The 144179-nt window shown below is 40.0% G+C and overlaps 1 protein-coding gene, 3 long non-coding RNA genes and 3 pseudogenes across 6 annotated transcripts; 5 read left to right on the top strand and 2 right to left on the bottom strand.

Moving 5' to 3' along the window:
- Positions 1–14260: 14260 nt before the first annotated feature.
- On the bottom strand, positions 14261–17177 carry LOC131534544 (uncharacterized; annotated as a pseudogene).
- A 12987-nt stretch (positions 17178–30164) lies between these two features.
- LOC131534712 (uncharacterized) lies at positions 30165–31605 on the top strand. The gene is made up of 3 exons (XR_009269422.1): positions 30165–31099; positions 31187–31359; positions 31497–31605. It is a non-coding gene; the product is annotated as an uncharacterized LOC131534712 (long non-coding RNA).
- Positions 31606–37754: 6149 nt separating this feature from the next.
- Positions 37755–38530, bottom strand: LOC131534964 (NAD(P)(+)--arginine ADP-ribosyltransferase 2-like; annotated as a pseudogene).
- Positions 38531–51918: 13388 nt separating this feature from the next.
- On the top strand, positions 51919–53138 carry LOC131534025 (uncharacterized; annotated as a pseudogene).
- A 3866-nt stretch (positions 53139–57004) lies between these two features.
- LOC131534631 (uncharacterized) lies at positions 57005–60533 on the top strand. Of its 2 annotated transcripts, XR_009269400.1 has the most exons (5): positions 57005–57071; positions 57700–57831; positions 58062–58370; positions 58466–58612; positions 60334–60533. It is a non-coding gene; the product is annotated as an uncharacterized LOC131534631 (long non-coding RNA). The 2 variants fall into 2 exon arrangements; XR_009269399.1 differs by lacking the exon at positions 57005–57071 and having other exon boundaries at positions 57557–57831.
- An 11095-nt stretch (positions 60534–71628) lies between these two features.
- Positions 71629–124789, top strand: LOC131534173 (von Willebrand factor A domain-containing protein 5A-like). Of its 2 annotated transcripts, none has more exons than XM_058766866.1 (19): positions 71629–71712; positions 73663–73714; positions 75583–75785; positions 75962–76184; positions 86079–86242; positions 86327–86441; positions 91016–91191; positions 91273–91361; positions 91450–91594; positions 98429–98508; positions 98592–98706; positions 98791–98949; positions 99162–99265; positions 100411–100628; positions 100785–100913; positions 117931–117990; positions 118813–118952; positions 124173–124296; positions 124384–124789. In XM_058766866.1, exons 2-19 carry the CDS (start codon positions 73672–73674, stop codon positions 124461–124463), a joined length of 2367 nt encoding a protein of 788 aa, XP_058622849.1. In that variant the 5' UTR covers positions 71629–71712; positions 73663–73671; the 3' UTR covers positions 124464–124789. The 2 variants fall into 2 exon arrangements, with proteins under 2 accessions (XP_058622849.1, XP_058622850.1); XM_058766867.1 differs by having other exon boundaries at positions 71685–71766.
- Positions 124790–127422: 2633 nt separating this feature from the next.
- On the top strand, positions 127423–138463 carry LOC131534175 (uncharacterized). Its single transcript, XR_009269319.1, has 4 exons — positions 127423–127491; positions 134176–134227; positions 134366–134800; positions 134893–138463. It is a non-coding gene; the product is annotated as an uncharacterized LOC131534175 (long non-coding RNA).
- Positions 138464–144179: the final 5716 nt, after the last annotated feature.

The following is a 144179-nucleotide window of genomic DNA, read 5'->3' as shown; positions in this document are numbered from 1 at the left end:
CAGATTACAAGTTACCCAGTTTAAAATGTAATAAGTAGTGTAACTTTTCAATTAATTTATTAAAGTAATGTAACTTATTACATTTGATTACTTTTTGATTACATTTCTAACATTTTCAACTGTTAATCATTTTGAAACATTTAAAGCAGGCAGGGTTAACCTTACAGTCGTGCTCAACACTGATTACTGTCAAAATCCTTCATCACTTGAATTAAGATTTCATTCAATTAACCCTTAATCAGTCCTTGGGGTCTATCTGACACCAATAGAATTTTCCTTTATTTTTTTTAAAGGTGTTCCCTTCATCTCAGGGGCATGAGAATCTGTGACTTTTCCTAAATAATCGATCCATCTAAACTTACTTTACTTTACTTTTTAAAAATTTACTTCGAGATAATTCTGAGGTTAAATACAGATTTAAAATCATAACAAGAAATAGTTTAATAGCTATGGTTTTGAAATCAAATGTTTGCATAGTTATGACAAGAAACAGTGGCATCAAACAATGCCTTGGAAAAAAACAATCTTAAAAATAAAGCATATGCATAAACCCAAATAGGAAATAAAACCGTTATCAAATAAGCATGTGTCCCTTTCTGTCCTAAACTCCTGAAACATTGGTGTCTCATTTTAGAGCAGTCAATGCAATTAATGAAAGAAGTCAATTAAATCTCTATGGGGGTGTGAAAATATTCAGATGTAACCCCCTTTGTAATCATTACAATTTTCAAAAAGTAACTAAATTTAATTACACATTTTTTCTCAGTAACTGTAACTAATTACAATTACATTTATTTTGTAATTAAATTACGTAATTCTGTTACATGTAACTAGTTACTCCCCAACACTGCATACAAATCACAGTCTCTCGTAGCCAGAGCTTCAGATTGACGGCTGAAGGTCTGGAATCCATGGCAGCTTTCACTGGTCAAGGCCCGCCCATGATGCTGTTTGATCGACATGTCAAACAACCAATCACAGTTCGTTTCGTTCAGCGTCACGTTTCAGGGCGTGGAAATGTCGCCACTATAACAGACCGGTGTGTAAAACTCTCGGACGTATTTGAAAGATTCTATGCTATAAATGTTTCACATATTTTGAGAATCCAGCATTTATTTGATCCTGATAAGCGTTTGTTGTCACAGTTGTAAACACGACGGCTTTCTTCTTTCGTGAGGGGGTTTGGCGCCACGGGATCTTTATTTCCAAGCCAGGTAAGTTTATTTAAATAGCACATTTCATACACAATGGTAATTCAAAGTGCTTTACATAAAAGGAAGTAAAATAATCATAAAAAAATAAATCACAACAATAAAAAAGGGAACTTAAAATTTATTTAGAAATTGATTTAAAATTAATTTAAAACAGTTAAAAATATAAAATACAGTGCAATCAGTTCAGACGTATAGTGCTCATTCAATAAACGCACAGCTAAACAGATGAGTTTTGAGTCTGGATTTAAACGTGGCTAATGTTTTAGCACATTTGGAGCCTGTACCATGATGGTAGATGAACAAATTCAGGGTTACAGGATTATTTTTGAGTTGACAAAACCAAACCAGTCCAATCTGGCTTTGTTGGTACCATGAAGCTGATCATCAACTTTCTCTGTCAACTCAGGCTTGATCCTGAGTCAATGGAGCGCGTACACATGAATGTGTGACATCACTTGTGAACAGCCAATCACGAGCCTTGGTTAAAGGATTGAAGAATATGATGAATTTAAATGCACTTACAATGAAAAAATTACTTGTTCATTAAAGAGGACAAACAAAATAAATTATCTTGCTTTATCAGTGTGTCACGATGTGTGTTGTCGAGCAGGGAAACGAGGAATCTAACAATTAATACAATCTTTAATGAAGAGCTTCAGGAAAACCATGAACTACAAACACATTGACAATTTAAGATGGAACACAGAGGTCAGGGAACACAGAACTTATAAACACATGGAAATCAAACAAGGAGAAACGAAACAGGTGGGGAACAATCACACACGGCTGGGGACTAATCAACTAATAACGACACACTAGGACAGGAACTCCAAATACGGTCACAGGAGGAGGGGAGAAACACAGGACGTGGAGACACAGTCTGACATTACCCCCCCCTCCCAATAGGCGCGTCCCGCGCCATACAACATCCAACGGGGAGGGGGGGCGCTCTGGAGGCTTGCTTTATCAGTGCAGTCACAAGTGAAACTTAAGTTAGTTTATTGGAAATACACAGCGATAGAGACTCAAATGTAAGGTCACATAGTCATTTTTAAAGATTGATTCTACCACTTATTTATATTACATACGATCTGTATTAACATTCATTTTAAAACAAATGATTTATAATAACTGTAAAACTAAAATTGCCTGTGTGTAATGGATTAATAATAATATAACTCATATAAAATAACTAAGTAATTATCATTAAAGCCAGACATTTTTTTAAGTACTAGCGACATTTAATTTGGAGCAAGAGAAACTTGGGAAGTTACTTTTTTTTGTGTCAGTTTGCTCACATCTGATTGGTCTAATTTCAGTTTGCAATCTCTAACTCAGAACATAAGCTGCCCGGAGCAGGTTAGCTGTGGAGTGTAAGTTACTATGGCGATGAACGCCACTAAAAGCCACGCCACTTACCTGGCTAGCAGCTAAACCGGCTTCATGGTACAGACCCAGATCTCTTCTGGAAGCTGGTTCCACCTGTGGAACATTAAGGAACGCGACACACACGTGTCCCAGGAATCCTGTATAATTCAACCAATCCGATGACGACTTCGACACTCCTGAAGTGTTTCCACTTTTGTGTGCCATATGCTTCAGACGTTTAGCCAACGGTCCGTGGGCGTGACGTCTGAGGCTGAGACTACGGGTCACAAAAATGCTGTCTCAGTGTGGACAAGGCCTCAGAGTGTGTTTCTCTCACAGGTGAGCGGGAAGCTGGAGCTGTAAGCCCTGGAGTGGAAACATTACAAAAATAAGACTCTGTTCCCAAATGTGTGTTTCTTGGTGATACCCGGAGCTCAATGCTTTGGGTTCATTTGTAACTATTTTTGTTGGTATTGAGACATACACAAACAAACCAGTGGCATCTCTAGCTCTTTATTTCTGGTCTAACCCAACATGAGCGCACACAAACATCTCCAATAATTTAATCTCAACACAAAACAACAATAACATGTGCATGTCATAAAGCTCAGGAGGCTGTGAATATTATCTGACTCAGCTCCAGGAGTATCTTTACCCTTTTGAAGGCTTCTTTAAGCACTCATCAGTAGGGTTGGGTACCGAACTCGGTACTTTTAAGGGTACAGACCGAATTGCGTCTGTACTACCGAGTATCGATTCACATTAAATCATTCGGTACCAAATTTCGGTACCTGAGAACGCATTTGGGCGCATACAAGAGAGAGAGAGAGACCCTGTGACTTGTCACCCGTGCGACTCTTTAAAACACAACACAGGGCAAACCCAAATGTTCTGAAGTGTGCTTACATTTCTAGGGTCATATGGTTTCCACAAACGCGGACAGGATGCGGAGTCCATTCATATAAACTGAATTTACTCTAAAGCGCGGAATGCCACGGAGTTTGTCAAGTTTTGGATGAATAAAAGAATGTCTGTCACTTAATTCGAATCGCGATATGAACTAGTGTATGTGAATATTAAAACGCAAAAAGACGGATTAAATATGAATCCTGCATGCTCCGTGAGCTTCGGTGTGTATGAAGCACACGTGACCTCGCGGTGATTTACAGACTCTGCATCTCACTACATGAACTTACAGGCTGTGAGAGTCACTTCATGAGGATTTTACCGTTTCATTTGAGAAAACCAGCATCATATCATACTGTATACACACAGAAACTTCACGGCAACCTGTCAAAATAAAAGTGCGGTTTAACAGAAATATATTACTCTTATATTACTTTTGTACAGTATAATGAACGTCTTTATATATTCCATTTACTGACAAATTTAAATAAAACAATTAAATGATAAAAATAATTATTACAACCACAACGACTTAATTGTAGAAAAAAAAACAATTATTATTAAAACTTTTTTAAAAAGGTATATTCACACAATTTTTCAACCATGTATTAATTTTAACAGTAAACCTCTGTTTGTTTGCCAAAAAATTAAAAATAAATTGATTTATTCGTTGATTAAAAATAAATAAATGTTTCATGCCTTCATTTGATTATCAGAAAAAAAATAAAACAAGAATTTCTGGAAGAACAAAAAATAATAGTAGGGTCCTATTGTTCAAAATGTTGAAATTGAGAGTTTTGGACTTATTTTTTCACTGAAATAAATGTTTTTGTTATTACACAGAGAGTAAAGTACCGAAAAAAGGTACCGTTGGGTACCGGTACTGAATTTCAGGTACCGATACCTGTACTGCACCGGTTCAAATGTGAACGTTACCCAACCCTACTCATCAGTCATCATTTCTGCTCAGCCTCCTAAAAACGTGATTAGCTCCGTAATCAGCGCACAGATTTAGTGATTGCTTCAGTACCCTTTAAAACTCATTTGAAAACAGCTGCAAGCTTGACCCCATCCCGGGGTCAGCATTATTCAGCGTGTTCTTCAGTCCGCAGCGCAACCATCAGATGCAGAGGACAATGTGTGCGCATTTATTGATAGATTGTTATGATATTTGCCCCTGTGCAGTTCTTTGTCATAAATGTTTTTCCCTTATTGTTTTCCTCCAGCAAAAACAGAATGGGAAGATATACATTATGATAGTTTCCCTGCACTTTTTAAATTAAAAGTTGCATTAAATTAAAAGTCATGCCCAGAAATGATTAAAGACACAATCACATTTTAAAATCGATTGGTTGGTTTAAACTAAATTAAGTATCCTAACCTGGTTTCATTTATGTAGAGTTAATTTAAATTAAAAATATGAGTTGATACAAAGAAAGATAAAATTATTCAACAGAAACTCAAAATATGAAAGCTGATCAACATCTGTGAATCTGAGATGACATGACAAAAGATTTGTGAAATGCTATAGCAAAAATAATAATAATAATAATAATAATAATAATAATAATAAAAATTACAGTGCAGTGACAGACAGCACTCACTTATTGAAACTGCTTAAATCAGAGACAGAGAAACACCGTGTGGAGTTATTGACCCAGCAGCTGATTCTGACATTTATAGTCTTAGAGTAAAGGAATTGTAGTTTTTGTCACTTTGAGTTATTGAAGTATATCTTGCCCACTCCTGAGGCCAATTCTTCTGGTCCAAAAAATACAACATTTGTAACATGTAATATATCTCTAAATCCCCGAACAGCTGTCAATATCAAACAAAAATATTATATTCAATTTGAAGGTTTTTTTTTTTTTAAATCACTGATTGTATACTATATTCAGAGACGGACCAGTCAGAAGTAGTTATACATTAAAAACATTGGCATTTTTATCTCTTTTTTTTTGGCGAAAAGCAAATAGAAATGATTGAACTGTCAAAAGATTTGTGAGTGACTCGGAGCACAGAAGATCTTGGTCAGATAAAGATTTATTAAGGAAAGTTTGTCAAACAAATTTCTATTTGCTTTTTGTGAAATATTGTTTGTTTTGATGCCTTTCGCAAGACATTGCATTGTTTCATACTTTTCATCTTCAGAAAGCTCTTTCTTCCTCACCGTATTTCATGAGAACTGTGACTTGCTTAATAATGTGGAACAACCTCTTTAAGCAGGGTTTCCATTTACCTGAGAAGACCTGGCCAACTACTGAACAAACCTGTCTGAGATTGAGACCAGTTAACTACAAAGATGTGAAAAACAACACAAACAAAAATCTGACTCTTTATCGTACCGAAATCCTACTGATATAATCACTTGCATAATAATTTGGTATGGAGCAGATAAAATACATATAATCAATTATCATTTTGACTTAAAGGGATAGTTCACCCAAAAATGAAAATGTGATGTTTATCTGCTTACCTCCAGGGCATCCAAGATGTTTCTTCAGTAGAACACAAACAAAGAGTTTTAACTCAAACCTTTGCAGTCTGTCAGTCATATAATGCCAGTCAATGGGCTCCACGGCTTTCAGAGAAAAATAAACACAGACAAAACCAAATTAAACCCTGCGGCTCGTGACGATACATTGAGGTCTAAAGACATGAAACGATCGGTCTGTGCAAGAAACTGAACAGTATTTATACCTCTGATCAAACTGTCCTGAGCGCTCAAATTGTAAATTAAAGTCATATTTTCACACATACCATATGATAGATCTTCTCATTCTGAACAACTTTGACAGCAGAGGTCCTAGAGACAATCACATTATTGATTAAATATTGAAGATAATTAAAAAAGGTAATGTATCACGTGTGTCAAATAATATGCACTTGCTGCTAATATTAATCTTAGGCCAGTAGGTTCGACTATGGAGATGTAATTAAAACAACAATTGAGTCAAAATAAATATTTTTATTGAAAATAACTTTTGTACTGGTTACTGTGTTTTTTTTAAAAGGAAAATAAAATGAAATAATCAAACAATTGTCACAATTGCATGAATTTTCAACTCCAATGAAATTAATTGAACAATTTCACCTGACAAGTTCATTGAAATGTTCAGTTCAAAAAGATTCAACTCAAAAGATTCAGTTCGAGGAATCCAAAAACAAAAAAAATAGAATCGTGGAAATGATTCGATTCAATCGTTCCAAATGACAAAAACAGATCCGTCAGAGCAGAACAAAAATACTCTTGAAAAGTCTCTCAAAACACAGCTCAGTTCGGTTTATGAAACCTAGTGTGCAATCAGAACTTTCCTACCCATCTCCTCGAGTGATGGCTGGAACCGTTCTAGCTCCCTAGTTTTTGCTCTATATACATCTGACTTTCAGTACAATTCTGCTAGTTGTCTTTTTCAGAAACACTCTGATGACAAGATCACAGGATGTAATACTGATAATAATGAAGATTAACAAAGAGAGGTGATTAAGAATTTTGTGGATTGGGGTAAGATTTCCTTGAGCTTAATGCATGTTAAACTAAAGAAATTGTAATAGATTTCTGAAAGAAAATGCTTCAGATTGTGTCTGTATATGTTGCTGCTGTAACATATGAAAGCAACAGCTCCTCCCAAACTGCAGTGGGTCAAATGGCTTTCTTCTGTTGCACTTCTCCACCCTGGTGATGATGAACTCTTGAACCACAGAGTGTTTTTGTGGAACTAAGAATCTGTTAAGAAATATTTCTCGAGGAGAATATTTCTCGAGGAGCGAGGAACAATATTTTTTTGTGTTGTTTCACTTCTGCATCAGTTCCAAGTTTGATCCAAAAGGGGAAGAACTATGAGTTTGCAGCATTTTGCAGTTTTGCATTTGTTTTAAAAAAGGATTTGGCTTTTACTTTAGGGTCGGTGTGGACTACATGAATAAATGGAATATTTTGGCTGGGCTGCAGCTCTTGACTGAATCAGTATTACATGTACTGAGATTCAATCACTAGTGATGCCGACACTGCACGACTATCAGTATGGAATGCCAATCCTGCCATAATAAATAAAGCAAGCAAGCAAGTAAGTGAGTGAGTATGTACAAATAAATGTAAAATGACAGAAATGGAGAAAAAAAAACACGCCCTCCTCATTACCCTACAGACAAAGAAATGTAGAATAAAGAAATGTGAAAATAAATAAAGAAATATATAAATAAATACAGAAATGTGAAAAATGTTGAAAAAAATGAAACTATACATAAGGAAATAAAATTCTAAATAATTATTTGTTTTTGCTTTACTTTTCTTTGTATATTTATTTATTTTTGCTTTTGATGGAGTTTTGGTTCCTTGCCGCTGTCGCCTCTGGCTTGCTCAGTTGGCGACACTTGACTGATTGCACAGACACTATTGGAAGAGAGCTGAACTGAATAATCAATGAACTGGCTTCAGCTGGAAAATGACTCTTTGTTATTGTCCTCTTGTATTACTGACAAACTATTTTCCTGTTTAACACTATAAAGCTGCTTTGACACAATCAGTATTGTATAAAGCACTGTATAAATAAAGGTGACTTGATTAGAATAAAGGTGAGCATTCACACAATGAAAGTAATTTGTTCATAATTTATTGATTTGCCCTAATTCTTCAGTTTTCTCGCTCTAAATGTTCCTTTCTAAAAACCCTGCTGTGTGTCACAGCATTCAGCGTGAACTATATTCACAGCTGTCATGTAAATAAATCTGCAAACCAATAATTGAAAGAAATAATTACTCAAGTGACTAAACACTGGTGATGTATCTGTGAAACACCTTCAGTAACGGCTGATTTGGATTTATAACCATGAAAACTATTTTACTCTGTTATTCATTTTCATTCAACTAAATATTTGTAAATGTATCATCTAGAATGAAGACCATACTGTTATAGAGCTAGAAATATAAAGATGATGATGAAAGAGACGAGTGCATGAAGCAGATGTGAGGAATCATCGAGAGCGAGAAACACAGCAGACGAGTTTGTTTGTTTGGTCTCTATAAAGTTTAATTGAAGACTGAGTTGAATGAAGCAGGTAATAACTGACAGGTTAGTCTAGTTAAAGAGTCTGACCTGTTGTTGAACTGAACCAGCGAGTATGACGATCAGTCCATTCAATCCCATCATGCATCTGGCCTCTGAATAACTGCAGGCCGCTAAAGCTCAAGGCATCCATGCATTTGGCAAAACTCTCTCACGCAGACGAACATCAGGAGCAAAAGCACTTAGTGGTGGTTTAAATGAGGAGAAACTTCAGCTCAAACACATCAAATCACATCAATTCACTGCTTCATTACAAACAATCTGATCCTGACGGAGTTTCTCAAAGACGAGTAAAACCTTCAAATCCTGACCAATAAAACAAAATCTACACATCATCAGATGAACGGCAGATCATATTATCTGTTCATAAAGGAGCATGTGACATACAGATGCATGAGTTAACAGCATATAAATCATATATTCCAGCAAACACTCCAGTATCAAACTCACAGAAATGATTTTTGCACCAACAGATGAAACTGTGTGAATATAAACAGACTGAAATGTTCAATCATCATTTAAAGTTAGCAACTGTAACAAACATTATTATGAAAATAAAACAACGTTAAATGACATTCGTCACAAATCACCTGCATTTGACACAGATCTGAATGATACAGTCAAAACAAAAGCGGTTTGTGCTCAAGAATCAGTGCCATCGTGATTCTGCTTTTGTTATGTGGTTATTAATGAACGTATTTAAGGTTTATGAATGTTTCACCATGTAACTGAATCTGATTGTGGCAATGCTGATGGGAAGAAAAATAATGTATCAACGGATCAGAGCACACCTAAACAAAAACCGACTACGCCACCCCGTCAAGAAACAGGGAAAGGACCACAGGTTCGTAGGCCAAGTAAAACCCCAAGAGACGTGTGAACAATGTACAAAACGCTTTATTAGATTGTTACAGTAAATAATTAAAAACACCCAATCAATGCCACGTGTCGGGTAACAATATAAAGCACAAATGGTAGCCATGTGTACTACACCAAATAAAGAAATAATTTAAAAATACTCACACAGGAAAACGCAACATATGAAGAAACAGTCTCACAACGGTATGGTTACATCAAACAAAAAAAGAAAATATATAGCAGCAAAATAACACAATATTGTATTTAAATTAAACAAAAGAAATAAACCAAAACACGCTAAATAGAATAGTCACTCTGAAGGCTCACTGAAGCAGTAGCACCTCAAAGTCAGTTCTCCCAGAGCCGCATGAAAACACTCTTCACAGCACAGGCAGAGTCACAGATGCAAACAGCCAAAAGCCCGACGAATCAGGCCTGTCGCAATAGTGGGACAACTCAGAGCCGCTACTACATTCAGCTTTCATTGAGCATCAGCCAAACCGGTATACGGCCAATATTTAGCCGTACAACAGAGGGACTTATCAAAAAATACGAATGAGGGAAAACAAAACAAAAGAAAAGAATACAAAACAACAGAAAAGAAAACAGCAGCGCCGTCCTCCTTCAACACAGAGTATAAACACTTCCGCCTTCTCCTGCGACCAGCCAAAACCTCAGTGCACTAAAAGAAACACAGACACACTCTGTCAGTTTAAATCTAGATTAAAGACCCATCTCTTTAGCCTGGCTTACACATAACACACTAATACGCTTCTATTATTCAACTCCGTTAAAGGATTGTTAGGCTGCATTAATTAGATCAACCGGAACCGGGAACACTCCCCATAACACACGATGTACTCGTTACATCATAAGTAGAATGGCATCTATGCTAACATTAGTCGGTTTCTTTCTTATTCCGAGATCACCGTAGCCACCCGATCCAGTCTGTATCCAGATCAGATGGTGGATCAGCACCTAGAGACGACCTCTACAGCCCTGAACGTCAGCGGAGATCAGGACACCTAGATGAACCCCAGATACTGATCCCCAGTGAAGACCTCGTCACCTAGACAGCCATCGGGAGAAGACCTCAGGAACCAGATGAGTCCTCTGCACAATCCGACTCTGCTGCAGCATGGAACAACCTGCTGGTTCGTCTGGCCAGAGGAGAATGACACACTATCTATCTCGACACACTATTTCCCTGTTTAATACTGTAAATCTGCTTTGACACAATCTGCATTGTAAAAAGCACTATATAAAATAATGGTCACATGACTTGACTTTGATCTACTGTTTGATCTACAGGAATGCATTATAAGGAATGGATTACAAATTGAATGATTTATGATGGATTATCAACTAATTATGCACCTTCCTTGTAGGTGCGTTCAGAGAGTATATAGTGTTTATATTAATCTCGAAGTGCATACAGCACAAAATCTGGCAGTTAGGGCAAATTCTGTAAACACTTGTTTGAAATATTGTTTTTTCTTGTGCTTGCAGGTTCATTCCGAGAATCAACCCTGGTGGCATAGCATTCAGAGTCACAGATCAGATGGAGTTCTGGGAAGAGGGTGCAAAGACAAAGCATCAGCCTGAATCCCCTCATGGTGTTTCTCATCAGAGAGCTTGTCAACTTTGCCAAAATTACTGAAATTAAACAACACCACAAACACATTTTTACTGTATTTTTATTTCTGTGAAGTCTGTTTTGCCATGCTGCCCCATGGGGACTGTGGTGATGCCCTTTTTTTAGCTACTGCATGCTAGAGATGAAGATTTGTCATTTGTATTTTTAAAAAGAACATGTTCAACAATTAAAAAGAATATTATAAAGACAAATGCTAATGAGTTAGTGATCTTTATGGGGTTGGGGTTGTAAAATAATATGGTATACAGTGTTGTACTGCAATTAGATTGTTTTATACAGGTAAGACATTTAAATAAGCTGAACAGTACTAATATTGACAATACAGGAATAATATTTTAAATGAGAATACAGTAATAATACATCCAGCTACTGTAAAATGTACAGCAGTCTCTTTACAGTGTAGTTTAGGTGCCTATCCGCTGGCACCCCGAAAGAGCAGGGGGTAATAATAAAATAATAAAAGCTGTGAGCATCTTCCGGAGCGGACAGCAGCAAATACCAATAAAGGTACATTTTCTTTCTTTTTCTGAAATCACTCACATTTGTTTATAATTTTTAAAATACATTAAATATATTTAAACGTCTTGTATATGACACTCATAATAATCTATTTAATTAACGGGTTTATCTTTTATGAAGCCTCTTTGTGAGTTGAAGCAGGGATGGGCAAACTTGGTACGTGGGCCACTGTCCTGCAGTGTTTAGCTTAAACCCTAATCAAACACACCCAGTGTTGCCAACTAATTTTCAGGAGAAGCTGCTGAAGGAAGGTCGATTTGTTGCTAAAAGTTGCTAAATGACGTTGTGATGTCATTGTGCGATGACATCATTACGTAATTACGATGCAAAATTGTGTGACTACATCAAATTGCAGCATAAAATATATATTATATATGTTAATTTAGATTTGTTCGTAAAATAATATAATGTAATATAATATTAAAATCGAATTATTTTTAAATACAACATTGGATTATTGAACACCAACACATTTTTGAATAAATTACAAATGTAAGTTTTTTTATTATTATTTTTACCTAGTAAACTAGTAAAACTACGCATTCTGAACAATTATAGTTTTAAGCAGTGTATTATCAGTTAGTCTGCCACACTCTAAGAAAAGTCTGTAAAACAGGGCACAATCTACTATGTTAATGTGAAGGAATTTTCCAAATTGATTTTTCAGAAGGTTTTTTTTTTTTTTTTTACCTGCTTTTTCAATTACACATTGTATTTTGTGTTTTTGGGTCACAGGGTTACAATGGACAGTGAAAGCATTTCCATTTCCTTTTCCTAGATATTTTTCTTACAGTGTACTAACTGATCAACAATCACAGGTACAAGCTACTAACAAGGTGTATCATAAATGGACAATTATTATTATTAATAAATCGAACAATTGCAAATAGCAGCTAACTTAATTCACGTGATGTGTGTACTACTATGCATTTTTGGTTTCCTCTTCAGTAATTTAGATGAAAAATGTGTGCCTTTTTATCGTTTAAATCATTTATCAGAAGTTGCTAAAACTTGCCAAATAAATTTTAAAAATAGCTAAATTTGTTGCTAGGTGCTTTTGGAATTGTAATTTCTCCATTACCCATATACATTTCATTATGTATTTTATCAAAACACATAAGAAACTGTTTAATTTTTCAAAAAGATTTTTAATAATAGTAATATAATGTAGCACATGCTGATCAGAGGGATGTAATGCCAGAGTAAAGTAAAGCCACAACTTACACAACATTGTTCAAATCATCTTTTTTCCTGACAAAATCAATATAATGCAATATTTCTATCTGCTAAATGTAAGCTTTTCCATATTCCGAGCTTGCCTGCTGCACCAGGGACAATCACATTTACAAGTTTGCAACCTTTGTCTGTGACCTCAAATGTACGGATACACATGTGTGACTCTTCTCTACAACTACAAATTCCGCTGTCACGGACGCTCAGTTGTTTTGCACCAAAAATACCTCCATACTCTTGACTCTGCTGCAGCAGCAGAACTGCACTGGGTCCAGCAGCATTCTAGTTTTGAATAGATGAACACGATTCAGACAAGGGAGAACATAAGTAAGCCAATGACTTATAATATCTCATCTAACTATTGCACATGAGTGCCTGTAATAGAAGCCTATGTTCCACCCTACCTAAGGATTAATTGCATACTGTAAAAATGTACTAAATGCATGTATTCATGTTTTATTTTAATATATGACTATCTACATATTCAAAGTAAAGTTCACTACAAATGTCTACAGTAGTACTATGGCTATTGCTATTGGTTTTTGATGTGTTACTGCAAGTAGCCTATATCAGTGGTGTTGGGCAGTAGTGAAGCTACTAGTTTAACTACATTTCTCAGTAGCGTGGCGGTAGCGTCACTGTTTTCTGAATCAAATAGCTTTTCGTAGTTAAGCTCTTTTTTTGATCAAGTAGCGCGGTAGAGTCAACAAAAGCTAACGTTACATTATTCAAAGAAAGCATTCTGAAACTCAAGCTCAAATCAGAAATATAACAGCTATGGATCACTGATCCTGGATCAGCAAGTGACGCCACAGATACTAAAGCTCGTGATGCCATCGGCTCCTCAAACTGTCAGTCAAACCTCATTATTCCTCCCGCCTCTCTCATCAATGATGTTTAGAGTTTAGAGCATCTCAGCTTGTTTGCTGTCTGAAGGTAAATAATGAACTGTTGATAAGTACAGCGGTTTCTTTACTCAAAAAAAAAAAAAAACACTATTTATAAAGGCTAATGTTTTTTGTATTTGAGGAGAGGAGAACAGTTTCTCTAGCATTTGTTGTCGAGTCACAGCCAGATAGCTTGTGCGAAGTGCTGAATCTTTTATAATATACTTTGGCCAAATAACAGAAAAAAAACTGAACGCCCACATAATGACAGAAAACTGAGGAAAACGGGACACGAGTCAGGAAAAATAATAATAATAAAAAAAAACAAACAACATTTGCTGGTCAAAAGCTTCGCATTTGAACTTGATTTTGGTGAAATGTTTATATTAATATTTAATGACACATGCAACGATGCAAATAAACAGAGCCTATCTGTAGGCCTAAACATCTATACGGTAACACTATACTATACGATTTCATTAATGTTAACTAATGTATTATCTAATATGAGCATACAATGTATAAAATACATTCATTACAGTATTACATTAAAATACATTTGTTACAGTATTTATTAATGTTTGTTAATGTTAATGAAAATACAATCGTTCATTGGTAGTTCATGTTAGTTCACAGTGCATTAACAAATGTTAACAAATAACTTTTGATTTTAATAATGCATTAGTAAATGTTGAAATTAACATTAAGATAAATGCTGCAGAAGTATTGTTCATTCTTAACTTTTCATTATTGTTCATGTTAACTACACTAGTTAAACAAAATGGTCCGGCCCCTCTGGTATTTGCCAGAATTGCTAGATGGCCAATCCGCTCCTGGTTATACTGCTATGCAGTATAGAGGGGAGAAAGCCATTGAAACGCGACAATCTCATTTTCCGACCCGACCTGATAATTTGATTTTTTTATTTGTTTGACAGGGAAAGCTGTGCGCAAACAGAAACGCACACATATATTCATTTATTTAAAAAAAAATAAAAAAAACTCCCCAGAAAAAAGGGCACTTTCTCTCGAGGACGAAAAAGGGCAGGTGCTCAAGCCCCCTTTTATGTCTATGCGTGCACGTGCCTGATTGTAATAAGCACTGTAAACCATCTACTGGCTACAGTTTGTGCAACAGTAATCCCAGTTATCTTGATCATCTGTGTAGCACCACAGGTGTGTATAGCCATGGTAGCCACAGGAGTGACCAGACCTGCAGGTTTGGCCATTAACAGCTGAGTAGCAGTCATTAGAAGTACAGCACTGGTCATAATTGCCTTCATCATCTGTGTAGCACCATGTACATTTTGAACCATATTTGGCACAGGCGTGGTTGCTGCGGCAGTTCTTCCCATTTTTAGCTTTACTGCTCCTCAGTGGAGGGCTGCAGAAGTCCCACTCAAAGTCAAAAGAACTGGGATTATAAGCGGTCCAGCACCAGTAGTAGTCCTTACCATATGTGGCGCAGGGATAATTATCCAAGCACTTCTTTCCTTTAACAGAGACGAGTGAGTATGGAGGTGAGCACTCTATCAGCTTCTGGTCTGAGTAACACCTGTAGCCGTTGAGATCGTCCTGGTAAAGGCAGGGAGAGGAGCAGCAGGGCTTGATTTTACCACCTGTGTCGCATTGACAGCTATAATCAGATTCTGAGATGCTTGAGCAGAGTGAGCCATCAGCTGCAGTCTTCTGCTTCTCTGGGACCAGCTGGCATTCAACAGCATCTGACCCGTGGATATCTCTCTTTTTCTGAGCTCATCATGCACAAATTTTCTTCCTAGTGGTTTGGTGTAAGTTATAAGACAAACAATCCTAGCAAAAGCATTCAGCTTCTCTGCCAGACTGTAGTAAGTGATCATGCTGTTAAAGGACATCTTTCCTGTATTCTCATTCACTTTGACTCTTTTTTCAGGTGTGCTGTCACTGCTGAAGGTCCTTTTCACCGCGCCATACGTGTCTTGTAAGCCTGAGCTAATTTGATCTGCTTGGATCACTGGAAGATTAATTAATTTCTGAAACACGCCCTGAACCTCAACTAATTTATTATTATCACTAAAACAATCATCAGCAAAAATCTCAATTGACTGTTGGGTCCCAAAGTGCGATCTCAGCTCATCATTCAGGTCTGAGACACTCATCAGGCGTATATCAGGCTCTTCCTGCTGGTTTCTCCCAATATAGCCGAAGGAAAGGGACTTACTGTCATCAGTGTGGTGTTTATAACAGACGGCCGTCCAGATGTGAGAAGGCACCGTCACCTTTTTACGGTCTTCTGGTATCCGTACATTGGGATCAGGTACTGTACCTGTGACAATGAAAGCTGTTGCCGAACCACCATCCATGACAAGCTTCTGTATTAAATAACTCCTCAGCGTGCTCTCACATCTCTTCCAGTGTCTTTGGTTGAAACGCCGGATCATAGGAGCAGCGTTGGTCAGTGTGAACGTCGCTGTTCTGCCGTCACTGCATTGGAAGCTGTTGGGGTTCAGGTGTCCACGATCATATCCGGTGTGACTGTAGTCGCTGCTGATGGCTTGATTTCCTTTATAAAGGTTTTGATTATCTGAATTGTCAGGAACCATATAATCAATTGGGGATCCAGGTTGGGAAATCTGCAAAAGAAATATTATGTTAGATGGTCATTTGATAGTTTATTGCTTGTAAGAATAGACTTTTGTCGGGTGTTTTTTCTTTCCAAATTTCATAGGGGGAAAGGCTTTTTTCTTACAGTCTACATCAGGGGTTTTCAAGCCTGAATTGGGTGTCTGATAAGAGAGATATACAAAATGTGCAGGGCATGGGTGCCTCCAGGACAGGTTTGAAAACCACTGGTCTGCATTGTCTTTTAGTGGACATTTTAATACAATTATGGTAATAAGAATGTTCAATAAAGTACCATCCAATATAATTTCATTTGTATATTTTTAAAATGTATTTTTCATACTGGTTGCAATGACAAAACAGAATGAAGACTAATAGTTTAATGAACTGATCTGATTCTTATGGAATGCAGAGCTTCAGCTGCTAATGAAAGTATTTTGTCTTTAGCTCATAATCACCTGTGGCTCGAGGTGCCAGTCGTCTGTCCTTCTATTGTCGCTTGAGCATTTAGGGTCCAGTGTGTAGGCGCTGTAGAGAGGGATCTTGTGACGAACCGAGTACAGAGAAGCATAATAAAAGCCTCTATTTTGCAGCTTCTGACAGATTTTCTCGGCATTCTGATCCATTCCGCTTGGTTCTTTGCCTTGGTATAAAAACTCTTTACACTCCTCAAAGCTATGGACCACTTTAGCCTGAGCACTGAGTGCTCTCAGCACGATACAGGAGATCAGACCCAGAACAAGCATGGTGTGAAGCTGCTCGTGTGTTATAGAGCAGAGACAGCAGAAGCTCAGCTGCTTTAAATACAGTCACTGTCAGTGATGCTGCTGTGGGAGTGACTGAATCAACCAATCAGGAGAAATGAGGAGTGTGATGGGACCTTTCTTCATCATGCTTATGGGACTAATGTCAGAGCTGTCACATGTACAGAAACATGGATTAAAAATAAAACGTATAGAGGAATATACTCATGTTTCTCAGTAGTGTAAATGCAGTGTTTGCTGTTTTCACTTCAGTTTTCTAATAGATGTTGGTTCACTTCTGCATTTGGAGCAGGGTTTGTTTTGAAAGCATCTGTTTTTCCTCTCACTCAGGCTACGTCTACATTAATACAGATACATTTGAAAAATGGCATTTATTTTAAAACGCTCTCCATTCACATTTGAATGCATTTCAAGCATTTTCCAAAAGTTTCTCATCTACACTAAATTGTCGTAACTGGACATGTATAAAACCTCATGAAAGCTCACTGAGATGATACAGACGGAAATGTGAACTGCGTGTTCACATTTTCAAAAACCTCTGTTTTCCTTGACAAAAAAGACGTCTTAGTGTGGACAAGGCCTCAGAGTGTGTTTCTCTCACAGGTGAGCGGGGAGGTTGGGGCTGTAAGCCCTGGAGTGGAAACATTAGAGAAATCAGACTCCGTTTTCAAATGTGTGATACCCAGAGCTCAATGCTTTGGGTTCATTTGTGACTAGTTTTGTTGGTATTGAGACCCTATCCTACAGAAAAGCATTAAAAACTGCTAGATCTGATTACTTTTCGTCTCTTCTAGAAGAAAACAAACATAACCCTCGGTATTTATTCAATACAGTAACTAAATTAACGAAAAATCAAGCATCAACAGGTGTTGGCATTTCCCAAGAGCATAGCAGTAATGACTTTATGAACTACTTCACTTCCAAGATCGATACTATCAGAGATAAAATTGTATCCTTGCAGCCGTCAGCTACAGTATCGCATCAGATAGCGCACTATAGATCCCCTGAGGAACAATTTCATTCATTCTCTACTGTGGAGAGGAAGAATTGTATAAACTTGTTAAATCATCTAAACCAACAACATGTATGTTAGACCCGATTCCATCTAAACTACTAAAAGAGCTGCTTCCAGAAGTCATAGATCCTCTTTGGCTATTATTAATTCATCATTGTCATTAGGATATGTCCCCAAAACCTTCAAATTGGCTGTTATTAAGCCTCTCATTAAAAACCACAACTTGACCCCAAAGATCTAGTTAATTACAGACCGATCTCAAATCTCCCTTTTCTGTCAAAGATACTAGAAAAGGTAGTATCCTCACAATTATATTCCTTCCTAGAGAAAATGATATCTGTGAGGAATTCCAGTCAGGATTTAGATCGTATCATAGTACTGAGACTGCTCTCATTAGAGTTACAAATGACCTGCTTCTATCATCTGATTGTGGTTGTATCTCTTTATTAGTTCTACTGGATCTTAGCGTTGCGTTCGACACTATCGACCACAACATTCTTTTGAATAGACTAGAAAACTTTGTTGGCATTAGTGGAAGTGCCTTAGCATGGTTCAAATCGTACTTATCTGACCGCCATCAGTTCGTAGCAGTGAATGAAGAGGTATCATATCGATCACAAGTGCAGTATGGAGTACCTCAAGGCTCAGTACTAGGGCCGTTACTTTTCACGCTTTATATGTTACCCTTGGGAGATATTATCAGGAGACATGGTGTTAGCTTTCACTGTTATGCTGATGATATTCAGCTCTATATTTCTTTATGCCCGGTGAAACACACCAAATTGAGAAACTAACGGAATGCATAGTCGATATAAAAACTGGATGACGAATAATTTTTACTGCTAAATTCTGAAAAACAGAGGTGTTAATTATCGGACCTAAAACCCCACATGTAATAACCTAGAACATTATCTAACACTTGATGGCTGCTCTGTCAATTCTTCTTCATCAGTCAGGAACCTAGGTGTGCTGTTCGATAGCAATCTGTCATTTGAAAGCCATGTTTCTAGCATCTGTAAAACTGCATTTTTCATCTCAAAAGCATATCTAAATTGCGACCAATGCTCTCACGTCAAATGCAGAAATGTTAATTCATGCGTTTATGACCTCAAGGTTAGACTATTGTAATGCTTTATTAGGTGGTTGTTCTGCACGCTTGATCAACAAACTACAGTTAGTCCAAAATGCAGCAGCTAGAGTCCTTACTAGAACCAGGAAATATGACCATATTAGCCGGTTCTGTCAACACTGCACTGGCTCCCTATCAAGCATCGGATAGATTTTAAAATCATGTTTATTACTTATAAAGCCCTGAATGGTTTAGCTCCTCAGTACTTGAGTGAGCTCTTATCGCATTATAGTCCTCCACGTCCGCTGCGTTCTCAAAACTCTGGCCGTTTGATAATACCTAGAATATCAAAATCGACTGCGGGCGGCAGATCCTATTCCTATTTAGCACCCAAACTCTGGAACAGTCTACCTAACACTGTTCGGGAGGCAGACACACTCTGTCAGTTTAAATCTAGATTAAAGACCCATCTCTTTAGCCTGGCTTACACATAACGACACACGCTTCTATTATTCAAATCCGTTAAAGGATTGTTAGGCTGCATTAATTAGATCAACCGGAACCGGGAACACTCCCCATAACACACGATGTACTCGTTACATCGTAAGTTGAATGGCATCTACGCTAATATTTGTCTGTTTCTTTCCTAGTCTGTTTCTCAGTCCGTATCCGATCAGATGGTGGATCAGCACCAAGAGATGATGTCTACAGCCCTGATCGTCAGCGGAGACCAGGACACCCAGATGACCCCCAGAGATATATCCCCAGATATATCAACCAAAATAACAAAATAACTAAAATATAATAAAATACCTAACTACATAATACTACTATTGTTAGAAATTGCAACAAAATTAAAATAGAAATATAAACTTTTGAACTGTGGGTTTCGTCTGGTCAGAGGAGAACTGGCCCCCGACTGAGTCTGGTTTCTCCCAAGGTTTTTTCTCCATTCTGTCTCGGAGGGAGTTTTGGTTCCTTGCCGCTGTCGCCTCTGGCTTGCTCAGTTGGGGACACTTAATTTCTAGCGATTATCGCCGATTTGATTGCACAGATACTATTTAAACTAAACTGAGCTAGACAATGACATCTCTGAATTCAATAATGAAATGCCTTTAACTGAAAATTGAGTGTTTAATCTTATCATTATATATTACTGACACTCTGTCCTCCAATTTGATACTGTTAAGTGCTTTGACACAATCTGTATTGTAAAAGCGCTATATAAATAAAGGTGACTTGACTTGACTTGATACACAAACAAACCAGTGGCATCTCTAGCTAAAGGCGCCCTGGGGTAAAAAGGTATTATTTTCATCTAAACCGCTCGATGGCACAAAAACCTGGCGTAGCACTTTCCAAAACTTTCGCTTTTCAAGATGCAGGTGTATATCTGTTTGATCCTTGACGTGATCGCGTGAAGTTGATTCTGTGCTTACTTGATCTAATATTTTGTGTGGGGTTTTTGTTTTAAAAAAAAAAAAAAAAAAAAAGTTGTAGATTTAAGCAGCAAATGAGAATCGCTAAAATTAATGCATATATTTTGAGACAAAAGGTCTTTATGATTTTCAGATTTGTTTAAGATAATTAAAGCAACAGTTTTTAAATAACGAAAGAATATGTAAAAGTATGGTATTTGGGGTAAAAAGCAGCCCTGCTGTTGGGGCTAAAGGTACAGTAATTAACATGATAATTAATAGATGACTTTCTAGTCAAGTCACCTTAATTTATGTAGCGCTTTTAACAATATAGATTGACTTTTAATCTCATTTTAAACTGACAGAGTGTGTCTGCCTCCCGAACAGTGTTAGGTAGACTGTTCCAGAGTTTGGGAGCTAAATAGGAAAAGGATCTGCCGCCCGCAGTCGATTTGATATTCTAGGTATTATCAAACGGCCAGAGTTTTGAGAACGCAGCGGACGTGGAGGACTATAGTGTGATAAGTGCTCGCTCAAGTACTGAGGAGCTAAACCATTCAGGGCTTTGTAAGTAATAACAAGATTTTAAAATCTATCCGATGTTTGATAGGGAGCCAGTGCAGTGTTGACAGAACCGGGCTAATATGGTCATATTTCCTGGTTCTAGTAAGGACTCTAGCTGCTGCATTTTGGACCAACTGGAGTTTGTTGATCAAGCGTGCAGAACAACCACCCAATAAAGCATTACAATAGTCTAACCTTGAGGTCATAAACGCATGAATTAGCATTTCTGCATTTGACGTTGAGAGCATTGGTCGCAATTTAGATATGAGAGTAAGAGAGCTCTCTAATTCTTGCTAGTGAACATTGCTAGTAACAATGCAATTGCAGAGCTCTCTAGTTCAGTAAGACATCTCAGTTGTTTCTAGTGAGAACTGAATTAGAAAGCTCTGCAATTATAATTGTTATTAGTAAGGATTCAGTTAGAGAGCTCTCTAATAGTAATTGTTAAGAATGGAAATGTAGCGCTTCTAAAAATGCAATTGGGACGAGTAACACTGAGAACAAATTAAGCTAAAACGGCTGGCCATGTGCTGCATACTGTACTGTAGCTATGTGAGCACACCCATACAGAAAAGATGCTTTCATACACAGTGTGATGCACGTTTATTTTCATAAGTATTTCATTTAGGTCACACTGAGCTGTTTTTAACAGTAAAAGACACATTTTCATTCGCATCATCCACTCGCCCAGGCGGTAATCCTGAGACTCGGTCCTGTTACCACACTGATGCTCATTTCGGCTTGTGCTTGTTTCTGTGTTCATTCGTTCCTTTGAGGGGACAAAGTGCTAAATAATTTCAATATCTCTTTTTTCAGTGTGTAGGCAAGGTTTTCCATCGGTTGGTACATTTTTGGCCATTAAAGCATCCTAATGTCCAACAAGTTCATGCACTGTCAAAGAAAAAAACAATAGATGTAATTTATTATAAATTGTAATTTTCTGTTTTATGCACGTGAACTCTCTGAGGTCATGAAAATGGTTGTAGCACACAAGTGCTGTTACACATCTTTCTCATACGCACAAATAATTCATGCAGGATTATCAGTGAATTTACGTTACGAGCCACTCGTTAAAAATAAGTCTGAAGATGTTGAATTGTTGATGGCTGATCCCGATTCCTTCCTCAGTCAAACAAGAGTTTTTACTGACAATAGTGATGTCAGCCGAATGTGGAAAGGGTCAAATATGGTGAAGTGTGTGAAAGCTTGAGCTGTTCCTGTCTGACTCACATCTTTCTCCTCCCTTTTCTTTCTCTCTGTCAGATTCTCTGTATGTGCCAGAGTGGGAGAGGAGGTCTTTCAAGAGGGATCCGGAAAGACCAAAAAGGCCGCCAAAGAGGCAGCGGTCCATGTGGCTCTTCAGGAGCTACGTAGAAGACGAGAGCTTGGAGAACAGGTGAGAGATGCACTGAAAACACAGAGAAACAAGAAGCTCTAGAAAGAGAGAGAAAAAGCACACACTTCCAAAGTTAGCCGTTCTAACAAACACTCAGTTAAACATTATGAACAGCCAGAACAATAACTAGTAATCCTCATAAATCACTGGTTCAGACTGTAGTTATTGTTAAAGTGGTTTAGATTGATTATGTAAGCGTGGAGCTGAAAGGAAAAGCTGTGGCTGCAGGATCTTATTTTTAAAAAGTGTGCAGAAGACTCTCTTTATGAGACTTTGCTCTTTTCTTTCCCCAGGTCTCCCTCCTGAGTGCTTTTAATCAATGGATTTTAACATTTTTACTCGTTTTAACCCCCTTCCCCTCATGTCTTCATTTATTACCCCAGCTTTCCCCAACATTACCTTGATTTTAATTAATTTATTATATGAATGTTTTTATCTCCCTACCCTGTTTATTTATTGATCTTAATAAAATCATATCTATGTATGTGTGTGTTTGAGTGAAATAAGTGTGTGTCCATCATGTCATGAAGAGATGGATCACTACAATCATTCCAGCAGATCTCATAAAGTCCACAATCACAGCACTGCAATAAATCACTCATCCATTCATTCATACAGTAAACACACAGATGAAAGACAATTACAGGCTTAGTTCAGCCAAAAATTAATCAACATTCTCAAAGGATTGTTTTGTCTTGTGTGTGAAAGTGTATCTTCAAATGAATGAAAGCTGTTTTCTGAGTTTAGTGAGAGTTGTTTGTGTTTGTAACAGTAGCCTGGACTCATTCAGACCCATAGAGTCATGATCTTTAAGACACAGAACATCAGAACTATTATCTGTGATCAGAGGACGGGGTTTTACACAGAATCAAGTCAATCTTGAACCTCTAACTGTTGAGCTCTTGCTAGCATTGATCAGTCAGGATTGCTAGCGTTAGTGTGCGGTCTGTAGTGATGTTGATCAATCAATCATGAGTTATATATTCTGAATGCCAAATGATGAAGTTGTCTTGAGTTCTAATGTTTCCAGACGACACAAACTGAGTCTGATATATGATCGAGCATCAGTGTAATATTATCCTTCAGTAAAGTTTCTCTCGTCTCTGGTTTGTAGAGACTGAAACAGCTGATTTTCTCTCTCAGTTGAATTGCTGACATTAACTCACGGTCTCAATGTTCAGGAACATTTCAGCACATGCAGAGAGTCAGTTTAGTGTCTCTTTCATCATGGAACACAAACCCAGTTTATTATCAGTCAGATCTGCTCTTTCTCACGCAATCACAACACATGCTGATCTCTGGAGTGAGGAGTTATTTTGTTCTTTATTTCTGTCATTTGGTGCTTCAAAACTACAACACGGACCAGCTCTCCTTGATATGGTTTCAAGAGCACAGTGAAGCTCCAGTGTTTTAAATAAAGCCTGATTGATCAGTAATGATGCTGAAATGTGAGGAGAGCTGCTCAATGATCCGGATCAGTGTTATCTCAGTAACGCTGGAGTCTCTTCTGCTGGAAAATGAGTCTGATGAAAGTCTGAACTTCATCCAAACATCAAGAGAGACGCATTTCTACTGAATCCACAAAAGAAACACACTAAAGCCTCAAAAGAAGGACATCTTTCTTTCATTCATCTTCTCTTTCTTCAAACACACATTGACTCAATATTCACTCGTTCCTCATCACACTCTCAGACTGCTTTCTCTTCCAGTCAGAAACAAATGGAGCTTTTCTAACGTCTCTCACTGATGTCAAACACCTGCCCGCACTAATTAAACCTCGTTAAGATCAACTCATTAACTAGCACTTCACTTAATGATGAGAAACACAGCTGTTACCCGATCGCTCCGGCGCGTGAATATCCGCAAAGCCACAGGTCCAGACGGCATTCCCGGCCGTGTCCTTAAAACATGCGCTCACCAACTAGCTGGAGTCTTTACAGACATTTTTAACCTCTCCCTCTCTCTATCTGTTGTTCCACAATGTTTCAAAACATCCACCATTGTGCCAATACAAAAGACACCCAAAGCTTCTTGCTTGAATGACTGGCGCCCTGTTGCTCTGACTCCCATCATCAGTAAGTGCTTTGAGAAGCTTATCAGAGATCACATCAGCTCTGTATTGCCAGCATCACTCGACCCACTGCAGTTCGCCTACTGCAATAACCGCTCCACTGATGATGCAATTGCCTTCACCCTGCACACTGCCCTTTCCCATCTTGACAAGAGGAGCACATATGTGAGAATGTTGTTTGTTGACTACAGCTCAGCGTTTAATACCATAGTGCCCTCTAAGCTTGTAGTGAAACTCCGAGATTTAGGTCTGAACAATTCTCTGTGCAGCTGGATCCTGGACTTCCTGACAGACAGACAGCAGGTGGTCAGAGTAGGCAGCAACATCTCCTCCCCGCTGACCCTCAACACTGGAGCCCCTAAGGGCTGTGTTCTCAGCCCTCTCCTGTACTCCCTGTACACGCATGACTGTGTAGCCATGCACAGCTCCAACGTCATCGTCAAATTTGCGGACGACACAACGGTGATAGGTCTGATCACCGACGACGATGAATCAGCCTACAGAGAAGAGGTGCACACCCTAACTAACTGGTGCAACAACAACAACCTCTCTCTGAACATCAGTAAGACCAAGGAGCTGGTGGTGGATTTCAGGAGGCGGACCAGTGAGCACCCCCCCATCACCATCGATGGGACTCCAGTGGAACGGGTCAGCAGCTTCAAGTTCCTCGGCGTAAACATCACCGAGGACCTCACCTGGACTACTCATACACAATCAGTAGTGAAGAAGGCCCACCAGCGTCTCTTCTTCCTCAGGCGACTGAAGAAATTTGGTCTGAGCTCAAAAATCCTCAGACAGTTCTACAGTTGCACCGTGGAGAGCATCCTGACTGGCTGCATCACCGCCTGGTACGGGAACTGCACCGCTCTCAACCGGAAAGCCCTGCAGAGAATAGTTCAGACGGCCCAGCACATCGTCAGAGGTGAGCTTCCCTCCCTCCAGGACATCTACACCCAACGATGTGTGAGGAAAGCACGGAAGATCATCAGAGACTCCTGCCACCCGAGCCATGAACTCTTCTCGCTGCTACCATCAGGCAGACGGTACCGCAGCATCAGGACCCGAACCAGCAGAACGCGAGACAGCTTCTTCCCGCAGGCCATCAGACTGCTGAACTCCAGATAGTAAACGACACTCACCCACCTACCCCTACCCCTCACACTGGATTCCATCTACACACCAGTCACACTGACTCTGACAGCACTGTAGCATATATTGCACTGTACAGCTTGGAACAGATGCAGCTCCATCTTCTCTTCTGCACTAACTACTGCACTGCACTTCATAGTCAAAACACTAACAGTATACATCACTGTAAGTCAAATATAAAGCAATAAGTCAAATAAAAGCTATACATACATCTTTAAGTCTCTTGAGAACACGTGTACTTACTATGTGTATATATAATATACTATGTGTATATTATAGAAATATGTATGTATAATGCATATTGTGTACTATTGTATATTGTTTATTGTATACTGTGCAAATGTGTATATTGTGTAAAGTGTGTATATTGTTGTATATTCTTGTCTATGTATATTGTAAATTTTTTTTTTTTTTTTTATGTCTTGTTGCTTGTACTGCCATGGCACAGAGTCTGTACCTAAGAATTTCACCATTGGTACACTTGTGTACATGATGTGTGACAATAAAGAGATTTGATTGATTTGATTTTCCAAACTCTCCATCAACTGAACCCAAATGATTCAGTGTTTGGAGTCGCTGGCGATGTCTGATGATCAACTGTTTAAATAAATTACACCACAAACAATTGCATTTTCATGAAATCTATCAATGTAATATATTAAAAATATTAAATGTGAAGGTTGTAAAAATGTCTGTTCTGTTCTTATTGTAGTGATTGTAATATGAGTTATTTGGCAAACTAGGTCAACTAGAAACAATAAATTATCATATCCCTTTTTCTATTATACACACAGTGTTAAACTTCAAAGTAATTAAAGCATCAGTTTAAGTCATCAGACACTTGTTCATGTGTCACCAGATCAACATTTCTGATTCTGAAATGTTTGGAAAGTAAAGGTTGGAAACATAACAAAGCCTCGTTTGCTGAAATCGTGGTTTGTTGAGTTCAGATCTGAAGCGCTGATTCCAGACTGAAATCTGGTAAATGTTTGGAGCTTCATGAAGCTTCTGTAAACTGCGATATTGAACACACAGAACAACTGCAGTGAAATCAATATGATTTAGAAACTCCAGCACAATCTGCATATTTCTAAACCAGACAGACGTCTCTACCTGAACCAGTAGGCTTAAATTGCAGATAACGTGCAAACTGATTGACATCACTACAAGCTATGGCTGGAAAACGCAAAGACAGACAAAGTTCCAAAAAAGATTCTCAAGAGGTGTGGATGGATGCTGAACAGGATCCTGTGGAGGTGCACAACTATACACAAATCCATCAACAACGTGAAACCTTGCTCTCTAAAGGTTTGACCGAAATTGAATCTGCTCTGCATACTCCCGATTCAAAGAAACCAAAGAACGAGCCGTTCCCGTCGACCTGCAAAACAACATTGTCAGAATACTGACAGAAAAATATTAACGAAAGAGCTGATGATTTGGAAAAAATCATTAAAAAGAACTCAGACGGAATTGAGGCTCTCCAGAAATCCACCGAATTCTTGTCTCGTGAGATTAACGACATTAAAGCAGACCTGACTGGACTGAAATCATCGAGTGGTAGCCATGACAAGAAAACACTGGATCTGGAAGCTAAAGTGAACGAAATGGAGAGATATAGACGGCGCTGGAACTTGAGGTTTTATGGTCTTGACGAACATGAAGGTGAAGACATTAAACAGAAGGTCGTGGACATCTGTGCGGCTGTGATTCCAGATGAAAAGGGAAAGGTCGCTACCGAAATTGACGTGGTTCATCGCGTAGGAAGGAAGCTCGACTTGATGCAGAAGCCAAGAGCTGTAATTCTTCTGTTCAGATCCAGGCATGTCAGAGATCTACTGTGGAAAAGTGCAAAGAAAAGCAGCTTTTTGAAAGAAAAGAAGTTGAGGTTTGCTGAAGATCTGACGGCAGTTGATGAAGAAATCAGGAGTCAGCTGTGGCCAAGTGGCCAAGAGGACGGAGGGCGTATTTTGTCAGGACTAGAGCGTTTGTGGATGGGAAGGAGATTTTTAAGTAGGCAATGACTTTTACATCTGACATTGTTTTACAGATGCCTACAGCATGTTACAAGGTAAACATTAATGTTACAGAGGGGTTTAGAGATGTAAACTTTTGTTCTGAAGTTCTTCTGTGAGTATGAGCTCACTCGCTGTTTTCTCTCTTAATGTTAGCGGTATGAGAAATTTAGTTAAAAGAAAAGCAATCTTTTTGTTTTGTAGAAAATATTTTTGTGATTTTTATTTCATCCAAGAGACATGCATCTGAATCAGACTTTCAGTTTTGGAAGAGCCAGTGGGGCAACGATATGTGGATGTCATATGGTAGTATTCACATGTCTTGGGCAGATGGATTATTTTAATTGTCGAATTCAACCAGCAATATTTTGTGTTGGGGAATATATATGCAACCAGCAGTGTTGTGAGGAATAAAAGTTTATTACAAGACTTTGAAGAAAAAATAAGAAATATCTTGGACAGTTTTTCTGATGCTAAAATAATTTTTGGTGGAGATTACAATTCAGTTTGGGACAATAACTTAGACTTTATTCCTTCTCGTGGAAATAGTTTAAATAATTTTAATGAATTACATAAAGTTTGTTTAGGATTGGATTTAATTGATATCTGGAGGGTTAAAAACCCAAATAAACAAGAATTTACATGGTGTTCTGGTGACAGGAGTAAACAGTCTAGGATAGACTTTTGACTCGTTTCCAGTGTACTACAAAATCAAGTAAGCCAGGTTACTATAGAAACGTCTGTGCTTAATGACCATAAAGTAACTTATTTAGTTATTGTCTTAAATGGAAATATTGGTAATAATATAAGAACACGAACGCACTGGAAATTAAATAAAGCAATATTGGAAAACAAATTATTTAAAAAAGAAGTTAAAAATATTATTTTGAGTTGCTTGAACAATGCGAGAAGGTCAAATAAGTTTGGGACCAATTGGGAGTACATGAAGCATCTTATAAGAAAACAAGCCATTATTAGCGGAAAACTAATGGCACAGTTTAAAAGGACAAAAGAGGAACAAGTAATAAAAGAGATAGTTGATTTGACAAGTAATAATGTAATGAATCAGCAGGACAAACTCAGATTATTTGATTTACAGTTACAGTAACTGTTTTCCTGTATTTGTGATATCAAAAATTGTAAATCCCACCTAAGGAGGTTCGAATGGTTGGCGGGTGAGGAGATGCTTGGTTGAGCTCTGCACGTTTCAAAATGGAAACCCGGTGCGGGTGTTTTTATAATCACTATATTTCTGAAGGAAACCGACTGTTTTCAGAAAATGATGGATGTCATTTTCATTTCATCTTGTGTGTAATGTTTTATAAAGCAGTGTTTGTGAGCGGAGCTCTGCTTTGTGTGCAGCGTTACCAGGGAAACCTCGCTCTCTCCAACAGCGCCTCCTGCTGGCAGATAATTAATCTGCATATATATGCTGCCACAAATACTGTAACTCTGTGGGATTATGGTATTAATAAATTCAACTGTATAACAGTTTCATTGAATTCATGTTATAATGTTAGAATTAAAGAACAATAAACAATACATACTGTTTCACTTATCTGTACATAGTAAATGCAGTTATTTTCAAGCTGTTGTTGACATCCTATCAAAAACGTGATTTAGCCAAAAACAACAACAACAACAACAACAACAACAACAACAACAACACTTTAATATGTCTTGCAATATCCGTGCGTGCAAAGGTTCTGCGTGATCCTCTTGTTCAATATTCTCGGGGTCTGAATTGATGGCAATATTGATGAACTTGCTGCTTTGGCAAGGGGCGGGGCAGTACTGAACCACCGTCTAAGCTGTTCGCCAATCACAGCGCACTGGGACAGCCAACCAATCACAACACATTTTATTTTTCGGAAGGCGGGCCTTCATCAAACCCGGAACTAATCGAGCTGTTTCTGTCAGGCTGGGGAGAGAGGTGTTGTAATGTAAATGTGAAAAATAATGCGATTTTCAAACCACCAAGCATGAGAGCATGTTCTAGTACACCCCCAAAACTAAATCAAGACTTTGTAAAAGAACATAATAGGACCCCTTTAAAGTAAATGATTACGGCTAAAATGAAAAGAGTTGACTGCAGGATCTTCATTCAGTCCCACTGAATCATCTGCTGCTTTCATTCTTTCTACACAAAGATAGACGTCTAGTAATGTGATCTGAAGCGTGGACAAGTAATTGTTACTCATTTGAAGACCATTGTAGAAATCAATTTTTTTAAAAAAAATTTTATATCAGACAATAATTGTTTTGTCAAATATAGAAATATAGACAGGCAGGATGTATTGTGTGTCATATTTTGATGCTCTGGGCTGTAGTTCGCTCTTATCTAGCATGTTTGTATTCTGTTCATCATTATTCTGAGCAGTCTCAGAGTCAGCATCTCATCAGCGCTGTCAGGATAAAACACCCATCCAGATCCTGCAGGAACATGGCATTAAAATCAGCCGTGCGCCTGTGTTCGAGCTCATATACAGTCTGATGGAGACATGCACCAGCCTTCCTTCACGCTCAGCCTGACTACAGGAGACGCCACACGCAAGGCTCTGATATTTACATTCATACTTATTTAAATAACACCTAGTAAGAGTATAAATAAGAGATGATGTTTTGTTCTTAAAGGTGAAGGATCCACTGAAAAGGCTGCTAATCATGAAGCAGAAGAAGCTGCACTGAAATGATTGAAACGAGACGCCCAGCTAAAGTAAACAGTCTCTGTGTTTTGTCTGTTCTCCAAGAAAGCATGGAGTATAGAGAATCGTGATGTTGGCCGAGTTCTGTGTGAAGGCACGTTGGGCTCATGTATCGGAACAGATGAACGGGGAACTTCGGTCTAATTGGTTGGTGTCACAGTCATCAGCTGTTGTGCTGTAGTTGGTCACCAGAGGACACTCCTGTGCACTTAGTTTGAGCACATGGCTTGTGTGTTGTTTGTGTCATGTGCTCATCTGTGTATTGTTCTTGTTTCCTGATTATTGCTTCAGATGATTCACCTGTCGTTTCCCTCCTTGTTTGCTTCTCTATTTATTCTCTCAGTGTCTTCATCCATCATCATGTTTCCTCGTGTCTCTCTTGATATTAAGTATATTATTTAATAAAACCCATTGCATTACTGTGTTTGAGTCCTCTCTTCATCTCTGACAGGTCGTGGCTCTCCAAGTAATGTTCAGAAATCAAATGCAGTAAGATGGACTTGTGAAGCAGCTGCAGAGAGAGATGCAGATCTCAGGAGAGATGAACATGGCCAGATGCTGAGAAAGTGATGCCTACCCGAGTCGTTAGTTTGAGAAACGAGTCTAATTCTGGCAACATTTGCAGAGTTAAGCGCTGAATAGGGTTGTGTCTCCAGAACTGCTTCAAAGGAACAAATGCACACAAAATTACTGTTTTGCTTCTTTTTCTACAGATCTGGCATTGAAATGGGAATTTGAACGCTGAATTAGGAAAAATGGATGCTGGAGAACTCGGCCAAGAATCCAACAGTCTCGGCCGGCTGAATACAGTCACTCTTGGGCAAAACTTATTTTTATTATTTTTTTCTTTTAAAATTCTATGCATTTCTAAGCATTCTATGCATTTGTAAGTGTGTAATTAAATTTTTATTATTATTATTATTACTACTAAAGACGTGATATTTCTGCTCCTGTTCATGATTTTGTGCTAATTATGCTCTGTTCTTTGGATCCTTGTTTGTTTGTGTATTTTCATATTTTAAGTTCAGAAACCAGAAAAGAGAGGAATCACTCCAGCACAGTAGATGACGCTGTGAGTCCTGAACCTTCCTCAGATTGACACCCGCCAGAAACACATAAAAGAAGAAGAAAGAGCAACATGGCGGACACACAGAATGGATTTCGTTTCTGAGTTGTTTGCTCTCGGGCAAAAAACACTACGGCGGGTTTCGTTTGTAAATGAAGCCAGGGAGGGGCCGGAGCACGATCCAGGTAACACATCTAGTGATGAGCTGAAGTTTCTCTGAACAGCTGCTGTTTCTGTGAACTGTTGATCATCAGTGAACTGAATCTTGAAGCTGTAACTCGTGTTGAGCTCTGGACTGCACTGCTAGTGTGAGCATCACAGCTTTAGTCAGATTCACAATATCACTGAAATCACTTACAGAAGCTTGTTTTTAATGTCTGTAGCACACAAGAGCTGTTCCCCGTCTTTCTCATACGCACAAATAATTCACGCAGGATTATCAGTGAATTTACATTACGAGCCACTCATTAAAAACCAGACTGATGTTGAATTGTTGATGTGTGATCCCTCTTCAGTCCAACACGAGTTTTTACTGACAATAGTGACGCCAGCCGAATGTGGAAAGGGTTAAATATGGAGGAGTGTGTGAAGCACATCTTTCTCTCGGTCAGATTCTCTGTATGTGGCAGATGTGGGGATGAAGTCCTCTGAGGTCAGCAGCCGGGCGTCTCTGGAGAGAAGGGAGACTCTGGAGAACAGGTGAGAGACGCACTGAAAACACAGAGAGAGAAATACCAGAGATGTGAACCGCTGGAGATTATTTATACTTTATTCTACCAGTAAGGTTGCTTTGAATTAAAAATAAATCCGTATTTGTTAAAGGTCAGTTTCTGGTGCTATAAGTGACTGCAGGAACTTCTCATTCAAAAGTGTGCAGAAGACACTCTTTATGAGACTTTGCTCTTTTCTTTCCCCAGGTCTCCCTCCTGAGTGCTTTTAATCAATGGATTTTTACTGTTTTAATGTCACCCCCATATCTTAATTTATTACCCCTGCTTTCCCCCTCCATTACCTTGATTTTAATTCATATAATAAATTGTTTTATCTCCCTACCCTGTTTATTTATTGATCTTAATAAAGTAAATAAATAAAATCATGTGTGTGTTTGAGTGAAATAAGTGTGTGTCCATCATGTCATGAAGAGATGGATCACTACAATCATTCCAGCAGATCTCATAAAGTCCACAATCACAGCACTGCAATAAATCACTCATCCATTCATTCATACAGTAAACACACAGATGAAAGACAGTTACAGGCTTAGTTCAGCCAAAAATGAATCAACATTCTCAAAGGATTGTTTTGTCTTCTGTGTGAAAGTGTATCTTCGCTTGCACAACACACTTCTATTATTCAGGATTGTTAGGCTGCATTAACTGACAGTTCTCACACTCTCACACACACACACACACACACACACACACACTCTGAATCTGCTGTCAGAAATACTTTCTCTATTAACACCTGATCTGTGATGAAGCAGCCGCACAAAGCCACCGCTGCCATGAAATGAGGGAAGATTATGAAGAACATCAGTATCAAGAGTCTGCTGAACGAAGAGCTGATAGAAGAGCTTGTTTGTTGTTTGTGTTGTATTGTGGACATGTCAAATTTTTATGTTGTCCATAGACAATTCAATTCCATTCATTTATTTGTATAGCTTTTCACAAAACAAATTGTTGCAAAGCAGTTTGTACATTATATTTAGAACCTTTAATATTTATATTTACATTGTTAATTAATTTTATACCGTATCATCCCCTAAACCTACCAATTGCAGTAAACTTTTATTTTTATTTTTCATAAACATCATTTAGTATAATTTAATTTAAAAAGCTAATTTATTTAAATTTTTTAATTTAATTAAAAAAAGTTATGCTCGTGGGTACAATCATTTGGAGTATTACTACACTCCATAGACACTCCATGACACTCCATAGACAAAATATATTTAAATATATATATTACTGTACGCCTACCAAAATTCTGCATACAACCATTTTTAATAAAATATTGATTGTAAGCTATCTTAATTATGAAAACTCAAGAAATTTCATCATAAATTTGCAAAACACAAACATGTGCATTCATGATGCTAACATATTATTGTAACTCAATTTGTACTGAATACACTATAATCAGACTTTAACCTACGGCGCTCCAGCGATTATATGTATAGCTTACAGTATAAAAACATTTCAAGCTAAAAAGAGACTCAAGTAACAAACTTGTTTTTTTTTTTTGTAAGTAACAGTCATGTTTCAGCAAAGCAAACCATTTATCACACATTTTAAACAAGTATTTTAATTTTTTCACTAACCACACATAACTGCTGTTTTTCTTAAAAACACAAACATGCACACTCATGCTGCTGACATACTATTGTAGACCAGTTTGTGCTGAATACAGTATAATCAGCCTTTAGCCATTAATATGCTTTTAAGATTCTGAAAATCACCAATGGTAATACACATATATGACAACATGTTACAAAGGCAGTTCATTCATCATACATTTTAAACACATATTCAGCATTTATTTAAGTTTATTGAACTTATAAAACACATCATTCTCATCTTTTAAAGATGTCAATAAATAAAATGTGATTATATGTAACATATTATATAAAAATAAACATTTACAATAGCCAGGCTAGGCGATAATAAAATGTCTTACTTTTTTTTCCCCCCTGTGAACAATGATGTCCATTCTGTGAATTAAAGATTTCCAAAAATAAAATAAATAATAAATAATAATGTTTAAGTTGTAAACGATATCAAATATAAACAAAACTCGCAGCTCCTCTTTGGGGTAATCTCGACACAGACAAGACAAGGGAGGGTGAGGGCCGAGTTACAGACCAGATGATCTGAGATGTTAGTCTGCTAACCTTTTCTCTAAGAGAGAGTATCCCTACTTCAGCTGATGTCCGGTGACTCTTATTTCAACTAAAGAATAGTTTATATTAGATTTATTCCACATTAAACACTTCAGCATCTTTAAAAGGTTCTTATTTTAAGTATCATCTCCAATGTTTTAATCCCCTCACACATGAATGAACGTGTGAAAGTTGTGTCACAAAGACGCGCCTTTTTTAAGTGGGTATACGGAAATCCTTGACCTTTGCTAGTGGGTATACGCCGTATAGACTACACCACTGGACGCAGGGCAAGAGCTTGTTCTTTGTGCATAGCTCACAAAATGATCTTGTTTATGGACTTATAAAGTGGGCCTTATATTTTGGTCATATTTTAAATATTAAGTTTATTATGAAGTTGTTCTTGTTTGTGTTTTTTTTTTTCTAGCAACATGGATGAATAAGTGAGTAAAGACTCACATTCTATTTCTTGTACCAGTGACACGTCTCTAAAACACGGCTCGAATGGGCAAGAGTTGAAAGAGTGAATGTTCTCATCTCCTCTGATAAAGCAGCACTTGTGAAGGTCTGGGCCCATATTTATCAAGCTTCTCAAAGTGCCATTTTAGTCTTAAGTTTGGAAGTAGAAGTAAATTTCATGAATTCTCAGCACTTAAGTATAAAAGCAAGTTATCAAATTTCTTAAAGCTAAGAATCCCTCTTACTCTCCCAGTTATTTAAGACAGCTGGAGAGGTCTCGCAAGTGGTTAGGAGTTGCCAGCAGGGGCTTGTGATGGCGCTGCGGAGACAGAGACGTGCATGAATCTTTCAGGAGGAAGAATGTTCTTGAAATATTTGACGACGAGCAGTTAATCAAACGGTTACATTTCCTCAGTTATTCAAAATGAGCAAAGAACATCATAACTGACTTCAGTCTAGCGCGAGTATTATATGATTTTTAAAAAACACTCCCGTTATAATCAGTGAAGCTACCTACACAGGCCTGTAGCCAGCTATGAGGTCCGGACCTCAGTAAATGTTTCATGTTCAAAAATAACATTTCTCTGAATGACTAATTTGCTGTTAAACTCCTCATATGAATGTCTGCATGGCATATATAATTCAGTTTAGACAGTTTGCAAGTATTTTAGCGTCCGTGTTATGAAAATGATCGTTGTGAGATGCTGACGAAGTAAACGAGTCTCTTTGAGAGAGTTTTGAGTGAGGACGCGGGCGCAGCCTTTTTAGACTGATGTTTTTCACTTAATTTGACACTTTAGAAAGTTAATAAAGTAGGAAGTTGTAGTTTAGGGTCAGCGATATCTTTATCTTATTTGCAAAAGATTTTAAATAATTTTGGTTTATTTTTTATTTATTGTTTTTTTTTAATAGCAATATCTGGCAACACTGCATCGCCCAATCAAAAAAGCCCATGGACAGGTTATTACTGATAGGAAACAACATTCTGTGAGGGAAACGCAAAAATATCATAATATTATCTGTCAGAAACGTTACCAGCGCTGTTAAAAACAGTATTTAACACTAGTACACAGATCTGTAGAACAAGTAGGTTACAGAATTGCAAACACTAGTCATGAAGAAGTCTATGTTATGTCATTCATTCAGTAGTAGTTACATTTTCACAAATTATGTTATAAACATTCATAAGAGCACTAGACAAAGTTATCAGCTATGTAGCAATGGTTATTAATAAAAACTATAACAGTAATATATTGTTGCATATTGTTGTATTAACACATTTTGATGCAACAAATAGGGTATGATTTAAAAATGATCATCCCTCCAAAACAGAATACATCTTTCACAAACATCTACAAGTCTGTCTCTTTTAAAGTGTGTATATAAAGAGTTGTATTTGTATTTGTTTGTTCCCACCGGGCCTGGCTACGGCCATGTGTAACCTACACCGTATGATGAATAAATCTCTTACCCCTTATTTACACTGCACACATCTGCGGTGCGTTACGGCTCCGACACGGCCATCGGAGCTGATTGGCCCCTCACCAGCCATACCGCGGCAAGTTTCTGAATCGACTCTCCGCGCTGCATCACTAGAGATAGGCGCCTATATTTTTGACGGATAATAATAATAATCTTCTTGCTGTCGACAAAGGCATCAGCAACAGGCGATATCTCTGACTATCGTCGATACAAGATACTAGGTTGTGATGACACTTCATTTCCTTGCCATAATGTATTCTCTTAAAAATGATTTATTGTCAAATGTGTGTTGAATGTAAACTCCTATTAGGAATTTAACCATTCAAAGTGAATTTATCTGAGAATATTCTTAATTAAGGAAATCTATTCAGTGATTGGTTCATGTGTATTTCGTCATCCAAATCCCGTTTGTGGCACAGCAAAGTGTCGTGAATCCTCTCTAAGACTGACACTTAAGATTTAGTCCTACACTGAGATGCTTGATAACTAACTTTTATGCTTAGCTTTGAGCCAAGAATTTTTACACTTGAGAGTAATTCTTAGAGGCTTGATAAACACGGGCCCCGGTCTGTGTGGTTTCAAGTAGGAAAAACCCTTGAATTCCTGTCTGTCTAAGATGAGTAAGACCCCTTACATATTTTTCAAATGCATACACTAAGAAGATGTTCAGTGAAGTTAATCAAACTGAGATAAGCTTTTCTAAAGTTCATGTAAGAAGACTTGAAGAATTAAATGTTTTGTTGAACAAACCTAATTAATTAGAATCTCAATTATTTTCTACTTAAATTAATAATTTTCATTTAACTGCTAGCTACTAATACATTTTGACTTAATGTAGTGAGATGAACACTTAAGAAGATTCATTGCTCATTTTGTAAAGCGTCATGGTGTTAGTAGAGCTGCCCACAACAAAACCACAAGCTTCACACTTCTGCACAATGAAGACCACAAAAACTCCAACATCACAGAAACTGTTCTCAGTCTCCTGATTAAGATTAAGCTGAAAAATATTAAGTCAGTTTTTATTTTAAAATATTTAAGTGGATTGAACTTTGTTAAATTTACAGAAACAAGTTAAAACAAGTAAAAAACTTCTCTTTTTTGTATTGACAACATTTTTGCAGTAAGCTGTATTGGTGGCTATGATATTGCTGGCAAGCACTAAAATTGTTCAGCAAAAAATGTGTAAGTATAAACAAAGAAATGTTTTAGAAAAAAAAAACATAAAATCACTTAAAAGCGGCTGAATTGGGTCACATAAAAGTAACTTTATTTCATTATGCTGAAGTTATGTAAACAAATTGTGTTTTCTAACAAAGAATTATTGAACAGAAAAACATTCTATATATAAAAAACACATGATTTTATCATTTGAATTTTAGCATTTTACAACACATTACTTCATTATCGACTTGGTTTTTTTCTTGACTAGAGCACAGTTCAGGTCACTTCTTTTTCCAGAGCTTTCCAACTCATACACAGTGTCACACCAGAGATCTTTCTGAGCTTTTCTTGTCCTGACAGCAGTAACGTTAAACATCTCATATGGGGGAATCAGCACCTCTCTCTCATGAGAAAGCTTAGAATATTTTGTCACCTCAGCACCTTCACAAGTGATGATTTCAAAACAAGATACATTTCCAAAAAACGTTGTTTGGTTCCGATTAAAAGTGGAAGATGCAAATGAGCCAAAACGAACCGTTCTGTTGAGAAGATTATATGTAAGCTTTGTACCACGATAAGTTTTATAGCATGTATTTTGTGATTTCTTCAGAATCTGTATAGCTTCTGTTAACAGAAAGTGAAGTGAATACCATTCATATGTCTTGGTTGTGTAGTTTTGTTTACCGTAACGAGTTTCATTGTTGAAATCACGAAATACTTTATCACCAGTATACACATAAATGGCAATTGAATGATTCGTCGTCAAGTTATTTTCTGGCTCCTTAATTTTTTTTTCTTGGTGCATCCGTCATATTGATCATCAACTGAATTCAGTGCCATATCCAGTGGAAATATCTGTCCTTTAACAGCAGCAGCTCTGTGATCCTGCAGCAACAGCAATCATAATGATCAATCATCAGTATTCACGTCTGTAGTATTCATACTAGAACACAAGCTTACCCGTCCTAGAGCAGCTAAAATGAGAAGAGCTTCAATGATCAGCAGCATCTTGATTCAGTCAAATCTCTCAGATGATCAAGTAGATCTAGTGAAGAACAGATGCTGAAAGACAACAGTTTACAAAATACAAAACCTGTCACTCCAACAGGAATATATGCATTGATTTTCCCAGTAACTTTACCCCCAAATTACCTGAGAGTGTAGTCTTTTCAGCAAAGTCTGTGTTGTTTTCAGGAGCTATGGCGAGAGAAGTTCGGAAGTCAGTTGTTCACAGCCAGACGACAATGACATTTCAGAGATGAGGAGGTTGAAGTTGCTTTTATATAGCTAATGTGTGTGTGTTTGTGTTTTTGAAGTGTGATTTTCAACTGTTGAGCTCATCATAGTGCAATACATGTGAAGTTCTGTGTGTGGTTTCACACTGGACACACTGAGTAAGGCTATTAAGAAAAAAAAAAAAAAAGCCTCTCATTAAAAAGTTTAAGCCTCTCATTAAAAAAAAACACAACTTGACCCCAAATAATAATTTTATTACAGACCTATCGCGAATCTCCTTTTCTGTCAAAGATATTAGAAAAGGTAGTATCCTCACAATTATATTCCTTCCTAGAGAAAATGGTATCTGTGAGGAATTCCAGTCAGGATTTAGATCGTATCATAGTACTGAGACTGCTCTCATTAGAGTTACAAATGACCTGCTTCTATCATCTGATCGTGGTTGCATCAGGAGGCAGTTCGTAGAGTATGGCCTTAAAAAGAAAAATATACCAGTGCTCCAGCCTGCGATTGTGCAAATAGCCAACCAAAACTCTCATACAAGCTACAATGATGAGTATGAAAACTAGAATTAGTTAATGCTAGAATTAATCTTAATGCTACATGATATACTGAATCCAGCATTTTCAACGAAGATTGATTTGCACGCACGTATAAAATATCACTGCAATCCAGCATTGACAGAAATGTTGCTTGTATAAGTGTTTTTCTCGCACTAAAAAAGACTAAACGTTTTTTTTGTTAAACACTCTATATGCTGCTCAAAGGACAAACTTTCTTCTAAAAGGAAACCAAGATATTTATAGACTGATACTCGTTCAATTACTTTCTCATCTAATGTGACAAGCATTGTCTGTTCTCCTTGATTTAGAAAAGCACATAATTTTGGTTTTGTCTGAGTTTAATACAAGTCTCATTTTATGAAGATTCTTCTGAATAAAGTTAAAAGCAGATTGCAGATCTTCTAAGGCACTTGTTAAGGATGAGGCAGAACTATACAAAACTGTGTCATCCACATAAAAATTACACTTTGCTTTTGTTACATTCTGACACAAGTCATTTATATAAATATTAAATAAAATGGGACCCAAAATGGACCCCTGGGGGACATCATTTTGTATAAGTAATGAGTTTGAGGACACACCATCAACCTGAGCACTTTGTGTTCGGCCACTCAAATAGTTGCTAAACCATTTGACAGCTTTAGGAGACATTCTAATATCCACCAATCTCTGAACCAGAACATAGTGGTCAACTGTGTCAAACGCCTTTGAAAGATCTAAAAACAACTCGACACAATATTCCTTAGAATCAATAGCACCTATGAAATCATTTAACACTTTCATGGTGGCAGTGCTATGTTTTTTACGAAAACCCAACTGCAAATCATTTAAAATGTTTTTTTGTTTCTAAATAGAAGGGCTTATAAGTGACCAGTTGAAAGACTAAGACCTTGGCTAAAGCAGATAGCTTAGATATTGGCCTATAATTATTTAGATTTGATCGGTCCCCACCCTTTAATAAAGGAGTGACACATGCTGACTTCAGTACACTAGGTATTAATCCAGTTTCAATAGTCAAATTGAAAATGTGTGTCAATGGTTCTGCAATATGTTCAGCAGCAATATTTAAAAAGTATTGATCCAACCCATCAGGACCAGAGGATTTATTGGTATTTAACCTTCTAAGAGCATCATATACCTCCTGCATTGCAATAGTAACAAAATCGATAGATACATTTTCCCTAAACAAAGAGTAGTCGTCTTGTCTCCTCTGTTGTTGTGTTGTATGCTCAAACAAACAACCCAGAAGATATAAAGTGCTGGTTTAGGGTGTAACAGAGCCAATGAGACGTGAGACATGCGGATCCTTTTATTATGAAAACATGGTCGAAATACAGGCAGGGTCAAACAACTGGCAAGCAGGTATATAGAGGGCTAGACAAGAGAGGTAATCCAAAACGTGAGCAATAATCCAGGCAAGGTGCGAACAGAGTCCGAAACGGCAAGACAAAGGTTAATCCAAACAGACAATAGATCTAGGGCAAGCGGCTGACAGACGAGACGAGATAAACCAGGCAAGGATCAGGACAGAGATGAAACAGACTATAAACAAGGTTAGGCTAGACTTAATTTCAAAAATCACGGAATGGCTCCGTAAGGTTGCTATCACTTGGAGAGAGATAAATGCAGACAATACAGGAACACCGAATGGCACGGTAAGGCAGCTAACGCTTGAAGAGAGCTATACGCAGATCAATACTCGGCAAACTAGAGCAGGATCTGAGTGTGTTTATATGGTGTGTGTGTAATAGCTCTCAGGTGAGCGTGTGATTGGTGACAGTTGTGTGTTCAGTGCAATGGATGATGGGAATTGAAGTCTGGTGAAGTGCAACAGTAGTGTAGTGCAAGAGTCATGTGGTGAGCGAGTGACCTCTGGTGGTGAGTGAATGGAAGTTCATAGACCGGATTCATGACATAGGGAATCTAGCATACTTTTCCTGTCTGTAATAATTTTATCATTCAACTTCATGATATTTGGCATGACAGTATCCCTAGAGTCAGAAGACAGTGATTTTATAACTTTCCAAAATTTAGAGGGATTAACTGAATTATCACATATTTCATTTACATAAAAATCTGATTTTGCTTTGCATATTTGAGAGAGACATTTATTTCTCAGGTACCTAAAACGTTGCCAATCTGAGCTATTTTTGGAAATCTTTGCCTTTGACCAAGCAAGATCACGCTCATGAATTAGATCAGGTCAATTTCTGTGAAAACCACGGATTATCACGCCCTTTAATCTTATATTTTCTAAAAGGAGCATGCTTGTTTATAATGTCCAAGAATAATGATTTAAAATATTGCAACACTGTCTCGGGCTCCGGGATCAAATTTACCCTGGTCCAGTCACAAAGATTAAGATCAATTAAAAAAGCTTGTTCACAAAACAACTTCAAATTTCTCTTAATTATAATACGCGGTTTACATTTAGATATCTTGGTATCTCTCACACCAGCAATAACCCAGTGATCACTCATATCATTTGCAAAAACAGCAGTAGCTTTGTATTTCTGCGACACATTTGTTAAAAACAAATCAAGGAGTGTAGACTTTTCAGGATGTTTAGGATTTGGCCTATTAGGAGAGTCTATAATTTGGGTCAAATTCGCTGAATCACAAAAACTTTGAATTAAATCAGATGCAGGACTTAGCGCACAACGATCAGTACGAAATATATTATACCCTCCATATAATTATAACTACCCAGGTGAAAAGACATAGTATTAACTGTATTAAAAATATACTTGAAATTCAAGTAGTATGTTTATAATACATTTGTATTCCCAACATGCTTATTTGAAGTGCATTAAAATATATTGAATTGCATTTTAATATATTTATAAAAAGTATACTAGAAATACTTTGGTAATAAATATATGCTTAATTACACTTTTAAGGAATATGCTAAACACAAGCACACTATTACTATATTTCTAAAAAGTATAGTAGAAATACTATGTTAATAAATATATTCTTAGTTACACTTTTAAGGAATATACTAAACACAAGCATACTTTTAGTGACGTTTTAGTGTATTTACAAAAACACACTTATGTTACTCTTACTTAAAATATATTTTATGTGTACTTTGTGTAAGCACATAAAATGATTACACTTTTAGTAGGTTTTAATGTACTTTATATTGCAGTAGGCCTACACATGGTTATATTTTAAATATTTATGTATTTATAATTTTAATATTTGGAAAAGTATGATATTTTGAAAAACATTTTTAACATTTACAATGTACAAACCTTTGTCAAATATTATTAACCATTGCAATATTTAATATGTTGTTTAATATGGGTTATGCTACTTTGGTTGATTAGGCTGTTGTTCAGTATGATACATTAATTGTTATAAGCTAGGTGTTTATAAACTTGTTCAAGCTTGATGCCTTTATTTTTTAATATATATTTCTGAAATTCCCACGAGGATTTCAATATCATATCTGAAAAAAAAAAAAAAAAAAAAAAAACGTTATTTGTGTTTAAATTCAAACAACACAGACTAAACCTGATTGGTTCCAGAGCCATTGAACGGCTCTGATTGGTTCGTATGATAATGAGCTCGCAGCAGAGAGCTTCGTAAATCAGATATGATGTGCGTGCAAACGTCTCTTGAATGTGAATATAAGTCTAAATTTAAACAGTATTATATAGAGCGATCGTGTCTCTTTAGAGCGCTTGGAGGAAACCACGCAATTCATATGGATTACTTTGGCGATGTTTTTTTGTGATGAACTTTTTGAAGCGTGAACATCTTTGATGATCTGCACTTCTAAAAGTTTTTAATGATATCCTTTTAGCTACGGATGCTGGTGATTGTGTTATTCTGGTGCTTCTTGATTTAACTGCTGCGTTTGACACTGTGGACCATGACATCTTAATTTCTCGTCTGGAGCAGTGGGTGGGCATCAAGGGCATAGCGCTCCAATGGTTCAGGTCCTATTTAAAAGGCCGGACCTTCTGTGTTAGCTGTGGTGACTTTGTGTCCTCTTCGGCTCCTCTCTCTGTGGGGTACCGCAGGGCTCAGTTTTAGGCCCTCTCCTTTTCTCTCTTTATTTGCTCCCCCTTGGTTCAATAATCAGGAAGCATGGCTTGTCATTCCATTGTTATGCGGATGATAGCCAGATTTATGTGCCACTTAGAAAGAATGATACTGTTGGACCGTTACTTGAGTGTCTTGATGATATAAAGGCATGGATGGCTCTTAATTTTTAAGTTTTAATGAAGACAAGACAGAAGTGATGTTTTTTGGTGGGACCACGGGACCCCTCTGGTTGATTTGGGTGCCTTGGCTCAGTACATCAAGCCAACCATTACTAACTTAGGGGTGAAAATTGACTCAGATTTTAAGTTCGACAGTCAGATCAGGGCAGTAGTTAAATCAAGTTTTTCCAACTGAGGCAGTTGGCCAAAATAAAGCCATATCTTACAAGGCAAAATTTTGAGACAGTAATCCATGCCTTTGTAACCACTCGGCTTGATTACTGTAATGCATTGTATGTGGGGGTTTAGTGGGTCCTCTGTTGCTCGTATGCAATGGTGCAAAACGCTGCAGCGTCTTTTAACAGGAACACGTAAATATGAGCACATTTCCCCCATATTAGCTTCACTTCACTGGCTGCCCGTACATTTTAGGATTCAATTTAAAATTCTTCTGTTTGTTTATAAATCCCTAAATGGGCTTGCTCCACCTTATATTTCTGAGCTGCTACACCCTTATATGCCTACCCGTTCTCTCAGGTCAGCTGATCAGCTGTTCCTGAATGTGCCAAAAACAAAGCGTAAGCTTAGAGGGGACCGTGCCTTTGCTGTGGCAGCTCCTAAATTATGGAATGATTTGCCTCTGCCCATTAGACAGGCCTCTTCATTGTTTTTCGATCTTTTCATCGGAGGGACATAAATCTCTCAGATTTCATTAAAATATCTCCGCTTTTCTTCCGAAGATGAACGAAAGTCTTAGATGGTTTGGAGCATCTTAAGGGTGAGTGATGACATAATTCAAATTGTTTTGGGGGAACTATGAAATTAATAAAAAAATATGTAAGGGATAATCAACGGCTAGCTGTGCATTAAACGATTTGAATGCAGGACATGGAGGTGAAGAACCACCCGACGCACAGCGGAGTGCATTCAAATCGTTTAATGCACAGCTAGCCGTTGATTATCCCGTTTATGCCATGGTCATTTGCCAGTGTAACGGGTCAAATATGTGCTTCCACTTGCAACATTTATTTTCATGTATGGCCCCTTTAATTGCACTCTCCGCCCAGATCTGGTAGTGTGATGAACTGGTTCCGGTAGGGTCATTTAGACTCGCGCCAGTCAAGAGTGAGAATGGCCGCGGTGAGTGAGTGCTCCATGTGTTAAATATATTTTAGTAATTATATAACCATTTTATGGGCTAATACTGAGTTACACGTGTGTCTAGAAGTATGTTGTATGATTTGGGTTTGTGTCACTGTTATATGTATTGTAATATCAAGTTTAATGTTCACTTCCAATAGAATATGCACGAGGGTGAGTCCTGAATCTGATCACCGCTGTTCTATATTGTCAACAGAATAAACATCTTGAGTGCGATTTGGTGTCCATCTGATTACAACACAACGCAACGCAGAGACAACACTGTTACACCAGCATTCACATATTAAAGATGTTAATAATATTTGTGCTGCAGTATTTGACCGAACCCAGCCAACATTGATATGTGGGCCCCATATGGGTTATACCTGGGCAGCATGGGTTCCGTGTGGGCATGGGCTGAAAATGGGCAATTTATGTGGGTCCCATGTGTGTTTCACAATCTGGGTCCCATATAGGTTTGAACATATGGGACCTTCATGGGATCTATGTGGGCATGGGCTGAAAATGGGCAATTTATGTGGGTCCCATGTAGGTTTGAACATATGGGATCTATGTGGGCAAAATTATTTCACACTTAAAATACATCCTTATACCTTTCATTTTTTTTGGTTAATAGTCACTTTTTAACAAAGAATATAGATTTTATGGATCTGATCAATATAACTACTTTTTAAATGAAAATGCATTATTTTCTATTGTGATGTTTCATTTTGTTTGAATTATCAATATTACAATGTTAGCCTGCTTATGCATTTATCAAAATGTATTTGTTTTCTTTTACTGTAGCCTACACATTTTAGCAGGGACGATCACAAATTCCAGAATTTAAATGGGTCTCACATACACGCCAACATTCGCCTCTGACAACACCTTCCGCTTGACAAAGTAGTCCTGATGAATTCAGCGTTTCGTTTCGAATTTATCCACATAATTTAATATCATAGATCTTTGTTGAAAATAAGCGGACATTTAAAATGTAAAAGATTTAAAATGTTCAAAGTAGAGAATTCCGCCGGGCGCAAGGATACAGTTTCCTGCAAGCGCAGTGGAGCGGCGGCGCCGTCAAGCGGGAGACGGAATCACCTCAGTCGCTTCAGCAAATCAAGGATGTGGATGCGGAGCGAAAATGTGCAGGTACATGCAGATTTTCTAAACATGTCTTTGTTAATATGTGTTTAAGCATAGGAAACTTTGTTTTACAGTTTAAATGACCTTTAAACTATCTGTTTTTTTGGGGGCTAACAGTTAATAACGTAAATGTCTCTGAGGTTTAAAATTGAGGTCATTTTTGTTGACTCTGACATGTAATGTTGTTTTTGCCTGACATTTATCAAGTCCTATAGCCAAATTTTGTTTATTTTAGGCTTTCCTGCTGTATTTTGTGGCTGTAGCCGCCATTTTTTCCCTGAGGAAAAATACATTTCAACCGATATAGCACTAATTTTGAATGACATAATTCTGAATTTGCTTTCTGACATAAGTTAAGTTCTGAAATATGGGCTTTCAGGCTGTGTACCACCAAATTTATTATGGCTGTCGACGATTAAAGTTAAAAATGAGTGATGTTGATTGCGGCCCAGCCAACATGTATATGTGGGCCCCACATGGTTTATGCTGGGTTTACATGGGTACCAAGTGGGCATGGTCCCAAAATGGGCATCTTATCTGGGGCCCACTTGGGTCAGCTAAGTAGGTCCCACATGGTCAAAAACAGATGGGCTCCCTATGTGGGTCCTAGTTGGGTCACAAATGGGAAATGAGTGCATGGGCTCGAAATGGGCAACACAAATGGGGCCCATATGGGTTTAACCAATGGGTTAGACGTGGGCAAATACAATCAATCCCATATAGGCTGCCTACACTGGCCCAAGGTAAAACCCACATAGGGAACGTCTATATGGGTTCAGAATGGGGAAACACATATGGGGCCCTCTTGGTCAAAACATATGAGTAAAACATGGGCAAACACAATCAATCCCATATAGGCTGCCTACACTGGCCCAAGGTAGTACACACATAGGCAACTTCTATATGGGTTCTGATGGGGAAATACACATGGGGTAGTGATGGGTTATTCATGAATGATCTGTTCATTATGTCTGTCATGTGACGAATGAAAGACTTTATGGGGAAGATAAATAATTACTTTACCTTCAAAGTATATTTGGCTGCATTATAATGATTTCCTAATTTGGAATATGATCAAGATTGTGTAGGTGGATGTGTTCGGGGAATTTGGCTGGTAAAAATATAATATGTAACGCCACTTAAATGATTGAAACGACTTAAATAAAGATTTGTTCATTTTGATGAACGAGATCAAAGGAAAGAGTCAGTAAGATCCGAACTACCGAAGATCACTAATATGGGGCCCTCTTGGGTAAGACATAAGCATTCTGGATAAGACATGAGCAAACATAATCATAATCAACAAATCATATATAGGCTGACTACATGGGCCCTAGGCTGTACACAAATAGGTACAGATTGGGCAGTGTGTTTGGGATCTATGTGAGTACAGTATTGACTTTATTCTCCAGAGAAACAAGCACGTCACCATCTTCAGAATATTGTCTTTGAACTTGTGCGGTTGCTCTGTATATTTCTATGGCATCGCTGTCTAAGTTATTTAGCTGGTAAAGTAGTTTTATGTATTGTAGAGTTAACAAAAGTTATCGTAAACATTGTAATGTTTAAAGCAAATGTCTTGACAAATGTCAGTTGACCAGGAAGATTTTAAAACAAGCGGTTCATTTATAAATCTGTCTGATCACAGAAGATGGCAAACACAGCACTAAAAAGGGGCGGGGCTACATAAGGTGAAAAGGCAACTCCAGACCTGGAGGGCCGGAGTATAGCAGACTTTAAAGGAACACTCCACTTTTTTGTAAAATGAAAAGTTGCGATTTTCTAGGCCGATATGATTAGGAACTAAACTCCCAGTCCGGCGTAATAATCAAGGAACTTTACTGCGGCAGCAGGCGCAGTGATATTCAGCGCCTGAAAGTAGTCCCCAGCTATATTATAACCAGGTACCTGGCTGGGGACTACTTTCAGGCGCCGCGCATATCACTGCGCCTGCTGCGCCATGTTACGGCAGCAAAGTTCCTTGATTATTACGCCGGAATGAGAGTATAGTTCCTAGCAAAATCGGACTAGAAAATCGCAACTTTTCATTTTCTGCCGGTCTTAGTACACGATATAACTACAGAAGAGTCAAGTTTTAAATAGGAAAACTATCGAAACTCTTTGGTCATTTTTGAACGCGATGCTACTGGTCTAATAGGATTCAATGATCTATGCTAAGCTATGCTAAAAGTGCTATCGCCAGATCCGGAGATCGGCTGAATGGATTCAAAAACGGTAAAACTCAACTTATTAACTCTGGGGGAGTTGGAGAATGATTATTTTGAACACTGTGATTAGCTTGTTTGGTGTGTTTGGTTAGAGACAGAACTAAACTCAACAGTACATTTAGGATTGTTGGAAGAGTTCATGATCGAGTCGGGAGTTGAAGAGCCCTGGAATATACAAACCAAATTAAACCCATAAACCCAGTGTGCCATCAGCAATGGCCTGCAAAGCACATGCTTATCTCCATATAGTTATTTAAAAATCTAAATGGTTCAAAATATCCAGAAAACAGTCATTGTGCAATATGAAGAACGGGTTACAGAAGGCTAATTATCTATCAAAATAATGGGATTATAGTGGTTTTGAGATGCAGAACTCAAACCCCTAGCAACAGCTGCCTGATTCCACAGAAGTACTCCAGAATTTTATGGTCAGTTGGTTAGTAACAGATACTGAAATAGCCCAAGCGAAGAAAGATAGAATGGAAATTCATGTTTCTGATGGGAAAATCCAATGTAAATCCAGAAATTGTATTTGCAGCATGATACAGAAGTTCAGAATGAGGTGCCCTTTCATTCAGTTAGCATATTGTGTTTTGTGTTGAGTTTTCTTTTTGGACCAACAGTACAGACTTTTCTTTTCAGTCTATTTATTATTTGCCTTTATTTAACCAGGAGAGAACCTCACTGAGATTAAAAATCTCTTTTCCAGGAGTGTCCTGGCCAAGATAGGCGGCCCAGTTATACAAATACATATACAACAAAGAACAATACATCACAACAATAAAATATTACAGCATTAAAAGCATTTGCAAATCATTAAATCATTTTCTATTCCACGCAAAAGTGTTTTAAATTTACAAGGAGACACCAACTGATTTAGCCGGAGTTTCATTTGAAGAGAATTCTAGTCTGACGGTGCAGCATATTCAAATGCAATTTTACCTAAATTAGTTAGTGCTGAAGGTACATGAAGACTGTAAAAAGACTGAGAACGCAATGAATAATTAACAACTACTTTTGGTGAATCAAACAACAGAGATAGGATGGCAAAAACCCAGAATAGCTTTGTAAATCAGTAAATACCAATGCATTTTCCTTCGAACAGCAAGTGAAGACCAGGGAACTCTATTATAAAGTATACAATGATGTGTAGAAAATTTACAATTCGTAATAAATCTTAAAGCACCATGATACACAGCTTCCAAAGAGGCAAGAAGATAAGAAGAGGCATTCTGATACACCACATCCCCATAATCAAGAATTGGTAAAAAAGTTCCAGACACAAGCCTCTTCCTTGCATTAAATGAAAAGCAAGACTTATTTCTGAAATAAAATCCTAGCCGCTTCTTCAACTTTAACCGCAAATAATTGATATATGTATTAAAACGTAGTGTATCATCAATTATGATGCCCAGGTACTTATACTCTGACACTAATGCGATCAGTTTCCCTTGCAAAGTTCGGAGAACGACAGGACTATCCGAAGAATTTCAGTATCTGTCTAGTCGGCACATGACCGACCTTCAAAGTTGAAATAGGATTGAAATAATGTCAGTTGCTGTTTTAACGTTGATATAAAGTTTATTGCCAAATCATTGAAAAATGATTTTAACAAAAACAAATCATTACAAAAAAAAAAGAAGACAATTAAAATATCTGTTGAATCAATGTCATTAACAAGAAATATCTGCCTTGAATTATTATGATAAATAATATATTATTTATTAGCATTTTATGATATTTTGATCAAAACACCTCTTCAAAAATGTACAAATATAATTATTATCATTACTAACAATAATTATAATGGATGCAGTTTTAATCTCAAAAGATTAGTGAGATTTTGTGTGTATTTACAATTGTGTGTGTGTGTGTGTGCCTACAGTTTACCATGCATTATTGAACTTTTATTCATACACTGTCATCAGAACACTATTTGACCAATTTATCAAATAATACAGCCTAAAAAAATAAAACAATGCACGTTTATTTAATAATAATAATAATAATAATAATAATAAAAAACTCTTTACTTTCGTTACCACTCTGAAACAATTGCAACTGGTTGTTTCACCTGGTTGCTCTCATCATGATTGGTTAATCTGACTGTCATCCACGAAACTGGCCAATGACAAAAGTGCGCGCCTTCTTACTAGTAAATTTGAAAAATACGTCAGTTTGGTGATGCGTTTGACTGCGGGATTACTCGGTCAATTCCGGTTATGTGCCTGTTAAAGTCTTATTTTAAATTAATTTGAGTTGTGGCATGTCAATGGAGTATGGAAGTTTTTTCCTAACAAAATGAAAATGAAAATTCAAATGCCTGAAAAGATCAAATAATAAATCAAACTCTCAAAACAACTACTCAAATGTTAAATCAAACTATCAAAATGGCTTCTCAAATGAGAGCTCAAATGTATTTGATATTTAATTTTCATGATCAACTCAGTATAAACCTGTCATAATTAAATGATAAATAAAATGTTCAAACTATAAATCAAATGCTCAGATTGTTTGCTCAAACGGACATCGCAAACGGCTATTGAGCCACAGCGTGGGCGGAGCTTCAAGGCGGAAGAGTTCGGTGACAAGATCCAGTTTAAAATTTACGGCTTTTCAAGGTGTAATTTCAGATTTGCGTGCCCTATCCCAAGATGTATCATTGGGAAGGCTTAGTGAAAATGTTGTGGAGTCAACAGTGGAAAGTCTCCTTGAGAGAATGGGGGAAATATCGGCCCTTACAGACATCGAGGTCAGCAGGGTGGCGGTTGCAAACCTGAACGAGTTACTGAGGCAACTGCAGGTACAAAGAATCAGGAGAAAGCAATTGCCAGGCCGACCAACTCAAGATATTCCTGCAGAGACCATCGAGGCGTATTTAATGAGTGGTGTGAAGGCGGCAGAAATCGCAAGACTGTTTGGCGTATCGGAGATGACTATACGTCGTCGTATGTGTGAATATGGAATAAGGTAAGTCACATGAGCCTGGTTCAGAGAGTGATTGATCTTTGATTCACTGAAGCGCTTGATTCACCCTACGCTAGTGACACCTGCTGGTCAAAACAGTACAAATGCAAGGTAATCACAGCCACAACCTGCACAAAGACCTTTTTACAAAGCAACTACAAAGGTTTTTAATGAAAGTGCAAGGCTGATGATATACATGGGGCAACTTTTTGAGCAATGTTGCCGTCAACGGGCAGCCAGGTGAGACAAAGGGCCCACGACTGATCTAAAGTATCCAGATAGAAATGTTAGCCATTCTCAGAGGGAAAGTGCCCAAGCAACATTGCTCAAAAAGTTGCCCCATGTATCATCATCCTTAATATGTCATCCACTACGGGAATGCAATTGATAAGAATTTTTCTGAAGCAGTCTGTGCAGTTTGATGTCATTTAAAAGCCCTTAAGTTATTTGTCTGAGACTTAAAGCTCTTTCACACATACAGACTTTTCCGGAAAATTACCGGTAAATTGCCGTAAAGAGATCATGTGTGAACAGGACCTTTTCAAAAATACCAGTAAATTCGTTCCGGCAATTTACCGGTATGAGAAGTTGTAACATTACCAGTAAATTGCCGGAATTCTGCTGTGTGTGAACGCAGAAGGAAAATTACATTTACATTTACATTTACATTTATGCATTTAGCAGACGCTTTTATCCAAAGCGACTTACATTGCATTCAAGTTACAGTTTTTACATTTTTTACAGTTTTTACAGTTTTTACAGTTTTTAAATTACCGGTATGAGCGCATACGCATTCAGAACGCGCTGACGTAAGACGTAAGACGTCTACTCCGGGCCAATCATATCATTCTGACGCAGATGACGTATTCACTCCACACTGTTTACGGAAATAAAAAAAAATGTCATCCAACTGGAGCGACAATGAAATTAAAGCGCTTCTCCTTATTGAGAAGAGATGAAGAGATTTGTCGTCATCTCAGAGGAACAGTTAGTGATGCAGTTACATATGATAAAATAACTAACCGTCTTCGAGAGCAAGGCATTCACAGGACAAAAAGTCAGGTCATTAGTAAATTGAAAACATTGCGCCTTAAATTTCTGAAAATAAACGACCATCACAAACAAAGTGGTAGTGGTAGAATTTCTTGGGTCTATTATGACTTTTGTCAGTCCATTTGGGGATCCAGCCACTCCACAAATCCTGTAGCCTTAACCGGTAGCTTGAATTCAGAAGAACCCCAAACTAACGTCACTGAGGACGCATGTGACGGAAGCACGTCGAGTCACTCGGCCGATACTGAAGCACCAACTTGTAATGCAGAGCAGGCGGATTGTGTTACAGGTGGGTAACGTTAAACTAATTAATTGTTTACATGATAAACGTGTGAAAGACAAAATATAGGAATAGGAAAACAAAGTTATAAACAAATATCTTTGTGTTACATAATATTTTATAATGACGTTTTTGTATGTTGGCAGTAGTTAACAGGAACTAACAATGAACAATACTTTAAAAATATTTATTGTTATTTCAGTGTTTCCCATACATTATTTATTTGTGGCTGCTCACCACAATATCAACACTGACGGCCACAAATAGATTTTCCAAAAGGCTTTGACTTCATTGAATAAACATGCATGTTTCACGAGTGTTTTTATATCACTGTATCTCTGAAGGAAACTGACTCTCTTCAATTTTTAGGTTTCACTCAGCCACCAAGGAAGAAGTCGAAAAAAAACAAAGATCACATGATTGACTCCATAGCTACAGTTCTACAAACTATGGAAACAACATTCAGAGAGCAAGAAGCACTCCGTGTCCAGGAGCAAAGGGAGTATGAAGAAAGGTTGCGCAAAGAGGCAAAGGAAGGTGGTGATGTGGAAGGAGATGATGGAGTTCCAAGGAAAACTCCTAAAGGACATTATGGTGCGCCCACCCCTGACAACATCTCTTCCTCTGAATCCACATTACCAACAACATAATCATCACAGCCAACGCTTCTCTTTTCCAAGCCCTAGCACTAGCTACATGGCACCATACCACCCACCAGAACAAGATGCTGAGGCCTCACTCCATCCTCAATTCAAGTCTTCATTCTTAGAAGATTTGCAAGACTAGATCAAAATAAAACAGTTCAATTCAAGTTTTTGCAAAATATGCTTTAATGGTACATGTTAAGATTTACAAGTATAAGATATTTAAATAACAAGATAAGTATTTGTTCATATTAATAAGTATATATGTTCATATTTTGTTTCTAAATTTAATTTATGAATAAATATGAATTTGTGTTAATTGTCTGATGCTTTAACAATAATACATTTTTAAAAAACATTACAATTTTATGTTTTATGTACTTGACAGTAGCTAATGCAATTTTAAGGCAAAAATAAACTGATTCCCCTGAATAGGTGGTTGTGTTATCAAATGGAAAAATATTCAAATACACAAAGCATGAACATAAACATAAAATATCATGCTGCCCCTTAAAGGGATTGTCCACAAAAAAAAAAAATCTGTCATCATTTACTCACCCTCATGTATATTATTGTAAACCTGCATGAAGTTCTTCCTTCTGCTGAACACAAAGGAAGGTATCTTGAAGAATGTTGGTAACCAAACAGTTGTGGGGCACCTTTGACTTCCGTAGCATGAAAAATATACTATGGAAGAACTTCATGCAGGTTTACAATAATATACATTAAGGTGAGTAAATACTTTTTGGGTTAACTATTCCTTTAACTCATCAATGTTGCCAGTGCCCTGCGAACTGCTTGCACATCATCAGTTACTCGGTTATGCTCTCGGTCAGTAGCCTCAGCAGAAACATCACACTGGTGGTCAGTGTTCCATTCAGGCAGGTATGTTTCTTTCCTGAGTTCACAAATATTGTGCAGGATGCAACAAGCTACAACAATATCAGACATGATATTTATATCAACATCATTGCGCTTCAATAAACATCTCCAGCGACCTTTGAGGCGGCCAAAGGCATTTTCTACTACCATTCGAGCTGAACTCAAGCAGAAGTTGAAATTAGACTGGTTGGGTGTTAGATTTTGGTGATTTGGGAACCCCTTCATTAGCCATTTTTAAGGGGTATGCCGCATCTCCAATAAGATGGATGGGAACCTCCACTCCATCCACCACCATAGATTTCTGTAAAATAAATAATATAGTAATTATTTCAAAATGAGTGGCATGCCAAAAACTGTTTTGTTGCTTTTGGAAACTTGAAAATACCTTTCATGCTAGTAGTTTTTGGAAATACTTCTTACTATTACCCTCCAATTCTCACTATTAACTAGTTGCTTATTAACATGCATATTAGCTGTTTATTAGTACTTAGAGCACATACTAAAGTCTTATTCTGCATGACCATATTCTGCTTCACTTAGTCCTACCAAATACCTAAACTTAACACTACCTTACTATTAACATATAACAAGCAGCAAATTAGGAGTTTATTGATGTAAAACTTTGTTAATAGTGACAATTGGACCCTAAATTAAAGTGTGACTTAGTGTTTTTTTTATATAATGTTAAAAAAGGTGTACCTCACGAGGAAACAAATACCCATCCTGGGCCTCAGCCATGTGGTATATGGGAGAGTTGGCTAGCACTCTTGCATCATGAGATCGACCAGGCCAACCCACATACACATCCGTAAAGCTGAAAAAGAGAAGAAGAAAAAAAGAATTTATTTTATTTCAGTATTAATGAATCAAACATGAATAACATTTTAGAATGAAAAGATTATATAAATCACAAATTTCCATGCATATGCATACATTTAATGATAAAAGTTAGATATAACACAGAAAAAATATAGCTTATGTAGCACATAACTAGAATGAGTTTAAGCAATATCATCATTTAATCTCGTAGAAGGCAGAATTACAGTGCTTAAATTTATTAGACCACCTTCATAAGAAAAGCAAATATTTAAGGAATCTGTGAAAAACTTGTTTAAAATTAAAAATTGTGTTGTCATTTATTAGACAAAAAACAAACTGAAACAACTAAATAATCTTTATGAATTAGTGTTTTTATACCATTTTGAGCTGGCACATTCAGCTTCTTTCAGAAGTCAGAAATTAATCACGCATAAATTCAACCATTAAACTTTTTTTTCTATTAAGGACTACAAGTAAATAACTGTAATTGGGCATCTCAATAAAAAAACAATAAAGTGCTTTACTGATTTTGGTAATCAACAATACTGTTAGTTTATGGCAGCTGTGGCACAAATCGTACATTGGGTGGTGGTCTAATAAATGTGTTAAGCACTGTGCATTCAGGCCTTTGAGGTTTTTCTTATGTCTACTTACCAAACGCTGTGATCCACAACAGCCTGCAACACTATAGAGTGCCAACCTTTACGATTGCAGTAGGCAGCCTGGTCCTCATGAGGTTTTATGATAGGTATGTGGCATCCATCGATGGCACCTGCACACATCTTGTGGCCACGGGCAGCAAAGCCATCAATGGTTTTTTGGAGACACTGGCCTTGAGGCAGGCATATAAAGCGCTTGCAAAGGGTTGTCTTCAGAGCATATGTTACCTACGGTGGTGAAGTTAGTTTAACTTTGACATTTATTAGACATACAGTTTCATACCCATAAAACTCCCATAAAACTCAGATATGCATATACAAATGTACTTACCATAGCATAATTGATTTATCAGAATCAGAATGAGCTTTATTTCCAGTTTATGTTTGTTTTCGTGACAGAAGCTTCCACAGTGCAACAGAATGACAGTGACAGAACAAAAACACAGATAATAAAAGACTGATAGATAGTTTTTTTCACTGTTCTACTGAAGAAAACAGTCACCTACATCTTGGATGGCCTGAGGGTGAGTAAATGAGCAACAAATTATTTTTGGGTGAACTATCCTTTCAACTACCCTTATGAAAATTAACTATGGTTTTATTATGATTTTTTATTTATTTATTTATTTTTTTGGTTTTAATTTGGACAACTAACGTAATTTAAAAATGTAATTAACAATAATAATAATTGTTGTTATTATTATTATTATTATTAAATGTCATAAGGGTAACTTCACTGCCATATGTTACCTGACGAACAAGCATGCAGACTGTTGATATTCCAAGGCCAAACAAACAGGATATGGTCCTGTATTCACTTGGGGTAGCGTACCACCACAACACAACAGCGAGTCTCAGTCGGGGTTCCAGCGGTTTTCGCCAGCCGGTAGTCTTTCGTTCCAAAGAGGGTCTCACAAGCTGCAGCACATACTCAAACGTATCTCTCGACATACGAAAGTGTTGCGTCCACATCTCATCATCAAAGTTGTTCAAAACACTTTCCCAAAACACTTTCCCATGTATCCGCGGAATTGCCCATGTCCGTCGCACAGACCTCTGTGTAGCCATATGTGTAAACATAACTTTTTTTTTTAGCTGCAGGTAACACCTCTCCCTTCGGATGCTAGCGACAACATTTTTTCTCCTATAATTCAGTATTTTGTTTTGTAGTTGTCTATTACGATGTCTCTGGGACAAAAGCAGCTGCATGAATGTGAAACTTTGAAACAAAAATGAAACCATCAACAAAAACACTGACCGCATATAACCCTCCATGTTTTCAAATACAAGCGCAGTCGTTTAGAGGTTAATGATGTCACAGAATTTACCAGTATTTTGGAATGGATGTGTGAATGGTGCTTTTCTGGAAAAAAGACGGAATGTCGTTGCTTGTGTGAACAGCGCATTTTTGAATTTACCAGTAAAGTCGTTCTGGTAATTTAACGGCAATTTACTGGTATTACTGTGTGAAAGGGCTTTTAGTCTTGTACATAAAGGGTAAGACATGCAGTCTTAATCTGCAGATACATGAACATAATTGTATCCTGATAGGTTTAAATTTTGAGAGTTTGATTTATTATTTGATCTTTTCAGGCATTTGAATTTGAATTTTAATTTTGTTAGGAAAAAACTTCCATAATGGAGGACAGAAGCTGGAGTGTGAACACAGAGGAAGGGGCAGACTGGATGTGGTCCTGCAAACATGGCGATATCAGGTAACAAAACATTTTTCAGTCAAACCATAGTAACGTTATGTTTTGTGTCCATAATTTATGTGAGTGAGAAGAAATCAAAGTGAGAGTCTAAAATTGCGATTAGCGTATTAGCGCTGGCTAGTAAATTATGTATTTCAATGCAGCGTCTGAGTTTGCTGTGTGTTTGTATTAATTATTATTGTATTAACTATTAACTAAGTTAGTTTAAAACTCAAACTCGTGAGAAGTAAAGGAGTGAATGAGAAAACAATTTACACTCAGAGACACTGGAATCTATAGGATAGTTGAGAAATGTTATATTGTGTCGATGACCATTTCTGAGTGATTTATTTTGATTTTATTTTTTTCTTTCTTTACACCTCTTCAAATACTGATAACGGCTAATGATAAGATATTGGTTTACATTTTATATCAAGCACACGTTTTTCAGGGAAAACAGATACCCAACACAAAACTGAATAATATCTTACTGTAGTCTCTAACTGTTTCTAGACCTCACATTGGGATTAATATCTGTAGTATTAAGTATGATTCTAATCATTATAAGTACATTTGTAAGACATTTCCCCACTGGTGATAGAAAATGAGAGTAACTTTTTTTCCCTCCTGTTGTCTTTCTTCCTCTGAGGTACGTGGCACAAAGAAAGAGAAATAGAACTTGTCACCATCATCAGTCCTTTATTTCATTCACTGGGGAACATCACAACCTTCAGATGTGTCTTATCAGGATAAATGCAGCTGCAGGGAAAATTATTTGAAGGTAGGTTTGATTGTTGTGTACAAATTTGCTTTTTCTTAAGCTACAGTTGTGTTCACCTTGCTATGATATCTATGGAAAGGGCCCATTTTTGTGAATCCTCTTTGTCTTTCTTTTGGGGATTCACATTTTTCTGATGAGACTGTCATGCATTAGGTTTATGTTTAAATTTTCAATCATTTTGTTTAAAGGAATGGTTAAAAAAATAAAAATAAAAAATCATTCTTTTTAAGGACTCGTCAGCCCCATCCTACTCCAGATTCATCAAGGATCCAGCTGAAGCCCCGTTCACACTACAAGCGACACGCAACAACAAAGCAACACGATCCCATTCATTTCAATGGAGAGCTGGCGATTTCCGGCGACAGAGGCCGTTGGCGACCGAATGGGGCGTGTCCAGCGACGTGACAAAGTTCAGAATCATTCAACTTTATGCAAATGAAGAGCGACTTTCGGGAGCAATAGCCAATAGGAAAGAAGACGGTAGAGCTCATGTGATCGTTCTCCTCTCAGCCGTAGATAAACATACGCAATGGAAAAAAGTAGGCTCTGCTTCTCATTCATATTTGTTTGTATGTACGGATTTAATTTATATTTATATTATATTTAGTCTTTTGCCTCAAATGTTTTTATTTAGCGGCAAGAAACCTGATTCGCTGTGAAGGCAACCAGTAGTGAGAACGCCCGCTAGCAACCTCATCACCAGCCACTGTAACCGCAGCTTCATTACTGGCCATTTGGAGGAGGATTGTCCTTTATCTGCTACACTGCACTGCCACTTCTGGTATGGATTCACAGACCTTTTGTGATGTGTGAGATGTTTATTTAAAGGGACAGTTCACCCCAAAATGAAAGTTCTACCATCATTTACCCTTCAGCACCCTTATGTTTTTTCAAACCTGTATGAAGTTCTTTCTTCTGTTGAAGACAAAAAGATATTTTGAAGAATGTTGATAACCAAACAGTTCATAGTAGCCATTGACCTCCATACAGTAGTAGGAGAAAAACATTACTGTGGAAATCAGTGGGGCCCGTTAACTGTCTAGTTACCAGCGTTTGGAACAACATAAGGGTGAGTGAATGATGACAATTTTCATTTTTGAATGAAAAATCCCTTTAATACAATGTATAATTATGATTCTGGATTAAAAGTGTTAAGTTTCTCTACAAATATTATCAGAAATATATGGGGACACACATACAGTGCCTTGCGGGGAAAAAAAATCCACATTTTGTTATGCTGCTGCCTTATGTTAAACTGCTTTAAATTACTTTTTTCCACATCAATCTACACTCCATACACCATACTGACAAAGCAAAAACAGAATTGTCACAACTTCGTAAATGTATTAAAAATAAAAAACTGACATAAGTATTCAGTAACTAAATATTTAGCTGAAGAACCTTTACAGTCTCAAGTTTTTTTTGTTTGATGCGACAAGCTTTGCTCATCAGCATTTGGCAATTATCTGCCATCCTTCTCATCTCTTCACCTCTCAAGCTCTGTCAGGTTGGATGGGGGCAGATGCACATTTTCAGGTTTCTCCAGAAATATTTGATTTTTTACATATCAAAACTGCTGTGGGTTGGAAACACTGATTTAATCATTCAGACCATGTTTTTTTTATTTTTATTATTAATTCAAGATTAAACATTTTAAATAGACTGCAGCCATTAACATTTTGTCAGAACTTCTAGTAAATTACATTTTATTTTTAGTTGTCTGTTCAGAATCGTGATGTCTGAAACTAAAAAAATTGGAATTCTCTATGCATCCAGAATCATGCAGCTCTAACTTATGTCATCATTTAATCACCCTGAAGTTGCTCCAAACCTGTATGAATTTCATTATTCTGCTCAACACAAAAGATATTTTGAAAACAGTTGTGGGGTACCATGGACTTCATATTATTTTTTTCATACTGTGGAGGTCAATGGTGCCTCACAAAAAATTATTTATTATGCATTATTTTGTCGATCTATTCCGTCCATGTCAGAGAATCTGAACATGAGAAACTACCTAACAGAAAAATATCTAAAATGCATATGCATACATTATAAGCTGATTTTATGATTACAAATTGAAATCAGAATTGTCTGAATAAATAAACAGTAATTCTCTAGTAATTTGCCCTTCCAGTGATATTCCAATACATTGACCATTCCAATTGAAGTTTTTTCTTATCCTTTGTATAAGTTATTTCATATGGTATTTTAACCATATGTTATGTTTATGGTAAGTAGCATAATATTTCACGTTTACTAAACACATCCTAAAAAAGTTGAATGGCATAAACACTTTGGTTTTTACTCTGTTGTTTTCCTTACTGTAGGGGAGGGCAGCATCCTCATACATCATCTTCCTGAAAAATTTTAAAATGTCCTTTCTTTTTAAAAAAAAATAATTTTAGTATAACCATGATTCAGCTAAGCACAAAAGTGCTAATTTAATGTTATCTTGTATAGCTGTATATCTAAAAAAAATTATAAATATTTGTTTTGCAGAGGCTCTTTAGAAGACCGCACTGATGTCAAAGGTCAACCGGCAAGAAGCTGAGGGGGAACTCTCAAAATTGGTACAAGAGACAGAGGACAGTGTAAGCAGTACTGAAACATGTATAGTTGCTGCTGCTTCTAACTGTCCCCAGTTTTTTTTTTTTTCTTGTGCAAATGTTCAAAGCTTTCAGTAAACACTGGTTCAAATACAGGTTCAAAATGTGTGTTAACTTTAACAGTTACATTAATTATAACAATTAGGTATCAGAATATAGCATAATATGATGGGTAGTTTCAATAAATTTGAAATTTTAAGCATATTGTCTTGTTGGGCCCACCCTAACACCCAGATAGGTTTTGCATATGATCCCTAGTTGGGCCCCACCTAAAACCCAGTGAAATCCTGCATAAAACCCACATGGATAAGTTGCATGGGGCCAACATGGAACCCGTGGACAAACCCACTTACAACCCATACTTAGATGGATCCCAGATGGGTATTGCATATGATCTCTTGTTGGGCCCCACCTAAAACCCAGGAAAATCCTGCATAAAACCCACATGGATAGGTTGCATGGGGCCAACATGGAACCAGTGGACAAACCCACTTACAACCCATGTAGTAACCTTGTAGTACCCACATAAAAAATAAAGCTGGGGCCAAGATGGGTCTTGCACATGTTGCCCAGTTGGGGCCCACCTGCTGGCAAGTACAATCCCACGTGAAATCCATGTGGGCAATTGGCATTGGGCCATTATGGAACCCACGGACAATCCCATTTTGGGCCCACTTTTTCAGCCCATGTAAAACCCATATGGGCCCCACACACAAATGTTGGCTGGGTATATGAGAACTGAAATGAGCAGGTCAATGACATCATCGTTTTCTCCAGAGCTACCGTATAGATGAAATGAACCAAATCAATAATTAATAATTGTTACAGCTGAACTGAATCAACTTACTGCTGAACAATGACAAAATTGACATTGACAATGCATATTTTTCCTGATACCACTGTAAAGCTGCTTTGAAACAATCTGTACTGTAAAAAGTGCTTTATAAATAAAGGTGACTTGACTTTAATAAACCCAGCTGTTCTAAAATAATGTGCGTGTTTTCCGACAAAGAGCGTGCCTAAACTGGACTTGAGGCTGGATCTCTGCAAGTTTGCATATCAAGACAAATCACAGCGTGCTGCTGTGCCGAAACACTGTATGTAGCCTCAGGTTATGGTCAGGAGATATGAAAAATTGCTATTTTTGCTGTCTTCTGAATGGTTTGCACAAAATAAAATAAAATAAAATGTAAAAAAAAAAAAATTAAATTTTTTTAAATTTATTTTATTCAGTGCAGCATATCAACTTGAGCAATATACAATTTTTTCCATTATTTTGATTAATTTAGCCTAATTTAATGAAACTTGTAGGTAACACTTTAGATTACAGCCCGCAATTTACAGCATAAGTAAACATAATTTACATTGTAACTTTTTTGTAATTATAGTGTACCTATTCAGTACCTCCATGTAGGTATAAGGCAATAATATGCTACGTTTGGGGAATAAAGGGGTAAAAACCTGGAAAATTACAACATATTTATACTAAGTATTTTGAAACTATTTTAAGTGGTATGTATAACCTACTATGCTATCCCCCGGTTTCACAGACAAGGCTTAAGCCTAGTCCTAGACTAAATGTGGGATTGGTGCAGGATTGGTGCAAACTAAACTGAAATTTACCTGGCTAGTAGCTAAACCGGCTTCATGATACAGACCCCAGAACTGAGTGAAACCCAAACATCATCTGAAGTCACGTGATCATCTGTGTGTTTTTCTGAGTGACCGCTCCATCTACTGGCCATTCATGAGTACATCACGACAGTGAATCTCATCATCATTTGCTTCATGTGAGCGGCATTTGCTCTGATTATATGTATATCGTGAATGCAATGGATAAAAGCATCTGCATAAATACATATATAAATATTATGAACAACTGCTTATGATCTTTCTCAATGATGGTAAATTTGTCTAAAAGGATGTGCTTGGAAGTCTGTTTTAATTTCTACATTTAGCTTCGATTCATTTTATTTCAAAATGATGTTTTAATGTGAAAATGTTTTATGATGTCATTGTTTATGTTATTTGTGTATCATTGTGGATGAGTCCAAGAAAAATACTGAAAGTACAGTAACGCATAACCTAATCTAAACGTAAACTTTATGACAGTCTTGTTTCTCAGTTTGATGGAGTTGCATTACTTTTCTGCTATCTTCATTATGCATGATCACATGGTTACTTGTACTTTATCTTCTATCAGGATTATGTTCATTCAGACTAAATCATCTGTGTGTTTCATGAGTGACCGCTCCATCTGCTGGCCGTTCATGAGTTCTTCACTCATCTGCTTCATGTCAGCAGTGTTTGAACAGATTAAATCCTTTTCTTGAATGCAGTGTGAGTCGTTTTGGATAAAATCATTTGCCAAATGCATAAATAAATAAAAATGACAAATTTTTCATTTGTAAGTCACTTTGAAATCACGTGACTTGAGTTTGAATTGAACTGTGAAGCGCTGATTGGAAAGTGTAAATGTTTGAAGCTTCATGAATCTGTGTTTGAAAAGCGTCCATCACTAACTTCACTAAAGAGTCATCAAACCAATCATAAGAACACAAAATCAGTCTGCAGTAAAGCAGGATTTGGGCCACATCCCAGCCAACATTTCCATGTGGGCCCCATGTGGGTTTTTGATGGGCTGTCACTTGGGCCACGCAAGGGCAACCCAAATGGGACCCATACAATTTTGTCCATTGGCTCCATGTGTGTTAGCCCATAGGGGCACATGATGGGTCCATAGTGGGCTCCAAGTGGGGCCCATGTAGATTTTCATTATATTTTCATATTATACAAATGGGTGACCACACTGAATCCACAAAAAGCCCATATATGGGGTTTTTGTGGGAAAACAGTGGGTCAGCACTGGGCCCCATTTATATTTCTTTATTAATTCCTCTATTCTTCATACCTAAAAAACAATAAAGAAAGAAAAACAGAAAAGGCAATTATATTAAAATACTACTAAAACATTCAAAAAAGCATTAAAAAGCATGCATGGTTATAATTAAGCCGTGCCAGTACTTCATATTTCTGCCTAATTGACAGAACTGTCACTTAAAGGGATAGTTATGCTACTAAAGGTAATATGAACAAGTTAAAAGTGACACTATTCAGTTTAGAAATGTAATTATGTTCTAGGAGCTATTTTTGTTGCGAGACAGCCTACACAACAACGCAACGCAGTTTGATTTCAAAAGAGTGTATAACCGTAAAATGTTTATTGTCAAATTAACAGTAACTTACTGGCAACAATTATCCAGTAGTTGCTGTATTTCATACCACAGTAAAATTACTGTGAAACTAAGTACAGTAGTTTTAAGTGTACTCTTATTTTTTTATTTTGTTATATATTCAATAACACAAGTTATTGCTTCACACCAACAGCTTTATTCACAAATCATCTTTTATATTTCACAGCTGAACTTCAATAACACAGAATTACCAGCATATTAACCATATTTAATCAGTGAACATACATATAGCCTACAAGTAAAATCACAGATAACACATTGTGCCAGTGGAAAATAAATGGTGTAGATATAAAAATAAAAGTTTGAAGAGTTAATGTACTTGATTATTAAGACTATACAACAATAATCAGAGAACACATATGTGACCCTGGAGCACAAAACCAGTCTTAAGTCGCTGGGGTATATTTGTAGCAATAGCCAAAAATACATTGTATGGGTCAAAATTATCCATTTTTCTTTTATGCCAAAAATCATTAGGATATTAAGATCATGTTCCATAAAGATATTTTGTAAATTTCTTACCATAAATATATCAAAACTTCATTTTTGATTAGTAATATGCATTGCTAAGAACTACATTTTTTGCACCCTCAGATTTTCAAATAGTTGTATCTCGGCCAAATATTGCCCGATCCTAACAAACCATACATCAATGGAAAGATTATTTATTCAACTTTCAGATGATGTATAAATTTCAATTTTTAAAAATTGACACTTAAGACTGGACAGGGTCACATATCATCTCAAAACATGTAAAATTATTTTCTTTATGGCGACGACGCTTCCCGCCTGCCTCACAATGGTTCAGCTGGTCAGCCAGCACCACTGCAGGAGGGAAATGCTAGTTAGCACGACTTAATTGATAAAACAAATGAGACAACTGCAAGTGTTTTAAAGTATTTAACATACTCATACAAATTGTCGTCTTCACGAGTCTCCCCATTGGTCTGCTAGTGCCGCTGCGGGAGGAAAATACTAGTTTACTAGGAAAGTAAGCAAGTAATATTACAATAATACGTCCATGATGCTGAAGAAAACTGTATACATGTTTTTTAATGTATACCTACCAATTTAACATACTCTTTGGACTTCACGACGAGTCTCCCCCCGGTCTGACAGCCATGCTGTGGGAGGAAAAGGCAAGTTAGCACAGCTTGACTCAGAAACTGAGCGTTTGCTCACATATTCTTATAAAAATGAATGTAGCTTTATATCTTGCAAACATCATCAGAATAAAGTTGAAAGTTGAAAATTAAAGTTAACTTACCACACTCTTGTGAGCTTTCATCTTCACAGTAAATCCGTCATGGTGCCATGCCATCGGATGGGGAGATGTTTGGTAACACCTAAAACCTAATAACACCTCAAATGCAACTCATTACACTCTCTGTGTTTGACAACAAGTATAAACAATTTGTTGATACTTTACTACATGTTAGGTGTGGATAAATTTATGTATCAGTCAAGCAACAATGCTTATTACTGTAATAACTTAATAAGTTTTGCTATATGTATGATATTAAGAACTTTGTCTGTTGCTCTTATGAATGTTTTAGCATGATTTTTGTAAAAGGTTAACTAGAAAACTGAATGCATAGCAGTCTTAATGACCAGTGTTTGCATATTTCACTCTGTAACCTATTAGTTTTATGCTCCCCACAAAGACGCTTATAATAGCTGGATCTGGCAACACGGCGGAGGCTGCGCCCGCGCCCTCACTATCAACTCTCTCTCAAGCCCCGTTCAGAGACCAAATAGCTGTCTGACTTACACATCCGACACGTTTGCCCACAAAGATAGCATTTTTAATCTATTATGAAGCAGACGTGCCTGTATAAGCTCACTTTAAAAGCTTTTTATTGAAGTGGAAACGTTATATGGGCAATTGCGTTACACAGAAACATTCGAGCATAAACTTGTTTTCAGCTTCTGCCCCGTGACTGTATAAATAAAACATCCTACTGAAAGTTTGCTGGTTAACTGCCAACATTTTAATTTTTATATAACTGTTTAGCTACGATAGTTCAATCGCTACAGTCTTCGCAAGTTTCATTAGTGTGGACTCTGCCATTACTGAATTTTCAAATATTTAAAAAAATATCCAATTATATAAAAGCAGCAGTAATTTGGCTAATATAAAATGAAATCTAAATGTTACCTTGATAAGAGAGTTTATCCATTGACACGGAGGTGCCCGACCGTGTTGAAGTGGTGAGTAGCAAACCGTTGCTCTTGGTTTTTTTGGGGGTTTTTTTAAAAATGAGAAGGGGCGGGAAGACATGCACGCCAATCATCACATGACGCAATGACTGCATAAAACAAGTGCTTTTAGATTATAAGGAAAAAAAAATTCCCTTTGAGATACTTATAAATAAAATAAAATGAGATTATTCATAAGTAAATGGTCTTGGATTGTTATACACAGTATATTATGATATAAATTTATGTAACTATTAATATATCCTAATATAGCCCAAATGTGGCCCATAGGGGACCCACAAATAAACAATAATGGGCAACCTAACTGGGGCCCACAACTTTATCCAAGCTGGGGCCCACATTCAGCCCATCAATGTGCCCATATAGCCCAGATAAATCCCACGTGGGGCCCACAAGGACATGCTGGCTGGGATGTTGATGGGACTCATGTTCAAAAAGCCTCATCAACGGTAAAATTCTGCCATTACACGAATAGAGGTTAATTTCAAAGCTTTGAGCTGTTTTGGAAACACAGTCAGTCTGCTGGCGATGAAAGCATCCAAACTGCAATATTGAACACACAGAACAACTGCAGTGAAAACAATATGATTTAGAAACTCCAGCACAATCTGCATATTTCTAAACGCTCCAGACAGACGTCTCTACCTGAACCTCACAGACATTTGCTGCCGTCCGGAGCTTTCTGCTCCTCGTTTGAATAAAGTCCAGCATTTCTCAACTTCTCCAGGCTCTTATTGCTTTCTCACAGCCGCTTGAGACGTCCTGAAGACAGTCACGTGTTTGAGCTTCTGCTAATGAATGGACTGAAGATGGCAGCTAATGACAGATTATTCTAGTTGATTTACACACACAACAGAAAGCCGTCGACTGGTTTTAATCAGGTTCACATGTAGTCTGTAACTGTGAACACTTTACTCTTGTGTTCATGCGCTTCATTCAGTTTCTCTACAAGATCATTTCTCTGAGATGCTGCTGTAATGAACATCTAACGACTATTGCTGCGTCCAAGTTCAGTCGCAAAGATCGTATTTACCAGCTGAACACACATGAACGCCACATAAAGTCTGAATTATGAGCGGACAACTCAGAAGTCTCTGTGTTTCAGAGTTTGCAGTGAGAAAAATTACCGTGTCTGTATTGAAATTTGGTAAATTAATGGAAATATTCTTTAGCTTCATGTACAAAACATGATAGTATTGAATAAAAAAAAACAAAAAAAAAACACACATTCATCATTTTGTAGAAGCAGAGTTAAAAATCCTGCTGAATTTTCTGTAGAAATGGTAGAACCCAAATTCTGTAAATGTTGGGATGATTTTTTAAAATTTGAATAAAATGAAAACTAAAAGAACTTCAAATCAAATGAGCCAATATTTTATTCACAATGGAACATAGATAACATAACAAATGTTTAAAATGAAAAAAAATTACAATTTACGCACAAAATGAGCTCATTTCAAATTTGATGCCTGCTACAGGTCTCAGAATAGTTGGGGCAGGGGCATGTTTACCATGGTGTAGCATCTCCTCTTCTTTTCAAAACAGTTTGAAGACGTCTGGGCATCGAGGTTATGAGTTTCTGGAGTTTTGGTGTTGGAATTTGGTCCCATTCTTGCCTGATATAGGTTTCCAGCTGCTGAAGAGTTCGTGGTCATCTTTGATGTATTTTTCGTTTAATGATGCGCCAAATGTTGTCTATAGGTGAAAGATCTGGACTGCAGGCAGGCCAATTCAGCACCCGGACTCTTCTACTACGAAGCCATGCTGTTGTAATAGCTGCAGTATGTGGTTTTGCATTGTCCTGCTGAAATACACAAGGCCTTCCCTGAAATAGACGTCGTCTGGAGGGGAGCATATGTTGCTCTAAAACCTTTATATACCTTTCAGCATTCACAGTGCCTTCCAAAACATGCAAGCTGCCCATACCGTATGCACTTATGCACCCCCATACCATCAGAGATGCTGGCTTTTGAACTGAACGCTGATAACTTGCTGGAAGGTCTCCCTCCTCTTTAACCTGGAGGACACGGCGTCTGTGATTTCCGACAAGAATGTCAAATTTGGACTCGTCTGATCATAGAACACTTTTCCACTTTGAAACAGTCCATTTTAAATGAGTCTTGGTCCACAGGACACGATGTCGCTTCTGTACCATGTTCACATATGGCTTCCTTTTTGCATGATAGAGCTTTAGTTGGCATCTGCAGATGGCACGGCGGATTGTGTTTACCGACCGTGGTTTCTGGAAGTATTCCTGGGCCCATTTAGTAATGTCAATGACAGAATCGTGCCGATGAGTGATTCAGTGTCGTCTGAGGGCCCGAAGACCACAGCCATCCAACAAAGGTCTTCGGCCTTGTCCCTTACGCACAGAGATTTCTCCAGTTTCTCTGAATCTTTTGATGATGTTATGCACTGTAGATGATGAGATTTGCAAAGCCTTTGCAATTTGACGTTGAGGAACGTTGTTTTTAAAGTATTCCACAATCTTTTAACACACTCTTTCACAGATTGAAGAGCATCTGCCCATCTTCAGAATCTTTACTTATTAAAATGATTTTGTTTCTGTATTTTAAAATATATATTTTTTATTAACATTATGACAGTATATTTATTGAACAAAAATTAATTTTTATTTTCAAAATAAGCAAAAAAATTTTACAAATTTTGCTAAAGTGATTGTTTTGAACAAGTATTAACTTAGACATTATTTAAAAAAAACAAAAGAAACCCATTATTTTAGCTGAAGTATTTGTATCAATACCGTGTGCCCCGTGTGTGGAGTTAAAGGCCCTCTTGCCACCTCGTACATTTATAAGACTTTTAAACAAAATAAATAATTTAAATGATTTATTTTCACATAAAATGTGTTGCTCCATTGTTCAATACAGCGTTTTTTTTTTCTCTTTCTTCTGTGTGTGTGTTTGTGTGTGTGTTTGTGTGTGTATACCTGTGTTTCTATTCTGGTGGGGACTCAAACCTGAGTACACACAGACTCATGGGGACTCGTGTCACGGTGGCGACCTAAATTGAGGTCCCCACGGGTGAACAAGCTAATAAAGTTTTAATTTAGAGTTTTTTGAAAATCTAAAAATGCAGAAAGTTTCCTGTAAGGGGTAGGTTTAGGTGTAGGGTTGGTGTAGGGCAATTGATAGTTTTCAGTCACGTGACCTTCTCGAAGACTTGGAGGGCAAAACATCCATAGAACTGCAGCACAAGTGTGTCAATTTTTGAAGCCGCAAATATTTAGATCACCTCTCAAAAGAATAAAACAAAGGTATTTCTGAACAAAATGCAAGTTTTGGCCATTTGCGATCCATATTAAGCACCCGCGGCAATATTTCAATCATAAAAAGTGCGACAAAATGTTGTAAAAACAATTAAAGTGCCTTAATATATTTAAAACAGTAATATTAAAAGATCAAATTCAGTAATCACTACATTAATGATGCATAGATTACACAGGTTAGCAGATGAGGCCGGAATATGAACGCAGTCCGCTTAACGGTTCAGTGTTTTCCTTATAATGGTTTTCTATGGGAAGCCATTTAATGTGAAACTTTGCACATTGCGTTTATATTCTGGCTTCATTCTCTTGCCTGTACAAAATGTACACCATCAATAAGGTGTACACTGAATCTCGCCTTTTAATATCTGCATTTTACTACATTATTACTTGATGCAAACTGCGTAAAAGTAGCTGGCGGTCAGTGGAGCAAAGCAAGGGTCTGACGTCACGTGAAAACTATCAATAGAATATACGGTCTGTACAGTAGAAAAAGCATTACGCCTATGGAGAGTCCCCACAAGGATAGCAAACCAGACGTGTGTGTGTGTGTGTGCGTGTGTGTCTTTGCAGAGTCCATTGAAGTCACCTTGATGTTTTTTTATTTTGCAGATCAACAGCATAAACAGCATTTTAACATAAAATTGGTTTTCTTTTAAAAGTAAAATCCATTGGGAAGTTGGGTAAGTTAATGGCTAAAGAAACACCAGTCTTCTGATGCATTTCTTCATAGATAGAATTTATGTATTTTGATTCTGTCTTTCCAATCTTTGTATTTTTATAGTGTAAAACATGTTCAGATTTGAGCTGGCTAGGGCATTTCTGCAGACGGTGATGTTGTCTACTGTACTGGGAAATCTACAATCTTTACGGTGCATGAACACCATCGCCCTCGAGATCAAGGTACGGCTGCTCAATTCCATCTATTCCATTTATATATTTTAAACCTCACACTTCTGCTTGTGTTGTATTCGAGTATTTCTCAGATATGATATTAAAGTGTTTCTCGTTCTTGTTTTTAGCTGCTAGTGGAGAGAGACAGCGGCTTATATGATCACCTGACTCTCCATCAGCTGTTTGTTTAGTTCCAGAGAAGGATACGCTCCTGCAGAAACATTCAATCCAGCTGGACAAGATGAGTGACATTAACCAAGACCTTCAGGACTGCATAGACAATATGCTGGTACACTTCATCAACCACGTGCCTAGGCTCCTGCAGGTCCACCCTGAGAGCTGTGTTTTAAATTATTTTAATTTCAAAGATAATAAAAAGTTTTTGTACAGAATCTGTCACATAACCGTTTTATCAGCATATTTTATCACCAAAGATTCACAGCACAGGTCTGTATTGGTAAAGACGAGTTCCTGGAGCTCTGGACACAGCCAGAAATAAGAGGTGAGAGTCGCTACATGTGCTCTACCTGTTCATGAATAAATAAATAAATAAAACACTCCACACATACGGCAGAGATCATGGGGAGGAGATCGCTGTCAGAAACACATTTCATACTGAAGCTCCATTCCGTTCTCCGTTAACACCTCATCTCTGATGTTCACAGCGTCCAGCGGCTCCTCCAGCTCCAGACCTTACCGTAAGATTATCATCATGAATATCAGTATCAAGCTCTTCTATCAGCTCTTCATTCAGCAGACTCTTGTCTGTTAAAGTAGAAACAGTGAGTCTGTCTGTGGTTCAGAGATTAGCTCGTCCTGTGATATGATTCACTTTCAGATCTGCTGCTGTGCAAATTATTCACTTGATCACAAATGATCGGCAAGATTTCTAGAGCGTATTACAGTTTTCCAGGTCACATAAGAAAGGGTGCCAGAGACGTCATCAATGGTTTGCTCCAACGCCAGCCTGAGCAACGAAGAGGTGAGAGTCGTTACATGTGCTCTACATGTTCAAAAAACTAAATAAAATGTGTATAAGAAATTGTTTGAGATTTTGTTCTTTTCTTTCCCCAGGTCTCCCCTCCTAAGGATTTTTATTCAATGGATTTTTACTGTTTTTAATACAGGATTGCTAGCTTTAGCATGCGGTCTGTAGCCTCTTAGTATTGATCGTGTGTGTATTAACATTCCCAGTCTGTGTGTGTTTTGAACATTTCCTATTTTGGAAAGGAAAAGACAGCGTGTATTTTGTAACTAACAGAATTTGGCTCAAATTCTCTTTCTTTAATTACTCAAGACATTTTACAGCATTGAATCTTCTCTCTGATTTCAGTAATTTCAGTCCTGCTCACTAAAAGTGCCTCTGATTGATCAAATGAATCAACAGCTCAATCTCAAACGCTGGATCAGTTCTAGATCAACATGTATGTCGTCCAGCCCTGAAACTGCTCGATGTTGAAGCATTTAGTTAAGAAGTGTTTTTACTCCACATTGATGATTTCTCTCCATCTCAGTAGGTGGCAGAAATGCACAATATGATGGTTTGATAAATCGAAAGAAGACAAAGTACTTTCACTTTCTCCAAATCATCGGATTCTTCCTGAAACATCTTGACGGGGTCAGTAAGAAAGCTATTTTCATCTTATTTCCTGACTGAGAATTAATAAAAGCAGTAAGACTTGTTTCCTGTTTACTTTCACTTTGTAAGGAAGCAAAGGAGGTCTTGATTTATCACTTTTATTTATGCAGTTTCTTAGGAAATACAGTGCCTTGCGGAAGTATTAATACCCCTTCAATTTTTTTTGTCACGTTTTGTTGTTGCCAATGTTAAACTGCTTTAAATTACTTTTTCCCCCAAATCAATCTACATGCCATACACCATAATGGTAAAGCAAAAAACAGGTTTTTATCATCTTTGCAAATTTATTAAAAAAAAAACTTAAATGATACCATTGCATTCCATTATCTGGAACAGTTGAAATTTAACTCAGGAGCATTCATATTGCTTGTAGATGTTACTACACTTCAAGTGAAGTTAACCTGTGACAAATTCAATTGAATGGGTATGATTTGGAAAGGCACACACATCTTAATAAAAGGTCTAACAGCTGATAATGCATATCAGAGCAAAAACCAAGCCCTGAGCTCAGAAACAGGTTTGCATCAAGCCACACATCTGGAGAAGTGTTCAGAAAAAAAAAATCTGCTTCATTGAAGGGTCACAGAAGCATGTAGTCTCTGTTACCCTTAATGGAAGAAGTTTGAAACAACCAGGACTCTTCCTAGAGCTGGCCTCCTGGCCAAACTGAGCAACTGATGGAGAAGGGCTTTGGTTAGTGTGGTGACCAAGAACCTGATGGTCACTGTAGTTGAGCTCCATGATCATATGTGGAGATAGGAGAAACCTACAGAAGGACAAACATTGCTGCAACACTCCACCGATCTGGGCTTTATGGCGGTGTGGCAGGACTCAATCCTCTCATCAGTGAAGACACATGAAAACACACTTGGAATTTGCAAAATAGCTCCCAAAGGACCCTCAGACTCTGAGAAACAAGTTTCTCTGGTCCGATGAATCTCAATTCCAAGCATCATGTTTGAAGGAAACCAGGTCTGCTCATCACCTGCAGAATACCATCCCAGCAGTAAAGTGTGCTGGTAGCAGCCTCATGCTGTGGGGCTGTTTTTCAGCAGCAGGGACTGAGGGACTCATCAGAATAGAAGAAAAGCTCAATGCACCAAAATATTGAGATAGCCTTAATGAAAACCCAGTCCAGAACATTCAGAACCTCAGACGGGCAGAAGGTTTACCTTCCAACAGGACAATGACCCTAAGCACACAGCAAGAGTCAATTATAGACAACTCTGTGAATGTCCTTGAGTGGCCCAACCAGAGCCTGAGCTTTAGCTCAATCAAATGTTTCTGGAGAAACCTGAAAATATGCATCTGCCCCCACCTCTCAACCTGACAGAGCTAGAGAGGTGAAGAGGTGAGGAGAAGAATAGCAGATAATTGCCAAATGCTGATGAGCAAAGATTGTCGCATCAAACAAAAAAAGACTTTAGACTGTAAAGGTGCTTCAGCTAAATATTTAGTTAAGGGTATGAATACTTTTGCAATGGAATCATTTAAGTTTTTTATTTTTAATACATTTGCAAAGATGTTAAAAACCTGTTTTTTGCTTTACCATCGTGGTGTATGGAGTGTAGATTGATGTGGAAAAAAATTAATTTAAAGCAGTTTAACATAGGCAACAACATAACAAAACGTGAAAAAAATGAAGGGCTATTAATACTTTAGCAAGGCAATTTCAATTAGCACTTTTAAAATTGCAATGACTTAATATTCTTCTTCTAAATGTAACTGAGGCCAGCTGGTAAGAGCCGTGCGGGTAAACCGTTCTCTGATTTCAAGAGCGGCTAACACTAGGGGTCTTGTTAGCATGTCCGTCTGCTATGTCTGCGACCCACTGACATTGCAGCAGATTATTTGGAATTTTATCGAAGTAATGTCGAAATACAAGTTACATGAAATATAATGTGCAGTAAATCTGATTTGTTCTTACAGAGCTTCATTATGGTGAACTGCTGTGGTCTCGTGTCTGAGAAAAATGTGCCAGGTACAAACTCTCCACTTCATACTTATAGCTTTAACTATTTATTTTGTGTATAATTCCAATAGTGTATTTTTTCAGGTGCAGATCTTCTGTGTTCAGAGAGTGTTGAGATGTTTGTGTAGATCTTCTGAAGAGAGTGTTGATGTTTGTGTAGATCTTCTGAAGAGATAGTTGAGGTGTTTGTGTGTTCGTGTAGATCTTCTGAAGAGAGTGTTGAGGTGTTTGTGTAGATCTTCTGAAGAGAGTGTTGAGGTGTTTGTGTAGATCTTCTGAAGAGAGACTTGAGGTGTTTGTGTAGATCTTCTGAAGAGAGTGTTGAGGTGTTTGTGCAGATCTTCTGAAGAGAGTGTTTGTGTAGATCTTCTGAAGAGAGTGTTGAGGTGTTTGTGTAGATCTTCTGAAGAGAGAGTTGAGGTGTTTGTGCAGATCTTCTGAAGAGAGTGTTTGTGTAGATCTTCTGAAGAGAGTGTTGAGGTGTTTGTGTAGATCTTCTGAAGAGAGACTTGAGGTGTTTGTGTAGATCTTCTGAAGAGAGTGTTGAGGTGTTTGTGTAGATCTTCTGAAGAGAGTGTTGAGGTGTTTGTGCAGATCTTCTGAAGAGAGTGTTTGTGTAGATCTTCTGAAGAGAGTGTTGAGGTGTTTGTGTAGATCTTCTGAAGAGAGAGTTGAGGTGTTTGTGTGTTCGTGTAGATCTTCTGAAGAGAGTGTTTGTGTAGATCTTCTGAAGAGAGTGTTGAGGTGTTTGTGCAGATCTTCTGAAGAGAGTGTTTGTGTAGATCTTCTGAAGAGAGTGTTGAGGTGTTTGTGTAGATCTTCTGAAGAGAGAGTTTGAGGTGTTTGTGCAGATCTTCTGAAGAGAGTGTTGATGTTTGTGTAGATCTTCTGAAGAGAGAGTTGAGGTGTTTGTGTGTTCGTGTAGATCTTCTGAAGAGAGTGTTGAGGTGTTTGTGCAGATCTTCTGAAGAGAGAGTTGAGGTGTTTGTGCAGATCTTCTGAAGAGAGTGTTGAGGTGTTTGTGTAGATCTTCTGAAGAGAGTGTTGAGGTGTTTGTGTAGATCTTCTGAAGAGAGAGTTGAGGTGTTTGTGCAGATCTTCTGAAGAGAGTGTTGAGATGTTTGTGTAGATCTTCTGAAGAGAGTGTTGATGTTTGTGTAGATCTTCTGAAGAGAGAGTTGAGGTGTTTGTGTGTTCATGTAGATCTTCTGAAGAGAGTGTTGATGTTTGTGTAGATCTTCTGAAGAGAGTGTTGAGGTGTTTGTGCAGATCTTCTGAAGAGAGTGTTGAGGTGTTTGTGTGTTTGTGTAGATCTTCTGAAGAGAGTGTTGAGATGTTGTGTAGATCTTCTGACGAGAGTGTTGAGATATTTGTGTAGATCTTCTGAAGAGAGTGTAGAGATGTTTGTGTGTTTGTGTAGATCTTCTGTAGAGAATGTTGAGATGTTTGTGTAGATCTTCTGAAGAGAGTGTTGAGATGTTTGTGTGTTTTTGTAGATCTTCTGAAGAGAGTGTTGAGATGTTTGTGTGTTTGTGTAGATCTTCTGAAGAGAGTGTTGAGATGTTTGTGTAGATCTTCTGAAGAGAGTGTTGAGATGTTTGTGTGTTTGTGTAGATCTTCTGAAGAGAGTGTTGAGAGGTCTGTGTGTTTGTGTAGATCTTCTGAAGAGAGTGTTGTGATGTTTGTGTAGATCTTCTGAAGAGAGTGTTGAGGTGTTTGTGTAGATCTTCTGAAGAGAGTGCTGAGATGTTTGTGTGTTTGTGTAGATCTTCTGAAGAGAGTGTTGAGATGTTTGTGTAGATCTTCTGAAGAGAGTGTTGAGGTGTTTGTCTATATCTTCTGAAGAGAGTGTTGAGATGTTTGTGTGTTTCTCTCAGTTCCTCTGAAGAGCATCTCGGTGCAGCTGCAGGTTCGGGATCACGTGGCCTCAGTCAGCTCCAGTCTGCAGTATGCCAATGAGGAGGATCGTCCGCTGGAGGCCGTGTTCATCTTCCCGCTGCCTGGCGATGCCGCCGTCTCTCACTTCAGCGCCAGGATCGGAGAGCAGGAGATTGTTGCAGAGGTGCAGGACAAACAAAGCGTGAGTCTAAACAGCAGCAGTGTTGTTTTATCTATTCCTGCTCAGACCTGACCCTAATCAAACTCACCTGTGTGCTGGAGCTAAACTCTGGAGGACAGTGGCTCTATGCCCATGTCAGCTGGAATAACAGTAAGTTGAGTTGTTCTGGTGTTTATGGGTGTGTTTGTCTCTCACAGGCGCGGGATCAGTATCATGATGCTGTGAGTTCGGGTCAGCAGGCATTTCTGCTGGAAGAGAGCGATCAGAGTTCGGATGTGTTCAGACTGAATGTCGGCTGTTTGTCTCCGGGTCAGACTGCCATCGTCACCATCATCTACATCATTGAGCTCAGCGTTCAGGCCGACAACGCCCTGCGCTTCTGTCTGCCAGCTGTACTCAACCCCAGATACACACCAGCAGGTGCACAGTTTACCTGAATCCAGCTAACAACACACACTGAGATCATAATCATATTAGGGATGTATCGATCCGATATTCAGTATCGGTATCGGCTCCGATACTGGCATTTTCTGCTGAAACAAGTATCAGTCAGATGAGACGGATCCAAATCCAATATTGTGCGAATACTATTCTGGGTTATTGTTAATCCCCACAAAAGAAACAAAAACATTATAAAGCACCATAAAGTTCTTGTGCATGGGATGTGCATAAGCACTTTGCCCCGCTCTGTATTTATATTACAATACTTTTGCATAGCCTTTCTTGATAGGACAGAACAAGAAAGACTATTACCGTATTGACCCGAATATAAGACAATGTTTTTTTCTTGGAAATACATGTGAAAAAATGCGGTCGTCTTATATTCGGGGTCTAGAATTTGACATGTCAGTAATACACCCACAACAATAGGTGGCGCCAAACACGCTTAAAACGAGTGTGCCATGAAATATGTAAATGTAATGCGTGTTATAAAGATCGCGAGTGAAAACAAAAGAAAAAGAAAAGCTAACAGCGGCATGAGTCGTGACTGTCATGTTAGTCTGATGGGAACAAACTTCCTCTGTAAGTGATTTAAAAACATAAGACAGTACCCAGATCTGAAGACTACGATAAGATTTCACTTCTACTGATAATAAAATTTTGGTAGGCTACTATGAGATGGATAGCCTAAATGTTATATAATTCAGATGGGCTACCTGTTATTTCAATGTTATATCGAAAAGTGTATATTTTTCAATGTCATTGTTGGTACATTTTACCAGTATTTACCATACTTTCAAAACAAAAATGAAAATAGGAAAAATATGCAATCTGAAAATAATTTAAGAAAAAATGTGTTTTACAGAGAGAAAAAAAAAAAAAAAAAAACAAGATTTGGTTTTCAAAAAGCCTTTTTCCAAAAGGTACATCTGGAAAAAGGAGGGTCGTCTTATAATCAGGGTCGTCTTATATTCGGGACAATATGGTAATAATCTAATGTATAGCACAGTAATGTCTCCTGTCTAAACTCATGTCTATCATATGTTGCTTCCTCATCACTGTGCTTTATGTAACGGGCGTGCTTTGTCTTTAACAGTTTATGTAGATTGGATGCACGTCCATTAACTCTTGTATGTACTGCGTTGTGTTCTTGTGTTGAATGAAGGAAAGACGCAGACCATGACCAACTGCTGGTTTCTCTTTTAATTAAGGCGAAACAGCAAATTTGTTTCCTCTCAGCGAGCCTGGTGCAGACTGTACAAATCAACAAAAAAATACATAAGGCTCTGTCACATGCAGTCTCCTCCACACAATACACAGGTCTCAAGCTCCTCCTCTCAGCTAGTCTGGCGCAAAACTGAAAGAAGCGCGTGAATGACGCCACAAAGCCTGCGACACTCTTAAAGTGGAAGTACAGGTATTAACACTATGGTCTGAATACAACATCCAGGCATAAATATTGGCAATAGAACACATCTTAAACTTATAGAAAACTCATCAGGATTTGGTGACATTTCAAACATAAAAGTAAAGATATAATTTCAACCTGGTTACATTCACCCCTCCTGAAATTCACCAACATCCTGATAAGTGGAGTCTCGGGACTGTAAAGAACACATAATACGTCTGCTACTGACACAATCTGGCCCAAATGAAAATAAATAGACCTAGTCCACAGTCAACTTAGAAGTCACCTCACATACAAGGTTCAGGGAAAAAAAAAAGGTTGATCAGGTCTCTTAATCCCCTTAGCTCAATGCGACGCCTGATACGCCACACAACACTTGGCCCCCCAAAAAATTGTCCCACAGACATTTGCAAGTATCAATGCTCATAACACAGTCCAAAAAAAAAAAAAAAATATATATATATATATATATATATATATATATATCAAGAGTCATCTCTGCAAAACAAAGAGAGATTAGCTATGGCTCCCAAACAAAATGTTTGAACCCCTCAGAAATGGTTTCTGAACCATGGATTCTATTAGTCTGTTCACTGATTTCACTACTCTCCCTGCACGTGTTCTAAGAAGACCATCAGCTGCGGTCTGTGTGTGCGGGTCAGTGTGAACCAATGCATCAGCATGTGGTGAGTGTGAAATATCTGATTGTGGTGCAGGTGAAATGGATGAGTTATCAGTAATGGCACCAACATGACTTTGCACTGAACTAGACTGGTCCAGCTCTTCTGAATCAGCTGACTCAGATTCAAGTGGGACTTCAGGGGACAAAACTTCAAGACTCTCACCAGTTCTGGAATTTGACAGGTTCTGTGCATCTCGAGTCAATAACTCAGACATTGAGGCTCTATCATCATCACAGTCACAGTCTTCCTGAGCAGACTCCTCGCTGGCCAAAGACTGATCATTTGCATGTGTATCCTGGCTCTCATCCATCCCAGAGAGTGGCAAGAAGTTGACCTCCAACAAAAGATTCCTGTGCACAACTCTCGTGCGTCCCTCTGCATCCTGTATTTTATAGACATGGATATTGGGATTTGCACCAACAACTGTGTACACTCCATCCTCCCATTTGTCGGCCAACTTTCTCTTCCCTCGTTCTCCTTTATTTGCTACTAAAACACGATCTCCCACAGAGAGGTAGGTACCCTTGACACGTTTGTTGTACTGCCGGGCCTGGTGCTGTTGCTCAGTAGATGAATGTTTCTGGGCGATTTCCATAGCACTTTTGAGGCAAGAAAGCAGGGACTTGGCATATGAGTCATAGTCAACAATCCCTGGGTCATTCAAAACCTGCTTAAACATAATATCCACCGGCAATCTAGGCACACGGCCAAACATCAAGAAGAAGGGAGCGTAACCTGTAGTCTCATGAACGGTGGCGTTATAGGCAAACGTGATGGTTTGAATTTGTTGTGGCCACTGTTGTTTTTCCTTAAGGGGAAGGGTACGGAGCATGTTACCCAAAGTGCGATTAAATCGCTCTGTTCCCCCATTGCCCATGGGGTGGTAGGCTGTCGTATGGGATTTTGCCACACCGGCCAGACGAAGAAGCTCTGCAATCAAGTTGCTCTCGAAATTGGTGCCCTGATCGGAATGTATTCTTTCAGGGAAACCGTAAACACAGAACACATTGTCCCAGAGCTTCTTGGCGACTTGCTTTGCCGTCTGATTGGCACAAGGGAATGCATGGGCGAGTTTGGTGAAATGGTCGGTGACCACTAGGACATCCACTGAACGCTGCTTACTGTCCTCTGCCGACCAAAAATCCATGCAAACTAACTCCATCGGGGCAGAGCTCTTGATGCTTTCTAGGGGCGCACGATCAGCAGGTTCCGGCGACTTCCCAAACACACACCTCTGACAGCATCTGACATGTGCCCTCACATCCCTCTCCATATCAGGCCAGTAAAATCGCTGCCTTGCCAGTGAGAGAGTACGGTCCTGACCTTGATGACCTGCCAGATCGTGTATGCCCAACAATGTCTTTTCCTTTAGACTCAGAGGCAACACATATTGAGATCTTCTCTGTTTGGACACGGGATCTCTCGTCACTCGATACAACATCCCATCATGGACTTCCAACTTGTCCCATTGCTTGAACAATCTGAGGACCTTTGAATCAGCACCATGCCTTTCCCGCCTAGATGGTCGCTTCCTGGCTGCAACAAAAGGTAACACCTTAGAAATGCTGGGGTCTTGCTTTTGACTCAGCTGCAGCTCCTGAGCGGAGAACATGGGTGTAACATCCTGACCACTCGACAGCTGTTGGACGTGTTGGGTCAGATAGAGTGCCCTGGATTCTGCTGCATCAATCCAGTCACAGTGGGCCTGACAAAGAGCTCTGATCTCAGCAGAATCACACGCCACCTTGAACATTTGATGGTCCCCAGATCTGTAGCTTTGAGACTGGCAGCTGACCCTGAAAGCATCCTGCACAGAATCCTCCTCTATCCCATTAGCTTCCTGAATCAGGGTGGGATATGGTTCCTTCAGCAGCCTCTGACAAATGGGCTTCGCGAAGAGGTCGCGACTCAAGGCATCAGCCACCACATTTCTTTTCCCAGGCAGGTGTTTAAGATCAAAGGAGTAAGATGCAAGCTTAGAGACCCAGCGGATTTCACATGCGTCAAGCTTTGGCTTTGTTAGAAGGTAGGTTAGTGGATTATTATCCGTCCAAACTGTGAAGCTACGGCCTTTTAGCCAGTGGCTAAACTTTTCACAGACACTCCACTTCAAAGCCATGAACTCCAGTCGATGAGCTGGATACTTCCGCCAGACGCACTAAGGGTCTTGCTTGCAAAAGCAACTGGTCTGGCCTTGGACTCTCCTCGTGACACTTGAGATAGCACTGCTCCAAGTCCGTTCAAAGAAGCATCGACTGACAGAATAAATGGCTCGTCAAAGTCTGGATGAGCCAGCACAACACATCCCAACAGCATGGTCTTCAACTGGTCAAAAGCGATTCCACATTCCGCTGACCAGTCTGCAGGAGTAAGCTTGCGATAGGCACCCAGGGGCTTCTTATCTCTAGCTGACCGTCCCCGCCTCTTCTGTCCAGCCGTAAGTGCGAACAAGGGCTTCGCAATGGAGGAACAGTTTGGGATGAAATGCTGGTAGTAAAATACCATGCCAAGGAAAGATTTGATTCTCCGGACAGAAGGCGTGCACTCATCGTCCTCCATGAGGTCTCGTACTGTCATCTTGGTTATGACCTCCACTTTGGCAGGATCAACGGCCACACCCTCGCCATTAATGACATGTCCAAGGAATCCAACTTGTTCTCGAAGCAGATAGCACTTCTTCGGAGCCAGTTTCAAGTTATTATCCCGCAACCTCTGGAACACTGTGCGGAGTCTGGACAGGGCCTCATCCTCTGACGATGCAAAGACGAGAAGATCATCAAGATAACACAGGAGTTTTGTGAAGTTCATGTCCCCAAAAATCCCAATCATCATCCTCATGAAGGACGCTGGACTGTTACACAGTCCCTGTGGCATGCGATTATATTCATGCAGTCCAAGAGGGGTTGTGAAAGCTGTGTACTTCTTGTCGTCTTCATGCATTGGGATGTTGAAGAAGCCAGAAGTGAGGTCCATCGTGCTAAAGAGGCAATTGCCACCAAGAGCAGCCAGGCAGTCAGACTGGTGCGGCAAGGGATGGGCGTCCTTTAAGGTCCGGGCATTCAGCCACCTGAAATCAGTGCAAATCCGCAACCCACCGTCTTTCTTCCACACCATCACCAGTGGCGAAGCATACTCGCTTGACGATTTCCTGATAATCCCCTTTTCCTCCATATCAGTGAGAACCTGCCTCAACTTCTGATAGTGGGCAGGAGGGACTCTCCTGTACGGCAAGCGAAAAGGGCGATCGTCGGTGAGGTGAATGCGGTGTGTGTATCCCTTGACCTCACCACAGTCCAATGAGTGCTTGGAGAAGATGTCTTGGTATTCAATTAAAAAGCTGTGTGAGCCTAGACTTACAGTCTTTACTAACCTGACATGCGTCTATGTCAACATCACTCAAGCCCAACTCTGACAGGCTTTTAGCCAGCTGACCAGCTGAATAGGCACTGGGCAATGTGTCAAGTTTCTGTTGCAGTATGTCATGTACTTGTTTCTCCGTATGAGATTGCTGTATCTCAATGTCAGGTTGTTTGTTGTGTGCATCTGGTTTTTTTTTTCTGAAGCCACATGTAGACCCTGAGAAGCAGCTAGATCCTCGATTGCCAAGCATGGAAACACATCAGCCAATTTGCTATTTCTCTTCAGTTTGACAGCTTTGTCAGATGGGTTAACAACTGTCATTGGCACCCATCTATCACCCCAGAGAGGTGTGACAAGACGGCCCACTAGAACACCTCGTGGCATGGCTTTGGAGTTGGTTGGTTCTACGACAACAGTGCTTCCAGGTGACATCGGCACACTAGCAGGGAGTCTACCCCAAACCAAGTGTTCGTGACTGGGTAGAAGTATCACTGATTGGGTGAGCTTGACAGTGCCTATTTTGTCAGGAACCTCACTCCCTCTCCAGCGCTCGACATTTGTGAACATCGACAAGAACTGTTCAACATTGGGATCAGACTGATACTCCGGTCTGGAAGCCATGTTCCAATAATCATTATCACCCTTCAGAACACGAATCACATGTTTGATGACATTCGAGCCCAATATGAGATCGTCATGCTGACCAGGCACAACCAAGGTAGGTACAACACAGCGAGCGCCGTAAAGCTGCATCTCCAAGTTATAAAAACCCTCAGGTCGAGTCTGCAGACCACCACAGCCAATCAAAACAATATTTTCTTCAGGGTGCTGCTTCTCGGGCAAAACACCAGCAGAACTGAGTTTCTCTACCGCATGTTCGCTGATGCTACATGCCATAGAGCCGGAGTCCAACATGCCTTTAAACTGCACACTGTGATTGACAAGGACAGTAGCATAAAACAACTCACTGAATGCTTCGATCTTCTGTGTGGCTTGAATGACTATTCGGGTCCCCTCAGGTGCTTTGGCACAGCAGTCCTCATATAAGCGAGCTGGGTCGTGTGTATCAGAGAGGGATTCATTTACAATACCCACACCGCCCCTCCCAGGGTGTGGGTTTTCTAGTTTAACTGTTGATCCTGTCCACCAGCGCTGTTGGCAGATTGAGAGCGGCGCTGGTTGGTCTGATCAGGACAGTCCCTCTTCCAGTGACCAGGCGATAAGCACTTTAAACACCTGTTCTCTCGTCTGCAGTGAGACAATGTGGAATGATCAGAAGCCCTACATACCCTGCACACCTTTTGAAAAGAGTGAGGGACTGTGGCTTGAGCTCCGGGGTTAGCTGGCACTTGTGTATGCTGTGTAACCAGTCGGTCTAACAAGTTCACCAAACTCCTCATGCAGACATTGTCAACACTCGCAGTAGTCATGGGCACCGGAGATGGCACAGACGGTACAGTGGTGTTTGAGGCTGGTGTATTATCAGCCATAGGCACATGACACTGGGAAAGGACTTTGTGCTCTACTGTGCTCACCTTAAGGGGCCTAACAGTTGCAGCTTGAGTTTTCTGTCCCTGCATGTGCTCATCAAGCCTCTCTTGGATCTCACGTGCTGACCATTTCTCAGCAGACTTGAACTTGAAAACACTTGCAAGAGACTGGTCTGGGCAGTATTTGATGAACATCATACTGACTTCATGGCCCGGGTCATCAATGCCACGGCCTTGCCTTTTCAGATACTCATCCGCTATATCAACTGTTTTGTTTAGCCGTATCCAGTATTCCATAGCATCTTCACCTGGCATGGGCAATGTGTTGTAGAAATCTGCTAAAGGCATGTTTGAGTAAGTCAGTTCGCTGAAGTGTTGTTTCAGAATGTCAAAAATCACATGGGGATTTGCAGTATGGTTAATAGATGTGTCGTTACGCAGCTTTATCCTCACCACATCCCCTGCTTTGCCCATAAGCTTTGCCAGGACTTCTTGTGAATGCTCAATCACTGGAATAGCTCGTTTCTTTAAATACAGAGTCATAAGATTTTCCCACTCATGAACTGTGAATTTGTCTGAGCTATCACCCCTGAATATAGGAGGCTCTCTTACGTCTGACTTCATGACAACCTTGACGTTAGGCAATGTCATCTCTGAGGGCTGTACAGGAGTACTGGTGTTGTGTGTGCACCTGTCAGATTGTAGCTTAGCTGTAATGGATTCACCTAGCTTCTCAGCTAACTGTGTAATGAGTGAGCCTAAATCTGGATTCTGCTCGACTTGGCTTGGCATGGCACGATCTACATAACGTGTAGAGGTAAGCTGTGGGGTGTGTAATGCTGTGACACTAGGCCCTGGTGTTCTGGACTCTAAGGGTCGAAAGAACAAACCCCTCCCCACACCAAACTGGTCCTCGATAGAGTCATGCTCAGCATTGTCAGTTTCGCCCTCTGCAAAATATGTGTAACCCTCTGCCATATTTCAGTCACTCCATACACAGAAAAGAAATATGAGAGTAAAAAAAAATATAGCCAATAAAATAAAATCTAAATCTAAATGACTAAACTGGAAGAGCACCAAAAAAAAATCTAGATAATCACATCAATCAGCAATCAATTGCACATCAGTAAAGCACTCTCTTAAATGCTGTTATATTGAAGACAAAAATAAAAAAAATATCAGGTTGCAGTCCAAGGAAATACCTGACCACAGTAAAAGGCGAGTGAATGCAGCTTCCCACGGCGAACGAGCTGACGTCGATCTTCAGACCAATCCTTGAAAGGTCACGGCACCATTGTAACGGGCGTGCTTTGTCTTTAACAGTTTATGTAGATTGGATGCACGTCCATTAACTCTTGTATGTACTGCGTTGTGTTCTTGTGTTGAATGAAGGAAAGACGCAGACCACGACCAACTGCTGGTTTCTCTTTTAATTAAGACGAAACAGCAAATTTGTTTCCTCTCAGCGAGCCTGGTGCAGACTGTACAAATCAACAAAAAAATACATAAGGCTCTGTCACATGCAGTCTCCTCCACACAATACACAGGTCTCAAGCTCCTCCTCTCAGCTAGTCTGGCGCAAAACTGAAAGAAGCGCGTGAATGACGCCACAAAGCCTGCAACACTCTTAAAGTGGAAGTACAGGTATTAACACTATGGTCTGAATACAACATCCAGGCATAAATATTGGCAATAGAACACATCTTAAACGTATAGAAAACAATATTCATCAGGATTTGGTGACATTTCAAACATAAAAGTAAAGATATAATTTCAACCTGGTTACATTTACATTTAAAAGAAATGGCTTTTAATTTTATCCTATATATTTGTATATAAATATCTACTTGTTTTTCATGAATGTATTTTACAATAGCAATAAGCAATAGCAGTGTGTAACATTTTACCAGATTTAGTCCTACACTTATTCACTTATATTTGTTCCCCACTAAATAATGTTATTTCACCACTGTAAATTTTTAGATTTTATAAAATTATTGTGCACTCGTGATTTTTCTAGAATAACTTTTACTGCTGAATTATCCACTAACCTAGTTTATAATAGTATTTTTGTCACAGATTATGATTATACATTTTTTCATTTTTTTATAGAAAATAAATTGTCTATATTTAGTAAATTGTGTTTAACACACAAAAGAGTGATGATCCGGTCAACACACAGAAGTCTAGAAATTCTACATTGATTTAAAAAACAACAACAATGTGCTGTATCGGATCGTATCGGTATCGGCCGATACTTTGAATTTTCTGGATTTAATTGGTTCTGAAAAATTTTATCGTTGCATCCCTAAATCATATATAGGCCAGAACAGTAACTGTCCACATCTTCACAAGTGTTTTTCCATTTATAATTCAGTTATGTTTGAGTTGAAGCAACAAAGTTTTGAAAACAAAACCAAAAGGTACGAGTCATCTTTTTATGAAAATATTCTTCCCAGAAAGCATTGTGAGTGATGTAGTCCTCTTACTTCCCCAGGCAATTAAACTACTGTCAAAAGCTTTTGAAAGAAGTGTCTACTGCTCACCAAGGCTGCATTTAATTGATCAAAAATACACTAAAAATTCTGAAATATTATTATAATTTAAAACAGCTGTTTTCTATGTGAATATATGTTACATACTGATAATACATACTGATAAAAAAAAAAAAAAAGTATAGCCTGAATGCACTGTAAGTCGCTTTGGATAAAACCGTCTGCTAAATGCATAAATGTAAATGTGAATATGTTCAAATGTAATTTATTTCTGAATTTTCAGCATCATTACTCCAGACTTCAGTGTCACATGATCCTTCAGAAATCATTCTAATATGCTGATTTGCTGCTCAAGAAACATTTCTGCTTCAGCTGTTGAGCTCTACATTGACTGGTGTTATATAGTATATCTCTGTTTGTCCATGTGATCATCTCAGCTTCAGCGGAACCTCCAGTTCCAGGAGTTTCCTCAGCATCAGTTATTCCTTACATTCTGTCTCTGAGTGTTGACGTGAGATCTTCAGACCGCATCTCCAGACTGGAGTCCAGCTGCCCTCTGGATCCTCTGCAGTTCCTCAACGCACAGCACACTCACGCCACGGTACTGTGTGTAAGAGTGTGTGTGTGTGTGTGTGTACAGTTTCCATGCATGTAGCATCACCAGAAGCCTGTAATGTGTGTGTAGGTGAATCTGAGCACTGGTCACCGGTTCGATAAGGATGTGGAGCTGCTTCTGTACTATGAGAACACCCATCAGCCCACTGCTGTGGTGGAGGCTGGAGCGGCTGCAGCTCAGACAGGTAGAAGTTTTTGTTTGTAAATACACTGCTAATATGTGACTTAAGGGTACAGCTCACCCTCAAATGAACATTAAGTCATTGACTGCTCATAGAAGCTTCACACTCATGACTTCTCTCCTGAGACCACAAGAGGGCATATCGAGCAAAATATTATTAATGCAAGTGTCACGGCCCTGCTGGTGTGCCCTGGTTGGCCACCAGATGTCACTGTGTGTGTTAGCACATGGCTTATTGTTTGTTGTTTGTGCCATGTGCTTTCCTGTCTATTGTCTGACCCCACCCTCCTTGTTATCTCATTATTGTTTCAGTTACTTCACCTGTGTCCTCCTCGTTTGGCTCCCCATATAGTCTCCTGGTGTCTGCAGTCCTGTGCTGTTTCGTTGTTAATGTTGGATGTTTGGTATCGTGTGTGGGTTTGTCTATGTGTGCTGTAGCTCTCTGCCTGCCTGCCTGTTTTCCCCCTCGGGGTGGTTTTTGTTCATCTTTTGTTTCTTTTTTTAATAAAAGACCCACTTTTCTCCTGCACTTGAGTCCTCGCCTCATCTCTCGACCGATCCCTGACAGAACGAAACAGCCAAATGAGGACTCAGCGGAGAATGGGCTCACACCATCCACCAGCCTCTAACGTCAGCAGCCCCCTCTACCAACGCATCCTCCAGTTCCAGGCCCTGAGCTCCCTCCGTCAGCAGGGCACTGAGGTGAGGAAGTTTGCCCTGAGGTTCTGTGGTGCAGCAGAGGGTTTGGGGTACAATGATGCGGCCCTCAAGGACCTTTTCAATAGTGCCCTTGAGGAGCCCCTCAAATGGTGGAGGATGAGGGGGCTGGACCACCTGACGTTTGGGGAATTTGTGGAGTTCCTGGCACGTTCCCCAGCTAGGGTAGCTGGAGTGCCTCAGGCAGTGCTCGCCGAAGCTGCAGCACCTCCAGTGGTGGCCGACAAAGCTGCAGAAGCTGCAGGGCCCCCAGCGGCAATCAAAAGGGGTGTCAGAGGCCTCGTCTGCCGCACCCAATACCTCCAGCCCGCTTCCAGAGCGTCCCGGGCTGATACGAAGCGTGCAGGAACCCCCACTGATGTCAATGCGAGCGGCGTGGTCTGCTCGCGCTCCCGAGGCGGCGGTACCCGCTCACGTTCCTCCCGAGGCTGCGGTACCCGCTCACGTCCCTCCCGAGGCGGCGGTGTCCGCTCACAAGGCTCCCGAAGCGGCGGTGTCCGCACATGTTCCTCCCGAGGCGGCGGTGTCCGCTCACAAGGCTTCCGAAGCGGCGGTTTCTGCACACGTTCCTCCCGAGGCGGCGGTGTCCGCTCACAAGGCTTCCGAAGCGGCGGTTTCTGCACACGTTCCTCCCGAGGCGGCGGTGTCCGCTCACAAGGCTCCCGAAACGGCGGTGTCCGCTCACAAGGCTTCCGAAGCGGCGGTTTCCGCACACGTTCCTCCCGAAGCGGCGGTGTCCGCTCACAAGGCTCAAGCGGCGGTGTCCGCTCACAAGGCTCCAGCGGCGGTTTCTGCACACGTTCCTCCCGAGGCGGCGGTGTCCGCTCACAAAACTTCAGCTGCGGTTTCCGCACACGTTCCTCCAGGCGGCGGTGTCCGCTCACAAGGCTCAAGCGGCGGTTTCGCTCACGTTCCTCGAGGCGGCGGTGTCCGCTCACAAAGCTTCAGCGGCGGTTTCCGCACACGTTCCTCCCGGCGGCGGTGTCCGCTCACAAGGCTCAGCGGCGGTTTCCGCACGTTCCTCAGGCGGCGGTTTCCGCTCACAAGGCTCAGCGGCGGTTTCGCTCACGTTCCTCGAGGCGGCGGTTTCGCTCACGTTCCTCAAGCGGCGGTGTCCGCACACAAGGCTCCAGTGGCGGTGTCCGCTCACAAAAGGCTCCTGAAGCGGCGGTGTCCGCACACGTTCCTCCCGAGGCGGCGGTGTCCGCACACGTTCCTCAGGCGGCGGCTTCCGCTCACGTTCCTCCCGAGGCGGCGGCGTCCGCTCACAAAACTCTCGGCGGCGGTTTCGCTCACGTTCCTCAGCGGCGGTGTCCGCACAAGGCTCCAGGCGGCGGTGCCGCTCACGAGCCTCCCGAGGCGGTAGTGCCCGCTCACGAGCCTCAGGCGGCGGTGTCCACACATTCCTCAGGCGGCGGTGTCCGCACATTCCTCAGGCGGCGGTGTCCGCACACAGGCTCCCGAGGCGGCGGTGTCCGCACACATTCCTCCAGGCGGCGGTGTCCGCACACAAGGCTCCCGAGGCGGCGGTGTCCGCACACAAGGCTCAGGCGGCGGTGTCCGCACACAAGGCTCCCGAGGCAGCGGTGTCCGCACACATTCCTCCCGAGGTGGCGGTGTCCGCACACAAGGCTCCAGCGGCGGTGTCCGCACACATTCCTCAGGCGGCGGTGTCCGCACACGTTCCTCCCGGCGGCGGTGTCCGCACACAAGGCTCAGGCGGCGGTACCCGCTCACGTTCCTCCCGAGGCTGCGGTACCGCTCACGTCCCTCAGCGGCGGCGGTGCCCGCTCACGAGCCTCCCGAGGCGGTGGTGCCCGCTCACGAGCCTCCCGAGGCGGTGGTGCCCGCTCACGAGCCTCCCGAGGCGGTAGTGCCCGCTCACGAGCCTCCCGAGGCGGCGGTGTCCGCACACATTCCTCCCGAGGCGGCGGTGTCCGCACACAAGGCTCCCGAGGCGGCGGTGTCCGCACACATTCCTCCCGAGGCGGCGGTGTCCGCACACAAGGCTCCCGAGGCGGCGGTGTCCGCACACAAGGCTCCCGAGGCGGCGGTGTCCGCACACAAGGCTCCCGAGGCAGCGGTGTCCGCACACATTCCTCCCGAGGTGGCGGTGTCCGCACACAAGGCTCCCGAGGCGGCGGTGTCCGCACACATTCCTCCCGAGGCGGCGGTGTCCGCACACATTCCTCCCGAGGCGGCGGTGTCCGCACACAAGGCTCCCGAGGCGGCGGTGTCCGCACACAAGGCTCCCGAGGCGGCGGTGTCCGCACATTCCTCCCGAGTCGGCGGTGTCCGCACACAAGGCTCCCGAGGCGGTGTCCGCACATTCCTCAGGCGGCGGTGTCCGCACACATTCCTCCCGAGGCGGCGGTGTCCGCACACAAGGCTCCCGAGGCGGCGGTGCCCGCTCACGTTCCTCCCGAGGCGGCGGTGCCCGCTCACGATTTTCCTGAAGCGGCGGTGTCCGCACACAAGGCTCCCGAAACGGCAGAGCCTGTCATTGCCCGTTCCCAGGTGGCAAATCCACACATACCGCTGTGGTGGCCGCGGGCTCTGCCCTGGGTCCCCATCCCGCCGGCGCTGCCTCAGTCCCCAGGTCCCCCTCTGCCGCTACATGGGCCTGGCCCACCATCTCTCCCCCTGATCCGCCTCCGGCCCACCGCTCTCCTAGACATATTTTTTTTTTTCCTCTTCTCAGTTTTAGTGTGTGGAGCGTCTAGAATCCGCTCCTTAAAGGGGGGGTTGTGTCACGGCCCTGCTGGTGTGCCCTGGTTGGCCACCAGATGTCACTGTGTGTGTTAGCACATGGCTTATTGTTTGTTGTTTGTGCCATGTGCTTTCCTGTCTATTGTCTGACCCCACCCTCCTTGTTATCTCATTATTGTTTCAGTTACTTCACCTGTGTCCTCCTCGTTTGGCTCCCCATATAGTCTCCTGGTGTCTGCAGTCCTGTGCTGTTTCGTTGTTAATGTTGGATGTTTGGTATCGTGTGTGGGTTTGTCTATGTGTGCTGTAGCTCTCTGCCTGCCTGCCTGTTTTCCCCCTCGGGGTGGTTTTTGTTCATCTTTTGTTTCTTTTTTTAATAAAAGACCCACTTTTCTCCTGCACTTGAGTCCTCGCCTCATCTCTCGACCGATCCCTGACAGCAAGTGTATTCAAAGTAATAAAATAACAGGACTATCTTTGAAAAATGATGTTTAAAATAATGTTTATAAACCAAATATAATTACTTAAGTTGCTTAAACAATTAGAAACAAAACAGCATCATGTATGTATGCATAGTTTAATACAAAGGACCGAAAAACAATCACAAAGAGTAATTTTTTCATTTAAAAACATGAGATGCAGTGGGATGAAAAAAAAAAAAAAACGCCATAAAGTTGAGACATGTTTTCTAAAAGTTCAACTTACATTAATTTTTACATGGCTTTCTAAACATGTGGCTCTCTTGTGCGAGACGCGAGTGCAACAGTGATAGGTGTCTCTCGAGAAAATGCACATTCTGTGTGAACGGCTTTCAGTTTTGCAGTAAACAAGATTTTCTCCGCTTTGATGTTCTCTTTTTCCGCAATATTTTGAATGAAAAACACAGTAGCGCCGCATCTGGTGGGTTCAGCTGGATAGGCTAACAAAAGCATTAAAAACTAATGACGTTTACATTGTCATCGCATCTTGTGTGCCACTAATAAGGCTGCCTGATGCACACATAAAATTCAGATGCAACATTTTTGCATTACAATGTGGATTTTGATTTTAAATTCAACAAATATGCAAAATTCTAATTTTTATTTGACAGCCCTAGTATAGTGTAACATATACTGAATTCAGGCCATTTACACCCTGTTTCCACTGTTTCAGGGTCTCTGATGGGTGACCCGGCGCTCATGATCAGTTTGTACCCAGAGTTCCCTGCAGACGTGATGTCATCACTGGCGTCTCAGAGCGAGTTCATTTTTGTGGTCGACAGATCCGAAAGTATGAGCTACAAGATGCATCATGGGAAAGACGCACAGAAGCGCATCGAAAGCGCAAAAGTAAGATGAAGAATTTCAGATATGACACATTTATTGAGTTGTATTGAGTCACTGAACTCATCTGTACTTGTGTCTCTCCAGGACACGCTGCTGCTGCTGCTGAAGAGTTTGCCCATGGGATGCTACTTCAACATCTACGGATTCGGCTCTCGCTTTGAGTGCTTCTTCCCGTCAGTAATTAGATGTTAATTGTTCTTCAGGAATGACCTCATGTTGTTTAGCTGTGGTTTTGAGACTGTGGCGTGTGTGTCGTTGCAGTCAGAGTGTCGTGTACAGCGAGGTCACGATGGAAGCGGCTCTAAGGAGAGTAAAGTGCATGAACGCAGATATGGGCGGCACAGAGATCCTATGGCCTCTGAAACACATCTACAGTCAGCCCTGTTACCCAGATCACCCCCGACAGGTATAGCCAAACATACTGATCATTAAAAGGGTCATGAACTGCCTTTGTATTTTATTTTGTACTGTTCTCCACTTATAAATGTAACATTTTTACATCAAAAACATCATAATTTAGAAGTAATAGGCTATTTTCTGTCCTGTTTTTAACCCCCTCATCAGAATGAAATAGCTGTTTGAATATCTGTGGAGGATTGTAGACTTGGAAGTAAATGCCCACTGCTGTGATTGGCTAACAGTTGTGTATGATTGACAGCTTACATTCCTCATAGATGGAAACTGCTGTGATTTAGGTCAAAAATGCATAAAAAAACTCAAAACGTATCAATCGTTCTGTAATCACAGACAAAGCAATAGTGATCACGTAATGAAAACTGTTACTCACACTTGTGTGGTGCAACATCCAATATAGTCAGCACAGCATCATCTTTTAATTTCAATCTGTCTGAAAATCTCACATCGAATTGTGCCTTGTTTGTAAATGAGTCTGTGGTATAATGAAGTGAACAAAGGACAGAGTTCTTACTGACGCGGTCTTGGATCTTCATTAAAGGGGTCATATGATGCGATTTCAAGTTTTCCTTTCTGTTTGGAGTGTTACAAACTGTTTGTGCATAGATAAGATCCCTAAAGTTGCAAAGACTAAAGTCTCAAAACCAAAGAAATATTCTTTATAAAAGTTAAGACATTGCCATGCCCTCCTAAAACGGCTCATTTAAACACGACCCACATGTCTACGTCACGGTGTGGGAAGATTTGCATAACACCGCCCAAACGTATACGCAATGAAAGAAGGCGGCACTATTATTCTCGCTGTAGTATTGTTGTTGCCGCCAGCGCCATGTCCTGGAGACGCTGTGTTTCGTTGTGAAAGCGAAAGTACTTTGTTTGGGCTTCCAAAAGAGGACACAACTAGAAATTAGTGGTTAAGTTGTGTTTACAACACTGTTCCAGAACAGTTCAACCCAAATATTAGAGTGTGTGCAGCGCATTTTACGGAGGACTACTTCCTGAACCTGGAAGAGTAGCCTACAATGCTGGCTTGCACAAAGACTGTTTCTATAAAGTGGGGCAATTCCAACTTTGCAAGGACAGTCTGTTGCTTCTGACTCACAGCCTGTAAGTAGGTTTCTGCCACTGTCTATTCAAACACGAGTTTTGAGCAGTGTAGAGTAGTGCTTGTTGTTTGTCGTTTCTCTGGTCACAATGCGGTCACATGCAGACATGGTAATCGTGCCACGTAAAAAGACAGTATAAGTCATTATAATCAGTAAAGGCCTTTCCACACTGAGCGCGAAAAAGCGAAGCGAATTTCAGACACGGTGATGCGCTGGAATAATACAACAGCTTCCTATGGATGCTTCCACATAGACCACGAACATTCGCGCACTGAAAATGCAAATGTTTTTTTTCTCGTCCAGACTGACAAATCTCTTGAAGGTTATGAGTCAGAGTGAGTTCACTCTCTTCTGTATTAAAAAAAAATAAAAAAATCGAGTGAAATATTTCTCTACACATGAAATATGAAAGCAAATAGACATGACTATGACGATATTTCCTGTATGTGTTTTATATGCAGCTTATGGTATTTTTTATAGCAATAAAGGATGTGTATGACTATTATTAGCAGTGTAGCGTTATTAAACATACAAAGAGTGCATGTGTCTGCCTATTATAGAATCAAAATCAGCTATAAATCACAATCGGAAGTCATTACAAGAACTCGATGATGGTTTAAAGTGGTTTGCCTCGCTTTTTCGCATCGCGCTCAGTGTGGAAAAACCTTTATGATGTCCCCACTGGATGCAACAAATACCTCGTTTATTGTGTTTTATTGTTTTTGTGTGGTCGCGCCAAGCGGCAACCTCCCGCTCCCTCTCTTGAAACCAACACGGAAGTGACTAAAACTGCAATTCATCGACTGGCCGCTGGAGGCTGGCTCCAAAAGGGAGTCAATCCCATAGACTATCCCTGTTAAAATGCCCATCTTTACAGCAGAAAAAAAACATGTTTACAGTCTGGTGCAAAAAATTATTTTAGTCTATATAGGTAATTTTGCCCTTCGTAACAACTGTGAGGGGGGTGAATTTGTTTTATAACTCATCCATTTAAATTGTATCAAGCCTTAAAGTTCTGCATAATTAAGGGCGTGGCCTCTTGAGTGACAGGTGGATTGCCGCTGCTGTCACCACTGTCGCGTTTGGCGGGCGTAGTTTCAGCAACCAGCTCCACCCACCTCCCGCCTTTTTGCCCATTTTCGATTATCCGGGAGTGACGCGCAGCCAAGATGGCGACGGCCGTCTCCGCCTACTTTGAGCTTCAAAGATGCGAGAGGGGTCTGGCTGCAGACCATGGGCGAGTGGAGCTCCACTCTTGAACAGGAAATACGTCACCTCCACTCAGTGTTGCCAAGTCCGCTGTTTTCCCTCTGAATTTTTATTTTTATTTTTATTGATGACAAAACACTTAACAAGCACATAGCCACAACAACCTAAAAAATAATAGAGGACAAAATACAAAAAATAATACAAGATAGAAAGTAAAATAAGTAAATAAATAAACTAAAAGACAACAAATAAATAACATAAACCAAAGGGGGGAAATTATACAAGGTTAAACATTGAAAGCAATTTTTGACTTTTTAATTATTTTTTTGTTTGTTTGTTTGTTTGTTTTTTATGCCCATTAAAGACAAAACTTAAGAATTATAGTCAACCAGAAAAATTGACACCTGTGAATAAAACATTTGTCAAGTATATAATAAAAAGATTAACAATATATTGAATACAGGAGTTAGAGTTATAATAAAAGAAAATAATATCAAAAGTGTTGATACATATTCTAACATTTGTTTTATCTGAGAGGTATAACTCATTCCAAAAATGTTTTACATAAACACATTCACAAAAAAGTTGTACAATGGTCTCTTCTATAACAGAAAGTCCCTTTTCCCTCCAATATACTCCAATATACTTATTAAATACACTATTACAAGGGTAGCACCTATGTAATATTTTAAATGTGACTTCTTTTTTTTTTTTTTATTAATAAATATTTGTGCGGAAGAGACCAAGCAGCATTCCAATTAATGTTGTACAATGACATCCATTTAATGCCATTCCTAGTGGTATAAAACTCTATTGAAAGAAGAGCAAACCTCTAATCCTGTTTCTATATATAGGCCTAACAATTCTATTTCAGTAGAAGGATTTTGATTGTTGAGGACAAATTCAATAACCGCTTTGTTTGAAATCATATCAACAGAAAATCTATTCCAGCATCTTCTTTTAAATACAATGTTATATTCTTTTAATGAAGCCCCAAAATCAAATTTCCTGGAAACTTCTGAAAAGGAATATAGCTGACCATTGTCATCTATCAACTGATTTCTTCCCTCGGAATATAGCTACTTTACAATATGTTGCTGAAACCAATAACGTGATATTTAGCCCCTGCAATGCGATTTTTACCAGGGGACCCACCTCGAAATGCCATTGGGCTGGTTTTGGGCTATTTTATTTTTATTCAAAGAACAATAAGATATAACATCAAAAAAGAAAAGGAAAATAAAAAGGAAAATAATTGAAAAATAAATTAGGAGGTAAGCATAAAAGTTTTAAACAAAGACACAACACCATAGGCCCTATATATACATATATCAAAATCAAATAAATAAATATATTATGAAGTTCACAAGCTTTCAAAGTTCTTACAGCTTTCTTATTCAAAGAATCTCTTATACTGTCAATATGTATATAATATATATATTTCAGTCAACAAAACCATAAAATTGTGTAAATTTACACTTATGTACATGAAATTTGGTCGGCAGTATAAGTAAAAATGCTGTTCCTAGTCAGAATACTCAGTAAAGCCAAAGAGTGCATTCTTCATAGGCGTGAGAAAGGCCTCAAACACTAAATGTTTTAATTAGTAATTTTTTTTACTTTACACCATAGAGTAACTGAATATGTACAGTGCCAAAATAAGTGAAAGTGCAAGTGCAGTTTCCTCATATTCATTGCTGAAAATGTAATTTGTTTTTTTGTAAATGATTTGCTGGATAAAATCTATGAATGAGTTTATAAGAAACTTCTTTAATCTTATTTCTAAGAAAATATTTCTGCGGTAACAACCACACTTTTCTCCAGCAAATCAATTTTCCATTTAATAAAGAGATCCAATGAGACAAAACATAAGGTACAGTAACAATTTCTCTTTGGAAAAGAGTATGAATAGCTCTATTATTACTCTTGGGATTTAATGAAAAACAAATTTTTACCAATATAAGATTTAGTAACATCAGGAGAAGCTGAATCAGGAGAATGATCTTTATTAATACCTCTACATAACATGTGAGTACCTGAAGAGATTGAACCAATAACAACTGAGTAATTGGTATTTTACAATAAAAAAGGAATTCTAATCTCTAATCTCTAATCTCTAACATCATAAAGTGTGAATTGTGGATGAACTACATTTCATGGTGAAATAGAACATAACCATCATGATTTAAAAAATGTATATATTTATTCAGTTTTTAATTTTTGTGTATGGAAAAAACAAAACAATGTAAGTTAAAACCGTGTGTGATCTCACAGTACCAGTTTACCAACGTTCATTTGAGTCAAACTGAAACCTGCTGCGGTCAGATTTCTATAGAAATGTGGTTTCAGAGCCTGTGTGTTTAGTGTGAAGAGTGTCTTCCTGTCCAGCCTCTATGATACACTTTTAAAGACCCTTTAACCCACAGAAACAAGCAAACATGAGAAACTGTGTATTACACAGAGGCAGAGAAACAATAACAACTAAATAATCATATTAACAAGTTTAAAATCACTTTTTGAATTTTCAATAACATATAAGTGATAATTATTATATCACTTATATGTTATTGTCTTCTTGTACTCACTATTTTATTATCACTTTACTACAATTTGTACTATACTTTTTAAATATCACATATCACTTTTACTATATGTTTACTATATTACTATATTTATTATTAGTGCATAATGTTTTATCACTGTAACTTCTACTGGATCCATAAAAGATCATCAGTTATATTTCTTATTGTTTGTTGTGGAGTTTATATCTGTATCCATAGACTGCTATGAAAATATAGAAAGCAGACTACCAGTGTGTCCATTTTTTATTCGTATTTACTGATTTTATTCCATTTCATCAATGATGGTCAATTATTAATACTTAAAGATGTATTTGTATTCCATATTTCAAAGGGAATGATGTGTTCTGACCTGAAGCACAAGACAAGCTGAAATGTTGGGGTTGAAGACACAGAAAGCAATTTCCACAAAGAAAAAAAATAATTTCATTTCATGTACATTAGATTATTTTAACTCAGAGTATGTTCCTGGTTAAGACTCAAGACATTCTCAACAGAGCAAGGAATCTACGAGTCACTATGGTAACGGACGCTAAGAATAAGTGCGCCATACTGCTTCTTTCTTCTTCTTCTGTTCAAAGGTCATGTAGGCCTTACGCTTAGTGCATATCGCCACCTAATTGATGGTTTTGCAATCGTTTTTATTTTTTGGTTAAATTTTTAATCCTTGAGAATAAGAATTATATTGTTTGTTTGATGCTAATGATATATTAAGTCGTATCAGATATGTATTTTTATTCTAGAAATACATTGTAGAAAATGCCGATCCATGTGTGAGATGTTAATATAAAATGTAATAAATATATATATATATATATATATATATATATAGGCTAATATAATAAATTAAACATTACCTTGTCATAATAGTGTTTTATAATTTATACAGATAACTGTTATATATGCCAATAAAATATAATAACCATATTAGAGCAATATATAGGCTAACCTTATTTATTACTTATATTAGCGCTTTATCATTAAAATAGCATACATCTATCTATCTATCTCTCTCTCTCACTCTCTCTCTCTCTCTCTCTATATATATATATATGTATATATAGTAAGCTATATACATAACTGTATTGTAATAATATATAATATTGTGCGCTATCTGTCACGCCCACTGAAGGCTCGTCAGTAGATCATACATGCTCTGATAGCGCTGAAGTGAACTAACCCTGGAACAGAACTTGCTCCGGAGCAGGTTATCTTCAGAGAGCAAGTTACTATGGTTACTTACATACCCTGAAAGTAACCTCCGATTCTGGAACCGAAAGCTGAGGTTATCCTCTCACTTATCCTCAAACATAACTGGGTATGTCACATAACCTGCTTTTGGGAATACACCCCAGCACATTTGCCTCTCATTATTTACACTACATACGCAAATCAGTAGGCGGGGCTAAACAGGCAGCGATGTACAATTGGTGGGTGGGGCTAAACAGGCAGCAATGTCGAATTGGTAGGCGGGGCTAAACAGGAAGTGATGTCGAATCGGTGGGCGGGGTTAAACAGGCAGAGGAGAAGAAATGCAGATAATTGCCAAATGCTGATGAGCAAAGCTTGTCGCATCAAACAAAAAGACTTGAGGCTGTAAAGGTGCTTCAGCTAAATATTTAGTTAAGGGTATGAATACTTATGCAATGTACTTATTTTAGTTTTTTTTTATTTGTAATTAATTTACAAAGTTATGACAGTTCTGTTTTTGCTTTGTCAATATGGTGTATGGAGTGTAGATTGATGTAGAAAAAATAATAATTTAAAGCAGTTAACATAAGGCAGCAACAACAAAATGTGAAAAAAAACGAAGGGGTATGAATACTTTCGCAAGGCACTGTATATGCCAAAAGATCCAGAAAATGTTGATTTCTCAGTTCATGACGTCTTTAAACACTCGTTCTGAACACTGGAGATGTGTTTCTATCTCAGCTGTTCGTCTTCACTGATGGAGAGGTGTGGAACACTAAGAAGGTGCTGGATCTGGTGAAGAGTCACGTTGACTCTCACAGGTGTGTTCACTCGTCTCAGTCCTCCTCATTTACTCCAGGGTTGGTTCAGAAGCTCAGCACTTGCTCTGCTCTTGTGTCTGCAGGTGTTTCTCCTTCGGGATCGGTGAAGGTGCGAGTACGGCTCTCGTCACTGGAATGGCCAGAGAAGGTTCTGGTCACGCTCAGTTCATCACAGGCACTGACCGCATGCAGCCCAAAGTAAGACCTGCTGCAGAAACAGACTGGATAGACTCAGTATTAGAGGTTTTGGGTGTTTATGTACAGCCATCTCTTCTTCATCAGGTGATGCAGTCTCTCAGGTTTGCTCTCCAGCCGGCCGTGGATAATATCTCTGTGGACTGGACCGTTCCTGAGGGTGTGACGGTGGACATGCTGTCCCCACCCATCAATGCTCTGTTCCAGGGTCAGAGGGCGCTCATCTACGCTCAGATTAAAGGACAGGTCAAAACTTTAAATGGTTTAATTATTAGTAGACTGCAGGCAAAATACAAAATGTCAATTTTCATTTTTTTGTGATTTAAGAAAAGTTGCTGCGCTGCCTGACACCCTGTCCTAACTCAGATGAGATGCAACACTGGCCCTTGTAAGAAAGTAGTTGAAGAGTGTGAAATCACCAAATCCTCACATTACTCTCTATTTCTCTCTCGTCACAGAGTTCAGGAGAGACAGAAGGAGCAGTAACTGTGAAATACAAACTGAAAGATCAACCAGTGACTAACCAGCTCCAGTTTACTCTTAAACCAGTGGAAGACACAGGGTAACACACACACACACACACACACGTCTGGTTTACTATCCTCATGGAGACTCTCCATACGCATAATGGTTTTTCTACTGTACAAAATCTATCGACCTACACCTAAACCTACTTCTCACAGAAAACTTTCGGGATTTTAGGTTCCCACATTGACACGAGTCCCCATGAGTCTGTGTGCATTCAGGTTTAAGTGCCCAACAGGATAGAAAAACAAGACCACACACACACACACACACGATTTGTTTTTTCTAAATATGTGGCAGCAAATACAATGTACACACATAAAAATACAATGTATTGTACATACATCAAAAGGGGCAAAATGTATCAGTTTAAGATGAACGCTGTGCAAACATACTAGTTTATAACATCTAAAACTAACACAGCAGTGGTGATGCATGGACATTAAAAGGTTAGTTCACCCAAAAATGAAAATTACTCCATGATTCACTCAACCTCAAGGTATCTTAGGTGTATATGATTTTCTTCTTTCAGACAAATCCAATCGGAGTTAAATTTAAAATGATCCTGGCTCTTCCAAGCTTCACCCTCAAGGTATCCTCGGTGTATATCATGGCCTAATTTTCATATTTGGTTGAACTAACCCTTTAACACTCTCTATAGGAACAAAACTCTTAAATCTATTATTTTATTTATTGTCATGTTTGTGGTTTCTCACATTCTGAAAATTCCCTTACAATAATTAGCAATAAAATTCAGCATTCGAAATTTACTTTTCACACCATCAGATTCGCACGCACTCAAACTCCAGTAATATCGGATCATTGAATCATTGAGTTGCTGAATCAAGAACAGCTGCGATCGGATCAGTCTGATTCACAAATGAATCTTTCAGTGTGATTTGTGAACCGATTCATCAGGTTGATTGTAAAGAATCAGACTTCGCTCTTGATCTTCCATTGCCTCTAATGTCTGCAGATAAAATTCTCCATCATTCAAGAACAGCTGCAGGTTTTTCTTGGATGATCTCGATCAGTGACTGGTCCTTCATTACCTAACTGCTGTTATGAAGATTATCTTAAATCATTTTACACATGTTGGATGGATCATCTCCTTGCTTGGCCAACAATAAATTCCACTAATACAGTTTTATTATTGTTAATTTCATTGCGTGTTCATTGCAGACTGACGATCCACCGGCTGGCGGCCCGGTCTGTGATCCGCTCTCTGGAGCTGCAGGAGCGAGCCGGAGGAGCAGACATGGAGAACATCAGGAGCAGGATTGTGGAGCTCAGCGTTCAGGCCGGAGTGAGCAGCGTTCATACGGCCTTCATCGGCGTCAATAAAGACAGCAGACAGACGGTGAAAGGGCCGCTGCTGCAGAGGAGAGTGCCAACACGGAGTAAGTTCACTGATTCTGTGTTTAGAGCGGGACTGTCCTCCAGTCCAGATCAACTCTGCAGGACACTGGGGATTTCATAAGCAGTTTTCCTGTCACATAATAGTGTAATATTTGTGTACTGACATCATCAACATGTGAAATTATATTCTTTATTAGGTATGATGATTGGTGGGCCTATGCCAAGATGGGGTACAGCCCCTCTGATAACATTGGGTGCAGCAGGTTGTTTCACCATGCCAGTGCAGCAACAGTCTGCAGTGTGTGCTCCCTCTGCGAAAAGGCGCAGTAAGAAATAATATACATTGTTCTTTCCATTTTACCCTTTTACTCTGTTACTGTATGTGGGTCGGTCCAGCTCAAGTGATGATCTCTTGGTATTGGTGATGCAAAACCACCAGTTTATTGTTGTTTTACCTGGTTTAACCACAGTTTCTGTGTTTGAGTCACAGCACACAACACATTTGTTAGAGTGTGAATTTTGAAAAGAAAAATCCATCATTTTGTGGTTGAATGCCCCTGGTGGAGGACCAGATAGGACATTTTCACAGAAATTCCGCTGATACAAATTTAATGTGCATTATTTATTATACTTATATAGCACCTGTTTATTTCTCCAAGCACACGAATAAAGCTTTTCCCCAGATTTATTCCAGCTCTTATTCTGTAAGCAGCAGAATCTCAGACTCAGACTTTTTTATTTCTATTTTTATTTATTTTTTAATTTTTTAATCAGAACGCTCTCATAGAGGGCTTTATAACTGTGAAAATGTCAGCTTTCTGACTGGTCCAGACATAATCAAATCCAAAGAGAGGGGTATTTTAAACAAATTGCACAATCACACTTTTACGGTCACAATTAGAAGAAGCTTGATCTGCTCTGCATGCACACTATATTTAACAGAAACCCCTAAAAATAAGGGTTGAGTCTCAAGTCCTTCCCATCATAGACTAACATCCCTGAACAATTCTGATTGTGACATTTGACCTTTGATTCTAAGTCTAAGGCAGAGGCCAACAACCAGTCTGGCAGAAATCTTCACGATTGACTGTTTGACTGTTTTAGTGCCTACAACACGACTGAATGCAATTAATTTGTCCTTATGTAATTGAGATAATAGTGAATTAGATCGAGTAATAATGAATTAATTTTTGAAATGTTTGTATTATTCCTCACCTCCAGGTGTATTAAGGTTACTATAGCTAAACTTCTGTTCTCAAAACCCCCAAAAGCTTGTTCTCCATCATTGCATCCTCATGGATGAGACATGCAGATAAGTGCATACAGTGGTTCATAGACTGGTCCGCCTTCACTGAATTTCAGATTATTCAGATTAGTTGTCAAAATAAATTGCAACAGTTCTATCATACATAAACTAAACTCAGTTCAAAGTGAGAAAATATGTGAGCATATGTGCACAGGGTGGTCTAAGGAAGAAGAAGAACATGTTTATATATAAAGAAATATTTATATACAGTGGTGGCCAAAATTATTAGAGCACTAGTATTTTCACCAGCTAAAAAAGCAGCGTTTGTCCTTGCTGCACTTGAGCAGAGTTTCTCAGGAGCTTCGCAGGAGGTTTCTTGAAGCGTCTCGAGACACAGTTCTTCTGGATTTAGTCGGTCTCAGTTTGTTCTGTTTCTTCATGTCACTCCAGACAGACTGAATTATGATCAGATCAGATCAGATCTCTGTGTGAAGCAAACAAGAACATCACTTGATTATTACAATTAATGGCTAAATGAATGTTTGGAAAAGTAAACTGATATTTCCTACTGACACACTACAGCAAAAGATTGAAATAACTGACTTAAAACCATTTTTAGCTGCTGAAAATACTAGTGTTCTCATCATTTTGGCCGCCGTTGTATGTTCTTGAACCAGGTGAAGATTGATTTTTGTCCCAAAAAGCAATGAACATTCCTGAACTCAAATACTGAGGTTTCTGTAAATGCTCGTATAATGAAGATGTGACACAAAGATGGTTGTTGTGGATAAAACTAGTAAAATATAAACTACAAATGGATGGTTTTTCAACATCAATGCACAGAGCTAATCACAAAAAAAAAAAAAATTGAAAATTAAGAACTCAACCAACTGTGTGTCTTGTTTGGTGTGAGTGTTTTTTTAAAATTTTTATTTGATTTGTGATTCTGACAGATGAGTGTTTTCAAAGTGTCTGTTATTCTTATATGTGCTTTCTCTAGAAAGTCCATAATTTTTTAAAACGTCCTTTTGGATATATGTTTGTCGGTTCGTGGACGCAGGTTCGTGGGACCTGCGCGCCGACCCCCCGGAATTTTTGCCGGACTCGCCGCCGGCGTCTGCCGGACCGCACCGGACGGCGGACGACCCTGACATGTCCGGAGCCCCTAGCCCCCAGGGGCCAAACGGGGGCCGAAAGAATTTCGGGGCCTCAAACTGCAGTTCTGCCCTTCTCCACAGTGTGGCGCACAGCTGTCCAAACTTAGGTTTACAACAGTGGCCTTCACCCAGATGGGGGGTGGACACTTTTTTGGTCCCACGAACACACTATTTGTCCATTTGACCATTATAGTCACGGAACGAACACGGGACCCTTGCGGACCACCGCCCGACCCCAGGCCCCACCCCCCCAGGTCCACGGAACCACTATTTGTCCATTTGACCATTATAGTGACGGAAAGACCACGGGACCCCTGCGGATCGGCCCCCACCCCTGGTCCACGAAACCACTATTTGTCCATTTGACCATTATAGTCACGGAACGACCACGGGACCCTTGCGGACCACCGCCCCGACCCCAGGCCCCACCCCCCCTGGTCCACGAAACCACTATTTGTCCATTTGACCATTATAGTCACGGAACGACCACGGGACCCTTGCGGACCACCGCCCCGACCCCAGGCCCCACCCCCCCAGGTCCACGAAACCACTATTTGTCCATTTGACCATTATAGTGACGGAAAGACCACGGGACCCCTGCGGACCACCGCCCCGACCCCAGGCCCCACCCCCCCAGGTCCACAAAACCACTATTTGTCCATTTGACCATTATAGTGACGGAAAGACCACGGGACCCCTGCGGACCGGCCCCCACCCCTGGTCCACGAAACCACTATTTGTCCACTTGACCATTATAGTCACGAACGACCACGGGACCCCTCGGACCACCGCCCGACCCCTGGCCCCAGCCCCCAGGACCACGAAACCACTATTTGTCCATTTGACCATTATAGTGACGGAAAGACCCCAGGACCCCTGCGGACCACACCCCTCCCACCCCCCCAGGTCCACGAAACCACTATTTGTCCATTTGACCATTATAGTCACGGAACGACCACGGGACCCCTGCGGACCACCGCCCCGACCCCATGCCCCACCCCCCCAGGTCCACGAAACCACTATTTGTCCATTTGACCATTATAGAGACGGAAAGACCCCAGGACCCCTGTGGACCAGCTCCCCAACCCCCCCATGTCCACAAAACCACTATTCATTTAAAAATACATGTCCACTTGCAATTATTAAATAGCCATTCAATTGAATACATTGCAAGTGGGATATGTGTCCACTGCACTTTATTAAATAGCCATTCAATTGAATACATTGCAAGTGGGATTTGTGTCCACTTGCACTTTATTAAATAGCCATTCAATTGAATACATTGCAAGTGGGATATGTGTCCACCTGCACTTTATTAAACAGCCATTCAATTGAATACATTGCAAGTGGAATATGTGTCCACTTGCAGTTTATTGTATGGTTCGGTTTAATAGGTTGGTGGACAATCATCCCACTAACCTACTATAGCCATTCAATTGAATACATTGTAAGTGGGATATGTGTCCACCGCACTTTATTAAATAGCCATTCAATTGAATACATTGCAAGTGGGATATGTGTCCACTTGCAGTTTATTGTATGGTTCGGTTTAATAGGTTGGTGGACAATCATCCCACTAACCTACTATAGCCATTCAATTGAATACATTGCAAGTGGGATATGTGTCCACGCACTTTATTAAATAGCCATTCAATTGAATACATTGCAAGTGGGATATGTGTCCACTTGCAGTTTATTGTATGGTTCGGTTTAATAGGTTGGTGGACAATCATCCCACTAACCTACTATAGCCATTCAATTGAATACATTGCAAGTGGGATATGTGTCCACTCGCACTTTATTAAATAGCCATTCAATTGAATACATTGCAAGTGGGATATGTGTCCACTTGCAGTTTATTGTATGGTTCGGTTTAATAGGTTGGTGGACAATCATCCCACTAACCTACTATAGCCATTCAATTGAATACATTGCAAGTGGGATATGTGTCCACTCGCACTTTATTAAATAGCCATTCAATTGAATACATTGCAAGTGGGATATGTGTCCACTTGCAGTTTATTGTATGGTTCCGGTTTAATAGGTTGGTGGACAATCATCCCACTAACCTACTATAGCCATTCAATTGAATACATTGCAAGTGGGATATGTGTCCACTCGCACTTTATTAAATAGCCATTCAATTGAATACATTGCAAGTGGGATATGTGTCCACTTGCAGTTTATTGTATGGTTCGGTTTAATAGGTTGGTGGACAATCATCCCACTAACCTACTATAGCCATTCAATTGAATACATTGCAAGTGGGATATGTGTCCACCGCACTTTATTAAATAGCCATTCAATTGAATACATTGCAAGTGGGATATGTGTCCACTTGCAGTTTATTGTATGGTTCGGTTTAATAGGTTGGTGGACAATCATCCCACTAACCTACTATAGCCATTCAATTGAATACATTGCAAGTGGGATATGTGTCCACTCGCACTTTATTAAATAGCCATTCAATTGAATACATTGCAAGTGGGATATGTGTCCACTTGCAGTTTATTGTATGGTTCGGTTTAATAGGTTGGTGGACAATCATCCCACTAACCTACTATAGCCATTCAATTGAATACATTGCAAGTGGGATATGTGTCCACTGCACTTTATTAAATAGCCATTCAATTGAATACATTGCAAGTGGGATATGTGTCCACTTGCAGTTTATTGTATGGTTCGGTTTAATAGGTTGGTGGACAATCATCCCACTAACCTACTATAGCCATTCAATTGAATACATTGCAAGTGGGATATGTGTCCACCGCACTTTATTAAATAGCCATTCAATTGAATACATTGCAAGTGGGATATGTGTCCACTTGCAGTTTATTGTATGGTTCGGTTTAATAGGTTGGTGGACAATCATCCCACTAACCTACTATAGCCATTCAATTGAATACATTGCAAGTGGGATATGTGTCCACTTGCACTTTATTAAACAGATATTCAATTGAATACATTGCAAGTGGGATATGTGTCCACTTGCAGTTTATTGTATGGTTCCGGTTTAATAGGTTGGTGGACAATCATCCCACTAACCTACTATAGCCATTCAATTGAATACATTGCAAGTGGGATATGTGTCCACCGCACTTTATTAAATAGCCATTCAATTGAATACACTGCAAGTGGGATATGTGTCCACTTGCAGTTTATTGTATGGTTCCGGTTAATAGGCTGGTGTCATTTTCATGCCATAATACTGTAAAATTTGCATAAAATGAATGTCACGGAAGCATTATGTAGGGCCCGCTGTATAAATTAGAAATGGACATTTCTTCATGTGAAAACATCCATTTCCAATTTATTCAGCGGGACCTACATAATGCTTCCGTGGACACTTAAATTTGTGCAATATTCATTCAACCCATTCATGTCATTTTCATGCCATAATACTGTAAAATTTGCATAAAATGGTTGTTTCTTATATTGGAATTTGGAGTTGGATTTTTGTGAACTTCACCACATATGGTGCATGACCACCTGTAACTTATTTGACGGTGCCTCCGTAGGTGTTCCGTGGACGATATAGTAAAAGTCATATTTCATAACTGCAATGATATAACTGTGTAATACCTACATTTTAGTGCCCAGGAACATCACCCAGCAGCCCCATGTACATTAGAGCACATAAAATGTCTTATTTTGCATAAAATGAATGTCACGGAAGCATTATGTAGGGCCCACTGAATAAATTGGAAATGGACATTTCTTCATGTGAAAACGTCCATTTCCAATTTATTCAGCGGGCCCTACATAATGCTTCCGTGGACACCAAATTTGTGCAATATTGTTGGTGAAAACACATCTACTGTACTCTGCACGCTCAGTGGAACCCATTCATGTCATTTTCATGCCATAATACTGTAAAATTTGCATAAAATGAATGTCCACGGAAGCATTATGTAGGGCCGCTGAATAAATTGAAATGGACATTTCTTCATGTGAAAACGTCCATTTCCAATTTATTCAGCGGCCCTACATAATGCTTCCGTGGACACCAAATTTGTGCAATATTGTTGGTGAAAATACCTCTACTGTACTCAGCATGCTCTGTGGAACTGTGGAACCCATTCATGTAATTTTCATGCCATAATACTGTAAAATTTGCATAAAATGGTTGTTTCTTATATTGGAATTTGGAGTTGGATTTTTGTGAACTTCACCACATATGGTGCATGACCACCTGTAACTTATTTGACGGTGCCTCCGTAGGTGTTCCGTGGACGATATAGTAAAAGTCATATTTCATAACTGCAATGATATAACTGTGTAATACCTACATTTTAGTGCCCAGGGAACATCACCCAGCAGCCCCATGTACATTAGAGCACATAAAATGTCTTATTTTGCATAATGAATGTCACGGAAGCATTATGTAGGGCCCACTGAATAAATTGGAAATGGACATTTCTTCATGTGAAAACGTCCATTTCCAATTTATTCAGCGGGCCCTACATAATGCTTCCGTGGACACCAAATTTGTGCAATATTGTTGGTGAAAACACATCTACTGTACTCTGCACGCTCAGTGGAACCCATTCATGTCATTTTCATGCCATAATACTGTAAAATTTGCATAAAATGAATGTCACGGAAGCACTATGTAGGGCCGCTGAATAAATTGAAATGGACATTTCTTCATGTGAAAACGTCCATTTCCAATTTATTCAGCGGGCCCTACATAATGCTTCCGTGGACACCTAAATTTGTGCAATATTGTTGGTGAAAATACCTCTACTGTACTCAGCATGCTCTGTGGAACTGTGGAACCCATTCATGTCATTTTCATGCCATAATACTGTATAATTTGCATTAAAATTGTTGTTTCTTATGTTGGAATTTGGAGTTGGATTTTGGTGAACTTCACCACATATGGTGCATGACCACCTGTAACTTATTTGACGGTGCCTCCGTAGGTGTTCCGTGGACGATATAGTAAAAAGTCATATTTCATAACTGCAATGATATAACTGAGTAATACCTACAGTTTAGTGCCCAGGGAACATCACCCAGCAGCCCCATGTACATTAGAGTACATAAAATGTCTTATTTTGCATAATGAATGTCACGGAAGATTATAGTTCGCTGAATAAATTGGAAATAGACATTTCTTCATGCGAAAACGCCCATTTCCAATTTATTCAGCGCCCTAAATAATGCTTCCGTGGACACCTAAATTTGTGCAATATTGTTGGTGAAAACACCTCTACTGTACTCAGCACGCTCAGTGGAACCCATTCATGTCATTTTCATGCCATAATACTGTAAAATTTGCATAAAAATGAATGTCCACGGAAGCACTATGTAGGGCCCGCTGAATAAATTGGAAATGGACATTTCTTCATGTGAAAACGTCCATTTCCAATTTATTCAGCGGGCCCTACATAATGCTTCCGTGGACACCGAAATTTGTGCAATATTGTTGGTGAAAACACATCTACTGTACTCTGCACGCTCAGTGGAACCTATTCATGTCATTTTCATGCCATAATACTGTAAAATTTGCATAAAAATGAATGTCCACGGAAGATTATAGTTCGCTGAATAAATTGGAAATGGACATTTCTTCATGTGAAAACGTCCATTTCCAATTTATTCAGCGGGCCCTACATAATGCTTCCGTGGACACCTAAATTTGTGCAATATTGTTGGTGAAAATACCTCTACTGTACTCAGCACGCTCTGTGGAACTGTGGAACCCATTCATGTCATTTTCATGCCATAATACTGTATAATTTGCATTAAAATTGTTGTTTCTTATGTTGGAATTTGGAGTTGGATTTTGGTGAACTTCACCACATATGGTGCATGACCACCTGTAACTTATTTGACGGTGCCTCCGTAGGTGTTCCGTGGACGATATAGTAAAAAGTCATATTTCATAACTGCAATGATATAACTGAGTAATACCTACAGTTTAGTGCCCAGGGAACATCACCCAGCAGCCCCATGTACATTAGAGTACATAAAATGTCTTATTTTGCATAAAAATGAATGTCCACGGAAGCATTATGTAGGGCCGCTGAATAAATTGGAAATGGACATTTCTTCATGCAAAAACGTCCATTTCCAATTTATTCAGCGCACCCTACATAATGCTTCCGTGGACACCTAAATTTGTGCAATATTGTTGGTGAAAACACCTCTACTGTACTCAGCACGCTCAGTGGAACCCATTCATGTCATTTTCATGCCATAATACTGTAAAATTTGCATAAAAATGAATGTCCACGGAAGCATTATGTAGGGCCCGCTGAATAAATTGGAAATAGACATTTCTTCATGCGAAAACGTCCATTTCCAATTTATTCAGCGCGCCCTAAATAATGCTTCCGTGGACACCTAAATTTGTGCAATATTGTTGGTGAAAACACCACTACTGTACTCAGCACGCTCAGTGGAACCCATTCATGTCATTTTCATGCCATAATACTGTAAAATTTGCATAATGAATGTCCACGGAAGCACTATGTAGGGCCCGCTGAATAAATTGGAAATGGACATTTCTTCATATGAAAACGTCCATTTTCAATTTATTCAGCGGGCCCTACATAATGCTTCCGTGGACACCGAAATTTGTGCAATATTGTTGGTGAAAACACCTCTACTGTACTCAACACGCTCAGTGGAACCCATTCATGTCATTTTCATGCCATAATACTGTAAAATTTGCATAAAAATGAATGTCCACGGAAGCACTATGTAGGGCCCGCTGAATAAATTGGAAATGGACATTTCTTCATGTGAAAACGCCCATTTCAATTTATTCAACGGGCCCTACATAATGCTTCTGTGGACACCTAAATTTGTGCAATATTGTTGGTGAAAATACCTCTACTGTACTCAGCACGCCTGTGGAACTGTGGAACCCATTCATGTCATTTTTATGCCATAATACTGTATAATTTGCATTAAAATTGTTGTTTCTTATGTTGGAATTTGGAGTTGGATTTTGGTGAACTTCACCACATATGGTGCATGACCACCTGTAACTTATTTGACGGTGCCTCCGTAGGTGTTCCGTGGACGATATAGTAAAAAGTCATATTTCATAACTGCAATGATATAACTGAGTAATACCTACAGTTTAGTGCCCAGGGAACATCACCCAGCAGCCCCATGTACATTAGAGTACATAAAATGTCTTATTTTGCATAAAAATGAATGTCCACGGAAGCATTATGTAGGGCCCGCTGAATAAATTGGAAATAGACATTTCTTCATGCGAAACGCCCATTTCCAATTTATTCAGTGCGCCTAAATAATGCTTCCGTGGACACCTAAATTTGTGCAATATTGTTGGTGAAAACACCTCTACTGTACTCAGCACGCTCAGTGGAACCCATTCATGTCATTTTCATGCCATAATACTGTAAAATTTGCATAAAAATGAATGTCCACGGAAGCACTATGTAGGGCCGCTGAATAAATTGGAAATGGACATTTCTTCATGTGAAAACGTCCATTTCAATTTATTCAGCGGCCCTACATAATGCTTCCGTGGACACCGAAATTTGTGCAATATTGTTGGTGAAAACACCTCTACTGTACTCAGCACGCTCAGTGGAACCCATTCATGTCATTTTCATGCCATAATACTGTAAAATTTGCATAATGAATGTCCACGGAAGCATTATGTAGGGCCCGCTGAATAAATTGAAATGGACATTTCTTCATGTGAAAACGTCCATTTCCAATTTATTCAGCGGGCCCTACATAATGCTTCCGTGGACACCTAAATTTGTGCAATATTGTTGGTGAAAATACCTCTACTGTACTCAGCACGCCTGTGGAACTGTGGAACCCATTCATGTCATTTTCATGCCATAATACTGTATAATTTGCATTAAAATTGTTGTTTCTTATGTTGGAATTTGAGTTGGATTTTGGTGAACTTCACCACATATGGTGCATGACCACCTGTAACTTATTTGACGGTGCCTCCGTAGGTGTTCCGTGGACGATATAGTAAAAGTCATATTTCATAACTGCAATGATATAACTGAGTAATACCTACAGTTTAGTGCCCAGGAACATCACCCAGCAGCCCCATGTACATTAGAGTACATAAAATGTCTTATTTTGCATAATGAATGTCACGGAAGCATTATGTAGGGCCGCTGAATAAATTGGAAATAGACATTTCTTCATGCGAAACGCCCATTTCCAATTTATTCAGTGCGCCCTAAATAATGCTTCCGTGACACCTAAATTTGTGCAATATTGTTGGTGAAAACACCTCTACTGTACTCAGCACGCTCAGTGGAACCCATTCATGTCATTTTCATGCCATAATACTGTAAAATTTGCATAATGAATGTCCACGGAAGCATTATGTAGGGCCGCTGAATAAATTGGAAATGGACATTTCTTCATGTGAAAACGCCCATTTCAATTTATTCAGCGGCCCTACATAATGCTTCCGTGGACACCTAAATTTGTGCAATATTGTTGGTGAAAACACCTTTACTGTACTCAGCACGCTCAGTGGAACCCATTCATGTCATTTTCATGCCATAATACTGTAAAATTTGCATAATGAATGTCCACGGAAGCACTATGTAGGGCCGCTGAATAAATTGGAAATGGACATTTCTTCATGTGAAAACGCCCATTTCAATTTATTCAGCGGCCCTACATAATGCTTCCGTGGACACCAAATTTGTGCAATATTGTTGGTGAAAATACCTCTACTGTACTCAGCACGCTCTGTGGAACTGTGGAACCCATTCATGTCATTTTCATGCCATAATACTGTATAATTTGCATTAAAATTGTTGTTTTTATGTTGGAATTTGAGTTGGATTTTGGTGAACTTCACCACATATGTTGCATGACCACCTGTAACTTATTTGACGGTGCCTCCGTAGGTGTTCCGTGGACGATATAGTAAAAAGTCATATTTCATAACTGCAATGATATAACTGAGTAATACCTACAGTTTAGTGCCCAGGGAACATCACCCAGCAGCCCCATGTACATTAGAGTACATAAAATGTCTTATTTTGCATAATGAATGTCCACGGAAGCATTATGTAGGGCCGCTGAATAAATTGGAAATAGACATTTCTTCATGCGAAAACGTCCATTTCCAATTTATTCAGTGCGCCCTAAATAATTCTTCCGTGGACACCTAAATTTGTGCAATATTGTTGGTGAAAACACCTCTACTGTACTCAGCACGCTCAGTGGAACCCATTCATGTCATTTTCATGCCATAATACTGTAAAATTTGCATAATGAATGTCACGGAAGCATTATGTAGGGCCCGCTGAATAAATTGGAAATGGACATTTCTTCATGCGAAACGTCCATTTCCAATTTATTCAGTGGGCCCTACATAATGCTTCCGTGGACACCTAAATTTGTGCAATATTGTTGGTGAAAATACCTCTACTGTACTCAGCACGCTCTGTGGAACTGTGGAACCCATTCATGTCATTTTCATGCCATAATACTGTATAATTTGCATTAAAATTGTTGTTTTTATGTTGGAATTTGAGTTGGATTTTGGTGAACTTCACCACATATGTTGCATGACCACCTGTAACTTATTTGACGGTGCCTCCGTAGGTGTTCCGTGGACGATATAGTAAAAGTCATATTTCATAACTGCAATGATATAACTGAGTAATACCTACAGTTTAGTGCCCAGGAACATCACCCAGCAGCCCCATGTACATTAGAGTACATAAAATGTCTTATTTTGCATAATGAATGTCCACGGAAGCACTATGTAGGGCCGCTGAATAAATTGGAAATAGACATTTCTTCATGCGAAAACGTCCATTTCCAATTTATTCAGTGCGCCCTAAATAATTCTTCCGTGGACACCTAAATTTGTGCAATATTGTTGGTGAAAACACCTCTACTGTACTCAGCACGCTCAGTGGAACCCATTCATGTCATTTTCATGCCATAATACTGTAAAATTTGCATAAAAATGAATGTCCACGGAAGCACTATGTAGGGCCCGCTGAATAAATTGGAAATGGACATTTCTTCATGTGAAAACGTCCATTTCCAATTTATTCAGTGGGCCCTACATAATGCTTCCGTGGACACCTAAATTTGTGCAATATTGTTGGTGAAAATACCTCTACTGTACTCAGCACGCTCCGTGGAACTGTGGAACCCATTCATGTCATTTTCATGCCATAATACTGTATAATTTGCATTCAAATTGTTGTTTCTGATGTTGGAATTTGAGTTGGATTTTGATGAACTTCACCACATATGGTGCATGACCACCTGTAACTTATTTGACGGTGCCTCCGTAGGTGTTCCGTGGACGATATAGTAAAAGTCACATTTCATAACTGCAATGATATAACTGTGTAATACCTAATGGGCCCGAATGAGGGGCCCACGATGACGGGCGTGCGAGTTTCGAGGTCGTGCGACCTTCCGTCTCTGTACGGGGATGTCCCGCTTCCCATTTAAGCGTGTAACGGTTTGGTGGACACACGCTCCCTTTTTGACCTTTTGACCCCTAAAGAAGGTCGACGGTCACGGGACTTTTCCACCCGGTCGAGGGGTCCCCGAGACAAAGGTTCCGATTTCGCTCGATCGACCCTCGCGAGCCGTGTCCACGAAACCGCTAGGCCGAACCCACTCAAATAAACTGAAAGTGGGACTTTTTCAGAAGCTCCCAGGGGCCCAAATTGCACACAGAGTTGTGTCAGGAGCCCCGAGCGATGTGCCAACAGGGCCCGGACCTGGGACCCTGAAAAGTATTTTTCCTCATTTTTCATATATCTCTTTGTCTGCCATTAAATTCAATAGGAGAGACCCTGAAACAGGCTTGATTTTGGCAAGACACACGGCCGGACATAAAATGCTTAAGAAGCCGCCACTGCCCTCAAACTCGGGGGCCCGAATGAGGGGCCCACGATGACGGGCGTGCGAGTTTCGAGGTCGTGCGACCTTCCGTCTCTGTACGGGGATGTCCCGCTTCCCATTTAAGCGTGTAACGGTTTGGTGGACGCGCTCCCTTTTTGACCTTTTGACCCCTAAAGAAGGCCGACGGTGACGAGACTTTTCCACCCGGTCGAGGGGTACCCCGAGACAAAGGTTCCGATTGCTCGATCGACCCTCGCGAGCCGTGTCCACGAAACCGCTAGGCCGAACCCACTCAAATAAACTGAAAGTGGGACTTTTTTCAGAAGCTCCCAGAGGGCCCAAATTGCACACAGAGTTGTGTCAGGAGCCCCGGAGCGATGTGCCAACAGGGCCCGGACCCGGGACCCTGAAAAGTATTTTTCCTCATTTTTCATATATCTCTTTGTCTGCCATTGAATTCAATAGGAGAGACCCTGAAACAGGCTTGATTTTGGCAAGACACACGGCCGGACATAAAATGCTTAAGAAGCCGCCACTGCCCTCAAACTCGGGGGCCCGAATGAGGGGCCCACGATGACGGGCGTGCGAGTTTCGAGGTCGTGCGACCTTCCGCCTCCGCACGGGGATGTCCCACTTCCCATTTAAGCGTAACGGTTTGGTGGACGCGCTCCCTTTTTGACCCCTAAAGAAGGCCGACGGTGACGAGACTTTTCCACCCGGTCGAGGGGTCCCCAGAGACAAAGGTTCCAATTTCGACTCGATCGGACCCTTGCGAGCCGTGTCCACGAAACCGCTAGGCCGAACCCATTCAAATAAATGGCAAGTGGGATTTTTTCAGAAAAGACCCAGGGGCCCGAAACTCGGCACGGTGGCTCCTGGGGGCCCCCCGAGCGAGCCGCTAAAAGCGTGGGGCCCTAGGGTGAGGCGTTTTTTTCCCCGAGGTCCTATGGCTTTGTGGTTCGGGGCCGCAAGCGAGGGCCCCTGAGGTGCCAGAATCTCAAATCTTGGGGCCCTATGACCCTCCGTCTCCGTAAGGAGGACATCACGCTTCCCATTTAAACGCGTAACGGTTTGGTGGACGCGCGCTCCCTTTTTTGACCTTTTGATCCCTAACGAAGGTCGTACGGTCACGGGACTTTTCCACCCGGTCGAGGGGGTCGCCCCGAGACAAAGGTTCCGATTTTGGCTCGATCGGACCCTCGCGAGCCGTGTCCACAAAACTGCTAGGCCGAACCCATTCAAGTAAATGGCAATTGGGACTTTTTCAGAAACGTCCCAGGGGCCCGAAACTCGACACGGTGGCTCCTTGGGCCCCCCCGAGCGAGCCACCGAAGGCGCGTGGCCCTAGGCCCAGGGAAAATCGAGCCTCCTGCACAAAATCTCTCTCTGCCCTCTTAGACTCTTATACACTCAGAGCCTTCGTGTGATTTCAAGGTGCCAGACCAGTGATTTTTCCCCAAGGTCCCACGGCTCCGTGCTTCGGGGCGCGAAAGAGGGCCCCTGAGTTGCGAGAATCTCAATTTCTAGGCCCTACTACCCTCCGTCTCCGTAAGGAGGACATCCCGCTTCCCATTTAAACGCGTAATGGTTTGGTGGACGCTCCCTTTTTGACCTTTTGATCCCTAACGAAGGTCGACGGTCACGGACTTTTCCACCCGGTCGAGGGGTCGCCCGAGACAAAGGTTCCGATTTTGGCTCGATCGGACCCTCGCGAGCCGTGTCCACAAAACTGCTAGGCGAACCCATTCAAGTAAATGGCAATTGGGACTTTTTCAGAAACGTCCCAGGGGCCCGAAACTTGACACGGTGGCTCCTTGGGCCCCCGAGCGAGCCACCAAGGCGCGTGGCCCTAGGCCCAGGGAAAATCGGGAGCCTCCTGCACAAAATCTCTCTCTGCCCTCTTAGACTCTTATACACTCAGAGCCTTCGTGTGATTTCAAGGTGCCAGACCAGTGATTTTTCCCCAAGGTCCCACGGCTCCGTGCTTCGGGGCGCGAAAGAGGGCCCCTGAGTTGCGAGAATCTCAATTTCTAGGCCCTACTACCCTCCGTCTCCGTGACGGGGACGCCCCGCTTCCCATTTAAGCGTGTAACGGTTTGATGGACGCGATCTCCTTTTGACCTTTTGACCCCTAAAGAAGGTCGTGCGGTCACGGACTTTTCCACCCGGTCGAGGGGGTCCCCCCGAGACAAAGATTCCAGTTTTGGCTCGATCGGACCCTCGCGAGCCGTGTCCACAAAACTGCTAGGCCGAACCCATTCAAATAAATGGCAAGTGGGATTTTTTCAGAAACGTCCCAGGGGCCCGAAACTCGGCACCGTGGCTCCTGGGGGCCCCCCGAGCGAGCCGCTAAAAGCGTGGGGCCCTAGGGTGAGGCGTTTTTTTCCCCGAGGTCCTATGGCTTTGTGGTTCGGGGCCGCAAGCGAGGGGCCCCTGAGGTGCCAGAATCTCAAATCTTGGGGCCCTATGACCCTCCGTCTCCGTAAGGAGGACATCCCGCTTCCCATTTAAACGCGTAACGGTTTGGTGGACGCGCGCTCCCTTTTTTGACCTTTTGACCCCTAACGAAGGTCGTACGGTCACGGGACTTTTCCACCCGGTCGAGGGGGTCGCCCCGAGACAAAGGTTCCGATTTTGGCTCGATCGGACCCTCGCGAGCCGTGTCCACAAAACTGCTAGGCCGAACCCATTCAAGTAAATGGCAAGTGGGACTTTTCAGAAACGTCCCAGGGGCCCGAAACTCGACACGGTGGCTCCTTGGGCCCCCGAGCGAGCCGCTAAGCGTGGGGCCCTAGGCCCAGGGAAAATCGGGAGCCTCCTGCACAAAATCTCTCTCACTGCCCTCTTAGACTGTTATACACTCAGAGCCTTCGTGTGATTTCAAGGTGCCAGTTCAGTGATTTTTTCCCAAGGTCCCACGGCTCCGTGCTTCGGGGCGCGAAAGAGGGCCCCTGAGTTGCGAGAATCTCGAATTTCTAGGCCCTACTACCTCCGTCTCCGTGACGGGGACGCCCCGCTTCCCATTTAAGCGTGTAACGGTTTGATGGACGCGATCTCCTTTTGACCTTTTGACCCCTAAAGAAGGTCGTGCGGTCACGGGACTTTTCCACCCGGTCGAGGGGTCGCCCGAGACAAAGGTTCCAGTTTCGCTCGATCGGACCCTCGCGAACCGTGTCCACGAAACCGCTAGGCCGAACCCATTCAAATAAATGGCAGGTGGGATTTTTAGAAACGTCCCAGGGTCCCAAACTTGACAGCGGGGTTCATGGGGCCCCTTTGCGCCCACCGAGAGCCAGGGCCGATCGGAGCACCTTTGCGTCGGAGTTCACAAACGGCCAGAGGGGCGTCGGCGAGCTCCTGTGGGCGGGGACGCCCGCACCCGCCTCTGGTCACTTTTGGACACGTTCCGTAAAAATAGTGGAAAATTGGACAAATAGTGGGTCCGTGGACCGGGGCGGGTGGGGTCCTTAGGGGCAGAGGGGCCGATCCGCCCCAATGTGGTGAAATGGACAAATAGTGGGTTCGTGGGACCGGGGTCCGCCCATGCAACCAGTAGGACGATGGACAAATAGAGGCTCGCTGGGATGCGAAAACCCCCTAACCATTCATTTAATGGGAGCATGGACAAATAGTAGGGTTTTGGGATCGAATACCCTTTTACCCTGCAAAACTATGGCAAAAGGACACTTAAAGGGTTCGTGGGAGATGGGGTGGGTGGGGGGGGCCTCATCAGATGGTCAACATCACCCCCTATAGGTGACCAAACCCAGATTAGTCCGGAATTCCCCCGGGAAATGGGGGGAAGTTGAAACGTCCCGTTGTCCAGTTAAATAATTGGCTAAGGGGATCCAAATCCACCCTACGATCCCTCCGAACCACTATTTGCCCAATGGCAGTTTTTTTGCATGGGGTAATGTCCACGAACCTATTACATGTACTTCCTCTATGTATTTTTAGTAAGGGCAGCACCCATGGAATGTGATATTGAACTTTTCTCTCGACTTGTTGTTGTTTTTGAATGTGTATTTTTTCAAATTTTCTTTTTCTCCATATCTAACTGTGGTCTCATTAGTCTTGTTATTTTCTCAGTGGTCTTCCAATCTACAGACAGCAGCGTGATGGATGCATTTGCTTCTGCGTCACATCAGGGTAAATCAACACATCCAGCTCACATTCAGAGAACATTACTCTGATCAGATGTGGACGTCATATTATTATGTAACAGTCACAGAGCCGGATTTCCATCCCATCTGAACAGGCTACATCAGTGTACAACAGGTTGTGCTTCAGGTTGTCGGGGCAATTTTAACTGACTCTCGTCAGCATAAGAGACAAACTCACTCTTAGTCTTTAAAAAGGTTTATTCTTTACAAAGAAGGCCAGACAGTCATACAGACACACAAGTTGCTGCAGAGTGTGACAAATGGGGAGGGCAGTCCTCTACCTTTATATACTCTAGGCACTCAAGATCAAAAGCTCATGTTTTCCACAGCTGTACTTTTCCGTACATGGTGAGAAAACAAATAACACTCAACTATATCATGCTTCTAAAAACCTATCTCCCTTATATTTAGGGCCTAAATAACCTTTCAGGTCACGAACATACATCTCCTCCGTCCCCCACTCATCTGGTTCCCAGCCCAAGATTCCCTTGTCACCCATCCATCTTAGGCTAAAGGCCCCAGACCCATTTCTTTCTACACAGCCATACCTGAAAGGTTTTGCACTACATATTCTCATAAACATATGAAAAGTCTACTTACTATAAAAGTTAGCATAAAATGAATTTTCTTCAACCAGGTGCTGAGGTCAAACCTTCAGAAATGGTGAAACTCACTCGGTTTCAGAACATTGAGAAACAAGCTTAACTGGGATCCGTTTATAGCCCTGAAAACAAATCCTGTCTGCGCTGATCTGCTTTACTGACAATCATAACAGAAATCATGCTGCTTCCTCATGCGTGTGTTTCAGCCGAACCCGAGCTCCAGAAGGACCCTGTGCTCCAGCTGGTCTCTCTTCAGAAGGCAGTGGGATGCTGGGAGCTGAACGCTGCGCTGGCTGATGTGTTTGGGAAGACGGAGGATGAGGTGACCAATCAGAAACCAGCACAGGTGGGACAAATCCAATGCTGAGAAGTTGATTAACACTGTTGTATTATCCCATAGTGACTATGGCAATGCTTTGTTGGCTGGGTTTTCAGAACAAACTGAGACAGACTAAATCCAGAAGAACTGCGTCTCCAAGACGCTTCAAGAAAGCTCCTGAGAAACTCTGCTCAAGTGCACAGAGGGCAAAAGCCGCTTTAAAAACAAAGGATGCTTACACCAAATGTTGATTTCATTTAGTTAATAGAAGTTAACTGATAAAGAAAATCTATTTATGACATTATTTTTGACAGCATCCTCATTTTTACGCAAGTGCCTAAAACTTTTAACAGTACTGTAGCTTTGCAGGTAAGTTTCTTGAAGCGTCTTGAGACACAGTTCTTCTGGATTTAGTCTCAGTTTGTTCTGTTTCTTCATGTCATTCCAGACAGACTGATGATGATCAGATCAGATCTCTGTGTGGAGCACAAAAATCTCACTGGATTATTACAATTAATGGCCAAATGAATGTTTGGAAATGTAAACTGGTATTTCCTACTGACACACTACAGCAAAAGATAGAAATAACTGATTTACAAAATAAAAAATAACACATTTTTAGCTCCTGAAAATACTAGTGTTCAAAACATTTTATCCACCATTGTAGAATCCTTACTAGAACTAGGATTAGAGATCATATCACTCCTATCTTGGAGTCCTTGCATTGGCTCCCTGAGGAAGGCCTCAGGATACCTTGTGGCGTAGTTGCTGACTACCAGGATGTAGTGATGTCCAGCACTGCTCTTTTCCAACGGCCCCACAATGTCCATGGCGATCCGCCTAAAAGGTGCAGAGATGACAGCGAGAGGCTGCAGGGGTGCTCTGCCCCGCTGGGACACAGCACTTGTCTTTTGGCAGATGGCACATGTGTTACAGTGTGTTTGTACATCAGTGTATAGCGTGGGCCAGTAAAATCGTGAGCTAAGGCGTGCATATGTTTTCTATTGGCCCAGGTGGCCAGCCCATGGAACAGTGTGTGCAAGGTGCAGAACAAGAGGACGACAGCAAGATGGTACAATTAAATGCATCACATCATTGGTTCGCACATACAACACATCATTCATCACTACATATTCTTCATTGCACAGATTTGATGATTTGTCACACTCAGCTTTGACAAATAAATGTTTCAGAGTTTCATCTTCCCTTTGAAGTTGTGCTATGTTCCCTGGGACCTTCCAGCCATTGACTTCAAGACCCTCCATTAATGAGGCAACAGAGGCTGGGGTACCCAGGTACTTCTCAAGCCGCCGTTGGCGTGGTGACTTTTTAGGGCCTTTAGTCCCGCCCTGCAGCAGACTACCATTCAAGTCTGGCAGCAGCTGCAGACCTGCCCTGGCTTGAGCTCTAGTAAGAGCAGGACATGGCAAATCGACAGTGGTGGTGGTAACAGAGTGTTCAGAGTTCAAGAGATCATAAAGGACTGGCAAGTCTCTCCCTAGAATCATATCAGCTGGTAAATTGTCAACATGGCAACATTAAGTAGGTACATTTGTTCCTGTACCGCCACCATTACCTCAGCTCGGGGATACTGCTTTACGTCCCCATGCACGCATTGAACAGAGGTGGTATTCACATAATTGACACTATATACAAAGCATGATTTCAACATTGACAGAGAATTTCCAGTGTCCAAGAGTGCTTTCAGTTTATGTCCATTAACAATCACATCATATACATTCTGACTCTCCCCCCCAGAGTCAAAGTCACAGTCCCCTTCTCTAGGCACATAACAAAACCCCGTAAGTTTCGCTTTGCGAGTGGGACACACAGCTGCTTTGTGACCCGGCTGCTGGCAGTAAAAGCAAAGCAAGTCTTTGGCCATTGACTTTGAACCTTGTGCATTGTCAGATGGTTCAGCACGACTCCTTTCAGACCCAGAGTTATGAGAAATGCCACGTACAGTACTTTTGAGTGGTTGAGTACGAGGACCACCACGATGAGCATTCAGGTACTGCTGTGCCAACTTTGCTGCCGCCAGTCCTGACCTCAGCTCGTGCTCTCTCACCCAGGTGCGTGTGTCGTAGGGTAACACGTGAAGAAGCTGTTCCAGGATGATGGCCTCGCTGATCTCCTCTTTAGAGTGCTCCTCCGGTCTCACCCAACGCTTGTACAGATTCTTTAGCCGATGGTAAGTCTCTGTTGGCGACTCTCCAACTTGGACTGTAGTTGATTGGAAGCGCTGACGGTAGGTCTCTGGAGAAATGTTGAATTTCTCCTGCAGTGCTTCCTTCAGGTCATCATAGACATCCGCCTGCTCCTCGACCATTGCCTCCAATACTTGCCCTGTTAGCAACGGAACCAGACGATAGCTCCACTCCTCCTCAGGCCAACTCCAGGTCCTGGCCAGATGCTCGAACCGCAGAAGATCACTGCATTGGCACTCTTGGTGCTGGGACATTCGGGAGTCTTGGACGTAGGTGGGTCTGTGTCTTGTGGATACTTTTGGTACTGGCGCCGGTAGCCCCATTCGGGTGTTCTCCACGTCGAGCGAGGTCTCAGCAGGACGAATCGACTGCAAGATAGACTCATGAAGACCTCAGAGCTCCTGCAGATATCGCTTCTCTCTCTGCTCTTGAGTGTCGAAAAATCTGCACGTCAGGGAAATCAGTCCCTCGCCAGCTGTAGCGTCAGGAGTGATGGGCTTGGTCGGTGGTTGACTGGACTTTGGGAAGGCTCGTGGCTCCCTCCTCATCCTCCGTAGTCTCAACAGACAAGTAAATCAGAAAATAATCCAACAATAATATATTCATGCAACAAACAGGTATCCACGATATACGAAGGGGTTTTGGGTTTTGCTTGGGGCACCGCAGTTGCACTCTTGCATCGACTTGGATACCAAGCACCGTCTTTATGTTTGGCCTCGGCTTATATAGGCCAAACCCCGCCCCTTTTTTGGGCCATACCATTCACAGGTAAGCATAACATTTAACACACACAAAAAGCACATCTATTTGTCATCTGTTATACTTAATCAATAATAATCCATTTTCGATCTGTATATTAATGAATAAACACATAGTCCATAAACACATAATACATTTAACACATAATTCCCACACTTAAAGGTCCCATGACATGCTGCTTTTTGGATGCTTTTATATAGGCCTAAGTGGTCCCTAGTGCTGTATCTGACGTCTCTTTCCCGAAATTCAGCCTTGGTGCAGAATTTCAGCCACTACGAGCCAGTCCCACAATGAGCTTTCCTTAGGACGTGCCATTCCTGTGTCTGTAGCTTTAAATGCTAATGAGGAGGAGAGAGGCGGGGCAAGGTGGAGGGTGGGGGTGTGGCCTTAACCAGCTTGCGCTAATGTAGACAGTGGATGTATCGCAATGGCTCGTAGACACATAGTCCTTCAAGCTTTTCAGTTTGACCCAGAATCTGATCCGGATAGAGAAGCACCGGATGAAGAAGTTGCAACTCAGCCGCTACAGCAGGACGTCTCCCAATGGTTAATTTAAAATATTGTGTCTGGATACGGTACTTTAGTTGGTTTGTTTATGTATGCTGTTACAGTTATTATCACGTAGCTAATGCTAGCCATAGGCTCGGATGAAGGAACTAAAAAAATACTTCGGTGTTCATTTGTTCATCCACTGAGCAACTGCCATGCTTCGCTCGTTTGCAAGCCATGATGTCTCTCGAGGAAAAATAATATTGTGCTCGCCTCGCACAGTAGTAGCTCATTTTCTCATGGGCGGGCAAAGCAGAGAAAGGGGAGGTAACCTTTCCCCGTATGATGACATAAAGGGAAGATTCCAGATTGGGCCATCTGAGCTTTCATTTTCTCAAAGGCGAAGCAGGAGACCCAGGGCTCGGTTTACACCTATCTCCATTTCTAGCCACTGGGGGACCATAGGCAGGCCAGGGGAACTCATATTAATGTTAAAAAACCTCATAAAGTGACATTTTCATGCCATGGGACCTTTAAATACACACAGAAACACCTATGCATACTAGACAATGGTTTTGCCAGCTTCCAGTTGCGCTGCGCGGTGTGACCAAGCCCATGATGTCATAATTGGCCGCCGCTTGTTCGTTCGGTTTGGCCTGTGCGGTGTTTCCCGCCAGAAGACTGACTACGCCCACACAGACAAATATCACAGGGACGAAACGACACGACACGACAACTGCAGTGTAAAGCCGCCTTTCCACTGCACACGACATTCGGACACGACTATCGCATTTCTCCCCCTAGTGGCAGTCGCACAGTACTTTCAAACGGGTTGTGCAGCAACCGTTACCTGGGCATATTCACCATGGTAAAATTAATTATTTGAATAATTAATGTATGAATGTATCTTCACAAATGACCCCCAAAATAAAAACATAGTAGGTTTTATGGGGCTAATCATTGTAAATAATGATTTAATAATTATAAAATAATGCCGTAATTATTCTAATGCGCCATTTTACAGGAATAGTGTTTAAAGAATAATGTTAAAGTGAACAAAATATTGGTAATTCTAACCTTACGCTCATGTTTTAATAGAATACATCACATCTGGTCGGGCGGTCGCATACGTTCTAGCCGCAGAAGTTCAAATATTTTAACGCACCCGAAGCTAAAATCGGATCTGAATTTTCCGCATACGCATATGATCGGAACTCCACGCAGCTCCCGCACTACTCTCCATTCGAAATGAATGACTTCCGGTCTGTCACTTGTCGTTCGTCGGAGATAGTGGAAAGGCGGCTTAAGCCTGCATCCCAATGTGCATACTATCCATCCTAAATTCTATGTGATTTTAGTAATTTTCAATACTATTTAGGGCAGATAGGGTGGATAGTATGCACATTGGGACGCAGGATAAGTGTATGAAATGACCGGTAAATGGATATTGACAGAGGAGAGTGCTGAAATGGAAGAATGTCCATGTGCTCTCAGGATTGCGTGTGCAACCGCTACTCCGATAGCGGCAACGGCAAGGAGGTATGGTACGGAGGATGAATGAGGTAAGTAGGTGGGTGTGTATGTATGTGTGTGTGTCTCAGTGCTGCTTCCCCAGCGGTGGCAGCTAATGTGACTATCACAAAATAGCCAAAAATACATTGTATGGGTCAAAATTATAGATTTTTCTTTTATGCCAAAAATCATTAGGATATTAAGTAAAGATCATGCTCCATGAAGATATTTTGATTACTTATATTTTAATTTCCTGATGTATGTGTGATTTGTGTTCCAGGTGGATGGGTCAGTGTGGGCCACTGTCCTCGCTCTCATCTGGTTATATGTGTATAAACTGGATCAGCAGGTGGAGTGGCAGTTTGTGGCCGTGAAGGCGGCGTCATGGATCCGCTCTCAGAAACGTGAGACGACGCTCATTCATTCATTCAGTGCTTGCTGCACATGTTCTTATACAGCGGTGATTGAGTGTGTGTGTGTGTGTGTTTCAGCGGACGGTCTGTCTCAGTGTGTGTGTGAAGGGAACCTCCTGCTGGGATCTCAGGTGACTGAAGACACGCTGGGAATCTGAAGACTGAAGAGTCTTGTGCGGTCAGAAGAACACAGATCTCACTCTTTATCATGAACATCTGTGTGTTTGTTTTCTAGAGTAAAATATAAACATTTTTAACAGAATAAAACTGACAGATTTCTTTGTGTATCAGTATTTTTAGTATGTGTAAGCTTTAGGGCTTGTCCTAAATTCATGTTATTGCTCTAAATATAATTATATAATCTTATGGTACTTTGTGTCTTGAACTCACTGAATCACGCATTATTTCTCGGTGTGTGTTGAAGTGAGCAGATTGTGTCAGTGTGTCTTTACCAAACTGTGTTATTAAAGGTGCAGTAATCAAATCAAGTCACCTTCATTAATATCAGAATCAGAATATAGTGTCATAACATGTTTGTTCATCTTCATTCTCTCATTAATGATGTCTGTAGCTCTGTCTGTAAACAGAAGTCAGTCTCTCTGCACAAACTCTGTCTGTTTGTGGTGTTGACAGAGTCAGTCTCTCTCAGATATTATAACAGAATAAAGATTATTACGGTGTGTCTGGTTAAAACTGAACAAGGTTTTGGATTCAATGAGACTTTAAATCTCGTTCTTTATGAAGGTCTTTTTTCATTCCTCTTTTGTTGTTTGTTGCGTTACTCCATCCATGTGGGCAGGATTTACGTAATTCACTTTAGAGTATAATCAGGGCCGTCGCTGGGGATTCTGGGCCCTGTGCGCTGAATTTGTTACGGGGCGACTCAAAATCCCGTTCAGCAAATGGAGCCCATCCGGCCCACAAATCCCCCCTTGAATGATTTGACTGGTCACAGGGCCTTCAATTGGAGTAAATAAATGAATAAATAAAACAGGACAGAAAGGAATACTGATAGATTTAACTGAATTCACGACAAATACAACAAACTTGCATTTTTGTCCCAGAAAAGCACTTGACAGTAAAGCATTGGTTTCTGAGCTGGACTGCTGGAAAGTTACTGCTAATCAATTCTGTCATCATTTCCTCGTTCTCGCGTCGTTCCGTACGACTTTCTTCTGCTGAACACAAAAGAAGATGTTGTAGAATGTTACCAAACCATTTTGGTTACTCTTGATTTCTACTGAATGGACAAAACTCCTTGAATTTCTCAAATGATGTTCCACAGAAGAAATAAATTAATTCAGGTTTGGAACGACATGATGTCAGTTTTCATTTATGGGTGAATCTCCCTTTAACAACTTTATTATTTGTAAATAATAAACACTTAATTTATATAAGACACTGATATTTATCTTTAATCAGGCCCTTACTGACTTAATATTATACTTAAATTAAAATCCATTAGAACTAAACATCTAAAAAGAAAGAAGTCCAGAGTTTAGCGGACTAGTCTGAGCAGGATGGTGGTCACAAGACGTAAAACCATGGTCCTCATTATATGGTTTTTAAAATAAATAAGTAATAATAATCTATAAAATTTGTAGTTAAAAAAAAAAAAAAAAAAAACTAAACATGAAGAAACTACAGAACACCTATAAAATTAAAATATTCCCCAATATGTAATAACAGTAAGATTTATAATAAATACATTCTGCCAACACACAGGCTGTTTGTACAGTGTTAATAAGTTCAAGTTAAATTATTATGGAGCTGAATTGACAAGTTTTTATTGTCGTGGCTGTTTTCAGCATCACTACAGAAGCTTTAATATTCTCATATCTCACGACTGGATAATAATTCTGTGTCACATCTGAATGATGGAGCAACTTGAGCTGTTTATCTCTTATATATGCAGTTGATTCAGAAGATTGTGTAACAGAGACTGAAATGGGTTTTTTTTCAAACTTTTTATTTATTTATTTTTGTTAGTGCACTTTTGCATGTTGTTGTCACTTTATCTGAATCTCTTCAGTTTCTCAGGATCTTGGGCTGAACTTGCTTGATGCGTGGATCCCTTTTTGTCTTCCTGACATACAGGAGAGAAACACATCTGAGATTTAGTTTTATTCCTTCAGTTATTAGTTAATTTGCCTCCTGCCAGTAAACGCTGAAGAACGGCAGCAGAAGTGATGAACTGGAGTTTCTCTGGACAGATGCTGTTTCTGTGAGTTTGCTGTAAACTGTTGATCATCAATTCAGTGGTGGTCATTCCTAAATTCAAATAAACAATAAGCAAAAGGACAATGAATCATATATCTGTTTACACAGCTCAGATGAATGCAGTAATGTTGGCAATTCAGTGGGTGAAGAACATGAGTCCTCATAATGTGCTAATCTGACAAAAAAAAAAAAAAACTTTTTCACGTGTTAATAAGTATAATGTATGGTAAATCTACATCAAGACAAGATATATTATCAGAAATTCTTCAATCAACATATAGGTTACAAAATCAAGGATGAAAAATGTGCTTTGTATGGCTGCTATATAGATCTGGAAGAAAACGAGAAGCAGATGCTTTAGAAAGAAGACCTTAGACAGTCCAGGAATAGGATTTAATATTCCATTAAGCAAACATGAAGATGAATTAAAAGAGCTGTAAAAGGATTGTGATGAGAAAGATGGGATAAGGAGGGAAAGAGAAGACACTTGTATACAAAGAGAAGCAGGCCATAAGAGAGATTTGTGGAAATAGAAGGAAAGATATGGTTATTTCTCGTCATACTGTACTCAGTCATTCTTCACATATGATTGGAAACATGACTCAGGTTTATGTAATACTTGTAGAAATCCAGAGACTAGAGCACATTCTGTTATAGTGCATCAGATATAATAATGAAAGATTAATGCTGGAAAATCAAATCTAGTTATTAGTTATCAATGGTTTGTCACTTCAGAATTTATTAAGAAACTCTTTACAAGCTTTCAAGATTTTATTAGAATTCTTAAAGGCCACAAATCTAATACAAAGACTTTAGTGAAGAAGGGTTACTCCACATTGATGATTTCTCTCCATCTCAGTAGGTGGCAGAAATGCACAATATGTTGGTTTGCTAAACCGAAAGAAGAAGACAAAGTTTCAACAACTTTCTCCAAATCATCGACTCTTCTTGAAACATCTTGACGCGGTCAGTAAGAAAGAAACTTCATCTTATTTACTGACTGAGGAGTTCTAAGCAGTAAGACTTGATTCCTTGATTGTCTTTCACTTTGTAAGAAAGCAAAGGAGGTCTTTTAGAAATGATTTATTGCTTGCAGTTTCTTATGAACTACAGTAGTTAACATTTGAAGTGGATCAAAACCTTTCATCAAAGTTGTCTTAAAACAAATATGTGCAAAAGAAGACTTGGAGAATTAGGAGCTGTAGCGCCGACTTTTATTATGAAAGTACGGTGCGCTCAAGAGATAGGAAGCGAAGCAACAACAGCAGATCGTCAGAGGCACGAATAGCATCGATTCCCAGCCACAGATCGAGTGTGTTGTGCTTTGTGCGTCTTATAAGAGCAAACCACACACACCCAAATACCAGCACAATTCGTCTATTACACTCTCACCTGATCAAGATACAGCACAACTAATCTGAAGGCAGGGCATTATTCAATATTTGCGGGTGTTCATGCCCCGCATCTTCAGCAGTCACTGTTTAAGCTGATAGAGCTGATCTCGTGCGGCTGATGCGAGGTATGGAGGTATTTTTGGTGCAAGACAGCTGATCGTCTGTGACAGCGGGATTTGTAGTTGTAGAGAAGAGCCACACATGTATATCAGTACATTTAAATTTACAGACAAATGTTGCAAACTTGTAGATTTTTTTTCTCTCTCCCACAAACACAACACAACAGTCACACCTTCTCGAATCCTTCATTGCAGATACACAAATCCAGATAAACAAGCGTGAAAACAACATTTAAAAACGCAAGTAAAAATATATTGCACAAGATTTAAAAATGAAAGCAAAATTTTCAGAATAGCAAACAATGGTCACGGATGTAAATCAAAAAATTAATAACGCATTTTTTTAAAATAATAAGCATGAATCAAAACTTTAAACGCATTTAAAGTCATATTGCAGAAAATTGAAATATTTATGCAAAATTATCTGATTTGCACACAAAATCATGTTTTCCATGTTTATATTTCTGATTTTTTCTGCCCTCATACATTTTCTACTCATATTTTAACTTTTTTTTTTTTATGCTTATGCTGTTTTCCCCTTCGCGCTTGTTTCCATGTTCTGTTGCGGTTAGAGTTTCATGTAAATCAGCACAGGCTCAAGCGTCATCATTGGTCCACTAGTTCTTGATTGACAGCTCCTCCTCAGCCAATCAGTCGAAGAGGGGCGTGGACATCACTGCAGAGCGCCTCATTAGCTGCTGATGCTCAGCGTTGTTCACTTGTAGGTGAAAATGGATAACTGTCAGCTGGGTAACATCTTTCCATACAGGACACCGTTAGGCCTATATGTGTCTGTCTGTCACTGCTGTACGCCTGCCTGGCGATCAGTTAACATTGAATGAGCCGTCCTAGTGACTCCTCGTGGTTATATTCACCTGTATTTATTCGGCTATGGCCACATCGCAAAAGGGAGCAGCCACAATATGCACCGGTCTTGTGAAGTCACCATTATATAGGTCTGGTTCGCCCATATCTGACTAATAATAACTACTATACTGTTAGGAAAGGATAATATGAGTAAGAGTAATACATCCCAGTCACAATTGTTTAGTTTGCTGTATATTGCTCATAATTTTTAACTGTCTGTAGGCAATAATTTGCTTATTTTTTGTCATGTATTGTTTTTTGTAAACCGTTTTGCAGCTTTTTCTTTCATGTACAGTATGTAATTGATGAGGTTAATGGTTTTGTAAGATTTATCACATTTTGTGTTACTCTGAAAATTCTCTTGATCTCAGAAGAGTGCCCGTCCTTGCCTCTACAGATGCACAAATCACTTTTGCACCATATTTCTCACAGATATGTGGTGCAAATGGGAGAGTGCGTGAGACTTGTCATTTGGAAGCGAAAAACCAGTTTGAGACTCGTAGCAGCAGATTAAAGCCGCTGTCATTATGCACTTGTGTTTGTGCTAGAAAAATATATATATTGTAAAAAAATATTCTACAAGTGTGCAAATCTCATTGCAAGCATTCACATACTGATTTGCGGATGTACAAAATTCGTCCGTGAGTGTGTTGAGCGTACGAGTTTCTTGATTTTGTGATTCGTAGAATAGGATTTGTGTATCTGCAATGAAGGATTCGAGAAGGTGTGACTGTTGTGTTTGTGGGAGAGAGAAAAAAAATCTACAAGCTTGCAACATTTATCTGTAACTTCAAATTTACTGATATACATGTGTGGCTCTTCTCTACACCTACAAATTCTGCTGTCACAGACGCTCAGTTGTTTTGCAACAAAAATACCTTCATACTAGGGGTCGCGGTTTTGATCTTGTTAGCGCGCCCGTCCAGAGCGTCCATTGGTTTATAAACGGTTTCAACGGCAACATAAACAAACGTTTTTTTGGCCCTAACTTAACTTCCGGTAGACATCCAAATACAATCAGTAACAACAGCTAAGTCACTCTAGAGTAGATTATGTTTTGATAACAAGCAAAATATGTTTGCTGTGTAAAACAGACGGACTGAGATGCAGCAATAACTACTTGGACGGACTTATTAAAAATGCTAATTAATTCTCTGCTAGCAGGAGGCGCTTTAGAGCGGAGAACTAGAGGTTTCTCCAGTAACAGCTGTTGGGCTGTATGTTACACAAAGCAGCACTGAGCTTACAAACACTGCTTTATCAGGCATATAACATGCAAGATGAAATGAGAATGACATTGAATATTTTCTAAAGACAGTGTTCCTTCAGAAATACACCCGCGCCTCCTTTCAAGTAGGTTTTTAAACGTGCATTATGTGCTCATGTTTATTCAACGAAGCCTTTTGGAAAATCGGTCAGTTTTGAGATCGTGGCGGGTCGCCACAAATAAATAAATGTATGTGAAACACATCCCACGGCACAACAACCTGAGCCCAACTTCATTACTCATCACTTTAACTTTAACTGTGTTTGTTTGTAGCCGTCGCCACTAACCAGACCAATGAACAAACACAGACCGGAAGTTAACTTTGGTCCTGGCGCGTGCGCCGAAGAAACCGGCAAATAACACAGCAAATCTTATTCTTCAGGCTGCAGCGCTTCATTCATATTTCCTTGAGGACCGGCAGGCTGTAGATCAGCAGTAAATTGGGATTTTATACACAAATGATGATAATTTACTGTATTTTAGAGATGGACGAACATAAGCAGCTGATTTTACATTTTAAAGCACAACCGTTTTTTTGTTGTTTAAAGAGATGAGTTATAGCCTACGTTGCTCAATGCGTCACAAACTTGTAGGTTATAAAGTGCTAATAAAATGTTTCCATGGCAAGCTTAATGTTTCCTTGTTTATATCTTAATATAATATTTGAGCCTATATAAATAAGTGTCCGTGACATCAGATGGGTCATTCTACAGAAACGTCCACTTTTCTGTCCTTAGACTTTAAAGAAATCTTATAATTGAAATACACATTAGGGTTACAATTTTTTTCTATTTTAAAATGAAACAATATGTTATTTGAACAATTACTCCTTCCTGAGCCATCAATGTGGCATTATTTTTTTTTAATTAATTATATAGAATTCCAAGCACCACAAAACTGCTCGTCCCCACAGCCATGTACAGAGGGAAAGTGCTTTATTTTGAGGTCAAAAACAGGATTTTCTACCATTTAAAATACAAAAGTCTATTCATAACTATCAAATATATGATATAAATGGCATAATAAAACAAAATGCCCAAAAAAAATTATAACATATATAATGAAAATAGTGTTATTAACATTCGATCATTGTAGGCATATAGACCTGCATAACTATAGAATATTAAATCACTCAGAGCTGTAAATCTGTGCAATAGGTACGTGAGAACTTTTAATAAAAGACCTTCTTTGTGAAAGACTATAACTACTAAGAATCTCAAATCAACAGGCCTAATAGGCTATAGTACAGTGATTCCTGGTTCTTTTTAAAGGATTGAGCCACAAAACCAGTAATTTGTGCATATAAAAGTATAAATAAAAATGTTGCAGAGAAAATTAACATTGATTGCTTAAATATGCACTAAAGCACATTAAAATAGGCCTATATGCAAAAATATTAATAAATAAAAAATAATAATAATACAGATGCTGGTCATATAATTAGAATATCATCAAAAAGTTGATTTATTTCAGTAATTCCATCCAAAAAGGGAAACTTGTATATTATATTCATTCATTACACAGACTGATATATTTCAAATGTTTATTTCTTTTAATTTTGATGATTAGAGCTTACAGCTCATGAAAGTCAAAAATCAGTATCTCAAAATATTAGAATATTACTTAAGACCAATACAAAGAAAGGATTTTTAGAAATCTTGGCCAACTGAAAAGTATGAAAATGAAAAGTATGAGCATGTACAGCACTCAATACTTAGTTGGGGCTCCTTTTGCCTGAATTACTGCAGCAATGCGGCGTGGCATGGAGTCGATCAGTCTGTGGCACTGCTCAGGTGTTATGAGAGCCCAGGTTGCTCTGATAGTGGCCTTCAGCTCTTCTGTATTGTTGGGTCTGGCATATCGCATCTTCCTCTTCACAATACACCATAGATTTTCTATGGGGTTAAGGTCAGGCATGTTTGCTGGCCAATTAAGAACAGGGATACCATGGTCCTTAAACCAGATACTGGTTGCTTTGGCACTGTGTGCAGGAGACAAGTCCTGTTGGAAAATGAAATCAGCATCTCCATAAAGTTGGTCAGCAGCAGGAAGCATGAAGTGCTCTAAAATTTCCTGGTAGATGGCTGCGTTGACTGTGGACTTCAGAAAACACAGTGGACCAACACCAGCAGATGACATGGCAGCCCAAATCATCACTGACTGTGGAAACTTCACACTGAACTTCAAGCAACATGGATTCTGTGCCTCTCCACTCTTCCTCCAGACTCTGGGACCTTGATTTCCAAATGAAATGTAAAATTTACTTTCATCTTAAAAGAGGACTTTGGACCACTGAGCAACAATCAGTTCTTTTTCTCCACAGCCCAGGTAAGATGCTTCTGACGTTGTCTCTGGTTCAGAAGTGGCTTGGTAGCCCTTTTCCTGAAGACGTCTGAGCGTGGTGACTCTTGATGCACTGACTCCAGCTTCAGTTCTCTCCTTGTGAAGCTCTCACAAGTGTTTGAATCGGCTTTGCTTGACTGTATTCTCAAACTTGCGGTCATCCCTGTTGCTTGTGCACCTTTTCCTACCCAAATTCTTCCTTCCAGTCAACTTTGCATTTAATATGCTTTGATACAGCACTCTGTAAACAGCCACACCTTTCAGTAATGACCTTCTGTGTGGAGGGTGTCAATGTTCGTCTTCTGCATCATTGCCAAGTCAGCAGTCTTCCCCATTATTGTGGTTTCAAAGAACAAGAGATACCCAGAATTTATACTGTAGGGATGGTCATTTATTCAAACTCAAATGTAAATATTCTAATATTTTGAGATACTGATTTTTAACTTTCATGAGCTGTAAGCGCTAATCATCAAAATTAAAAGAAATAAACATTTGAAATATATCAGTCTGTGTGTAATGAATGAATATAATATACAAGTTTCACTTTTTGAATGGAATTAGTGAAATAAATCAACTTTTTGATGATATTCTAATTATATGACCAGCACCTGTATATATATATTGTTTCAGCAAGGTTTTTATTCTCATTATCCACACATAAAAGCCCAGTTCACGCTGATGGACTATTTGGTATTATTGTCATATTTGTCACCGCAGTTGTTCTTTAAAATAAAAGCATTTGCGGGTTTGTCCTTTGTCTTACTGAACTACAGTGAATTATCATCATATGCAAAGTTTTTGCTTATCCACCGATCTAAAATAAAGAATATAGGTTATTATACAAATTATACAGATTATACAAAACAGCTAAATCTCAAACAGTGGATCGTTTTTATCAACATCGCCCAGCTAAAACTGCTCAATGTTTAAGTATGTCTGCTTCGTGTACAGTGAAAAGTGCAATAATATCTGACTTCATTTAACGTGCAACCCAGCTGTTGAGATTGAGGACCTCTTTTACATTCATCACACAGAAACATAATGAATATTTCTCATAGGTGACGCTATTTATAGCATAGGTAGGAGTATATCATGGCCATGAATTAAGAATTTGTTCCCCAGACTTAATTCGTGAGGCGCACATATAGCTCTGTTCTGCCTGAAGTACTTGGAGATGCTGCCACCAAGCGTTTGATAGGTAGCCTACTTAATCTAACTTCATCGTAAGTAAAAAAAACAAAAAAAAACACACATTTGCTATTTGATTCTAACTAAAATCGCTGTTGTTAGCACTTAATATTTCTGTAGTACAGCCAATCAGTGTAGATCATTCATAAAAACGTATATAAAAGAATGCTTATGTGCAAACGTCTACTACACCAATAACCTCCAGTGAAATTGGGGGTGGGCGGAGCGACACGTGTCGCCCCACCTTAATCTGTCATCCAGGGTGCACTCTGGGGGTACTCCGCCAGTCTGCTATGCCTGCAACGCGGGTTCGAGTCCCGCTCAGCGCGGAGCGGTTACAATATTATAGTACTGATGCACATCGAGCAGCTCTTTATATTGCAGCAGATTATTTGGAATTTTATCGAGGTTATGTCGAAATACGCAAGTTACATGAAATATAATTTGCAGTAAAGCTGATTTGTTCTTACAGATCTTCATTATGGTGAACTGCTGTGGTCTTGTGTCTAAGAAAAATGTGCCAGGTATAAACTCTCCACTTCATGCTTATAATTACAGCTTTAACTATTTATTTTGTGTATAATTCTTCCTAATTATCAATAGTGTATTTTCTCATGTGCAGATCTTCTGAAGAGTGTTGAGATGTTTGTGTGTTTGTGCAGATCTTTTGAAGAGAGTGTAGAGATGTTTGTGTGTTTGGGCCAAGTGGCAACCTCCCGCTCCCTCTTTTGAAACCAACACGGAAGTGACTAAAACTGCAATTCATCGACTGGCCGCTGGAGGCTGGCTCCAAAAGGGATTCATGTTATGTTAAAATGAAATGTTTGTTGAAATGTTTTTTTCAAACTTTTTTTGTTAGTGCACTTTTGCATGTTGTTGTCACTTTATCTGAATCTCTTCAGTTTTCAGTTTCTCAGGATCTTGGGCTGAACTTGATGCGTGGATCCCTTTTTGTCTTCCTGACATACAGGAGAGAAACACATCTGAGATTTAGTTTTATTCCTTCAGTTATTAGTTAATTTGCCTCCTGCCAGTAAACGCTGAAGAACGGCAGCAGAAGTGATGAACTGGAGTTTCTCTGGACAGATGCTGTTTCTGTGAGTTTGCTGTAAACTGTTGATCATCAATCATTATTCAGTGACTTGATTTGACTTAGTTGATTTGATTTTAGTTCTGTTTGTGTTTCCAGATCCTATTGATGAATGCAATTTAGTTTGCTCCACACGAACTGTTAGCGACTCAAACTCGATCTCTGCAGATGCTGTGAGTTTGGTTTGAGTTTATAATGTTCATCTGGGAACGCTATGTGAGGCATTTCATCAGATTTGTGAGATAAATACTTCAAACACAGGAATATAATGTCTTTAAATATCAAAAATAAATCAATAAATAACATCAATATCTTTAAATATGCTAACTGTTCATCGCGATTTCAAAATAAAAGTTCAAGCCTTCGCTCTGAGTTTGTGTGTTTAATGTCCACATATTCAAGAAATGACAGTGACTGTAGCATTCCTGTCATAAAGAAATAACCAAATATTAAAGATTAAGTGGACATTTGAATGTTGTTTAGTCAAGGATTGGATTGGAGTGTAAAAACAATCATCAGGCCTCTGCAGGCATTTGTTACAATGCATAATGTACATTAGTTATATTGTTTATAAACATATTTTAACAGTTTTGTTAAAAAAAAAAAAAAAAAACGATTACTTGCTTTTGATATTTTTAATTATTATTGCATTAATTTCTGTTATATTATGACTATTGTTCACTTGGGTCTATTTTTATCACAAAAATTCATTAGTAATTTACATATCCCCAAATCCATCAATAGTAAATGAGGCAAAGGTGTAGAGTTACGTTCAAGCTCATCATGAAGAAATCATTTTCACAGGAAAAAAAAAGAAGAAGTTTAAATGTCATTTTAATGATCAAATAGGAGTTTTAAGGGATAAAATTATTGACCACAGGGGGACTTTAACAGTAACATGCTTTCCTGTAGCTCAAATAGTAGAGCATGGCGCTAGCAACGCCAAGATCATGGGTTCGATTCCCAGGGAAAGCAAGAGCTGATAAAATGTAAAAACTGTAACTTGAATGCAATGTAAGTCGCTTTGGATAAAAGCGTCTGCTAAATGCATAAATGTAAATGTAAATAAATGTAAAGTTGTTTGATTCAGAGTGCAAGCACCAATGGACCAAGCAAACACTTCAATAGATAAATCATGATATTTTGTAGAAAATATAATGCAGTTTGCTATAATACTGGAATGTCAAAATAAAACACGAACGGTCATCTTTAAGACAGCATGTTAGAAAAAGTGAATAAATAGAATAATTCTTGGAAAGCATTTCACTGATTTCCGTGTACACTAATTAGGCTATATAAAACTTTACTCTTGGTTCATTCTAGTTATATAAATGAAATTATTCTGTGCACATGTGACCCATGCTGGAAAAATCAGTCACAATGAGCAAATTTTCAAATTAGATTCAGATGAATACTTGAATTAGTTTCTTCTGAAATTGGGACAAATAATGAACAATGTCACTTTGTGTCAAGGCAGTTCATTTTCTGTGTCTCATGATGTTATCTGGAGTTTCTGTCTGTCCTAGAAGCCCATCAGAGAGCAGCCGCGGCTGCTGGAGCTCCTCCACAGAAACTCTTTGAGGATTGTAATACACAAGACACAGAGGTGATAACGCCCTCCAACATGCGGAGGTACACACACACAAAGAATCATCTGGAGCTCGTCTCATTGCACTGTGGGCTCAAAGTGAGTGTGTGGTGTGTGTCGGGCCGGTCGTGTTTCTGCTGTCACTTCTGGGGTTTGATCGAGTCTCCTCGGGGCCAGCGGTCAGGTTAAAGATAAAACGCATTTAAATCAAATTTCAGCTCAAAACTCACTTTCAGACACCAGCAAGTGTCAGAAATAACTTCCAATTGTGATCCGATGGGGATTTTCAAATCTAATGATTCCTGACAGAGCATAAATGATTATAATAGTGTTTGTGAAGGGGGGGGTGATGATCTCGCCATGACCGTGAGATCAAAAAAGGAGGCCAGAGAGGCAGCCGTGGCTGTTCTCCTCCATGAGGAGGAGCTGGAGAGGAGAGACGAGGTAAGACACACACACACACACACACACACACACACACTGAAGCTCTGAATCTGCTGTCAGAAACGCGTCTCCCACTGAAATTCAGATCCTTTCCACATTAACACCTCATCTCTGATCTTCACAGCCCTCCAGCAGCTCCTCCTCACAGACGCTTGATTAGGTAAGACTGAAAAGCCAAGCTTTTCTATCAGCTCTTTCATTCAGCAGACCCTTGTTTGCTAAAATAGAAACAGTGAATCTGAATCTTATCACAGGACGAGCTAAACTCTGAACTACAGACACTTTCAGATCTGCTGCTGTGCAAATGATTCACCTCGGTTTCTGATTCCCTTTCATTTTCAGACGGAAGTGAAAGTGGAGGAGGAGGATACATTAAACCCCACCTGCATTTTTGCACTGTTTCAGATCTTTCTTTAAATACTTTGTGCTGAAGGAAACTGTTGCACTATTTTCTACTGGTATGTGTCAGAGTAGGGGGATACGCTTATTAAAGAAAAAAAAAAGCCAAGTATAGACCTAATTAAACATGCAGGGTTCTATGCACTTATATTATATTTCTAGCACTTGTACATGCATTTAGACTGTGCTTACAAATTCCATTAATAATGTTATGAGATTAGTGTTTTAAATATAAAAATTGGAATATAAATATGAAATGATAGGGGGAAAAAAAAGAATAATTTTAAATTTGGAACTAAAATTGCCAGTAGGTGGCGGCACACCACTGTCTTATGTGAGTCATTTATTCAATCGATTCTTTCAAAAACATTGATTCATTCTGGAAGGAGGTAAGAAACTGTGGCTGTGTCCGAATATGCTTACTTCTCTATATAGTAGGGGAAAAGCAGTAGGCGAGCGAATAAGTATGTGCGAAACCTCTGAAAGTTCCCGGATGGCCTACTGCTTCAGCTCAGATACTTGAGTGCTCATCTGATGGATACTTTTCAATCACAGGAGCCACGGGAGAGAAGACATCATAAAGAAGAAGAAGAAGAGGATACGTCATAAAGAAGAAGAGGATACGTCATAATCGAACATGGCGGAAAACTTGGATGAGGGTGTTTACAAATGTGAGTATTACAAACCAAAAACACGGTTCCTTATTTTAAATTTGTATTTGTTGAACTACTGTAGAGCAAACTGTTGAAAGCGTAAAGATGCTAAATGGTATAGTATAGTTGTGCTTTTGCTGTAAAAACACATTTTATTATGTATAGCTAACAAGGGGGGCTCCAGGAAGGACACGTACATCTCCAAAGTATATTTACATACATTTTAAACCATATACATCTTAAATACGATTACTAAATATCTATTTAATATCCGGTTGGAAAATCTTCAATATGAATTTCATATGAGTATGTCTAATAGTTCCTAGATATGAAGTAGACATCTGAGTGATGTATATGTGTGCTATTGTGTACAATTAACTGCTGTCAGCACTGTTTGCAATAGATGAATGTTAGTAATGTAAATACATTTCCATAAAGTAACTAAATATAAGTAATCTATTTTATTTGTCCATTAGTACTGTTGATAAATTGAGGAACATTCGTGTTGGATAAAAAGCTGCTTAACACATCATCAACTACCTCAACATGTAAATGTAGTTTTGAGCAGATAAATCTGAGAGGTAACTGAATCTTGTCTGGATGTTACAGGGACAGATGAGACACACGTGTGTTTATCCGGTGGAGAGCAGCTAATGAAGCCCTCTTCACCAGTCTGCCATCAAAGGCTTTGAGTGAATATACTACAGAAATGAATAAAAAATCTGTTTAAATCTTAAGTTGTAGTTTATTTCAATTATTGTAATTTCAAACAGAGTTATTACAGCACTTTTCTGATTCTTGATTTATGTTCGTTTGCTGCAGAGCTTTTGTGGTGGAGCAGGACCTGCAAGGCAGAGTGACAGCAGCATTTGTAATAAAAAAAATAAAATAAAATGGGAAAACCTCAAACTAAATTATAAAGTAAGATATAATTTTGTCCCTTCTAACACAGAAAGCAAATGACATTGCCTTTTTGTAGGATCTGAAATGTCCACAGTCCGGTGTGAGCACTGAGGATGGAGAGTCCACAGCAGCATCCTGGAAATGGTCCAGTGCTATGGATGAGACGCTCCATCACTCCACCTGCCCTTACTGCCTCATCTGGGCCAGATCTTGCTGTGAGTTCTTCATCCTCAGTGAGCCCAGAGCCAGCAAGATATAATCCCACAAAGACATCAAGGAATTTCCCCTGGTGATCAGTGATAAGCCTAGAGATGGATGGAATGAAACAGTTTCCTGTTGTAGTAACAGTGGGAGTTATTTGCTGGAGGTTTAATCCAGATATAACAGCTGTCTATTGCACCAACGCCTCTGCTGAAAGCTGGTCACCCAACCAGCTGTGCAATTCCTACTGCCTCCAGGTCATCTCTGGTTGGAAAGCAAAAACCTCGATGTCCCTCTCCCACCCATAATCAGATGCAGTCTGAGTGCACCAGTGAGGGACTTGATGGACGGCAAAGACAGGCGAAGCTGGGCACGATAAATTTGAATAAAGATTTGTTTCATGTGTTGTTGACTTGTATTTATTTGTGATGTTGTATTCATTTGTTTACTGATTTTTGTTCATCCTATTGTTGTCAGTTAAATATAATTATTTTATTAATTCATGCATTAATTCATTTCTTGACTGAAAATTGATGTATTCACATTGGCTGAATTTGTCTACTATTCATGCACAATTAAATTACAATTTGCTTATTTTACTCAAATATATAATTTTCAGTAAGAAAATATGTAATATAATTAAGTATTGGTCAGCATTTATGAGTATTATGGTGCAATCATTCTGGGCTAATGTTAATTTTTAAGAATTTGTGCTTACACTTTTAGAGTATAAAATCAGTCTTCTCTAAAGGCGCGATCTTTGAGCGGCTGTCCTACATCTCCTTTGTGCAGACTGTTCAGATATTGCAAACATTTTTGCAAACTCTATTTAAATCGATGGGTTACGTAGGTAACCTAGTTCTGTGAATGAAGTCAACACGCCACAGTATGGGTCAGCCTTGCTAAGGATGAGCTGTCAGGAGACGGTATATTAAATTAACCACGCCCCGCTTGCAATCGCGGTCTATAAATACAGGTGCGAAGCAGCCGGCGCTTTCTCTTTTGCCGACTAGTGACAAATGCTCCCCGAGTGACCACGCCGTGTGGCATGTTAACTTCATTCACAGAACTAGGTTACTTATGTAACCCATCGTTCTATTTCATCTCAGTCAACGCGCCACAGTATGGGTCAACTGTGTACCAGATAAGGTCAGGAGGGGAGAAGACCCAAGCGGGGCAATAAACTCAAGGAAACCAATTCATGCTAACAGAACATTTATTAGTTTTCCAGTCATTTACACAGTTAAAGGTCCCATGACATGCTGCTGTTTGGATGCTTTTATATAGGCCTAAGTGGTCCCTAGTACTGTATCTGAAGTCTCTTTCCCGAAATTCAGCCTTGGTGCAGAATTTCAGCCACTACGAGCCAGTCCCACAATGAGCTTTCCTTAGGACGTGCCATTACTGTGTCTGTAGCTTTAAATGCTAATGAGGAGGAGAGAGGCGGGGCAAGGTGGAGGGTGGGGGTGTGGCCTTAACCAGCTTGCACTACCATGCGCTAATGTTGACAGTGGATGTATCGCAATGGCTCGTAGACACGCAGTCCTTCAAGCTTTTCAGTTTGACCCAGAATCTGATCCGGATAGAGAAGCACTGGATGAAGAAGTTGCAACTCAGTGGCTACAGCAGGACTTCTCTGAATGTTTAGTTTAATATATTGTGTCTGGATATGGTACTTTAGTTAGTTTGTTTATGTATGCTGTTACAGTTATTATCATGTAGCTAATGCTAGCCATAGGCTCGGATGAAGGAACTAAAAAAATACTTTGGTGTTCATTTGTACATCCAAACACTGAGCAACTGCCATGCTTCGCTCATTTGCAAGCCATGATGTCTCTCGAGGAAAAAAAAAATTTTGCACTCGCCTCGCACGGTAGTAGCTCATTTTCTCATGGGCGGGCAAAGCAGAGAAAGGGGAGGTGACCTTTCCCCGTATGACGACATAAAGGGAAGATTCCAGATTGGGCCATCTGAGCTCTCATTTTCTCAAAGGCGAAGCAGGATACCCAGGGCTCGGGGAACTCATATTAATGTTAAAAAACCTCATAAAGTGAAATTTTCATTCCATGGGACCTTTAAATCAGAGGGTTTCCAGCACCTTGATATTTTCTACATAAGGCAGATCATGCTTGTTCTGCTGTTTGCAGGACAGTCAATGCGACTGTCGTAGCAACATACAGACGATAGAATTTGGCAAATGTCATAGATGATGACCAACCAGCTGCTGCACACACATCCTCCAGAGAAGCCCCTCTAAACAATGCCCAGGAGGCAGCCACTCCTCTTGTAGAGTGGGCCACCAATCCCTGTGGAGGAGTCATCCCTGTGCTGTGATAGGCTAGCTCTATCAGCCTGACCACCCATTTTGCTAGCCTTTGCTTGGACACCGCCTGGCCTTGCACAGAGTCTCCATAATAGACAAATAGCTGATTGCAATGCCTTATCTGCTGTGTGCAAGAGATGTATCTTCTCAGTGCCCTGACTGGACAGATCAGATTCAGTCTTGCTGAATTGTGAGGAGGTGGATGGAAGGGTTCTAGCTCCAAGGGCCTGGAAACAAAGGAATGGGGCAGAACTTTTGGCAGAAATGAGGGGTTTGGAAGAAGTGAAATAGATGAGCCTTTTTCTCCTAATCTTAAACACGCAGGGTGCACGGAGAAGGCATTAATTTCACTCACCCTCTTAAAGGAACACTCCACTTTTTTTGGAAATAGGCTCATTTTACAACTCCCCTAGAGTTAAACAGTTGAGTTTTACTGTTTTTGAATCCATTCAGCCGATCTCCAGGTCTGGCGGGAGCACTTTTAGCTTAGCTTAGCATAGATCATTGAATCGGATTAGACCATTAGCATCTCGCTCAAGAATGACCAAAGAGTTTCAATATTTTTCCTGTTTAAAGCTTGACTCTTGTGTAGTTACATCATGTACTAAGACTGACGGAAAATGAAAAGTTGCGATGGAAGACAATCCAGGTCTCTTGGAATCAGTCACTGTCCATTCTCGTATGGACTCAACCTTTGTAGGAGTGAGACAACTCTTTTTGCTGTTCAGAGTCAACCCCAATTTCTGTAAGTGGGCTAGGACCACCTTTGTGTTGCTCCTGGCCTGCTGCTCTGTAGGAGAGCAAATTACCCAATCGTCCAGGTAATTGGCAATACGTAGGCCCTGGCCACAAAGAGGAATGAGTGCCGCATTCATACATTTGGTGAAGGTGTGGGGAGCCAATGACAGACCGAAGGGGAGAACATTATACTCGTAAGCGTTGCCCTGAAAGTAAAACCTGAGGTACTTCTTGTGGTCCTTGTGAATTGGGATGTGGAAATAGGCATCCTAGAGATCCACTGTTGTGAACCAGTCCCCTTGTCTGATGAAAGTTAAAAGGATTGAAAGACAAAGCATATGGAAGGGCAGACACTTTAAATGATGATTGAACTTCCTGAGATTCAGGATGGGCAAAAGACCCCCATCTTTCGTTGGAATCAGGAAATAGGTTGAATAAAACCCCTGCCCTATCGATCCCGAGGGCAGGCGTGTTATCGCCAGTTTCCCTAAAAGAACTGACACTTCATCTTTCAGAGACCTGTATTGCATCTCTTCTCTCAAAACAGTAGGAACAATCCCTTGAAATTGGGGTGGCTTGGATTTGAATTGGATCCTGTATCCGAACTCCAAGGTGCTCAGCACCCATGGACATTGAGTGCATCGGCGCCAGTGGAAGAGATGTTGACTGGAAAAACGTGGGGCCGGAGGTTGATCACCGTCAGTAACGGTTTCTTCCGCCTGCTCCACGTGTGCTGGAAGACTCTGCCTGTCGTGTCCTACGAAAGGACTGCCGGACTCCTTGTCTTGGTCTTGTGGGTGCCCTTGGGCAGAAAACCAGCGGTGACCTACGAAGGCCTGGCTTGATGATTCTGCCCGAGCCCAGTTGCTGCTCCCAGCTGATGTGCGTAGCCCACAAGTAGCTGGTGCTCTAACTACTGATCGAGTCAGTTCTCTTGTTCTACGAGACTGCTCCAAGGCTGCTTCTGCAGGGGGTCCAAAGACCTCCCCCGGCACTAATGGGGCAGCAGGAACTGCCATGCAATCTTGATCCAATAAATTAGCTTGAGATAGCCATACCTGACGGCGTGCTTGAACCATATTGGCCATGGATTGCCCCAGAGCTTGGGCATGCGCACTTGTTCCTCGGATCAACATGTCAACCACTCGCTATGTTTCTGGGATGCTTTCCTTCTCTGTCAAAGTGGAGGACAAATCCTGAAGCAGACCCTCTAAATAAACCAAGAGGAGAGAGTTGTGCATGCTAGTCTTGCCGATAAGGCAGAGGCATGATAGGCTTTCCGCAGCTGACTATCAATTCTACTATGCTTGTTAGGGTGTGTAGCATCCCTTCCAGTCCTGGCCATAGCCCCATTCAACATAGCAAATGTGGGTCCGATCTGAGGAGCTGTAGCCAGCCCATAAGTTGCTGCCCCTGCCAGGTTGCCCAGCTGTGTCCTAGGGAGTGACGTAGAACTAGGGGCCTTCTAGGAAGACTGCAACTCCGATATAAAATCAGGAAATATTGGCAACCCCTCTGATTTACGACGCTGAGGGCCTCTATCAAACATTGAGGTTGATGTTGAAGATTTGATTTTTTCATCATACTGTGTGTCATTAGTGTTTTTCTTTGGTCATTCTTAAAGTTTGATTATTATCCAAGTTGCACAATCTTTCATTATTATTATTATTATTATTATTAAGGCTTCAATTGTCCTTCTTCATCAGCTAGATTGAGGTTTCCTACTGACACACTACAGCAAAAGATAGAAATAACTGACTTAAAACCATTTTTTAGCTGCTCTAAATACTAGTGTTCTAATAATTTTGGCCACTGCTGTAAATTTAATGCGGTGATCCAAAACAGTGAATCTAATAATCATTCAGGCAAATGTTCGCTTCAAAAATGATCACACTGTTGACGTGACCTCATGGCTAGCACACACTCAGCACATGCGACCCAGATAGCAAAAATCATTTGGGCCAGATCTGGTCCAGACCCATCGGACGTTCTGGACCAGATCCGTGTAACGGACTCGGGCCGGTGTCTTTTGGCACAACGGGCCAATACCGGCATGGATCCGGTTTTTCCGGATCTGGGCCAGAACCGGGCCAGCTCCAGACCAGATGTGGATTCCTTTATGGTGATTTGGCCCAAA

Source organism: Onychostoma macrolepis, chromosome 25, assembly GCF_012432095.1.
Source record: "Onychostoma macrolepis isolate SWU-2019 chromosome 25, ASM1243209v1, whole genome shotgun sequence".
Taxonomy (NCBI): Eukaryota; Metazoa; Chordata; class Actinopteri; order Cypriniformes; family Cyprinidae; genus Onychostoma; species Onychostoma macrolepis.
This window is presented reverse-complemented; position numbering and strand designations above follow the sequence as displayed.

Coding starts and splice junctions, on each gene's coding strand:
- LOC131534173 (XM_058766866.1), top strand. CDS start 73,672: ATGGTGAACTGCTGTGGTCTCGTGTCTGAGAAAAATGTGCCAG. Junction 76,185..86,078: donor CCCCAGATACACACCAGCAG/GTGCACAGTTTA, acceptor TGATCATCTCAG/CTTCAGCGGAACCTCCAGTT. Junction 91,595..98,428: donor ACCCAGATCACCCCCGACAG/GTATAGCCAAAC, acceptor TTTCTATCTCAG/CTGTTCGTCTTCACTGATGG.